The sequence below is a fragment of the Kogia breviceps genome, chromosome 2 (assembly GCF_026419965.1).
Source record: "Kogia breviceps isolate mKogBre1 chromosome 2, mKogBre1 haplotype 1, whole genome shotgun sequence".
Classification (NCBI taxonomy): Eukaryota; Metazoa; Chordata; class Mammalia; order Artiodactyla; family Physeteridae; genus Kogia; species Kogia breviceps.
Genome location: NC_081311.1, coordinates 8,842,669 through 8,964,564, shown reverse-complemented (window position 1 = coordinate 8,964,564; position 121,896 = coordinate 8,842,669). Strand labels below are relative to the sequence as shown.

Below are 121,896 nucleotides of genomic sequence, written 5' to 3'. Positions count from 1 at the left end.
TTTACTGTGGCTTGATTTGTGACCCAAGATGTGATCTATCCTGGAGAATGTTCTGCATGCACTTGAGAAGAAAGTGTAATCTGCTGTTTTTGGATAGAATGTCCTATAAATATCAATTAAATCTATCTGGTCTATTGTGTCATTTAAAGCTTCTGTTTCCTTGTTTATTTTCATTTTGGATGATCTGTCCATTGGTGTAAGTGAGGTGTTAAAGTCCCCCACTATTACTATGTTACTGTCAATTTCCTCTTTTATAGCTGTTAGCAGTTGCCTTATGTATTGAGGTGCTCCTGTGTTGGGTGCATATATAATTGTTATATCCTCTTCTTGGATTGATCCCTTGATCATTATGTACTATCCTTCCTTGTCTCTTGTAACATTCTTTATTTTAAAGTCTGTTTTATCTGATATGAGTATTGCTACTCCAGCTTTCTTTTGATTTCCATTTGCATGGAATATCTTTTTTCATCCCCTCACTTTCAGTCTGTATGTGTCCCTAGATCTGAAGTGGGTCTCTTGCAGACAGCATATAGATGGGTCTTGTTTTTGTATCCATCCAGCAATCCTGTGTCTTTTGGTTGGAACATTTAGTCCATTCACGTTTAAGGTAATTATCGATATGTATGTTCCTATTACCATTTTTAATTGTTTTGGGTTTGTTTTTGTAGGTCCTTTTTTTCTCTTGTGTTGCCCACTTAGAGAAGTTCCTTTAAAAATTATAGTAGAGCTAGTTTGGTGGTGCTGAATTCTCTTAGCTTTTGCTTGTATGTAAAGCTTTTAATTTCTCTATCAAATCTGAATGAGATCCTTGCTGCATAGAGTAATCTTGGTTGCAGTTTCTTCCCTTTCATCACTTTAAGTACATCATGCCACTCCCTTTTGGCTTGTAGAGTGTCTGCTGAGAAATCAGCTGTTAACCTTATGGGAGTTCCCTTGTATGCTATTTGTCATTTTTCCCTTGCTGCTTTCAATAATTTTTCTTTGTCTTTAACTTTTGCCAATTTGATTACTATGTATCTCGGTGTGTTTCTCCTTGGGTTTATCCTGTACGGGTCTCTGTGCACTTCCTGGACTTCGGTGGCTATTTCCTTTCCCATGTTAGGGAAGTTTTCGGCTATAATCTCTTCAAATGTTTTCTCAGGTCCTTTCTCTCTCTCCTCCTTCTGGGACCTCCATAATGCGAATGTTGTTGCATTTAACGTTGTCCCAGGGGTCTCTTTGGCTGTCTTCATTTCTTTTCATTCTTTTTTCTTTATTCTGTTCCGCAGCAGTGAATTCCACCATTCTGTCTTCCAGGTCACTTATCCATTCTTCTGCCTCAGTTATTCTGCTATTGATTCCTTCTAGTGTAGTTTTCATTTCAGTTATTGTATTGTTCATCTCTGTTTGTTTGTTCTTTAATTCTTCTAGGTCTTTGTTAAACATTTCTTGAATGTTTTCGATCTTTGCCTCCATTCTTTATCTGAGGTCCTGGATCATCTTCACTATCATTATTCTGAATTCTTTTTCTGGAAGGTTGCCTATCTCCACTTCACTTAGTTGTTTTTCTGGGGTTTTATCTTGTTCCTTCATCTGGTGCATAGCCCTCTGCCTTTTCATCTTGTCTATCTTTCTTTGAAAGTGGTTTCTGTTCCACAGGCTGCAGGACTGTAGCTCTTCTTGCTTCTGTTGTCTGCCCTCTGGTGGATGAGGCTATCTTAGAGGCTTGTGCAAGTTTCCTGATGAGAGGGACTGGTGGTGGGTAGAGCTGACTGTTTAAGCTAATGGATTTTAACTGGACCACCATACTGCACATTAATAATGGCAAGAAGGTGAGGAAAAGTATTCGAATTCTAATATAGGTTATCATTTTTAAAATTAATTCATGTGGACTCAGAAATTTAGGCTTAAGGGAATTTTACTATCTTGCAAATCCAAAGTCTTAGCTTACATTAGTCTGAACTGAAGACTTTGTCTCTTTAGAGAGATTTTGGCTTCTACAAACTGGAAAATTCAATTGAAGAATATTTTATATTATCTCTTTTCAATATTGTACCTTTATACATCTTTTTGACATGACCATATTTCTGTTTCAGATGTAATCAAGATGAGACTTGTAAGATGAATCATGTATCTGGAAGGAGGCATTTTGTCAATCAACAGACTACAACTACCAGAAGCTGTAATACTTAACTAAAGGGTTCAGCTTGCAGTGAGACAGATTTCTCCTGAACAACAAAGGAAATACTATCTTACAGCTATGTATATTGTGAGTGTCCCATAAATTAGAAAAGACTAGAAAAATATGCAAATTTTCAAGTGGCTGTAGTGAGAGTGTTTTCTATATACTGTGTCACCTTTGTAGTACGATACAAATGAACAGACTATATAAATTAGCTGTCATTTTAAAGAACTGACCAGGGCTTCCCTGGTGGCGCAGTGGTTGAGAATCCGCCTGCCGATGCAGGAGACACGGGTTCGTGCCCTGGTCCGGGAAGATCCCACATGCCGCAGAGCGACTGAGCCTGTGAGCCGTGGCCGCTAGGCCTGTGCGTCCGGAGCCTGTGCTCCGCAACGGGAGAGGCCACAACAGTGAGAGGCCCGCATAACGCAAAAAAAAAAAAAAAAAAAAAAAAGAACTGACCAAAATATCAATTGTGAGACACCCCTTTTCATAAAAATACAGCATTTTAAGCAAAGATTAGTTGAAAATTAAAAACTTGTATTTACTTAGACAAGTAGTTTCCAGAGTGGATACATTTATTTTTTAAATGCAAATACATCACCCTTCAACAGATATACAATAGTTATAATTTCCAAAAATTAAGTCTACCTGAGAGAATTGCAATCTCCTTGATTCACATGCCTAACCCTTCAAAGCAGAACCTCAGAATTTCACACTTTAAACATATAGAAGAAGGTTCTGGAAAGAGGAACGTGTATCAGCTCATAAAGGGAAATAGTTCCTTATATTTTCTGGGTTGACTGAGATAAAACAAGATGACTTCTCTCATTTTACATCAAACATTAAATCTAAAATAATATTCCTAACAAGGAATAGGCTAGTTGTGATTTTTATTTCCCTATCTACTGCTACACTGTACTGAAACAAATAATATTAACCTCATTGTAAACTCATTTTACACATGCTGAACACTGCACCTTGTTCATTATCTGAGATAAACAATACAAAATGTAAACTAGTGATTTGAATTAAAGGTATTAAGTATCCAATTTTCCAAAAACAATTGATTAGAAAAAGAAAAATTATCAAATATCCTAAGCATTATTTTTCAGGTGCCTAACTATAAAGTCTATGTATAAATAAAAAATGTACTTCTATGAAACACATATACAATACGAACTAATGAACTGCTTTAGAAATCCTTAAAATCTTAAACAGTTAATCCAGAAGTATACATAAATTTCACTGAAAGTGAAAAATATTGCAAACAAAAATAACTTATGATCCTATCATGTTAACTCAGTGTACAGTACTGGATTCATGCGTGAAGTAAAAATGAACACTGAGGTCACTTTAACTAAGTGGTAATATTTCAAAGGACATTAAATACCTGCTTTTCATAAACTTTTTGGGGGGGTTCGGCTTTGTAATAAATATGAAATAAGTATCTGCAGTACTTTGAACATGTTCAGTGCTATCTTTCTCCATTTGAAAGTCTTTCTCCAGAGTCATAATGTCTTAGAGGCATGCCAGAGGGTGGGGAGTTGGGACTTTGCAGCAAGTCCACTAACAAAGCAATCTTATTATCTATGTGCTCCTGGAGTTTATATATTCGCTGATCAATGTAGTCCATAAGTTTCTTTTCCATCAGTTCCATATTTTTAGAAAGAATCTTTTCCAAGTAGGAACAAATGGATTGCTCTTCCATTCTAAAAATAAATTAAAAAAATAATAATAGAACAATTTTCCCTAATAATACAACAAAAACAACCAAACTATAGTACAATAAGCAGCCAACACACATTGCTGAAATTTGTCTCCACAACTATACTGTCTCTTTACAACATATTTCCAGGTTCTAAAATACATATGCAACAGGCAACCACAATCCTGAATGCCCAAAGGATTCTTACTTCTTAAATTCTTTAAACATTTAAACATAAATTGAAATGAAAATATAAAAATGAAGATGATGGAATTTCTACCCTCAAAGAACAAGTCTTTAGATAGAAAGGGTCTTTTTGGTTTCTTTGAGCCTCAAATCAAAAGCGATCTTGCTGACTTTTTTTAAGGTCTCCATGTTTGTCTTCCAAGTGCTTCCCCAAGCAACCCTACAACTTAAACAGTTTTCTCTTTTTTCATCCAAACAACCTTACTAAAGCAGTGGAAGGACAGTGAATTTCAGAGTGTGGTCCACAAAACCCTGGGGTCACCATGACTTTTTCCAGGTGTTCCATGAGGTCAAAAGTATTTTTATAATAATAATAAAATATTATTTGAACATGAATCGTACAATGAATGTACAATGAATCATCCACAGGCTATACCATGTATAATGTCATTACTCTGATAACTAATAGCATGTATGGTTATATATTCTGTTTCCTAGAATTCCTTAAGGTAGTAGGTTTACAGTACAGATAAATGTTTTTCTCAGAGGTAACTCAATTGGTTCTCAGTATTTCTACTGTGGTCTTACTAGCTATGTATATTTATACATGCTATCATGCAACATATATGAGAATACAATCCAAAGCTAATAAAGTTTTACATAAATTTAAAACAATACCGAACTTCCCTGGTGGCGCAGTGGTTAAGAATCCGCCTGCCAATGTAGGGGACACAGGTTTGATCCCTGGTCTGGGAAGAGCCCACATGCCATGGAGCAACTAAGCCTGTGCACCACAACTACTGAAGCCTGCGTGCTCTAGGGCCTGCATGCCGCAACTACCAAGCCCACGTGCTGCAACTACTGAAGCCCGCGCACCTAGAGCCCATGCTCTGCAACAAGATGTCACTGCAGTGAGAAGACCATGCACCGCAAGGAAGAGGAGCCCCCACTCGCCGCAACTAGAGAAAGCCGGCACACAGCAACAGAGACCCAATGCAGCCAAATAAATAAACTATACCATTCTCACTAAACTTTTTAAAAAGAAAATATGGTATTTTTTAATAAAAATGTTTATGCTACTAGGTAATAAGCTTATTGTTATTTCTAAACTAATAAATATTTTTATATAGCCTACATAAATAAAAGTTCTTTGGAGTGCTCAATTATTTTTAAGAGGGTAAAGACCAAAAAGTTTGAGAACCACTACTCTAGAATATACGAGCTTTTTATTTTTCTCTTATTTTCAAATAATTATAGATTCACAGGACTTGTAAAGATACTATAATTCCCCAATGGTCCCAATCATTACATCTTACCTAACTATGGTATAATATCAAAACCAAGAATTTGATGTTAGTACAGTGTGTGTGTATGCCATTTTATCACTGTACACACATTCATGTAAACATCACGTTCTTGACAGAATCAAGTTCTGTCTCGATTGTAAAAACCACATCAAGAGACAGAACTATTCCTTAACTACAAAGATCTCCCTCCTGCTACCCTTTTATTGTCACGTCCACTCCCCTAATCTCCTCTATCCTTAACACCTGGTAATCACTAATACAGTCTTCATCTCTATTATTTTGAGAATGTTACACAAACAGAATCATATAGTATGTGACCTCTTGAGATTCTCTTTTGTCAATCAGCATAATGCCTTTGATAGACAACCAAGTTGCTGCATGTATCAACAGGTCATTCCTTTTTATTGCTGATAGCATCCCATGATATGGATATACCAGGGTTAATTTAATCACTCATCTATTTTAAGACATACTGGTAGTTTTTGGCTTTTACAATAAAGCTTCTATGAACAATTGTGTACTGGTTTTTATGTGGAAAGAAGTTTTCATTTCTCTGGGATAAATGCTCAGGAGTATGACTGCTGAGTCATATGGTAACTATATGTTTAGCTATTAGAAACTGCCAAACTTATTTAACGAGTGGCTGTACCACTTTAAATCGCCACGAGCAATGTATTAGAGATCCAGTTTCTCCACATCCTCATTGGTATTTGGTTTTGTTATCATTTTTAAACTTTTTATTTTAGCCACTCTGCGTAGTGGTTTCTTGTGGTTTTAATGTGTGTTTCCTTAATAGCCATGAGTTCAACAGCACTTATATTTATGTGCTTATTTGCTTTTTGTACATTCTCTCTGGTATAATATCTCTTTATGTCTTTTGCCCATGTTCTAATTGGACTTTTTTAATGTTGAGTCTTGAGAGTTCTTTCTATATTTTAGATATAAGTCATTTGTTGGATATGTATTTGCAAATATTTTCCCTAACTTTATAATTTGTATTTTATTCCTCTTTACAGAGAAGAGCAAAAGTTTTACATTTTCATGGCATCTAATATATCAAATTTTCGATTACCCTGCTTTTGGTGTCATATCTAAGAAGTCCTGCCTTCTCTTAGGTCCCCAAAGATTGTTTCCTATGTATTATTAGAAAAATTTTATAGCTTTATGTTTTACATTTAAGTCTATGATCCATTTTGAACTAATTTTTATATAAGGTATGAGGTTTGGGTCATGGTTCACTTTTTGCCCTTTGGATATCCAATTGCTCCATCACCGTGTGTTAAACAGACTATTATTCCTTTATTGAATTGCTGTTGCACCTTTGTCAAAAATTAGGTGAGCATATTTATGTGGGTCTATTTCTGAGCCCTCTATTATGTTCCACTGACCTATGTGTCTGTCCCTCTGCCATCACTACATCATCTTGAATACTCTCACTACATAAGACTCGACACTGGGAAGAGTGATTCCTCCCACTTCATTCTTTTTCAAAGTTGTTTTAGCTATTCTACCTCTTTTGCTTTTCATATAATTTTTAAAATGATCCTGCTTATGTCTGCCAAATATTGTGGTGGGATTTCAATATGCATAATATTAAGCCTGCATATCAATGGGGAGAACTGACAACTTCACTATGTTAGAAATTGAACTGGTAATTTAACAGTTTCCAGGAAAGAAATATCCAGGCCCAGTTGCTTTCCTTAGAGACTTCTACCAAACAGTTTAAGAAGAAATAATACTAATTTTACACAATCTCTTCTAAGATGTAGAACTCATCTTAAGAGGTATTACCCTCATGAAAACCAGAGAAAGACAGTACAAGAAAAATACAGACCAGTATCTCTAATGAATTAGATGCAAGAATACTCAACAAAATATTAGCAAATCAGATCCAGCATTGTGTAAAAAAGAATTACAGCCCACAACCAAGTGGGATTTATTTTAGGTATACAAGGCAGGTTCAGTTTTTGAAATTAATGTAATTCACCATATGAACAGGCTACAGAAGAAAATTCATGATCATATGAATGGCTATAGGAAAAATATTTGACAAAATCCTATACCCATCTATGATGAAAGAAACGCTCAGGTAACTAGGAACCAAGGAACACTAAGCCTCACAGTCCCTGAGCAATCTGACTTCTTTCCACCTTTTATAGTCTTTGTATGTTTGCTGTATTATGTCCAGGGATTTTCATTGGTAAAAAGGGGGATCTGAGAGAAATGGGGACATTACATCTCAGCTGGACCCAGGAGCAGTTTTTAAATCTGTTTAGGTTTTTTTTTTTCCTTTGGGTTTTATTGCTTGTTTGTTTTGTTTTGCTATATCACAAGTTAACATTGATTAGACTATCAACAACTAAAGACTGGAACGTCCCTGGTGGTCCAGTGGTTAAGACTCTGTGCTTCCAGTGCAGGGGCAAGGGTTCCATCCCTGGTCGGGAAACTAAGAACTAAGATCCCGCATGCCACGCAGCACGGCCAAAACAAAAAACAAAAAAAAATAATTAAAGACTATTGTTATCTTTCCTTATCCTTCCCAAATAAGAACCACTTGTTCAATAATGTCAACTCCTCAAATTGAATGCTATTGGAGACATTAAGAAAGTTTCAACCAATACAACTCCCTCATTTTACATGGGAAAAAAGGCTAAGCCAAAAGATTTAAACAGAAAGGCAACAGTTAAGCTAGAACTATGATTAGAGTCCTGAATTCCAATCTAGTGTGAAATTGGGACACATTACATCTATATAAAGGATGGGGAACATACTAAAACATACATAAACACTTAGCCACCCCTCAATCAAAGCAGGACTGGAAAAAATTGGAATTATGAGATCAGGGGATAAGGGCCTGTACACTAGAAATAATTTAGAGCTGAAAAATGTTTGGATGACTCCGAAATTAGCCTAGGTCACACATGATCTACAAAGGAAATCTGTTACAATGGCTCACTTCATACAATCTGGCAAAAAATGTACATATCATGGTCAACACGGCTCCTCTCCACTCAGGCAGACAACTCTCTACTCTGACCCTATCTGCTGCTCGTACCCCTTCCATCAGACGCCTGACAAGTGCTCGGCACCTCCAGTTTTACACACTTCTTTCAAAGCAATCCATCCTACTCTGCTGAGTATTTCTTTCCTATAGTGTGTTAATGGTGAAAGGTAAAAGCTCCTAAAATCCTCTCTGGAAACATTTTCAGGCAGTAGTTATTGAAACAAACCTGTTTTCCCCCACCTGCCTCCCCGCTCCTGCCCCCAATCTAAACCACACTTGTCTTAAATACTTACGTAACACCAACAGTGCCTTCGCCGGGCTTGGTGATGCTTTCCTGCCACTTGGTGTTGGGTCCCACACGGAGGTGGTTCACGTGACTACACAGATTCTGCAGAAAAGGCAGCAGCTCAGAGTGAGGTGTATGTGAGTTGTCACTTGCTTTCTTTGGTAAGAAAGAAGATACTGCATTCTGAAGATCATTCTCAGGAAGAGAATGGTTTTGTGGCACAATTTTACACTCTTGGAGGCCTGTCATATTTCCTCCACCAGCTGGCTGTGTACTTTTATCAATGTAAGCTGTTAAGTCTTCAGTCATGTTTCCAGATGTCAATCCAGTTCTGGAAGGGAAAGGCGTGGAGGATGACTTGCTGAAGGCTCCTGAAGTAGAAGATGACTGCAGTCCGACCGTGTGCTTGTATCCAGTGCTTCCCCAAACTGACTGAAGCTGCTCTCCAATGGGAATACAATTCTAAGCAAGGTAAATAAGAAAATGTTATTATTAACATGAATGATAATGACAGGTAACTCTGGAATAACTCACAGTCAGGCAATGTGCCTTCTTTCATTTGATCCCCAAAACTTTCACATGAAATAAGCTATAGCTACTATCCCAATGTTAAGTTAGGAGACCAAGATTAACGTTAACCTGGCCAAGGTAACACAGCTAGTCAGTGGCAGAAGCAGGACTGGAACCCAGGCCACCAAACTCCAGAGTCAGGACTTCTAATCATTTCACTAGTTTTGCTAAGGAAAATATTCAAATAAATACAAGCATACTTAGTAAAACTGCATGGGCTTATTTTAATGTTTCCTCTACAAAGGCCTCCTTAATATATAGTAATAAAATGTAGTATTCTCAGCTGTGTCACAGTAATTGATAACTTCCATAGAATTAAAAATCGTCTGCCCACCGTCACATATGGTAATTCAACCTAAGGATATGCAATTTATTTTCATTGGAAGGTAGACCAGATAGTTACATACTTAAAGTATGATGTTATATGAATACTTCTGTGACATTTTCAATGACTAAAACGAGCTACCTTTTGGCGAAGTCTGCCTTAATAATTTGTAGGGTAATGGTTATGTTTTGTGGCCTCAACTCCACCGGCTATGCTATATTATTTCCTGAGAAGACTCACGCTCACCTTTGAGAGCAGGTTACACTGTCTCCTATACAGGGCCATGTTCTTGCTATACTCTTCAATTTTTCCACAAGAGAAAAGCGAAACTACCTCTAGCCTATCTAACTGTTAAGTTATACACCTCCATCTTAACTTCTAAACACAGAACGCTACTAGGGATTCTTATAGGGGATATCATCTCATACTTAATGTTGCTCAGTATCCATTAGACAGACTGAGAAAAATATTATACAAGATTAGCTGAAAACACTTAGTCTGTATATTTTCTGGATATTCTAAATGATTCTTGGATTAAGCCAGCCCCAAACTCATTCATTCAGCAAATATTTACCAGAAATCTGCTCTGTGTTAGGTACTGTCTCAGGCACTGGTAATAAGCCAGTGAACAAAACAAATGAAAATTGCCGATCTGTGGACACTACAATCTAGGGAGCAGAGAGAGACAAACAACAAAGAAAAAAAGAAAGACAATACATCCTGTGAATAGAGATGGTGAAAAATACTTTAGGGAAAACATAGCAGGAAAGGGGAATGATGGGAGCATGGACGTTGGTAGGGTGGGAACAACAAAGGCCCCACAGAACTTCTACTGAACTGCCTGTTGGAAAAACTCTCTTTATAAAGAAATCTTACCTCCTTCTATTGAATGCAAGTTTTGAAAAAATCTTAAATTATTCCTAAAAACGAGGATTATATACAATTATATTTACAAAATTTAAAAATTAGACAACTCTCCTTAGGTGAAAAGGAGCTTTACTCGGTCATAAAGGAAAAACTCGATTATTTTTGGTAGTGGCAAAATTTTGGTACTGCAAAAAAACCTTTATGATAGAAAACTGAAAATTCTACAAAACAGCAATCACATAAATAGTGGATCAATGCCAAAATTGTTCACAACAAATAATTTTGCAGAATTTTTTTATTTTTATTTTATTTATTTATTTTTTTAATTTTTTTTTTTTTTTGCTGTACACAGGCCTCTCACTGTTGTGGCCTCTCTGGTTGCGGAGCACAGGCTCCGGACGCGCAGGCTCAGCAGCCATGGCTCACGGGCCCAACCATTCCGCAGCATGTGGGATCTCCCCGGAGATCAGGCACGGGCACGAACCCGTGTCCCCTGCATAGACAGGTGGACTCTCAACCACTGTGCCACCAAGGAAGCCCCTTGCAGAAATTTTAATTAGAAAAATCCAAATGCAATGAAGACATTTGCTGTATGAGTTTTTCTATTTTGATATACAGTAATATTTTATTATAAGAAATTCACTGATTATAAAAATTAGTCATATTTTTCTCAGATAAAAGCTCTTAAGGTGATTATTTTTCACTTTGAATTAAATGTTAAGAAATTCACAGGTTAATCTAATATGGCAGTGCAGTAAATGACCCAACCTTAGTTGCTGATGACTATTCTACTTCTTTTGTTTGACTTTATTCAATTCTTAATTTTCTTGAGCTGTCATATGTTGCCTTGGAAGGCACCTCAAACCCTTTTAAAAGTAGGCAGAAGAATATGTATACAATAATTCATATGTACTTACTGTTTAGGGTCCGTGTCATATTTTATGTGAAAAAAAAAATTACAGAGCAGCCTAAAAAAACATGAAAGCATTTATGTAGAATTGTGTCCACATACTTGTACATGTGTATACTTAATTTCATATATGTACATATACTCCCAGATTTTTGAAAAACTGTTTATCTCTGAACATCTTGTAGGATTTCTCAAGAGACTCTCTTTAACTTTTTTAATTATAAAGAATTTGAACTAGTATTACATTGAAAATGCAAGAAAAAAGACCTTTTTACTTTTATAAGATGAAAAAGGTAAACAGTGAAAACCTTGAATAACTGAATATATTTTCTTTGAGAAAATGGGGCACAGCTTTTCCTCAGATAACAGTAAATGACAACTATATGCCAGGCACTTTGATTCAGAATTCCTACTCAATTATTCTAAAGTGCTAAAGCAAAAACAAATCAAAGTCAGCTCGTGTGAACTTCAAATACAAGGAAATAAGAAATCACTTTAAGAAACTTTCCAGAAAACAAGGAACCACAAGGCAAGGGTGAAGCAGGGAGTCTAGACAGCTGTTCCCCAGGCCCTTTCTTTCCTCATCAGGACAGGCCCTGCCCCAATTAACATATGAAGGTTCCAAACAGTGTGTGATTACACCCCTTCCATAGAAGGAGAGGTTCTAATCGTGAAACATCCCTACTTTATACTCAACAGATAGTTACAGAGCTTATATGACACTTTCCAGGAAGACATTCCACGGATTCCTTGTTTGTGGACAAAAGCAATCCTAGAGAACCAGGTATATCCTGTGAGAATCATTCATAAATATAGCCTCCCCACGAGAAAGAAGACTTTTATTAGCATGTTTAAAAGACGATTTAACAGGATCACCTTCTTTCTTCCCCAGGGGGTTTCCCAAATGTCCCCATAGATAATGATTTAGCACTGTGTTGGGGGGTTACAACACACGTGCTGTTGGTTGGAGGACTTGTGTTTCTATATGATAGAAAATGCGACAAGGACACACACCAAGCTTGGGAATAGGATGAGAGTTGCGAGAGCACTCTTACAATATTCCTCATGTACTTGTGAATGGACGGAAATCACATAGCGAAGAAAATGTATTACTTTGGGAATTAAACAAAAAACCCTAAAAACATGGGCAACAAACCCCACAAACTACTATTCATGTCATTTCTTTTCCAAAGTCAAGGTTTTAAAACATAAAAATCAGTCCATGAACTGATTTTACTTAATTCATTAACCCTCTCTAATGTTTCCAAAATTTTCCACACAAAAAAAATCTCTTCTGTTTTTAAATGTTTAATCTCTATGTCCACTGGATCCTTCCCCTCAAACATCTGTTCTTAAAATATGCTATGCATAAGACTCATCTGGCATTACCTGTATAAAATAGGTGAGTCCTGGATCACATCCTCAGTGTTTCAGGTCACTGGTGAGGGCCAGGATTCTGCACTTTATAAACATTCCAAGGGATTCTGAGACCGGCAGGTTCCTTATCGCTATCATTCTTGAAACAACCCACTTTACCCTGCTGCCTCCACATTCTAACTACCCATTTACTATCTAATGCCTCAAAATCTGCTTGTCCTCTCATCACTATTCAAACTGACCCCCTGAAGATCTCCAAGGAGTACTTAGTTGATAATCCAAAGGGCATATATAGTATATAAAATTTACTCGGAGCCATAAACTAGACAGACAGGTCCTCTTTGCACAAAGCTTATATTTTAATGAGATACACAGAACAACACATAAACAAGAACAGGCAAGAAAGCGCTGATGAAAATATATGATACAGATTTGGAGGAAAAGGCTAATATTTTTATCGGGTGGTTAGGGAAGGTGTCATTCAAGATGGAACGTTTAAGGTGAGGTTGACATAACAAGAAAAAGGCAGACTTGCTAAGATCAGGAAGAGAGGATTCTGGCCAAAGAGAACAGTTAAGAGGGCAAAGGTCCTGAGGTGGGAGCACGTCTGGATATTTGTGGAATACCCACTTCAGAATGTCTAGAGCAAGGCATCTAAGGAGATGCAGCAGGAGATGAGGTTGAGGAGGTAACGAGGGCCCAGATCTCAGATGAGAGAGTAAGGAATCTGGATTAGTTCTGAGTGTCAAGGGAAGCAGTCAGGGGGCTTGACACAGGGGAAGTCGAGTCTGATTGACCCTTTGAGATCATTCTGCTTGCACTGTGGAGAGGGAGCACTGGAGCAGGAGGACCAGTTAGGAACCTCCTGAGGTATGGAGGTGAGATAATAGTGCCAGAGGAAGAAGAGTGTGGACCCTGTTCATTTTAAAGCTCTCCTTTCCATGCTTTCCAAGATCATCCTCAACTCTCCTGTTCTCCTATGTCTGCCTGTTGATCCAAAGATACTTGTCCTAAATTAATATTGGCAAATCTCACAAAAGTTATATAAGTTTGTAAACTCATATTATTGGTTTTAAACTTTCATCCTATGATCTTACCAGTATCATTGTTTAGATTGTAAACACGAAGAAATTTATTCTCAAAAAGAGGAAGCAATGCCAAAATAACACAGAACTAAGAGTTCTGAATTCAGGTCTCGTGACATCAGATCTCTTGCGACTCTTAAGCACGCTGTGTCCTGCTCTTCTGGTTCCTTTTTCCTCTCCCTGTGTTCTTAGCAAATGCACCTACTCTCTCAGGGTCTTCCTTCCTGGCTCCGGTCTCTCCCCTCACCCCCTTCCCCATCATCTACTAGGCATGCTCCTCCCAAACCTCCCTCCTCTCCATCAGCCCCACCTGCGTTTCCAAAGCCTCACAACATTATCCCAGGGCATGTGTTATTCACATCTAAAACTCAACACTCCCAAAGTAAACTCCTTTTCCCCCCAAGTCGCTTCCTCCCTTGTGTTCCATGTATATTATGGTATCACCATTTTCAAAACTTTAGTTTCACGTTTGATTCTGTTCTTCTCCCACAGAACCCATATTAATTAAGTTAGTTGTCAAGTCCCAATGGCCCCACTGTTGTAGCCTCTCACAATCCAGCATCAGGTTACTCCTTCCAAGTTTAGACTTTCATTAACTCTCCTCTGGATGACGGAAATAACACAGAGCTGCTTTCCTTCTTGTAGCCTCACTTTCTGTTGACGCATCTTTCCTACTGACTCATCTTACACATAATAGCGGATTAAATTTATTAAAACAGAGCTTAAAAACACCCTCAAACTTTATAACATCATTCAAAATCCTCTAAGATCCAGCCCCAGTGTATCTGAATCTTCCTGTCACTTCTTCACTCCAGAGAAATGAACTTCTATTCATTTCCTAGCTACATCCTATTCCTCTAGCACTGAAGATTTAATCCATACTGTTCTCTACCTCTCAAGTTGCATTCCTCCAAATTTACTTGCCTAATCCCACCCTTCCTCTTTAAAGGCCCTAGGTAAAATGCTACTTCCTTTAATAAGCCTTTCCTAGCATTCCTCATCATTCCCCCACTTAGATGCCCTGGCTCCCCTAAAAAGACTATAAATAAAGATCCTTAAAGACAGGCTGCTCTTTGAATCTTCGAAAGTTAACCAAAACAGTGTCTTATCCTTCGATAAGGAGCTTAATAAATCCTTGCTGAATGAATGAGCAAGAGAATTCATAGAAAGCTGTGAAGTCTGTACCAAAAACATTTCTTTTGCAAGATGCTATTTTTACATAAGTCAGTAAAGGTAACAGTCAAATCAGCAATAAAAGTTGAGGGAATTCCCTAGTGGTGCAGTGGCTAAGAATCCGCCTGCCAATGCCGGGGACACAGGTTTGAGCCCTGGTCTGGGAACATCCCACATGCCGCGGAGCAACTAAGCCCGTGTGCCACAACTACTAAGCCTACGCTCTACAGTCCCCAAACCACAACTACTGAGCCCGCATGCCACAACTACTGAAGCCCCCATGCCTAGAGCCCACACTCCGCTACAAGAGAGGCCACCACAATGAGAGGCCGAGCACCGCAACAAAGAGTGGCCCCTGCTCGCTGCAACTAGAGAAAGCCCGCGCGCAGCAACAAAGACCCAATGCAGCCAAAAATAAATAAATAAATAATTAGTTAAGTAACTTATTAAAACAGAATACAAAATTTAAAAACTAAAAAAAAAAAAATTCCGAACCAAAATAAATTGTTAAAATAAATAATAAAAGTTGCAAGGAAAAAATTTATGTCACTACATGTCTTTGTAAGAATCCATTATTTAAAGAATTTTAATGGTATTTGGAAAGAAATCCATTTCTACTCACCTGCTGCTGGAATCTAACCATATTCATCAGTTGCTGAGCTCCAGGTGATAACTTTGACCCCAAGGACTCCATGATGGTTTGGACCCTCTCCAGGTCTATCCTTGATCCTAGAGCAGGACAGCCTGCTGAAGAATTTGCCAAAACTGGCCTCATGTGTACCACAACTTTACTGATGAACACACACTGCTTTTCACCAAAGGAGAGCAACTAATATAAAACAAAAGTTCAGGAAAATTAATAATGATAATAAAAACAATCATTATTTAAGGTCACTTCTTGTTAATACTGAAGTAAGACTGAAGCATTCAAGACTCTGAAAATTAACCTCAAGTACATTTTTAAGTTTTCTCTGGTCATAGTCAGAAAAAGGCTAAAAATTACTACGTGAATTTTAAAAGTCTTACTGCAACTAAAAAATTAAGTGTAAATAATGTTTTACTTACTAGTTTAAGGAATTAAGGATAAAATATACCAATCTGAAACCATAACATACTGAAACTTGCTATAATATTATTTAATACAAAATAAGACTCTCTAGAAACCCATGCAAAGTGTTTGCTGAAATACTAAATATAAGTCAGTATTTTAGAATTTAAAAGGAATTCTAAAGGAATTCTAAGAGAATGTCCAGATGACTTAAGAGAGCACAATAGTTTACATATAGAAAAGATGAGTTCACGATGATTTTCTAACTTGTGAAAAGAGTAAATAAAGGTCAACTTTGACCCTAGCTCTTCTGGCTTCTATCCCAGTAGCTTTTCCAATGCTTTATGCTTCTTCATGTTGTCCATGCTTCTAAACCAAAAGACATTTCATGTGTGGTGTAGGACAACAAAGTAGCAAAGTGGAACGAAAACAGCATTTAGAATCACAGAACTGAGTTCAGTGATGGCTCTGCCTGGGTGACCATGGGCAAATGCCAAACTTGAGTCAGGAGTAAAATGAGTTCACATGGTTGTTATGAGGATTATGTGTTAAAATTTCCAGTACACATCATTGAGTAATTGCTCAAACATATGCATCAGTAACTATTACTTTTTTTTTTTTTTTTTTTTTTGCAGTGCGCGGGCCTCTCACTGTTGGGGTCTCTCCTGTTGCGGAGCACAGGCTCCAGACGTGCAGGCTCAGCGGCCATGGCTCATGGGCCCAGCCGCTCCGCGGCATGTGGGATCTCCCCGGACCAGGGCACGAACCCGCGTCCCCTGCATCAGCAGGCGGACTCGCAACCACTGTGCCACCAGGGAAGCCCAGTAACTATTATTACTTTTAACTTACATATACTACTGGCCCAGAAGAAGCCTTCCTACAAACCCAAGGATTTCCCTAAATGAAACACTCTTTCACTCCCTGGTACTTCCACAGCACAGTTTCAAACACCATTCACCTTCAGAGACACAACAAACCCATACATCACACAAAGACACAGGCGAATACAGACCCATGATCTAAAAACTCAGTGTGGCGCCAAAGATGTGACCGTCATCAACAAGTAAGTAAATACCTCATGAAACGTAAACACCCGCATTCCAACCTCCATATTATCCCTGTTCTGCTTTTTAACCCCCAAGCCCTTCTCACAAGCGAATGTAGTACCTATTTTGCACACCGAGTCAACCTATTATGTCTTGCCCACTATAGTATTTGCGATGTGAGGGCTCCATTCCAATTTATCTCATAACTGCCAATTCCTGAATGCCAAGTACAGTATCTGGCATCAGTAGGCACACCAGTGTTTGTTGGATGAATGAACTGCCTTATTTAAATGACTTTAGAAGCTATTAGTATATACACCTAAAACAACATCTTGGGATAATCAGTTGTGTGCTCTTCTGTAAGTAATAATCAGCACAGAATTTGAGAGATAAAAATGATTAATCCAAGACTTATTTTCCTTAGTCCCCTAATATTACCCGTGAAGTACGTGCAAACACGTGAAGAAACCTGCCCAAGGTTATTCTGCTGGTCAGCAGGAGAGCTCACTTAATAGTCAGGGCTTATGATTTCCAGCTCCGTACCCTTTCCCTACATCTGATGACATCAGTCAAGTTCACCTTGACAACATTTTTCATGCTGAAGACAGCAGTCCAAATCCCTTTAACTTTGTGGTGCCCTTGTCCGAAACTTCTCTAATTATATTCTATCTTTCTCCATATTTGGGGACCAAAACTGCTTGTGCTTTTTATGGGCACCTAAGTTTTATATAAAGATAAAAAAATCTTTTAAACTTATGTATTATTGCAAATAAAGTATACCGCGATTTAAAAAAAATTTTTATCACAGTTTTTCAAGGCTTAAAAGTAAAATACCACTGTATTATCAATAGTACGTGTAATGACATTGCTATAAATAATACACATTCAAATTTTAAAAGAAAGAGGTTGACAATTTTCTAGAAAAGAATTTCTTTTTACATGTTTACTAAGTATTTCTGAACTACAACCAGGGACCAAGTTGGACTAACTACATTACCAAACCTACAGAAAATAAGTATATATAATAGGAAAAACAACTGTAGTTTTCAAATTAGTTAAAATTTAGGAATGACTTACCTTTATTTTACAAGCATGTGTGGAAGACTCCAATTTTAGATATTTTTTGTACAAAATAATCTTTTCATGTTCACTGAAAATAAAAAAGATTTAATTTATTAAAAATTTCACACATTATCACTTTTAACAGTTACATTTAAAATTAAAAGTTTCCAGGACAATATTTAAATCCTTGGATTCAGTTTTCCTGGTGAGGCATAAACTGCTGCGACTTCCTACTGAAGTGCTTTGACTACAAAGAAAACACCTGCCACTTACTAGCTGTATAAGAAAATTAAATTAGAATCAAATGTATACTTATGTAGCACAGAGCACACTGTAAAGCTCAATAACACACCCGTTACATCCAACATGCACAGCATATAAAACACTTCATATTTTGATTCATATTAAGGAGAGATTAGGTCAGAATCTTTGTAAGAAATCAGAAAAAAAAATCAAGAAGTATAAAAATGGGTTAAGCATGCTGGTATGGCACAGGGTTGGGCTCACACACTGTGTGTAAAGAGTTTCCTACAGGAAAATGTTCAGCGTTCCAGACCGATAGACAACTTAATTTTTGGAAAACAGATCGTTGTGGGTTAAAGAAAACAGACAAGAAACACTTGCCAGAACTTCATCTGATCATAGACTTCCACGAACTAGCTATGATCTTTTACCAGCTTCTCTCTCTTCCACTAGCTCTCCATTTCCACGTTTATAAAAACAACGAGGCTGATCTAGACTGTCTTTAAGATCCCTAAAGGTCCAAATTTCCATGTCTGCTGGTATGTTTTTATCTTCTCTCCCCTAGTATCTGGCACCAATGTCAGAGAATCAATAAATATCGCAAAAGCTCAAGAAAATAAAACACTACTTCACAAGAACACTTCCACACGCATACGTCACAAACCTGTTATCCAGAACATTACAAACATTCTTGCCCCTACTGGTTCCACAGTACTCGTCTCCTGAGTATACTTCCATATTTCTTGCTGAACTTAAAATGCCAATAGAAACGATTTCTTCACCTCCAGGAGGGTCACATCTCAGGTAAAGGAAGCAGGGGTTTTCATCTTGGCTGTTCGCGTTCCTTCTCAAAATCACCAGATCCTGGCTGAAAAGAAAATGAAGAATATTATACAGTTCTCTGAACACTGTCATTAACCCACTTAATGGGCCACAGGGGTTGACATGCTATCCTATTCATTTACATTTGCATTTGGAGTCCAAGCGCCTTGCAAAGCACTGACGAAATGCTCAATACAGAATTCATAAGGAAATGATGCTTCAGACGTGAGGCCTCGCCACTCTCTTTTCCCTTGACTTCTGTAATACCTTCTAAGCAACTTCCTATAATTGCCTGTCCAGTTAATGAAATATATGTACTGGGCAGCTAGTGTAAATTCAAAAACAATTCAGAAGTGGGGGTGGGGCGGGGTGCAGAATGGAATAAAGGACCAAAGTGTGCCATTTTCAAAACTAAGCTGATGAAGATTTTCGACATCTGGATTTTTTGTTTTTTTTTAATGCCTATTTTGGTCGACAGGAGGTTTTTGTTTCGGGATAGAAAGGCGGTTCTGATCCCGACAGGGGGCCTCAGGAGCCGACGTGACGGACACAAGGGGGAAGGGAGTGAAACGCCGGGTCTTCAGGTCACCTGCCCCCCGTCGCCTGCGCCCGACGCTCACGCCGGAGTCGCCTCCTCTCTCCCGCGGGCCCGCCACCCGGGACCTGCCCCCTCGCCCTCGACGCCCGCACAGACCTGTCACCGCCTCGGCTCCAGGCCCAGACGCTCTCACCTCACGGCCCCCGTCTCCCCTCCCGGCTCCCCCAGGAGCGTGGCTGGCACCGAGTACAACCCCAGTCCCCGCCGGCCCGGCGCACCCGGTGGCAGGCGGCGCCAGCAGCTCCTCCCAGTCGGCGTCCCGGGCGCCGAGACCAGACCGGGTGAGATGGAGACTCTGGGCCAGGGCTCCGCACGCGGCATCCCAGGAACAGGCCAACGTCGGGCGGCGGGTCAGTGGCGGGTGTACGGTCTCGCTCTCCATCTGGCCACCTACACGCCCGGCCAGCTCCGGAACCTCTCTTACAGCTCTTTAATTTCCGCCAGGCTGAGGGACTGTAAAGGAACAGAGCAACTTCCGCCGCGTCCGGCTGCAAACCCCACAGCCGCAGCTTCTCTCCGGGGTCGGGAGACCAGCTACCGTAAACGCGCGTGCGCGCGCCGGCCGGTTTGGGCAGAGGGTTCAAAATTTGCGGGGGTTGAGGATAGAGCTGGAGTCCAGCGCATGCGCACTGACAGCCTGGTCCAGCTGCTGGGCTGTGCGCAGGCGCGGTGCGGTGCGCGTGGGAACGCAGTAGTGGTTTGACGTTGGTCCCGGAGATGTCGCGTGGTTGCCGGTGGCTGGACTGACCCGCAGGGTTGGTCCGGTGAGGAGAGTACGTCGTGAGGTTGGTGTGGTGTCGTGGCTCTCGAGACCTGAAGGCCCTCGTCCCGACCCTCGCTGTCTGTGGCGCGGACGCCGAGCCTTTCCGCGGACTGCGGTGGAGTGCGGGGGTCTGGGGACGCGGCGGCCGGGCGATGGAGTCGGCTTTTCAGGAAGTCGTCAGCCCGCTCCGCACACGCGCTCTCTCCTCCGAGGATGTCAGGTGGGTGCCGGTCGTTCGGCTTTAGCTGAGGAGGAAGTTGGGACGGTGTCGCCCTTGGTGTGGGGCTGGGGCGGGTGGCGTCTGAGGAAGGTCTGTGGCCCTGGGGCTTCGCCCTGTCAGGTGGCCCGGGCCGCCCTCGTGTCCCCCGTGTCGGGTGGAAGGTGGAGAAAGGCCTGGGCCCGAAGGGGGGTGGGGCCTGCCCTCCCTGCCCGGGGGAAAGGGAGCAGGACGGCGGCCTCGGGTCTGCGGTGGAGCAGAACGCGGGCTGGACCTGAAGGACCCTGAAGCTGTGGGTCCGGGGAAGTGGGGGCGGGTGGCTCTTTCCAGATGCCCCCGGGATAGGAAGGTAGTTGCTCCCTCCCCACCACCACTACCTGTCCCCTTCCTGAAGAGGACTGTGCAGATCAGTTTTCCACCTTTCGAAAGAAAAAAGGGAGTTAGAATATAGAAAAGTGGAATGTCAGAGTTCCAAAGGCCTTGAGTGTAAAGGGCCTAATTTGCAAAGGTGTTTTAATTCTCCCGACGCATTCTCGGTTGTCTATATCAGTATTTTTGTCTTATAGTTCCTGCTTCTTATATATTAACTTTAATTCACAGTACCAGCTTTGGACAGCCCAAAGAAAATAGGCTCTTCTTCAGAAACACCCATCTCCACTTTAAGGGGCCAGGTCAGTACTATCAACTGGACTTTGACTTTCTTGAATAAGGCTGGATGACCAAGAGTCAGGAAACTAGACTCCTATGGTCCCCCCTTTTTTTTTCGCACAGCCAGTAAATCACCAAATCTTGGTTTTCTTAGAGGAAACCTGTTCTATCTTCGTCTCTGCTTCTTCTGTTTTGAAGCACTAGCTTTCATTTGAACAGTTCCGGCAGCTTCTTTACTGTCATTAGCCTTCGTTGTCAACCTCTTCCTCTCCATCCTCTGCACTGCCCTCTTGGTGCTTGTTGCTCTTGACCGAGTACAGCCTTTGTACTTCGACTCCCGCCTGCCTCCCTGCCCTCCCATCTCCCCCACCTTTGCGCAGGCTTTTCCCTCTGGAATGCCTGCTCTTTTGGAACATCGTTCAGAATGAAGGAGACCTCCACTCTGCTATAGAATTAAACTCATTCCTCTGTACTACTCTTATACTTTTAATTTATGTCAAAGAAAATCCCAAACTGGACAGTAAAAGCAGATTTTATTCAGAACTATAAATAGGGGAAAAGACCTCAGTGTAGGACCAGGCTCAATTCTGAATACCGCATGGACAAGTGAGAATTTAAAGCCAAGGAGCAGGGTAGGGGGGTCAGTGGATAGAAAATTACGAATGAGAAACCTCAAGGGTCAAGATGATTGTGCCTTGGGGCTTCCCTGGTGGCGCAGCGGTTGAGAGTCCGCCTGCCGATGCAGGAGACACGGGTTCGTGCCCGGGTCCGGGAGGATCCCACGTGCCGCGGAGCGGCTGGGCCCGTGAGCCATGGCCGCTGAGCCTGCGCGTCCGGAGCCTGTGCCCCGCAACGGGAGAGGCCACAACAGTGAGAGGCCCGCATACCACAAAAAAAAAAAAAAAAAAGATGATTGTGCCTGAACCTACCTAACAGAATTCTTGCTGGTGAGAGGCTACGGTTATTAGACATCACCCAGGGGATGATGGAAGATGAGGAACCTGATTAGCTATCAAGGGCGGTCAGATATGGAGGATGGGGGATCTTGCTAAATTGACTTAGCAGTGTCTTTGCTAAAACTAGATTTTACAAGGAAATGCCCAGATGAGCCTAGGAGAAGGTTCAGGAGCCTGAATAAAGTTTGGCCAAGCAAGAATCTTTGTCAGGTACTATGATTCTCCTATGGTTTCAGACTTTATCAGTTTACATATTTGTGTTCCCTACTATGTAGGCTTGCTGAGATTAGTAATTATTTTATGCCTGGTACAGGTGTTGAGTACAGGTTTGTTGTATGGAATTGATAGATTGGTGAGAGTTGGCTGGCAGCTTTATCACAAAATAAGAGATGCAGAAAAAGGCAAAAATAGTAAATTCAAGCTTATGCTTTTTTCTTCAAAGCCGGGGTGGTGGTTGTTCAGAACTGACCTCACTCTTAATATGATAAATTGCTCTCGTCATGAATTGCAACTGATTTTTTTGCCCTATTTTTTCCCTTTGAAATAAATCATAAAATATATGTTGGAAACTTACCACCAATATCACTAGGATGTACTATGCAATTCTTTCACTCACTTATTATAAAGTTTATTACAGCTTACTGTGTAAGAAGTCAATATGCTCTTTAGAGGCATATTTCCAATCTGTTTTCAGAATATGAACCAATGCATATTTGAAAGGTACATTTTAGAAAGAAGTGACTTGTGGTATTAATTTTCTTGGGCCCATTCATTTAGTAATATGACAGTTGAGGTGTTGACCATCTTAATTTTAAGTAGAATGAGTTCTTACTGTATTTGCCCTGCCTTTTACCCCGGAGTATACTTCCCAGCAAGGTGGTTATAGGAACTTAACTTTCCTCCCAGCTGATACCACTTGAGTTGTACCTCTTCTCCTCCCTTCCCGTTCTTTCTGGTCCCTGTAGGCCCTATGGTTGCCTGGACTTCCTTCTTCTCACCCTGCCTCGATGCTGGACCTGCAATTAAGTTAGAAGCGGGAAAGAGAGTAACCTTCCTACCCCTTTTTCCCCAACTTCATTTATAGCTGCTCACTACCGCCATGTCATTTATAACCTCTGTTCTGGTTAGTCCAACACTGCTGGACTGTATACAGTTTTCAATACAGCCTCGCTTCAGCCTTTCTGAAGACATGCAGAAATTATGGGGAAGCTCTTGACGTGTAGCTGAATCTGCCTACATCCATGATTACCCCATGTGTGACACCTTCTTATCCTAAAGCTGTTTTTGTAGTAAAGGGTTAACTTGTTAAGCATGGGATGTTCAAAGCTTGCCCACATTCCAAAGAAAGACCTGGTTCCTGACCAACTCCTGTCTTATCCTCTAAGCTGCTGGAATATCTGCTTAATAAAATTGTCTTTTTAACTATGGGCCTCAGTCCCACCAGCTAGGTTATGCTAACAGTGTGATGTGTGGTGAGGACTATACTCTTTTTCTTTTTAATATAAATTTGTTTACTTATTTTTGGCTGCTTTGGGTCTTTGTTGCTGGGCACGGGCTTTCTCTAGTTGCGGCGAGTGGGGGCTGCTCTTCATGTGGCATGTGGGCTTCTCATTGCAGTGGCTTCTCTTGTTGCAGAGCACAGGCTCTAGGGCACATGGGCTTCAGTAGTTGTGGCACGCAGGCTCAGTAGTTGTGGCTCACAGACCCTAGATCGCAGGCTCAGTAGTTGTGGCGCATGGGCTTAGTTGCTCCGCAGCATGTGGCAACTTCCCGGACCTGGGCTCAAACCCATGTCCCCAGCATGGGCAGGTAGATTCTTAGCCACTGCACCACCAGGGAAGCCCCCAGGGCTATACTCTTTTAGTTTGGCCTCTGAAGAGGCTAAAGACTAAGAAACTAATGTCAGCACATTGGTGCTCCATGCCTACCTGATTGACCCCCAATAAAAACCTTGAACACCGAGACTCAGGTGAGCTTCCTTGGTTGGCAGTACTCTGCACATGCTGTCACACATCATTGCTGGATGCTTGCACCTGGTTTCTCTTGGACTCTGCTCCACGTGCCTTTGCTTTGCTAAGTTTAGTCTATATCCTTCCCTGTTTAAGAATCTGTTATAAGGCACAAACAGCAACAAGACGTGAAGAATTGCACATTCTTCCGTTAGTAACAGTAGTTAATTATAAGTGGGGAAAGTAGTAGAGTTTTATTAGGAGACAGTGTGTGCAGCTTTAAAAAAGAACCCTGCACTACTGTTACATGCTTTTCTTGCTTCCCTCTCTCTGCCCACTGTCACTACCCTAGAGTCTTAGTAAAGAGAAGAATTAAAATTGGGGAAAAGATTCCTTTAAAGATACAAATATAGGTATTGGGGGTAAGGTAGGTAGTAATCACATAACCATGTTTTACTGCTAACTGTACATGCCTTATAACAGATTCTTAAACACTCTGGGTTTCAGAACCTCTTTATACCCTTAAACTGTTGAAAACTGCAGAGAGCTTTTGTTTAAGTGGGTTTTATCTTCTACATTTAAAAAAATTAACAACCTTATTCTTCTTGGATCTACAGTGATGTACACTAATGTGAACAAATCCAGTAAAAAGAGTGGCTTGAAAAGTAACCAGCATGAATAACATGGTATCATCTACGGAAAAATCCACTCCAGCTTCAGAATACCTGGCTTAAAAAGAACTTTCATAACGGACCCATTTCATGGGATTGTTTTGTCCTGCATTCTTGGGGTCTTAGACTGCTTACCTAGAGCTTTAAGATCGATGTGAACTAACTCTTCTTTTGGTAAGTTAATAATGAAACAAAATAGCATCCAAGCTTAATCAACTATTGGATGTGTTTTATTATTTTTTGTTACGTTTTTGTGACACTTGTACATTGTGAAGAAGTAACTGAGCAAAAATTCTACATAGTATGTTCACAACTCATTTTGAATATTGTGTGTTTTTTATAAAAATTACCTGTCTTTATGTATAATTGCAGAGTTTTGAGGTATGTTTATTAAAGTCCTTCCAGGAATATGTTGTACTATTAGATTGCAGGTTAAGGGGAAGCTATAGAATCCTTTTTACCTTTGACAGTTGTGCTTTTATATACAACATAATGTGAACAGCCAATGTAAATTTTTAAAATTTGTAGTTATATTTATCTCTGTGCTGTGCACATTTTATTTTTCTCACTTTCTCTCCTCAAATAAATTATGAGCTTTTTTAAACACCAGACAATGTCTTTATTTCTGTGTGAATCCCCAGCATTTAAGGCAGTATTTGGTACACAAATATCAAGTGAACATTGAATGGTTAACTTTCGCAGTGTTAAAATATGAGGCTCATTTATTAGGCTTTCGAGGGGGTTGATTGTTTTAAACACCTTTATAATAATTTTAAACATATGACACCATGATGGAAGTAAGGAGACAGTGAAAATCTCTGTTGGAAATCTCTAGGAATTGCTTTCTTCTGAGAAAATTGTTTTGGAAGCTTAAGAAACCAAGGAATTGACATCTGTTTCATCTGTGAGCCAGAGTTTGGTAGCATTCAGATTCTTCTTAGCAGAACTGCTTCTTGTACCTTTGATCTTTCCTCAGATACTTTGGTGGTTCTTAGGGTTAGTGAGAGTGATGATTATTCTGGGTCTAAGTACCCACTTTCAGCATATTAGGTCATTTACTTTGCTTTCATCTTAACAATACCAGGAGCAAAGTGGTCTCTGGGAAATCAGAAAAATACTAGATACTGTAAAATTAGTTCAAGATTTGGTAACATTTGAGTATCTGGCTCACACTTTAGGCTATCTTTGTTAGGTTTTTTTAAAGAAGCTAAGAAGGAAGATAAGACTGGTGACATGATGATTCAACTGGCAATGACATTGATGGTGATTATAGAAAAGGAGCGAATAAGCTTATAATTTTTACTTCGGCATAAACTTTAGAGGAGGAGTTGTTGAAATACCTCATTGGAGAGTAAAGTAAGGAAGTTCATTTTCACGGACCTATAAGTGGGTGGCAGCCAAGGAGACCAGCATTTACTAAGCGTCTACTAGGCCACAAAGTAAACATGTGTTAGTTAATCTTCTCAGAAACTACAAGTGAGATTTTGGAGAGGTTGTGAACAATGCCATGCTATCAAAGTCATTTTGAGGTTAAGGTAAAGCAGTTCAAGGTCTTTTTAAAAGTAAAAATCTGTTTGTGACTAGAAAGGGGTTCCAGAAGGCTTCGCTCTAAGGATCAGTAAAGAAAGGAGAAGATGGACAAAAGTGGTGAGGGATGAGGTCTTATGGCTCTTGCTATGTTTAAATAAACCTGGGCTTTGGCAGTTAGACTGTTAGCAAGTTCTGTTAGTGATTAAAGAACTTGAGTGCTGAGTTGGTAGAAAACAGTGTTAAAAGTAACCAGAGGAGAAAATCTGCTTCTGAAGATACTGGGGATGTCAGAAGGTGGAATCTCAGATTTTCTAAGTCCCCTTAAGAGGACTTCATTCATTATACAGATCGGAAAATTAAACCCAGAGTTGCCACACACTGCTTTTTCTTCTCACTTGCTCTCAGATGACTACAGTTCCCCTTGAGGTCAACTAACATGTTTGGAACAGGCAGCTGGATCACAGTGAATTGAAAGCTCTCATGAGAAGAACTGAATGAACACCCCCAACATGGGAAGATTTAGCTAAAGCTAAAATTGGAACTGGGTGCTGGGTACCTCCTGCAGCCCACGTGGTAGTCTAGGTGAGGCAAGAGTCCCACGCGATGCCTGTGGCTGTGAGTGGCAGAAGTGATAGGAGAGAACCAGCGAGGTAAGGTCAGTCAAGCAGTCTCACCCCAAGTTCAAAGCAGAGTGGCCGCTCCAGCATGAAGGATTACTGAGCAACCTCCATTCTCTTCCGAGGACCAGAAGGAACGGAGTGATGACAACTAACACTGCCCACGTGACGTAACCAAGCTAACAGTGATTTAAATCAAGTTTAACAGTAAATCCTAAACAAACAGGAGTGACCTGTGTGCCTTCAGGTTACATGTTTATATGTGAGGGAAAATGGGTCACAAATGCCTGTTGAGGATGGCTCACTTGACTACATAAATTCTGGAGGAAAGGCAGCCAGTCTGAGTTAGATACGTGTGAGTTATCGCTTGCTTTCTTTGATAAGGAGATACTACATTCTTAAGATCATTCTCAAGAAGAGAATGATTTTTGTGGCACACTTTACACTCTCAGAAGTGTGTAGTATTTCCTCCACTGGAGTACAGCCAAGAGTAGCTCCCTTCCCTAGGGCGAAGCGGTCGGCCCCGGGGCTGAGGGAAGAAGGGAGTGTGTGGAGTGGGACATAGTTCACATACCAAGGGGTCTGGGCCCCATTATTTGACCCCAAAATTCACCCACCTGGACTCTCAAATATTCTGTCTCTGGTACTAAATGCAATGTTACCATGTTGGCACCCTGCTAATTTAGGAGACCACATATTCAGTAAGTATATCTCATCACTTTACTGTCCTTTTCTGGGTCTCAGGTGAGAGTGAGGTCTGTGAAGAAAGCTTCACAAATTCAGGGTTGTACTCTAATTATGGCTGTATGCCAACATCACATGCTTATTTTTGAACCTGTCCTTGAAAAGCATGTCGTTTTAGATAGTGGACACCTAAACTTGAAGTCATAATAGTTGGTTTTGATGTTCTGAAATATAAAACAATTTTAATAAAAATTTTAAAAAATCATTTTGTTCCAAAACAGGTTGTTAAAAAAGATGACTGTTCCAAAATAACTGGTGAATTCTACCAGACATTCAAAGAGGAAATTATATCGGTTCTTTTCAATCTCTGAGAAGATAGAGACAGAGGGAATACTTCCCAACTCATTCTATGAGACCAGCATTACCCTAATACCAAAACCAGATATTACAAGATATTACAAGAAAAGAACACCAACAACCAGTATCTCTCATGAATACATATGCAAAAATCCTCAACCAAATATTAGCAAATTAAATCCAGTGATGTATAGAAAGGATTAGACACCATGACCAAGTGGGGTTTATTCTAGGCATGCAAAGCTGGCTCAACATTTGAAAATTGAGTAATGTAATATATTAACAGGTTAAAGAAGAAAAGTCACAATCATATCAATAGATGCAGCAGAAGCATTTGACAAAATCCAACATTTTCATCATGATAAAAAAAAAAACTCAGCAAACTAGGAATAGAGGGGAACTACAACTTGATAAAGAACATCTACAGGGACTTCCCTGGTGGAGTAGTGGTTAAGAATCCACCTGCCAATGCAGAGGACGTGGGTTCGAGCCCTGGTCCAGGAAGATCCCACATCCCACAGAGCAACTAAGCCCATGGGCCACAACTACTGAGCCTACGTGCCACAACTACTGAAGCCCGCATGCCTAGAGCCTGTGCTCTGCAACAAGAGAAGCTACCACAGTGAGAAGCCCGTGCACCGCAACGAGGAGTAGCCCCCGCTCACTGCAACTAAAGAAAGCCCATGTGCAGCAACGAAGACCCAGTGCAGCTAAAAATAAATAAAATTTTTTAAAAAGAACATCTACAAAAAAACCTACAGGGCTTCCCTGGTGGCGCAGTGGTTGAGAGTCCGCCTGCCGATGCAGGGGACACGGGTTCGTGCCCCGGTCTGGGAAGATCCCACATGCCGCGGAGCGGCTGGGCCCGTGAGCCATGGCTGCCGGGCCTGTGTGTCCGGAGCCTGTGCTCCGCAACGGGAGAGGCCACTACAGTGAGAGGCCCGTATACCGCAGAAAAAAAAACAAAAAAACCTACAGCTAACATCATACTTAATGGTGAGAAACTAGATGCTTTCCCACAAAGATCAGGAACGAAGCAAGAATGTCTCACCACTCCTATTCAACATCATACTGGAAGCTCTAGCTAATGTAATAAGAAGAAGGCAATGAAAAGTATACAGATTGAGAAGGAAGAAAGAAAACTGTCTTTGATGACCTGTCTATGTAGAAAATCCCAAAGGATCAACCAAAAACTCCTGGAACTAATAAGTGATTATGGAAAGGTTGCAGGACACAAGATTAACATACAAAAGTCAACTGCTTTCATAACACTAGCAACAAACAAGTGGAATTTCAAATTTAAAACTATGATTTACATTACACCCTACAAATGAAATACTTGGTATAAACCTAACAACATTTGTGCAAGGTCTATGTGAGGAAAACTACAAAACTCTGATGACAGAAATCAAAGAAGGATTACATGAAAGGAGATATTCCATGTTCCTGGATAGAAAGCCTTAATATTGTCAAGAGGTCAATTCTTCTCAATTTGATCTGTAGAGTCAACACAATCTCAATCAAAAGTCCAGTAAGTTCTTTTGTTGATATCAACAAAATTATTCTAAAGTTTATATGGAGAGGCAAAAGACCCAGAATAGCCAACACAGTATTGAAGGAGAAGAACAAAGTCAGAGGACTGACACTACCCAACTTTACTGCTACAGTAATCAAGACAGTGTGGTATTGGCAAAAAGAATAGACAGATCAGTGGCCAGAATACAGAGCCCAGAAATAGACTCACACAAGTATAGTCAATTGATCTTTGACAAAGAAGCAAAGACAATGCAATGGAGGAAAAAAAGTCTTCAACAAAATGGAGATGGAACAGATAACCACATGTAAAAAAAAAAATGTGATACAGGATTTTTATCTTTCACAAAAATTTATTCAAATGTCATCATAGACCTAAATGCTAAATGCAAAACTATAAAACTTATAGAAGATAACATAGGAAAAAGATCTAGATGACTTTGGGTTTGGTGATGACATTTTAGATACAACTTTATAAAGACACGATCCATGAAAGAAGTAATTGGTAAGCTGGAATTCATTCAAATGAAAAACTTCCACTCTGCCAAAGATAGTGTCAAGAGAACAAGAAGACAAGCCACAGACTGGGAGAAAATATTTGCAAAAGACATATAAAGGACTGTTATCCGAAAGATACAAACAGCACTTACAACTCAACAGTAAGAAAATGAACAGCCCAGTTTAAAAATGGGTAAAAGATCTGAACTAAAACCTCACCAGAGAAGATAGTCACCCCTCAGTATCCACTGGAGATTGATTCCAGGACCCCCATGCATACGTGCTTGTTAGCAGCATAGAGTTAACTTCTTCCACCTGCTGGGCATTTCAGTATCTGCAAAAGAGCTCAAAGGACTTGGCTCAGAATATTATTTATAACCCTTGAGGAGGAACTAAAGGTCCTTGACTTTGTTTAATGACTAAACTGTTATTATTTTGTCTTGCTTGACTGTTTTCCTTTCTTTCTGCATTTTCTCACTTCTCTGATTAAATTTACTGTTTGGAACCTGGGGAAGGCCTAGGAGGCTAAAGTTTTTCTACAGACAAGAGGCAGGCGGAGGACATGGGGGGGGGGGTCTGTTCTGAGAAGGCCCCATAGGGTCCTGTTTGGTTACACTACCCACCTATTAGAATATTTTAAACCCTGACAACACCAAGTGCTGACAAAGATATGAAGCAACAAGAACTCTCATTCATTGTGGTGGGAATGCAAAATGATACGGCCACTTTGGAAGACAGTCTGTCACTTTCTTACAAAACTAACATACTCTTGCCACAAGATCCAGTAGTCACGCTCCTTGGTATTTACCCAAATACCATAAGTTGAAAATTTACATCCATGCAAAAATCTGCACACAGATGTTTATACTAGCTTTATTCACAATTGCCAAAACTTGGAAGCAACCAAGATAACCTTTGTAGGTGAATGGATAAACTGTGATTCATCCAGACAGTGGAATATCATTCAGTGCTTAAAGATATACAAGCAATCTAGCCATGAAAGACGTGAAAGAAGCAAATATGAAAAGGCTGTATGATTCCAACTATATAACCTTCTGGAAAAGGCAACACTATGGAGGCAGCGAAAAGATAAGCAGCTGCTGGGGTAAAGAGAGATGAATAGGTAGAGCACAGAGGATTTTTAGGGCAGTGACCCTATTCTGTATGACACTATAATAATGGATACATATCATCATACATTTGCCAAAACTCATGGAATGTATAACACCAAGAGTAAACCCTGTGTAAACTGTGGACTTTGGGCGATAGTGATGTGTAGTTTCATCGATTGTAACAAATGTACCACACTGGATGCTGATAGCCAGACAGACTGGGGGTGGGGGGAGGTATATGTGAACTCTTTGTACTTTCTGCTCAATTTTGCTATGAACCTAAAACTGCTCTTTAAAAAGTCTATCTTAAAATAAGTAAACAAACAATAACCATGTTTAAACGAGAGAAAAAAACGGTTGCCTAGGAAAAGGGGAGGAAATGAGTGTGAGTGTGGATAAGTGATGAAAAATAATAAATTAAGGAGCGGGATCTTGCACTGGGCCTATGACAATAAAATGTCATGAAATGAAAAGTAAGTTTAATTCAATGCTCACCTTCAATCCAAGAGAAAGAAAATGAGATAATGTATGTGTACATGCTCTGTAATCATAAATATATCAGATTTAGCATTGGGTTATTGATTATATTTTGTCCCAGTATACACTGATTTTCACTCACCCGTTCACATTTTAAACATAACTTCATATGACTAAGAAGTAATCTCCTATGGGGCTTCCCTGGTGGCGCAGTGGTTGAGAATCTGCCTGCCAATGCAGGAGACACGGGTTCGTGCCCTGGTCCGGGAGGATCCCACGTGCCGCGGAGCAACTGAGCCCGTGAGCCATGGCCGCTGGGCCTGCGCGTCCGGAGCCTGTGCTCCACAACGGGAGAGGCCACAACAGTGAGAGGCCCGCATACCGCAAAAAAAAAAAAAAAGCAATGATGGGAAATGCTCTTAAAATTCCGAACGTTCAACTATAATTTGCCTGAGTGTGAACTTGATATCTAGACATGTGCTAAGGGTACTAGTGACTTAATCTTAGAAGTTACAGGTAACACATTCTCTTATTGACAGTAGTAAACCCTAGGGAGAAGCCAAATATACTATCCAAATTACCTATCCATCAAAATATAGCTTGTATGGCTCAAAACAAAACAAAACAAACAACAAAAAAAAAGAAGTAATCTCCTAAAATAAGGTGAAAGCTAGAATATGAATTCACTTTTTCTACACCACATCCCCAGAGAGGGAATTTGTTTTATACTTCTTCACAGCTTAGCATTTCTTTTTTAACACTAAAATACCTAGTGTGCTCTGCATGAATGCACTGGACTTGAAGTCTGCGGATGTGCCTTTCCTGCCTTTATTTCCTCACACTTGCTGCCGACTGGCGGCGTTAGGGCGCAACGACTACTATTTACTTTGCCCTTCCACCTAGCACATCTGTGAGAGGCAGCGGAGCACAGTCGTCGGACTCAGATTCGACTCCTATTGTTTGATTTCCAGTAATTGACCTTCCAAAGACTGCTGCAGGAAAAGACTCGAAGTCTCTTCTGCGATTTTCCAGGGCAAGGGACTTCATCGTAAAAACCAACCAACAAAAACCCGAGGTGCAGATCCTAACGGTTTGCAAGTTTCCGGAAGGATGATTCTAACTGAAGATTGTCTAACTTTCTGACCCTTTAGGAAACGTCCAGGTTTTACGAAACGCATCCCCGTGGACTTCCCAGACTAGAGGACTCGCCTCACAGAAAGCTCAGTACCAGGGGTTCAGGGGACCAAGGGGACGACCTCGGATACAACCGCGACCACGCACGGTGCTTGGAGCCGAAGGCTCGCCCATTCCTCCATTGCGCCAACAGGCGGCGCAATAGGGCGGTGGGAAACTGTGCATGCGCAGTTGGCGGACATTTCCGCACACAACGCTCGCAGCCACCTCGGGTCTCTCGCGACAGCATGAAGGCAGGCGAGGATGCCAGAGGAGTGCGCAGCGAGAAGCCGAAGAAGCTAGGTCTCTGCGTCCTCTGCGGACTGCCCGCAGCAGGAAAGTCAACCTTCGCGCGTGCCCTCAGCCATCGTCTACGGCAGGAGAGGAGCTGGGCCGTGGGCGTCGTCGCCTATGATGACGTCATGCCAGACGCGTTCCAAGAGGAGGCGAGCGCTCGCCCATTGGTCAGTACGGAGGGGGCGGGGCCTAGACTGCTGTCGCGGAGGGAAATCTACAAACTCCACGATTCTTGTACTGGGTGATAACCTGGTGTGGGAGGTGGATCTCCGATAGAGGAGAGACAGGAGTTCGAGGAAAGGGGAGCTGGTTTAACACAGAATGAGTTGACTAGAAATAGAAAACGATGCAAACAGCCACCAGCCTAAGGTTAGGGTCTGAAGTCAGCGTGCAAGGTGGAAGTCCCCCATAATCAAATATCCTCCTGAAAAATCCTTTGGGAAGGTTCTGAAAAGGAGAGAATCTCTCAAAAATTCCAACACAGTCAATTTAACATTCAGCCAGGCGAATCCAGGTTTTGTGGGGCTTTAAGTTATGCGGTTTGGGGAAACCCTTTTAAAGAAAAAGGATACAAAATTATAAGTGACAGGGTACTTACTAGGGACCCTCCTGTGACAATAGATTCTGTACAAATGAAGGACTTGGCCTCTGAAGCTGGATCTTCATTCAACTGAGGGTAAACCTGCTTCTGCCAGAATAGGAAAAGATGACTGTTTCTTAGTTGACCAGCAGATGAAGTAATAGGCTTGTATTTAGGGGTCAACTTGGGTTCCCAGTACATACTTCTGTTTAAGCCCTCCGATCACCCTCAGCGCTGTGAGATTCATCCACTTGAGGAGCATGTGAAAACTGAGACTTCCGCGGGGAAGAGAAGATTCACGTCACCCATCTCATGCTCACTCTAGAGAAAATACTCTTTGATTAACATATTCTGAAAAATTTAAAGTTATTTTTGTCATTTAGTGCCGAATGTAGATGAATTCACATAAATAAAATGCAAATATGGTGTGATTCCACTCTGTAAGTATATATGCAAAAATACAATACATTTGGCACATGGAAGAATTTTGAACTTCTCCACCAAAGTTATATACTTCCTCATTCTTGGTTAATTGTGAGGTAAATACAGTATCAGGCCCCTGGTAGCACCGGATTTACTTAAGTAATAGTATTTTTACCACTATGGAGAAAGCTGGAAGTTGTTGATAGGGATTGTTGTATCTGCTGGGGTTTTCCCTCACTTTTCTTATTATATTTTTTCCACTCTCCCCCTACAGACCAAGGCCATGGGGCTCATCCAGTCACCACGAGTAGGATATCTCACCTTTTAGGAAGTGATCGTGTTTCTGTTTCCTTTTGAGTGGGTTTTGCTGATGTATTTGTTTTATGTGCCATAATCTCAGTGATGTGGTAGACCATGGACAGACAGGAGAGGGATTGTGATCTCCTGTCCTTGTGTTTTCCCTCCAGCCTTGACCTCATAACTATGTCAGTGTTCACTGACATAGTCAGTGACATGTGAACACATGTGAACACTGACATGTCAGTATTCACTGCCTTTGAGCAGCGCAAGACTACTTATATTTTCAAGCTATTTATTCTCTTCTCCTCAGTCTGCTTCCTCTATCTTTCCCTATCCCATTCCAATCCTGTTGTTAGCCTGAGGTCTTTTCATCTGGACCCAGGGACCTTTCAGCTGGTCCTCTTTCTATCTACGACTTTTCTTATTTCAAGGGCAAATGAGCATTGCTATATCTTAGCCAGACTATTTTATTTTGGCAGGATATTGATTTTTTAAAAGTTTTTGGCTGCGTTGGGTCTTCGTTGCTGCACGCGGGCTTTCTCAAGTTGCCGCGAGCGGGGGCCACTCGTCGTTGCGGTGCGGGAGCTTCTTATTGCGGTGGTTTCTCTTGTCGCGGGGCACGGGCTCTAGGCGCATGGGCTTCGGTAGTTGTGGCTCACGGGCCCTAGAGCGCAGGCTCAGTAGTTATGGCGCACGGACTTAGTTGCTCCGCAGCATGTGGGATCTTCCTGGACTAGGGATCGAACGCGTGTCCCTTGCATTGGCAGGTGGATTCTTAACCACTGTGCCACCAGGGAAGTCCCAGGGTATTGATTTTGGTTCCTCCTTTCTCCTGGATGGTAACAGCTTTTCATTCTTTCGTTTATTCACTTATTCATTCAGTCATTTCATATACATTTCTGGAGCATCTATTAGGTGTCTGACCCTCTGCCGAAGCCTGGGTATACAGTAGACTATTGATCTAGCGGGGACATAGAGATACCTAAACAATGTAAACCCTGTTAGAGTGGAGGCCCAGTATACACAGAACAGGGTGTCATGATAGGCAAGGGACGATCTGAGCTGCCTTCTGCATGCTTGGGTCTGAGAAGAGTTCATAGAGAACTAACATCACTGAGTAGTTTTTCAGGCAGAGGGAACAGCGTATATGAAGACGTGAGGATGAGAAAGCAGGTTGTGTCTAGAGAACTCCAAATGGTTCAGAAATTATCATATGGAACAGGGGTTGTTGAGGCATGACCACCCTACTGGCCAAAGCCTAATAAAAATTGCAATTCTACGGTATTTTGCAGCCATCCCAGTGGAAATCGCTTCGCCAGGAACTGTTGAAGTACCTTGAATACTTCTTTCTGGCTGTCATTAACGGGTGTCAGATGTCTGCCCCACCCAGCAGGACTGAAGCCATGTGGGAGGATTTTCTAACCTGCTTGAAGGATCAAGATCTGATATCTTCTTCAGCACTTGAGACCCAGTCTCACTATCTCTTAACGAAGACTGCTGTTTCTAGACCTCTGCTTTTGATTTTAGATGACAACTTTTATTATCAAAGTATGAGATACGAAGTCTATCAGCTGGCTCGGAAATGTAATTAACACATTTTTTTTCTTACATTCAGAGATATTTACTCGCATATGAAAATCAGTACTGTCTTTAGTGAGAACTTGATTGGATTAGGAGCTTTGTATGGATTTTCTTAATTTTCAAAGCTACATGTTCAGTATTGCAAATTGTCTTTCCTGCTGCAGGTGGGATAGCTTGTCTAAGTACGTTTATTTCACATTTTGGAAAAATAGTACCCTAGTAATTTTGTGGTTTTTGAATGTTTTTCAGATTCATTAGGCTTTTGCCAGCTCTTTTTAGAGTGTTCTCTCGAGACCTGTCTACAGAGGAATGGCCAGAGACCACTTGCAGTGCCTGCCGAGACCATCCACCTGATGGCAAGCAAGATAGAAAAGCCCAACCCTGAGAAAAATGCTTGGGAACACAACAGCCTCACAGTTCAGAGCCCAGCGTGTGCTTCAGAGGCCAGGTAGCCCACTCAGAGGTGTCCTTCACTAGCTGCTTTGCTGAGCCAGGCACTGTGCTGAATGCTTTCCCCGTATCCACGTGGTTACTCTTCACACAAGCCTTGGAGGGGGATATTATTTCCCCTTTCTTTAGAAGAGGGAACTGAGTGAGGAAGTTTAGTTTGCCCAGAGTCGCTGAGATTGTAAGTTACAGCGGAGACGTGAACCCAGGTTTGTTTGAAAATGTGTACTCTTGTTAAAATTATACTGTTTCCCAGAGGTCAGGGCAGGGAGTTCAGAGCAGGGCACATCCCTGATACTCTTGCTGAAGTAGCGTAGTCTAAATAGATTGCCCAGTAGTCGTTTTCTTATAGAGAGAAAAGGAGTGGAACTGGTACTAAATCCTAATTTGCCTAAAACCTCACTCCAGTTACACTGCTTGTGTAGATGTGAGGCTTGTGTGTCTAATGCATTTCATTCCTAAAATAGGTCTTGAGAATTCTAGAGTTCTGGAGAGTTCTAGTTCAGCACATTTCTGATAGAAGTTTCACTGATGATAGAAATGTTCTCTGTTTGCCCTGCCCAGTATGGTAGCTGCTAGCCATATGTGACTGACCGTTGAGCACTTGAAGTATAGCCATTGCAACGTACTACCTGAATTTTAAATGTTATTTTAATCACTTTAAACTTAACTGGCTGCATGTGGCCCGCGGCTGCTGCATGGGACAGCGCAGTTCGAGAGGTATCTTGCCCACGGTTCCTTAGTTCCTGCCTGACTGTTGTCCAGAGGGGATGAGCAGTTTTTTTTTTTTTTTTTTTTTTTTTTTTTTTTTTTTTTTTTGCGGTATGCGGGCCTCTCACTGTTGTGGCCTCTCCCGCTGCGGAGCACAGGCTCCGGACGCACAGGCTCAGCGGCCATGGCTCACGGGCCCAGCCGCTCCGCGGCATGTGGGATCCTCCCGGACCAGGGCACGAACCCGTGTCTCCTGCATCGGCAGGCGGACTCCCAACCACTGCGCCACCAGGGAAGCCCGGATGAGCAGTTTTTAAAAGGCTAATTTTTTAAACTCATTCCTCAAAATGTTTTGTTCCCAGGATACAGTTTCCATGGATTTTGTAATACTCTAACATTCTAAGAAAAAAAGAAAAAATTCAATTTAAGTAACTGTTGTTTATAGGGTTAATGAAATAAGCTATGGCTGAGATTTCTAATTTTAACTTCTCATAATATCTTGAAACTTTGAGAAGGCGAGCAAGTAGCCAATTGATGGCTACTCTTTCTGGAATACTAAAAATGTTTTCCTTCGCAACTGAATGGCTGGTTGAGGCATTGAGATACCCCATTTTACCCCATGAGAGCAGCCTAAGGTTAGCATCACTGCTCTGGGGGCCAGTTCTTGCTAGAAGCAAGGAGTGTGAGCTTTGCCAGTGTCAGTACCAACCCTGAACATAATCTGCAGTTTTGTCGTGTGTCTTTAAGAATATGGTCCAAAATAGTCATAGCATGGCTATGACTGAAGTCTGAAGTCTGGTGGCCCTGAATTGGAAGTTGAAAGATGATGTGACAAATATACCTTTCCCAGGCTTCTGTGAACTACTACTACTACTACTACTACTACTACTACTACTACTACTACTACTACTATACTACTATCCCACTACTGCTATTACCACTAATATTACTGTTACCACTACCATTAATGTTACCACTACTATTACTGCTACTAATGCTACTACTAGTACTACTATTAGCAGCAACAGCTGTTGAGCAGATACTATGTCCTGGGCAAGTTCTGAACACTTTATATGTATAATCTGATTCAGTCCTCACAACAACCCTTTGAGGGCAGATACAATTATCCCCCTTTCATGATGGGACAGCTGAGGCCCAAGTAAGTAAAGTAACATATCCAGATAGTAAATGGCAGAGCCAAGATTTGGACCCACTGCAGTCTCACTCATTCCAGAACCTGGGCTCTTTTCTTTGTGAGAAAGATCACGTTGAGGTGAAGGTTTAATTCAGTGACTTCACTGGCTTACGTTTTTTCAGTGTTACTCCTTGTATCTGAGTAAAATTTAAACTGCTTACCATAACTTGCACACTCTAACCCTGATTTTTTTTTTTTTTAACGTTCTAGTCTTTTACTAAAAATATGTCCATTCAAGGAAGATGTTTTATTTTTCTAGTTTGGTGACTCATAGGGGGAAAAATTTAGGTCAGCAAAAACAGAGAGAGTGGAACGCTGGGGGGAAAAGAATCTTGTTTTCTAAGATGAGACTCTTCTGGAAAACTTAACTTAGAGCTTTATTTTGACATGTAACTCTCTCGTGATTGCATTAAAAGTTTTCACTTCGTATAATTAAAAATCTCATCAGACGAAAATCTGCCTGTCGTGCACATGATGTTTGAGTGACAGACTTCATACTTTATATTCTCAGAGACATGACATTCAGTACTTTCTTTTCTTTTCCTTTTTTTCGGAATTTTAAATCTGATCCCTAAATTTCTTTGTTTGTTTTTAATTTTTGTTGGAGTAGAGTTGCTTTACAATGTTGTGTTAGTTTCAGGTGACAGCAAAGTGAGTCAGTCATACCTATACCTGTATCGGCGCTTTTTTAGGTTCTTTTCCGATATGGGCCATTACAGAGTGTCGAGTAGAGTTCCCTGTGCTACGCAGTAGGTCCTTGTTAGTTACCTCTTTTATATACGGTCGTGTGTACGTGTCAGTTCCAACCTCCCGGTTTCCCCTCCCCGCCCCCCAGCTCTCATCCTGATTAACTCCCCTGCCTCGTGCCCCACGGCTCTCCCCTTGTTCCTTTTCAACCAAACTGGCCTTTTCGGTCCCGTGAACACGAGAAGCTTGTTCTTGTCTCGGGGCCACAGTGCTTGCCGTCCCGTCTATCCTTCCCACGTAAGTAAGCTTCACTGGCTTCCCTGACCATCCTACCCAGCGTGAAGCTGTTCAATAGGCGAGCCAGCCACTCCCTTAAGATCACTTTGTTCATTATCTTCACTCGCTTATCCACTTGTCACTGTCTGAAACTACAATTTTTCGCTTATTTATGTATTCTGTCTCTCTCCGTTATGTTGTCAGGCTTAGAGAGGGCAGGGATCTTGCTACAGCCCCAGCTTAGCACATAGTTTCACATACATAGTTGTACAACATTTTTCATATATGAAGATGCTCAATAAATATTTGTTAAATGAATCAATGAATTCTACTGCAGCCCTCGATGGCCTCTTGTCCCGTGGGGAACTTTGCAAATTCACATCCAGTAAATGAGCAGAAGCCAGAAAATAAAGACTAAGCCTCCTTCTTTAGGGAATATAGAGTTCTAGGAGCCTAAAGTTCAGCAGTTAATGAGGGAAAAGAGAGAATGTCTTCTAAAACCTTACTGATATGAATCTTAGGAAATTAATATTTTTTTACATGAGGGGATTTGGGGGGCTTATCACTTGTTTTGAGCTTCTACATTTTAATTTTGCAAGTAGAAGGTAGCTCCCAAATCACTTTGCTTTTCCCCTTTTGTTCAGGAGTTTGGATATACCACTTTCATTCCTCTAGAATTCAGTTTAGTACCCACATAAACACAAGTTCTTTAAAAACAGGTGTTTGGGCTTCCCTGGTGGTGCAGTGTTTGAGAGTCCGCCTGCCAATGCAGGGGACACAGGTTTGTGCCCCGGTCCGGGAAGATCCCACATGCCATGGAGCGGCTGGGCCCGTGAGCCATGGCCGCTGAGCCTGCGTGTCTGGAGCCTGTGCTCCACAATGGGAGAGGCCACAACAGTGAGAGGCCCACGTACTGCAAAACAAATAAAAATTAAAAAAATAAATAAATAAATAAAAAATAAAAATAAAAAAATAAATAAAAATAAAAACAGGTGTTTGATATAAGGATTTATTTTATCCTACCTTCTCTTACAGACTGAAATTGACTGATTTACTGCTTACTGCTTTGGAAAATCCAATAAAATACGTGGAGGAGAATGTGGAACAAAAGGTAAGTCTTTCAGTTTAGATTTAGTATAAATGAGAAGGAGCTTTTTGTAGGAAGATCTTTTTGACCTGAGCGTAAAATATGAGTAACATGTGAGAGACACTTTGTCCCTGCCTTGGCATCTTACCAGCATTCAGCTCCTGACACCTGGATGCAGTGGTACTCTGGAGGGAGCTCGCACTGCTTGGTCAAAGACGACTGTTAAATTTGCAGAAACGTTGGAGCCTGTTGACATGTTGGTAGCTCGAAGTGGGCATGGATGGGGATATTTACACTATAGAAATAGACAAAATACTATGGATAGGTTTGTGTTTTTCTCTTTGAGAGCCCATTCTTAGACATTTACCAACATACTGCCTACGTGGAACCCAGTTTATAGCTGGATGTATTCCATTTAGACCCTCTCTGAGGGAAGAATAACTGGAACAGAAAAGTCACGTTTCCTTTTGTTTATCTCTTCACCTATGCATCCCCTACACTTTAGTTATTTCTTTTGTAAAACTAGATAACTGTTCCAATAACAATGTCTATTACCTAGGAAACAGACAGAATTATTTGTTCAACTAACATTCTTCATCAAGCTGATCAGACCCTCCGAAGAATTGTCTCTCAGACAATGAAGGAAGCGAAAGGTGTGTTGAGTAGTTAAGATTCGATTTAGTTGAGACGATTCTTTCCTGCTACTCTTGTTCCCTGGACGTGGGTAGTTTATTTGCTTTCATTCATAAAGTTTACATCATGTTTTCAGTTTAAATATGCAACTTGGTTATATTAAGCTAAAACTTCTACCTCTGGAACCAGGCATTCATCCATCCAATAGGTTTTTATTGAGTGGCTACTCTGTACTAGGCTTTATTTTGGATACTGGGGAGTGGAGAGGGAGCAGAACAGCATAGTGAGGAGACAGACCAAAAAAAAAGAAATGTATATGAGTATGTGCTGGTGCTCTGGAGAAAAGTAAACTAGGGTAAGGCAAGGGAGTGACGGGAGGATTTATTTGTAAAAGGGTAAATCAGGAAGGCTTCTCAGAGGAAATGGCATTGACGCAAAGATGTGAATGAAAGGAAACAGCAAGCCATGCTGATGCCTGCAGGATCATTTCAGGCGGTGGACACATCAAGTGCAAAAGTCCACAGGTAAAGGTGGTATGTTCTAGAACAGAAAAGAAGCCATTGAGTCTGGGGTGAAGTAAGGGAGATGGGGAGAGGTAGTCAGGGGCCAGGTGTAAAATCAGCATGGAGTTTGAACAGGCTTAGTGCATTTTCAGTCTGAACTTAGATGAAATATGTGATAATTATAGTTTTATAAAATAATTCCTTCAGGTTTTAAATATTGAACTCTTAGCTATATTTAAAAGTTGATTTAAAAAAATAACAGCAGCTTGGGCTTCCCTGGTGGCGCAGTGGTCGAGAGTCCGCCTGCCGATGCAAGGGACATGAGTTTGTGCCCCGGTCCGCGAAGATCCCACATGCCGCTGGGCCCATGAGCCATGGCCGCTGAGCCTGCGCGTCTGGAGCCTGTGCTCCGCAACGGGAGAGGCCACAACAGTGAGAGGCCCGCGTACCGCAAAAAAACAAAAAAACCAGTAGCTTAACATTTCTCGAACTCCTTTTATATGCTAAGTGCCTTATAAATATTGTTTCTAGTCTTTAGAATCCTATCAGGTAAGTGTAATTTTACAAATGGGGAAATGGAAGGTCTGAGAGGACAAGTAACTTGCCCAGGGCTGAACTTAACAACTCCTAAATATTGTACCTGGGCAACCTGATGCTAAGTCTGCTTCTAGTTGGTGCTTTCTGTTATGTTCCCCCACATCACCAACATTTATTAGTAATACCTTTACAAAAACTTAGAACATTGGAAAAATAAACAATATACTAACCATATTGTTTTTCAGACTTTTTGGAACCATGATCCGTAAGCAGGTTTTAATACTGTAACCTGGTGTGTAGCCCAGCACACAGACACACTTCTGCATAGAAACAAGTTTCACAAAACCTTCACATGTTTAATGAACTGTGTTCTTTTTGATTCCATCTTAGAAGAACACTGCAACTTGCAACCCATTTATGCGTTGTAATCCAAAGTTTGAAAAAGAGAGCTGGAACAAAAATGGCATCAGATAGGAATGAAAACAAAAATAGTTGTAGGAGTTCTTTCAACTATTTGCCTCTCCATAAAATGAAGGGAAGGGGAATAGGGTTATGCCCAAATTACTCTTGACTCTCTTCCTACCCATTAATTGTGTGTGTGTGAAGGTGGTACTAGCTTCTAGAACTGTGCTTAAATAAAATTTAAAAATTCAGTTCTCCTTCCATCAAGGAAGTGAAGGGACACCCCACAGAATGGGAGAAAATATTTGCAAATCACGTCTCATAAGGGACTTATATCCGAAATACATAAAGGACTCTCACAACTCGATAATAAAAATAACCCATTTTTAAAAAAATGGGCAAAGAATCTGAATAGAAATTTCTTCAGGGAAGATATACAAATGACCAGGAACCACATGAAAACATCATTAGTCATCAGGGAAATGCTAATCAAAACCACAGTGATACCACTGCACACCCACTAGGACAGCTAGAATCCAAAAGTCCAAGTGTTAGGATGTGGAGAACTCAGAACCCACATACACCACTGCTGGGCATGTAAAGTGGTGCAGCTGCTTTGGAAAACAGCCTAGCGGTTCCTCAGACAATTAAATGTAATTACCACGGGACCTAGAAAGGAAAACATATGTTCTTATAAAAATGTGTACACAAGTGCTTATAGCAGCATTATTCCTAATAGCCAAAAGGTAGAAGCAACCCAAATGTCCATCGGCTGACAAACAAAATGTGGTCTATCCATATAACGCATTATTCAGCCATAAAAAGGAATGAAGTACTACAACATGGATGAACCTTAAAAACATTACGCAAAGTGCAAGAAGCCGGTCACAAAAGGCCACACATGGGGCTTCCCTGGTGGCGCAGTGGTTGAGAGTCCGCCTGCCGATGCAGGGGATATGGGTTCGTGCCCCGGTCCGGGAAGATCCCACATGCCGCGGAGCGGCTGGGCCCGTGAGCCATGGCCGCTGCGCCTGCGCGTCTGGAGCCTGTGCTACGCGACGGGAGAGGCACAGCGGTGAGAGGCCCACGTACCGCAAACAAACAAACAAATAAAGGCCACACATTATATGAGTCCAGTCATGTGAACTGTCCACAATGGGGAAGTCGAGAGACCCCATCGATTAACGGTTGCTTACGGATTGAGGGCAGAGAGGGGGAATGGAGTTAAGAGGGTGATACCTAACAGTACATACAGATGATACAAATTCTCAGATTGACTGTGGTGATAGTTGCCTGTATCTGTGAATATACTAAAACCACTAAATTGTAGTTTAAATGGGTAAACTGTATGTTATGTGACTTAGATCTCTGTAAAGCTGTTCAACAAAAAAATCAGTTCTCAGTCACACTACCCACATGGCTAGTGGCTGCTGGATTGAATAGGGCAGATATAGAATATTTCCATCATTGTAGAAAATTAGATAACTGTTCTAGGTATTGTCTATCAGAGCTTCAAAGCCAAATTGTCATTTTCTAGCTCTGCTTTTTTGCCTTACTACCTGTTAGCTCAACAAAACGTCCCTTTCAGGTTTGTCTTTTCTGCTCGTGCATGTCATAGCAAGTTATTTAAATGATCTGCCAGTATCACGTTGATGTGGCCTTTGTCTATATATTACACCAACTCAACTATGATTTATAGAAGAATCTGGTTTGTCTGAAGTAATCAAATTAATTTCCTGCTGTCATCAGTCCAGCTTGATTTAATTTACACAAATAATTTGAGAATATCTTTATTTTAGGTGAACAGGTGTTTCCATACAACTTGAAACTTCTAGCCGAAGAACTTAACAAGCTCAAAGCAGAGTTTTTGGAAGACCTAAGACAAGGAAACAAAAAACACCTGTGCTTTCAACAAACCATGGACTTATCAGATGTTATTTCTTTTTTTCATTATGAGAAAGATAACATTGTACGGAAGTATTTTTCAAAGCAGCATTAAAACTTGATTTCCAATCAAACCCATTTTGATTACGATTTTGCAAACTAATTTAAACAGTTCTGTATTACTGGATGTTTTCTAGGCCAATGATGTGAATTGCCAAAGGGGGGGGGGAAATCAATCCATTCTAAAAGATCCATTTGTCATAACAGAAACTACTTCAGTCAGTCACTTGTCAGATGCGGCATGGAAAATTAAGCATCAGAGGAAGCCTTCCTCGTTTATGTGCCAGAACAGCTGGTGGGGGCAGGGGTCACACCTTAAATAAAGAGAAGAAATTAGGAAGGAGACAAGATGCTCATTAGGGAACTGTTTTTGCTTTTAACTCATGCAACATCTTCTCATGGGTAAGGCACTCTACAAATCGAAACCAAGGTAGCCATAAAATCTTCAAAAAAAAAAATTAACATTTTACACACTGGAAAATTATTTAAAAACCTAATTGGATCCTAGTTTTCAAAAAAGAAAAATCGAGATCATTAGAAAGTGTTATTTTTTATTCATATATTACAAAAGCAAAGCTTCATTCACAATATGAACTACACACTAGATAGAGTTATTTCAGCATTAAACTGCTTTCTGGAATCCCTAAACAATAGTGTGTTTTGCAACCATACTCCAAGTTTTATGTTTTACATACAAAATACGTTCTTGACATCAAAGTACATATTAACAAAACCAAGTTCTAGAAACCATATACCCTCTAAGACTACTTAATGAAAAGTCCTTAGCAGGGAATTTTTTAAAAAATAATACATCCATTTGATAAATATTAAACTTAAATGAGGTTTATCTCTGAACATTTTTTTAGTAATATTCCCTTTGTCAAACAGTTCTGCAGATGAATGGCAAACACTTATTTCTAAAATGAAATAGCACTGGAAAATATCCAGTGAAATTTTTTCAAAGTAAAAGTCTAGCCTTTACTTGAATTTCAAGAAGTTGTAGCTACATACTATATTCATAAAATCTGAAATAAAATTACTCCCTGTTAATCTCTTCACAGTTTCTTAAAAAAATACTAGTGGAGATAAAGTATCTACCAACTTTAAAAATCTAAACTTATGTTCACTGAACAAAAATAAATTTAGTTTCAGAACACTGCCTGTTAACAGCAAAGTATTATAAATAGTGCATGTTAAACTTTTCTGAACTCATTTCTATAAAATATTTGATTAAAAATAAAATGGGAGAAACATATTCAATACTTAATAGAAGATACTAACATCTTTCCAATACAGAATTTAAGTCACAAAAATTTAAATAAAATCCTAAATATTTTTTAAAAATACAATACTAAAAAAGTTTCTAAGGTAGATTTGCTTCAAAAATTTTAGTGCATTTAGAATTAACTACAGCTTTCAAGCATCGATACCTTTGGAATACAACTGTGCTCTTTAAGTCCTAGGAATTTTAAAATTATACATTCTAGTTTGCAATTGTGAAAAAAAATGTTTGAACTAAAATGTACTTTCAAAACATCTCTCTTTAGTTGTCAGAAAAACATGTATTTGTCACTATTTGGCCCAGAATATACAGTTAACGAAACTGGTTTTAACATGAGAGTTCTTCCTTTTTGTTTAATGAAAACTTTCATTTTCTATTTTGTGGTATTGCTTTTATATGAAGAATAAAATAGAAGAAAAAAAACCCACAAAAGCTTCCAAATGACAGCAACTTGTTTCTGACAATATATACATACGAGGGCCAAGTTACACATTTGGAAATGGCTGCACTAAAACTGATCTGAGCAGCAAGCACTCCAAGCAACAGAGCAGAACAGGCTGCAGACTTTAAGATTCACAAGCCTCAGATTGACAAAATTTGTTTGCAGAAACTCCTTGATGCTGCTTTTTCAACAATGTGATGGAGATTCGTTTAGATTGGATATTAAACCACAGAACTCATTTTAATGGCTTTCTAGCATTTGGAAGGGAGGGCAGAAGATGCATTAACTTGGCACTTGGGGGTTTTTGTGGACTTATACCATCAACATTACCCTTTCACTTACTATTAAGTGTAGAAGTCCTTCTTAGTTAATGCTTAATAGTTAGAATACTCGCTTAAGAAGCCAATTAGTAACTTTCAACATTTGAACCAAATTAAAAATAAAAATTTTGCAAAGTACACAGAAACCAAGTTAGTAACAATATATTTTATTGTTTGACCAAGCTGTCCTCAGAGTACGCTAGTTATTACACAAAACAGCCTCCTAATCAAAATTAACTACTGTGGATTTATATAGCAAGTTTTATTTTTGTAAACAAATTAAATACCATGTTTAAATGCATTTTTATATCTATTTCCACACGTTTTTTAATCCTCTTCTACTAATGATTCAATTCACAGTTTTCTATAGTTTTCTTGCTGTACATTAAAGACTGGTGAAACTGCAAATAAGCATTACAACTTGAATTCACAGAAAATATCTTAAATGGCCAATTCTGAAGAGGAGTCCAGAATTCGTTTTGGACATATGTTCTCATTTTTGTAAATATCACTTCATCACATTTTCCCATGTGTTTCTATACCTACCTTTTCTTGAAAATTATGAGCAATAAATGGATAGAAGGCAGGAATTGGGGGGGAAGGACCGCATTTCCTAGGAATAAGATGGATGACTTCCACTGTACCTCTTTGGTCATCAAAGGGATAGAAGGAATAACAGATTCTCAGTATAGTTACCAACCTCACGTGTAACATCAGAATGAAGAGTTAAATGAACAGTTCAGATTAAAAGGAAAAAAGGCATCTTCACAGATAATCCTCTGATATTTCTAGCGTTCTCATGTATTTACCTGTAGTTTTTAAAATAAGTTACAAGTATAATAAAAAAGATACAATGGAAAATTGCTGTGTGTTTAAACTACAAGTTGAATAGGCAGGTATTTTAAATATTAAACTCCATTTTCAATTTAAAGTCTTAAAGTGTCATTTCTTTTCAGAACTTTTACCTCATATTTTTATAACTTTAATTTTAAAAGAATTAAATGTTTTATATTTTCCCTTGTGGAAAAAAGAAAGATTTACTACACTGAAATTGCTTTACTATTATCAGTTGAAATTAAACTACTGATTCAACTAAGCTACGTTAACTAAATAATTTTCAATTAACGGCAATTTTAAAGGCAATTCCTCCACTAAACATTGAAATAAGTTGTAACAGACTTTGTAAGAGAAAGTAATTTACCATTTTGAAATTATAGCAGAAATAACATAGCGTAGATGTTGAAATACCAAGGCTATCTATCGGCCTTGAAGTTTTTATGGACCATAAACGTGAGAAAGTTAAATGACCACTTGTAAGATTATCATTGCACTCCAATTCTCAAATGTCTAAATGAAAGAAAAAAAGACACCAACGTGTCCAACTGTTCTAATACATAAATGACCCTGATGAGGTTTTTATGGAAAAAGAAAACAATTTTGTTTCCACTGTCAAATTTATACTCTGTATGTATAGACTTTAAATTAGCAAACACCTTAATAGGGACGACACCCCCCACCCCTCCCCTGCAGAAAACAACAGTAAACTACAAAACACAAAAAGGCAAACCAAGTAAAGCATAACGTGATTGTTTTCCATCAGTGTTGGTTATGTTGCCCTCTTGCAAAATGACAGGCAAAATCATACTTGTTTTTACATTTGCATCCACATATGTTACACTGAAAAGGATTTTCATACCCATGACATCCCATATGAATAGTGTAAAGGATATTGTCGGCAAAGTACATGTCACAGTGCTGGCAGTGGTGCAGAAGCTGAGGGTCCTGGACCGGCAGGGTCGGAGCTGGAGTGCTTGGCTGGCTGTTTCCCATGCTGGGAGTACTCGTGTGAGCACTTGGTTCACTGCTCGGACCTGCCACCGGACTATAGTTCCTCTGACTATGTGATGGCCGAGCTTCAGGGCTAGTGGGAGAGGAGCTCTGAGGAATACTGGCCGACACGGCAGAAACTACAGCTTGGGCAGAGGGCTGCTGCATCATGAAAGGCTTCTCATCAGGGCAGGGAACTACATCAGGGGATGCGGGGTTTTGGTTTTCAGGTGGCAAACTGGACAACTGTCCTGCTAGAGTTGACAGCTGGTTTAAAGGGTTGTCAACCATGAGTTCTTGGGGGTCCCTTGGCAGGCCACCAGCTGGTGTGGTTTTTGCCATACTTTCATAGGAGTCAGTCTGGATATTCGGGATTTCATGGGTAAAGTCATTAAGGTAGTCTGGCTTCTGAACCACCATGGAAGGTGGGCTTAAGTTGATTAGCGCTCGTCTGCTATAGCCCAGATTGCTTGTTTTCTTCTGTAAAACCCCCCACATCTTCTTGCTGCTTAAGGAAGACCTAGTACCTTTAATTGGTACCATTTTATGCTTGCGCCTTCGATGATGGGACAGGTTACTTCGATCACTGCAGCGGAAGGAACACAATTCACATTTATATGGTTTTTCTCCTGTATGGGAACGCATATGGGCTTCCAGATGACGCTCATAAGCAGATGCAAATGGACATAAGTGACATCTATGAGGTTTCTCACCTGTTTAAAAAGAAAAATGGGGGAGAAACTGCAAGAATAGCTCATTTATGAAAAGTTTCATATTTTGTCCACTCATTAGATTTAGAAATTGATCAAAAAAATAAAATGCTTTTCAGAATAACACATTTGCAAAAAAATTATTAAAATTTATTAAGAAACCTGCCTGTAACAACCTTTATACTATACTGACTAGTGGAATGAATCAGTTTCACAGAAGGGGCGGCTAAGGGTGCATCTGAGGGTCAGCAGTGTAGCCTGCAACCGCACAGAAACCTCTGCCCTGGCCTGCAGAGGAAATGTACTTAGTAAGGATAAACATAAAACCATTTTATCACTTCATGCTGTCTTCAGCGTTAACCCGCCCAACCTGAGAAGCAGACAGGTACTGAGATGATTTAGATTAAGAAGGAAGGTAGCTAAGGAAGGGGAAGCTGCACAAGGGGCCTCACTTCCTTGTATGCTGTATGCTATGGCTGTGCAAAAATGGAGTCACTTCTCCATTTATTCAAACCTTACAGCCACCTTCATTTTCAAACTATCACAACTATTTATACGATAGATCAACCTGCCCGTAAAGAAATGCCCTCTCCAGCCACTTCTCCGTTACCTGTGTGGATTCTAATGTGTTCAATGAGCCGTGCGGTGCCTTTGCTGGCGTAGTTGCAGTACCGACACTTGAGCTTCCCATCAAAGGTCCTTTCAAACCCGTCTACTAACATTCCTGAGTTTTCATCCAGGGAAACTTCAACAGATGGGTGATCAAGTCCATTTTGATCACCATCTGTTCCAGCTATAAACAAAGTATAGCAAAAGAAATTATGCATCTCAGAATCAACTCAATTTAGCAATTTAGTGTTGAGCGGTAGAAAATCTTTCATAGATTGACAGTTTGCTTAGCACAGAAGTTAAATTCACAAAAATCACAGTCTTTCTGAACTGAGGTTAACTCTATACAAAAGCAGTATTCCTATTAGGGGGACTTCAAATTACTAACACATAAATTATATCAGTCCTCAACATACTTTTGAGGAAGGTAACAGGGTATGGTATTTATTTGACAGGTAAGGAGACAGAGGGAGGTAAACAGTGATGGCAGTTATACATGTTTAAGATTCTAGCCACTTCTACAAATACAGTGGGCAGTCATGATCATCTCCCAAAATCCTAATCTATTTAATCTAAAGCAATTAATGTTGAGTTTCGCAGTTCCACTCAGCTTACACCTATGTTCTAGATTCTGGGTTGCATTTAGGATCTTAAAATTCTAATTAAGCACATATAGGGAAATACTGTATCTGATACCTCTGAATGTTATGAACTGTAAGAATGTCAGAGTTAAGAGATGTTTGGCTGTTTGCTTTTAAGCTAATCAAACTACTTCTTTGTACAGATGGAGAAACCGAAGGGGCAATTGCTCGTAATCTGCAAGACCAACTGACGGGGGACTACAGCCCCGCTCGCCTGGGTCTCAGCCCGGGAACGGCACACTGAAGTATGAAGAGGGAAGTGTTTACTCCCACGGCTTCATGGGAAAAGCATTTCTACTCCACCTGCAGGAGGCAGCAGTGCAGGTGCAGACAACTCAAGCCCTTTGCTCTACTGTTTCCTCTATCCTTCACTAGGAGAAGTGACTCTGCTGGTTGGTGCAAGTCCAACATCCAACAGGCCCATTGCACTGGAGGCACAGCAAGGCTCAGTGTCCCCCCTTCTCCCACCGCTTTCCCAAGCCAGTAACTCCCGAAACAGAATGTGTATACGAAATCACTTGGGGATCGTATTAAAATACAGCTTCTGATTCAGTAGACTTGGGGTGGCACCTGACGTTTTGCACTCTCACAAGGTCCCAGGTGATGCCTGGTCTCTGCTGTTGCTGGTCCCTGGATTATAAGGCCCTAGACCACCTAGGTCAAGGGTTAGCAAATTTTTCCTATAAAGGTCAGATAGCAAATACTTTAGGCTTTGTGGGCCACATGGTCTCTATCCCAGCTGCTCAACTCTGCTGTTGTGACTCGAAAACAGGTAAACAAGCAAGCATGGCTATGTTTCAATAAGACTTTATTTATGGATACTAAAGTTGGAATTTCATATAATTTTCACGTCATGACATTATTTTTGTTTCCCCCCCACCCCAACCATTTAAAAATGTAGAAACCACTTTTAGCTTGCAGGTCGTGTAAAAACAGCAGTCCAGATGGGGCCCACCGTCTGTAGTTTGCTACCTCCTGAGCTAAGTTCAGAAATAGATTCCAGTCTTCGTGTGGTAAGCAAACCAGACAGTCTATCTGTAGGTCAGGTAGGACAGGCTCAAGTAGGTCACTGCTTTCTCTACTCTGGTTTCTCCTCCTAGGTGGGTATACATGGTTGGTCTTCTCTTCATTTTAAGAGAAGAAACAGAAACCCCTGTTTTGTCTCAGGTCTAACCCAGATTTCCTAATGGCCAAACCCCTTGTGTAATGAAGCTAGACCCCCTTTTGCTTCCTTGTGTCTGCTGTTAGCTAACAGCACCGGGAGAATGGGAAGGGAATTTAGAACCCCTAACCTTCCCACAAGACCATAATGCATCTCTGGGCCATGGTAAGCCCTGCTGGAGCTTTACTTTCCCTCAGCAAAAACCTGACATGTTTAAAGAAGGGGAAAAAAATTGCTCATATCTTTCTAGGAAAAACAGAATGATTCACATTAGTGAACAGTAGTGGGCTTCATACTACGGATAATGACACACAAACACTAATATATTTATAAAAAGTGAATTATTTAATAGTATTAAGATGAGTCTACCTCCCTGAAGAGCCTCTGCTTCTTTGTCCCCACTAACTGATCCAGAAATCATGTTGACATGATGGGTCTGCTGAGTCAGGTATTCCTGGAAATCTTTCACGAAGTCCAAAGGCTCTGGTTTCTTTTCACCCATCTTTGTTTTTTGATTTTCTTTTCTTTTCTTTTTTTTTTTTTTTTAAAGTTTACAGTTCCTTATACCTACAGGGGGAAAAAGATGAAATAATTTTACATTTAGGGAGATATAGTACGTATTAAAACAACAACAGCGACAAAGATTATTATGTGCCAGGCACTACAAAGCAACAGAGAACATAGTCCCTGCCTGTAAGTATCTTATAATCTTCCTGATGAACTAAAACACAAAATGGTGAACAGTTAATATATTTACTATTTAAATAAACTGGGATTCAAACTTAGTTTTTAGAGGATAGAAAGAAATTACAAAGAGAGGAAAAAAGAGAAAATAAATTCAGAGTAAAGAAACAGGCATATCAGCAGGGATTATCAATGAATGAGACAGTAAAGAAACTAAGTGGCTCAATCGGGGCTGTCGCAGAGAATCTGTGGACGATGGACGTGGAGCACACCTGCGTGTCCAATCCAGTCGCTACTGGCCACACGCAGCTACTGAGGGCTTTAATGTCGCTAGTACAAATGACTTGAGTTTCTTATTTTATTAATTTAAAAGTAAAATAGCTACATGTGGCTAGTGGCTATCATATCAGACAGCAAAGGCTCTTAAAACATAGGGTTCACAGGAATGAGTACTCTAGAAGTAGGTGATCAACAACAGGGGGCAGCAAACTTTCTGTAAAAGACCAGACAGTAAATATTTCAGCCTTTGCAGGTCACGTGGTCTCAGTTGCAACCACTCAACTGTCATTATAGTTACGAGCAGCCACAGACAACATGTAAAGGAATAAGTGTGCCAGTGTTCCAATAAAGCTTTACAAAAACAGAAACAGAGCCAGGTTTGGCCTATGGGCCACAGTCTCCTGAGCCCTGCCCTGGAAATCCAAATCACTCCCTCTACCACCACCCGTCATCCTACTCATTCTGAGAATAAGAAAAAAAAAAAAAAAAAAAAAAATATATATATATATATATATTAAAGAAAAGAAAAAAATCCCTGATGCAGATGTACAGAGAATAAGCCTCATGTCAGATTTTGTAGTCATAAGCTAAACTGGTCCTCACATAGGTTTATAGCTCAAATTCGCAAATCCAGTAACCATACAGTTTTCTAGTAAGAACAAGCTGAGGAAGTCTAGCACCTAGGAGACAACAGGTCTTTTTCTTCCAATAAAAATATATTTATGTAAATGTATATGGTCTTCTTAAATATGCCATATGTTAAAAATTTCTTTCCCTAAACCCAACTATTTAAGGAGTAATTTACTATCTAAAAAAGTTCTCATCTTTAATAGCCAGTAGTAGGCATTTGAAGCTAAAGATTAGTCACTTCTCTGTATATATGCTTAACTTTTTCTCAAAGCAGAACATACACACAGAAAAGCACATCAATCCTAAAGGCAGAGCTCGGTGAATCATCAGAAAATGAACACATCCCTAAAATCAGCACCAATGTCAAGAAACAGAAGGCTACCAGCATCCCAGGAGCCCCCCTGTGCACCCTTCCAGTACTAATCCCCCCCGCCCCATGTACCAGGAAGGGCTCCACAACCCTGACTTCTGAAATTGCTGGGCCACCAGGTATGCATATATTCAGCTTTAGATAATGCCAAATAGTTTTTCAAAGTGACTGTACCCATTTACACTCACACCAGTGGGGGACAAGACTTTTGTTGCTACACGTCCTCACCAACACTCAGGTATTTTTTGCCTTTTTCATTTTAGCCACCCTGCTGGGTGTACAGTGGTATCGTACTGGTTTTAATTTGTATGGCCTGACAATTATTTAAGCTGTGTACTTCAATTACCCACTTAGATAACTTCTATTTCATACCCAGTTAAGTATCTGTTCATGTTCATTTTTCTATTAGGTTGTCCATCTTTTTCTAAGTAATATGTAAGAGTTTGTCAAATATTCTGGATATGGGCTCTTTATTAGATATGTATATGTTAAGTACTTCTCCCACTCTGGTTGCCTGCCTCCTTTTCATTTTCTTAATGGTAACTTTTGATGAACAGACGTTCTTAATATAGTCCAATTTACCCATCCCCCCCTGCCCCGCCCTTTACAGTTAGTTGTTGGTGTCCTTGCCTATATTTCACATGAAGATGTTCTCCTGTATTTTCTTCTAAAAATTTTATTATTTTTTTACCTTTTGTATTTTTGTCTGGAATTGAGCTTTGTGTATGGTGAAGTAAGAATCAAAATATACTTTTTTCCCCAAGGAGACATCCAACTGTCCTAACAACATGCATTTAATAGACCAGCCTTTCTCCACTAGACTCTTTTGTCACCTTTCTAAATCAGATGATTATATATGTAATTCTACTTCTGGATTCTCTATTCTGTTCCACTGGTCTACTTTTGTCTATCCTCACACTAACACCACACAGTCTTAATAATAAAAATCTTAAAATCTCAGTAGCTTAAGTCCACCAGTTGTTTTTCTTCTTCAAGAATACTTGGACTACTCTAGGTACTTTTCAGCCTAAGTTTTTCAGTGGCAAGAAATGTGGGGCTGTGGAAATGAGATAAAAGCTCCTTTTCTAATCAACAAAAGCTTGACCAACATTTTAAGAACTAAGACTTCTATTTTAATTGACTTAACTAGAAATCTACTGGAAACAGACTACCTTGACTGTGTTGCTACTACAGATCATTGAACTGTATAACAATTAGTTCCTTATTAGGAACACAGGACTTGTTTGGGTTTCCCTTGTTTACCGGCCCCAGACCGATATATTTTACTTTTGTATTTCTTGTCTTCCTCTCTTCTTACATTTAATTTGTTCTTTACTCTGAACACATCTAGCCAAATAAGAACCTGCAGGTGACCAAATTCTCACTTTTCTTGATGCAACATGTATGTATAGTTCCTTTCCTCCCTTCTTAGAAGATGCCTAGGGGTTTATTATTATTACTATCTCTTTTCACTGTTTTCTAGAAAGTTGAAGCTACTGAAAATCTGTCCTCTGGATCAACAGAATATTATGGTATTAGGTCAAACTTACTAGCTTAAAGACTCTGAACAGGGTCTTCTCTAGCCTTAGTTTCCTACTTTGTAAAATGAGATAATACCAATTTGCAGTGCTGTTTTAAGTTTTACAGAGAAGTGTAAAGTATCTCGCAAGATGTGTAGTTGATGGCATGTTCTCAGACAACAGTAGCTACACTTCTGCAGCCAAAAATGGTGATACCTTGGATTAAGAAATTCCTCACTGTTCCAGATTCCAAGTATCTTATGTTACCACTGTATATATCTCTTCTTTAGTTACAATGAAACAAACATGGTCCACCTTAGTCTCAATTATTCATATATCCCAATTTGCAATTTCCCAAATCAATTTACAATTTCCCAAACACATCTCTTCTTATTTTACTCTTTTAGGCCACCTCTTTAAATCGCTTGCTTTAGTCTGGCTCCGCTTTCTCCATCTTAAGGATTACTGCTGGTTTCTGAACAAGTTTGTTTCAGTTGCTTTTTTCCCATCTTACCTTGTTGACTTGAACTGCTCCTCTGTTTCCTAATCTCTGATTAGTATTTGTTTTATGACTATACTTGATTCCGCTGATTATTTGTCCTTTAAAATTTGCGCTCTGGTTAGGGGGGAAAAAGGCGGGCTAGTCGGCTCCAATGAAAAAGATTATCAAGAATAAGATTAAAAAATAATCTATAATAGATTATGTCTCAATAAAACAGAGAAAGAAAACCCACACCTCAAAACATACAGGGATGGGGAGCAATGTAAAGGTATACATAAAAAGGTAAGAAATATAGCAGATAAACATGGAGAATGAGTCCCGAAAAGACAGAGAAAATAAAGAAGAGAAATGCTTTTCAAAAACATGATCAAGAAATTTCCAGAATTAAAGATTCCTTTCAATTCAATCTGAAAGGGTTCAGAGTGCAAAACAGAATATATAACAATTAATAACACTTAGACACATTATTGTGAAATTTTAAAATCTCAAGGACAAAGAGAATAGGAAACTTTCTAGTGAGGAAGAGCAGCCCACCCACATAGGAAAAACAATCAGATATTGAGTATCAATGGCAACACTGGGTGCAAGGAAACAACAGAGCAATTACTTACTCCAACTTAGAATGTTTTCACTTCCTCAAGCTGCTAAAGGCTAGCTTCCAAAAATCTACATCACAATTAATGGAGAAAATTTAGATGCATTCCCTTTAGAATCAAGAAGGCAAGCATGCTTGCATCACTACAGCTATTCAACACAGTACTGCAGCAGGTAAAGACCCCACAATATAAAAAGGAAAAAAGTAATAAAAGGTTTAAGGACAGGGAGATACCTCTCCCCCTACCCCCCACAAAAGAAATGAATAAGATCTGAGAAGTTGTTTTTTAAATTGTAAAAGCTGTAAGGCCCTACAGATTGTGTGTTCTAATTATAAAAGCTATAATTTAGAAAGAAATCCTGGGATTTCATTGCAACTTTGCATCACCTCTTGCCAATAAGTTCACATGAAAACTGATGTTGCCACTGGAAAATATCTGAACATACTTTGATAGGCTTCAATAAGCAAGATCAATCTTACCAAATCCTGACTAGAAAGCATAACACTGCTAAGGTACATGTGATAATGCAGAAAAAAAAGGCATAGGACTGTCATTAAGAAGAAAATGATATTTTTATACATGCATCTCAAGTTTTAAGAACTCAAATAAGCCTAATCACAGAGAACGACTGGCATATTTTGACAGTCTTGGCTATTATCACATTGTCACATTATAAGTTTCACTGTGTTCCCCGCCAAAAATTGTATGCCGATTTTTCAATCAAAATGCATGATGGACTTAAAAAAACAACAACAATAAAGGATGCCAATGAAAAAAGGGAAGATAACATTGTAAACTTGAGAGAAACTCTATTCTTACGAATTTTAAATATACTGATATGGTTTATAGTTGTAGACATTCTGGAATGATTTAAAATTTGTCTTTCCATCCCTAAGCATTTTTGTGCCCACTTGACCTACATCACCTCTCCGCCATGCAGCATTACAGGCCCTTGCAGAGCTCTAGTCTGCAGAACAGATGAGTATGCATGAAAGATGCCTAAATCCGGATGGACTCTATGGTTCAAACCCCAGCTCTCTCCATCTCCAGTCAGTATTTCTAAGCACAATAAACAGAAAAAGAATAATTCTGAAACTACAGAAGACTTCTTGATATCAAAAAAAAGTTTTGTATCCAAACCATCTTCCTGTCTTTAATAAAGTAATCATCAGTCTTAGGACCAAATGTTTAATCTAAGAACTCCATAAATTAACTGGTATCTAGAGATGCATCCAAGACAGTGATATATTTGAAAACCTTTGTGAATGTAACATAAAAATCTACGTTAGGAATCAGCAAACTATAATGCTCTCATTCCCGTACTTTATGATTATCATTTCTTATGATACAGCAAAATTTCTGAGCCCTCCCTGTGATCCCCCTGATTAAAGTTAAGTTGGTATATGGTATTCCATGGGGTATAGACACATGTCTATAAAGAAACTGGCTAGAATGCACATAAATTATTTTTATGCCAATAGCTCTCCCAAACTATCCATTCAAAACTCACAAATAAGGTTCTTAGAAAACCAGAGACTACCCATGCTAGTGAAGGAAAGAAGCATTTGAGAAATAAGCTTTGATATCCCCAAAGAACACAAAAACTTCTTTATCTTTAAGCAGGTAACTTAAACTATTCTTGACCTTTCTTGGGTTCTGATATTCAAGTCCTCTGATCTTCAGTCTCATAAAAGGGAAGATGTCTATCAACACACACACAACCAACCCCTCTTAATCACGAGCAAACAACGTAAAACAGAGGCATAATGGTGCAAATTAGAAGACAACCACAAATATGAAATAGAGGTGATGTAAGAACCAGAAAGGGCTCTTTAACCTACCCTCCTCCCAAACTCTAGATTCTGAGAACAACATGATTAGGCAATAGTAGGATCTATTTTATTCATCTACCATTTCTCGTAGGGTTATTAAACATAAGGTAACTAACAACTAACTTCTTATACAGTAACTTAATTTGGGATTTAGGCAGGCCTATACACATGCAGTTCTACTGAATGTGTTTACTTTTATAGCTTAATAATTATGGTCACTGAAAGATTTACTCTGCCATAGAATACGTATCAATGGAGAAGTCTAATAAATGAGGTTTCGTTTGTACAGAGAATAACATGGACTTCAAAAAGAATTAGAACACATTTCCTCTGATTACATAACCATCAAAAAAACAATTCTCTGAAGGCAAAAAGGGACATTATGAGGTGCTGAGAAATCAGAAAACATAATATAAAAGTAAAACTTAAATAAATACAAGCTGGGAAAAATAAAAAAAGAGGAGTTACACAATCTAACCTTTTCACCCCAAATCAGTTCCTCCTTTTTCTTGCCACTCCAACATGGATGAAATGTAGAGTAATCGAAATTTACTCTGGAGATACACCAAAGGACTCCAAAAGGCCATGGAGCGAATTTCAACTAAAATTGAAAAGCCATACAGAGGTCTGCAAAGAAAAATACACCACAAATCAAAACCTTTGTGACAAAAAATTAGGATCTACGGGTTTAATAAGCTAATAAAATAACTTGTGCCAATTTTACCACTACCAGAAAACTAAGCTAACAGATGAACAACAAAGCAGCAGGTTCACTTCAGCAAAAGCTCCAAATAATCACCAAAGAGTAACATGCATCAGTGCTACTATCGTTATTTTTTTCCACTGGCGGATTTCATTTTTTGGCAAAAACTTATTGCCTTTCCAAATTAAGTTATTAACTTCACTTGTTCGTAGTACACTTCTAAAAGGCTCAGGGGCTCAGGCTTAGTACTGCTGAACAGCTACAATTCCATAAAAACAAGGTACTAGCCTAGCCCCACAGGGAAACATTTGTGAGAAAAGGTTTAGAAAAGAAAACCCACCAGGCACGCCCAATAACAGCACATATGATTCCCATCTTTATTATCCTCTCTATCGCAACTCAAAACACTTAGGGTTTTCTTGGGAAACACTTGGGACCCCTGGGGGCAAAAAACACAAAACGTCTCAATTCGTTGCAACGAACTCCCAACCTTGTATTAACCTGTAGCTGTACTGAGTGCACAACATAAATCAAAATTAAAAGGGATTTGTAAAATTGTTAGTCCAGACGTTTAAAAAGTTGTTCTAAGGAAGTTGTGTTTCTTCCAAACCGAAGTTCGGTAGAGCTCACAATTTAAAACGACTTTACTTCTTCCACTTGTCACTCCTCTCCGGGCCTAAACAGCACACTAAGGAGACACTAAATGGGCCACGTGGTTAGTGGCAGCTGGAACCGGTTTAACTTCTATTTAGATTCAATTTACCGAGCACTTACCAGACGCATGGCTTGACTACTCGCACGCCGGACAGTTTATTAAAAGACTTAAATCCTGCACGAACCTGAACAGTTCTTCGCTGCAAAATCCTCCCCAAACCTCACATCTCCCCAAAATTAGAGTGCACAAGCAGTAGAAACGGGTCTAGGAAGGACCGTCAGATAAAAGACGGAGGCTTTAAAAAGTCCTCCCAACGAGCACTCCGAAACTGGCGTCGGGGAGGACCCTCACCAGGATTCGGAACACCTAGGAGACCCGCACCTCGGCTGATTCCCTGGCCCCGGGACGCGGTGAGGACGCAACCTCGGGGCGCCCCCCCCTCACGACCACCTGTCAGAGCGAGGCAGCTCCCTATCCAGGAGCCGCCAAGCCCCTGCCAGACGGCGACGCCACCGCAGGGACCGCTAGCTTCCTCGGGGCTCCCGCGGCCAGACACCGCACTCTTCGCTGCTCGGGCCAGGAAGGTCCTGGATCGTGACCCCCGCTGACCAACCGACCACGCCCGCCCCTTCGCTGAGGCTGAGTTCAGGGCGGAGTCTGCCCGTCGCGAACACCCTGCTCTCTCCTCCCGCCACTCCCTCTTAACCGCTCTCCTCAGCCGTGTCACCGCCGTCCGAGCCGGTAGCCAGCTACTTACCTCCTGACAGCCGCACCGAGTAACCCCTACCGCCTTGTTCAACGCCGCTGCTGTTGCCGTCGCCCCCGCCGTCTTCGTCACCGCCGCCATGTTTGTTGTGTCTCCTGTTCTCTTACCGCCCCACGGCCTTTCCTAACTCTCGCGCGAGCAGGGAGAAAGCGGAGAGGGAGCTGTTTGTCTATCTCGGCCTTCCGTAAGGGCTAGGGGGCGGGACAAGGGAGCGTGTGTGGGCGGGGCTCTGGCTCCACCCGGCCCCAGGCATTGGTGTGCGCGGCCCGGAGGATCGCCTGAGCCGCTTCCCGGGATCCTTGACGGCGCTTGTCCTGGGGCGCAGATGGAGGGAGCCACAGTTCGGCTGCTGCGCGGTGGCGCGCTGGTGAGTGTGCTCGCAGCAGGCGTTTTGGGGGCCCCGGATGACCTTGGCCCCGGCAGCGGGGTCTTCCCCTGACGGGACTGGGGCGCCCGGTCCACGTCCCGGGCCCGCGCTTCCCTCCCTCCGCCGGATCTGTCAATCAGACCCCTCACCGCAGGCCGGCCACGACCCCGACCTCTCTCCAGGCCTCTAGCCGAGCCGGCCACAGTTTCTGTAAGGAGGGCTGGGAGTGGTAGCTGGTGAGAAGGGGGCTAGGGGCTGGTCTAGAAGTTTCTTTGACGGAGCAATCACCTTGCATGGAGTCGGAGAGACACAGCTGCAGGGTATCTTTTGCAGGCCATTGGGTCCTGAAAGCTACCGAGTCTTGAATCTTTCGAGGCATTTTGTAGAGATGTCATTTCTCTGATGTCGTTTTTCCCCGATGATTACATTTCACCGCCCAACCCTTCCCCAAAAAGATTGTTGAAATATGAGCACAGTCTCATTCTGTGCAGTGTTCGCCCGTCCTCCTTTCCTCCGCCCTGCTCCAAAGTTAGGAAGGGACCTCGGACTTGGTCGGAGTTACCGGCCAGAAAGACAATTTCCTCTGCCCCGCATCTCACAGCTGGGACATTACATCTTGCATGGTTAGGCTCACCACCGTAGCACTGGGGAACCCTTTCCTGTCTCACTTCTTAGAACTTGAACTGAAACCTGCCTCCCGGGAATATCCAGTTGTACCTAATTCTGCTCTCCGGACCTGCAAAAACTGTTGATTCTTGCACAGCTCTTGGCGTCGGGTTCGTGTTACACTGAACATTCAGCCCTTCATCTTACGGCATGCTTTCCGGAACTGTCACACGTTTGAATACATTCATTATGGGAATTTTCCCACTGCTGGTTGTTTGTTTTTTATATTTATTTGCATTTCTCTTTGATGAGTTAAAGGCTCTTTGCTGTTTTAATATGCTGCTTAGCGGCAAGGTTCTTTTTGTTTCATTAGAGATAATTGATTTAGAGATAATTACTGTTGTTTGACTCTTTTACAGGCTTGGGGTATGAAGGAAATTAGTAAAATCATATTAGTGTATTGTTGCAAAAAAAATAACTTTTTTATGATTACTGTTTAATACTATTTTATAACTGTTGTGTAATAGTTTAGCAAAGAAAGTTCCCCGTATTTCACAATTTGAGTCCCTCTTGTTCTAGAGCCAGCATTTATTGACCACATACTGTGTGGCAGGCATGTGCTCGCTGCCCCACCTGTATCATCTCGTTTAATTCTCACAGCCATTCTAAAAAGTAGTTTAGCCTTTCAGATGCAGAGGCTCACGCTGAAAAAGATTAAGTGACTTGCTCAAAGTCACTCAACTAGAAAGTGTTAAAGGTGGGGTTCTAACGCTGGTCTGTTTCTAAATTTCACCTTCATGCACTCCTGCCTCTCCTTCCTCAAGAGATATCAAAGACCTATTGTTTGGAATTTTGGGTTTTATTGTGGCTTTCAGTCTTGCTTAGCTTTTAGAGCTCTTTTGCATAAGGTAGCAAATGTGATTGATGGCACGTTGCCTGTAACACAGTGGTTTAGAACATGAGTTCTGCAGGCTAATTGCTCAGGTGTGAACCCAGGCTCTGTCACTTCCTACTAGTATAATCATGGGCAGCTTACTTAACCACTTTGGGTCTTAGTTTCTTGATCTGTAATGTGGGGAGAATAACAGTACGTATACCCATGGGGTCGTTGTGAAGATTCATATGTAGGTATGAGTCACTTAAAATAGCGCCCAGCGTAGAGTCAGCTGTCATTAAACGTTAGCTTATATTGCCATGCGTGAGATATTGCCAGTGCTAAACAAATAGCTTGGACAGCTATGCTTACAGGAGGTGGCGCTTGAACTGAGTGTGAGAAGAAGGGATGTCTTAGGTTTAGGTGAAGCCGCAGAGGAATGAAGATTTCAGGCCAAGGGTTGTATAAGCAAAGGTGTAGAGGTAGGAGTATACTCTGCTGTTTGAGGAATAATTATGCCAGGATAGCTGATGTGTGATACATTTGCAGAGGGTTGGAATGACCCTATCATGTTCAGGGGTTAGGTCCACACTTGTTCCTATAACTGCGTGTAGCCCAAACAGGGTTGCCCACAGTCACGCGTAACAGACCTTTTGTTTACTAAGACACAGTCATTTATGTTATTTCTCATCAGTACAGAAATGACAGTGTTTCTTTATAATTTGTTTACCATCCTTCTTTCTCTCTGGTGCCAGGAAGACTAACCATAAAGATCTTCTCTGGCAGTCGTAAGATTCTCTCTCCTTTCTCTCAGGATCCTCGAATACTAACCCTATTTGGGCTCCATTTGTCTTGATTCCTTTTTTCCTAAGTGCTAGACCAGGTTTTCTCAATTTTGGCACTGTTGACATCTGAGGCCAAATAATTTTCAATTGTGGGAGGCTGTCCTGTGCACTGTAGGATGTTTAGCACCTGGGAGTTGTGACAACCAAAGGCAAAATTGCCCCTGATCGGGTACTGCTGGTGTAGACCTGTACTATTGTGTGCTCCAGAAGGGTGGGAAGAAGGGGCCATTCTTCTTACTACCTGGTAAAAAAACTCTCAACCTATTTGCTCTACCCAGTTTGTTGACTATACGAATTGATCTTCAAGATTCCAACAGGAGCGGTTGAGATTCTGAGGTGCTGTTTGCCAAAGAGTTTTACGAGCTAAATGGTCAATAGTTTGCAGAAGGAACTCAAAAGCACAGATACCACTTAGACCCATTTCAAAAGTTCACCTGTGGTGTAATGAGGCCCGCAGCTAGGGCGATACTACTGACGGTTAGCGAGGAAGATACGTGAATAAAGACTTGAGCAGAGCTGATAACTTCCTTGAGATGGAGGAATTAGATGGACTCCACATTTTGTAAATGGAGTGGCTTAGTCATGGGCAAGGATTGGGGTGTCTGGAGGAAATGTAGTTTAGGGGGAACAGAAGGAAAATTAATTCATCCTCTTTTAGACTTTAAAAAGTGTCAGTGAAATGTACCCCTGGAGAGTTTTGGAAGCTGGGCAGGAGGAGGATCTGGAGACCAGCAGAAAAAGAAGAGCTAGAGAAGTAGGAGACAGGCAAAGCCACAGATGAGTGATGTGGCATCTGAGGGAATGAAAGCACAGGAGGGTACAAGTCAGCCTTTGGAGTACATTACAGACCATTCTGGGTAAATGTTGAAGAAAGGCAAAGCAAAAGGAGAATAAATGTAGGATATCAGAGGAGGCTTTGTGACAAACATGCTTTATTCAGAATTGGAGCAAAAGAAGGAGAGGGATATTCCGGTCCTTTCTTAAGAGCAAAAGTACAAGCAGAGTCTGTGCCATGTAAAGGAAACAACCCAAGGAAAGCAGAGGCAGGTGTTTTTTGAGAAGTTCAAAATACAGCCCCCTAACCCAGGGTCAATTTATGGAGATCCGGATTGAGAATTGAGGCAGCGTGTGAACTTGGTCCATGGAGCCGTGAAGAACTGCTTGAGGCTCTGGTGCTCCCTTGACTCAGTTTGATATTCACCTGGGGGCAATGGAATATGCCACACCTGGTCTGGAACTCAGGTGTCCTTACTTCCATCTTAACTGTTCTTTCTGCTACCAGCCTGGTTTCCCTAACAAGGAGGGTGGGTCAAAGAAATTCCCAGTACCTGGTAAGGTATTGGACCCAAGTTAACTGCACAATTTTAAAAAAAAGTTCATTACTAATCCCATCTTTTAAGATTCCTCTGGAAATAAAGGGCAGTTAGTCTCTGGTTTCGTTTTTGTACACTGGTAGTTTGGGAAAGAGAACTTGCTGGCTTGGCTAAGGTCACACGGAAGGCAAACAGGCCTCCTTTATGCTGGTTCCTGGCACTGTAACCTGTCTTGGTTTATTTAGCCCACTCCTGAGGCAGTCTACTATTCTTCTAGAAGGTGGTGATATTATTAGGAACTACTAGTGGCTGGAATGAGGAGCCTGAGACTAATGGAAGGGAAAGGTTACCTGTTTAGTTGTTTTCGAGAACAGCTGAGAACAGAAGCTACCGTTTTGGGAGAAAGCAAGCAGGGATTAGAGAGATTCTGGTGCCAACGTTTTGGCTTGGGCATATGGAAACAAAAACGATCCACCTTTTTTGGTGGGGGTGGAGGGCTGCGTTGGGTCTTTGTTGCAGCGAGCGTGGGCTACTCTTGGTTGTGGTGCACGATCTTATTGAGGTGGCTTGTCTTGTTGCGGAGCACGGGCTCTAGGCACGCGGGCTTCAGTAGTTGTGGCTCGCGGAGCGCAGGCTCAGTAGTTGTGGTGCACGGGCTTAATTGCTCTGCGTCATATGGGATCTTCCTGGACCAGGGCTTGAACCCGTGTCCCCTGCATTGGCAGGCGGATTCTTAACCACTGCGCCACCAGGGAAGTCCCAGGATCAACTTTTAAAATCTAAAGTCAGGTATGCGGTACTTAAGTCAGATCTGAAAATGGACATCCCAGGTTTAGTCAGAATTCAGTAAAGTTTTGCTTAGTAGAAGACTGGGAGTCCTTGAACTCTTAAGGCATAGAGAAATAAGCATTGTGTAATTTACTGAACAAAAGAACATATAAACCCTGGAGGATAAAACAGCATTAATAAGTATAGGGGAGGAAAACTGTTCCCCTTTTCCCTTCTAGGTTCTTTAGCTGGTCTGATAATTAAATTGGCATGACAGATTAACAGGAGAAAAACAAATTTTGTACTTAAGGGAAGGGAGCCCATAAAAAATATGGGACTCAAAGAAGTGACCAAAACCTGTGGCTTTTATGCTCTTTAGACAAAGAAACAGTACATTTGTGAAGAATTGACAAGAAAAAGAGGTTTGGGCTTGGGGTAGCTAATTAGTGAAGAAGTAACAAGCTTTGTTTATGTAGCCTTCTCTGCCCTCAATTCCCTGTCTCTGGTGATGAGGATGCCTTCTACCCTCCTGGTACAGGGAGAGTACCTTTCACAGGGGAGATTATTTCCTGTTTTCAGCGGGGACAGAGGAGGTCAGTATCCTTCTTGCACTGCTATTTCTTAAGTATCTTTAATTCAAAATGGTCAGTGTGGGGACTTTCCTGGTGGCGCAGTGGTTAAGAATCCGCCAGCCAATGCGGGGTACTCTGGTTCGAGCCCTGGTTCAGGACGATCCCACGTGCCACGGAGCAACTAAGCCCGTGCGCCACAACTCCTGAGCCTGCATGCTTAGAGTCCGTGCTCTGCAACAAGAGAAACCATCACAATGAGAAGCCCTCACACCGCAATGAAGGGTAGCCCTCCGCTCGCTGCAACTAGAGAGAAAGCCCGCTCAGAGCAACGAAGACCCAACGCAGCCAAAAATAAATAAATAATTAATTTTAAAAAAATGATCATTGTGCCAAGGTGGCATTTTTAGGGGTGGCATATTCTGCTCCCCTTTATAAGCAAATCCTCATCACGCCTCCTCCTCCTCATTCTTTGCTATAAGGGAAATTTGCCTCGGCATGACTCTGCCTACCTCAGCACCTAAGGCAGTAGGAGAAAGTGTGTCCAGTATAGTTCTGACATCTGCTGATTACACACCGAGTCATAGGTGTCAAATCTAAATTCTGTATTAAATATTGGCCTATCGCAGAACTGTTTATATGCAATGTTAATAACCCTTTTACATCCACGGAGCATAAAAACATCAGGAAGTCACTGTTGCTTTTTGCTTACATTAATTACCCTAAAGCGGTAACAAGCAATGAGCATAGTTAAGCACATTGGTGTTTAATCTCGTGTTTATTATATAAAAACTTGGCATGAAGGACCTTCTTTCTACTACTACTTCCTTTTAGGAATACCTCCTAAGTATATGTCCTTTAAACAACCAGTACACAGTGTTTGACATAAGAAATAAAATGTTTAAGTATTCATTAATTCTTCTAAATCATTGATACAATTCTCGTAAGCCATACCAATTCCTATAATTTTAAAGCTACAACATTTTGTTTCTCTAATTTTAAAGGAATTTAATTTACTCCTTTGGGTGTGGGGGAGGAGTGATACAGTTCTTTAAAACTATTTATTTTCAGTAGATGATTGTAGAATCTCATGAAGTTATAAGAACTAATACAAAGAGATCCTGTACACCCTTCATCCAGTTTGCCCCGAAGGTAACATTGTACAAAACTATAGTACAGTGTCACAACCAGGAAATTGACATTGATGCAAACCAGTTTTACACATAAATGTATACACTTCTGTGCAGTTTTATCACGTGTAAAACTGATTTAAATCTCGGGGGACTTGTTTCAAAGACATCAATAGAGTCATTGGTAAAAGTTCCCAGGATAAACTAGTTTCTTTAGTTTAATTATGTATAACTATATTTTGCAGTTAGGTTCTTAAGAAGTCCATAAAAGTGTTCTGTAGTGTGATGCTGAACATATTATTTAAGACCTACATCTAGCATTTTTAAAAACAAGCCTGCTTTGAAAGCCCAAAGAATATGTGGTTCAGGTATTTATTCATTTTAAAACATCTTAACATCAAAATTTTTATTATTAAATATTTCTAATAACACAGGTAAGTGTGGGAAATAATATAGCTGGCACCCATTTCCACACAACCTGCTTTTGCTGTCTTTTTTTTTTTTTTAAGAAATAAAACAATTCTGACATAAACCCTGCACTTCCACCCTCCCCACAGAAGTAACTTGTAACTGGGGCCCAGCAGTGAGGCCAGTTTTGGATCACAGGACTGGAGATCAGACAATAGGTAGCTGATCTCACTCAGTTTATTGCACACAATTAGCACACGGCACGGGTTAGTCAAAGTAGGGAAGCTAGACAGGGGGATAACAGGCCCTCCCAGGAGAAGTCTGGAAAGGAGGTGTCTCAGCATGAGTGGCAGTCCTGGTCCAGCAACGGGTGTGGAGACAAGCGTGGAGGCGCAGTCGCCTTCTGCTTCAGCAGGGCCTTCTGGCAGCGTCCATCTGCAACAGCCCAGCAGCGTGGAGTCGGGTCCTCCAACCAAGAGCCTTCAAGTCATCTCTTCTTTTGAAGGAGTCGACCAGTAGGTGTAGTGGTCACGGTGCCCAAGGGGTCTTGTCTCCAGCAGTTGCTCCTTCTGTTTCAGTGACGTCTCTCCTCAGGATTTACCAGACAAATTCCTTAACACTCTTAACTTATCACACTGAGACGCTGGGACTCCACGTTTTCTGCCATGACTCCATCTTGACTTAACTGAACATACCTCAACTCCCGTGAGTTTCACACGAGGTGCGTGGGAACCCTAGCACAAGAGAAATCACAACATAACGACACTCCTGAGGCTGATGTGTATGCCTCCTGTTTGTTTTTAGACTACATCTGTTTGTATCAATGAGAATATATACCAACATTTGGTGTGTTTTTAAAGTGCATAAACGCCATCTTCCTGAACAAATCCTTTTGCAAATTACTTTTTGTGCTTAATATATTTTCAGGACTTATCCATGTTGATACATGTAGCTCCCTAGTTCACTTTAACTGCTGTAAAGTATGCTGTTAAATCAGTATACCGCGACTTCTGCATTCCTTTGTTGATAATTAGATTCTTAGTTTTTCACCATTTCAGATGTCATTTCATTCTTTGCATGTTTGTAATTGTGAATATGAATTCAAATGGAATTGCTGGGCCTTCGGGCATGTATGTCTTTATCTTTACTATCACTTAGGGCAGTAAGTACATCAGTTTTTACACTAACCCGTAAAGTATACGGATCTGTTCATTCCCTTCCACCCACCACAACAGCTTGTTAAAAAAAAACAACAACTAGTTCAACCCTTTTAAAGGATGGTAAAGAAGACTTTATCCAGGAAGGGCCTACTGCACTGGGGTTTTGCAGCAGGGATGTGCGATCAAGCTCAACTCCAAATACAAGGACAAGTGGATATTTATAGCCAAGGAGCAGGGTGGGGGTCAGTGGGTAGAAAATTCAAAGAGAAAACAGCAGGAATAAGGGGGATTCTTGCTAGACCCACACTCTACAGGATCTTGCCAAAGGCGGACCAAAGTGATGAGATGCCAAGGGTAGGGGATTTTCATTAATCTGTCCCAGCAGGATTCTTACTAAAATTGGATAGAGCGGCGTTTGAACTCAGCCCAAGGTTGGGACCTAGTCAGAAAGAGGAGCTCGACCCCTTTGGGTAAGGAGAGTCTTTGTCAAACTACCCCAACACTTCAGGGTCAGATGGGGGGCAGGGGAGAAGCGAGAGGAGGCTGAGGAACGTGGGGCAGGAACGAATGGGAAGAGAATGAGGAGAGCTGAGTGTCCTGGGAGTCGGAGAGATGGAGCATCTGAAAGGAGGGGGCGCTCAGCTGAACTGAGTCAGCTGCAGTGAATAAATTGAACTCCCAAAAGCATGGAGATGTTTGATCTTGAGGGGAGGAGATGCTGGTGATTGGCGGGGAGGCAGAGCCATGTTGGGGTGGGCTGAGGAGTGAAGTAGACACAGCTGGTAGAGCAGCTCTTCAGCAATGTGTGGCTGTGAAGGAAGGAAGGAGGAGGGGCCGGTCACCGGAGGCAGATACCAGACTCAAGGATGGTCAGAATTAGAGCAGGGAGAAATGGAACAAACATGGAAGCCAAAAGTATGGCTGAGCATCTTGCAGAGGTTGGAGGGGTGGGATCCAGAGAAGAGGTAGAGGGACTGGCCTTAGGAGGGAAGAGAAAATAATAGGTGCCAGTGCAGGGCAATGTATGGGGTTGGTGGTGAAAAGTTGAGGCGGTTCCCATTTGTTGGCATTTATTTTCTCTAGTAGAAGAGGTTATAAGCTGCCAGTGAGGGGTGAAGCTTTGAGTGCTCTGAGATAATCATTTCAGAGAATGAGAGATCAGGTTGAGGTTGGTGACTATAAAGCTGTGAGTGTGTGTGTGTGTCTGTGTCTGTCTTCTGGATGCAGGCTCGGAAAAGGTAATCATTGGACACATTCTTGGTTAAGAGACTTGATTGTACTTCCAGTGAAATAGGGGAAGGAGTTGATTACAAAGGGGGCACCATGAGGGAATTGGGGGAGTGATGGAACTATTCTGTGAGGAATTGTGTTTGGATGCACCTCTGAATTTGTCAAAACCCATGAAACCATACATCACAAAGGTGAATGTTATTTTATATATAAAAATAAAATCGAACCAGCGTGTAGAGGGAAGATGGAATTCAGGCTGTGGTAAATGAATCTCACTGTATTACAGGTTCTGATGTTGTGATTTATAATAATGTTAAAAAACAAAATTTAACCAAGTAAATTTGAAGATCTAACTGGCTTTATTCAATGGTTATGAATTGGGTGGCATCCCATCTAGTAAATAGAAGATCATTCTTAGGAGCTGTTCAAAATGGAAGGATTTTATATAAACAGGGCTGGGCAAAAGAAAAGAAAGGGCTATATGGGGTCAGGACATCTGGGAGAAGGCGTGCACCCAGGTGGTTTTTTTATTTTATCAGGTACATTGCTGCTGCTTCCTCTTGGTGAGGGGGATGGAGAGGGCCCAGGTGACAGACAGTCTCATTGGTACTGACCAGAAAATTCCAAAGTGGTTCGTTAAGATTATACTTCCGGGGAAGGTCAAAACTGCAGTTAGGTCATGTATTAAATCTAGGTTTGATATCATGCACTTTAGCACAAGTGATGCCATTTTGGACCTGTGGTTTTTCTCTGTAACAATATGTTTTGATATCATGCACTTTAGCACAAGTGATGCCATTTTGGACCTGTGGTTTTTCTCTGTAACAATATGTTTTGGTCTTTCTCCATGGGCCTGGCTCACAGCTCCCCAAAACTTTGGGATTTCTTAGGTAACAAGAGCAACGGGAGCATCTTTTGTTATAATATTTGGTCTCTTGTCCTCAGTTCCTGAAATCACTTCTGAGCCATAAAGGTTAAATGGGTGTCTTGTTATTCAAAACAAGCTCCTTTCAACCACTCCCGAGTTTATGTTAATGAGGTGACTTGGGAAATACCCAAGAATGGGGGCTGGTTGCCAGGGGAATGAACCACAGGTTTGGAGAGTTGGAACTTTCAGTCCCACTCAACCTACTGGGAGGGAAGAGGGGCTAGAGGTTGAATCAGGGGTCACATGAAACCCCCATAGAAATCCAGAAGGACAGGGTTCTGAGTCTCCCGGCTGGTGAGTACATTGAGGTGCTGTGAGTGTGGTTCTCTTGGAAAGAGGGCATGGAAGCTCTGATACCTGTCCCCATATCTTGCCCTATACATGTCTTTATCCTGTTACCCGAAAAACTGTTCACCTCTTGATGGGTGTCGAGCCAGAAGACACAACTGTAGACTGTATGGGAAGATGCAAGAGTCTGGGCTCACTGAAATCATTGCTCTGACGTGCACCTCACCTCGCTGGGACCACCATCCTGTATTTTCACTTCCTGAGTTTCCTCAGGGCTCACCGTAGGGAGTGGCTGCCGTCTGACGGCTGCTAGGTGGCAGGTAGTCTTTTTTCCTGACTTCTCTCAGGGCTCACCAGCTCACTTTGGAGGGCTGCAAGCGCTGATGACTGACAGCCTTTGTTTTCCATTTCTCACAGCCAAGCCAAAGATCAGGAGAAGGAAGGATTTATTATTTGCTGCTAAGTAAGGAGATCTTCCCCAACAGCAAAATTGGGGAAGTTTTACACTAAGGGTACCTGCATATTCATGAGGGGGCTCGAGCAGAGGAGAATTAGCATAGAATTGGGGCAAAGGTTGATAGAGTCCAAGCTTTAGTTGACTGAAGGGTCAGAAAAGGTCAACGTCTTGGATGGAGCCCTTAGTTCCTGCAGAACTCAAAGGTATGTGTCAGTTTGTTATGTATATCCCTTGAAGAGGACCTTGGGACTATTTTATCACTGATCTATGGATTCTTGACTTCTTTTCCTTTTTTCCTGCATTCACTCACTTTCCTTAAGATCATTAGTTACTGAGAGACATGTTGTAGTGCAAGCATTGTGGCCAAGCTTAGATCACAAAATGGCTTAGGCCAAAAGTGGCTTCTCGTGTCCAGAAAGCTATGCCTGGTTCTCTCTCTCTGGGGATCCCCTACTCTATCTGCTTACAATGTGGCTGTTCCTGAGTAGTATCCTTTTATAATAAACAGGTAATCCCATAAGTAAAATGCTCTTCTAAGTTCTCTAGAGCTGCTTTAGCAAATCAGATGAACCCAAGGAGGGGGACTGGGGACTCCCCATGTATAGCTAGTGGGTCTGAAGCCCAGGTGATCACCTGGGCTTGCAGTTGGTGTGTGGGCCGTTGTGGGGCTGAGCCTTTAATCTGTCTGATCTGACACTGGTCTCCAGGTGTCACCGAACTCGGGCATAGAGTTTGCCTTACAGATTGCGGTGAATTCCTCGCTTTCTGAGGTTCCCAAAATACCTCGAGATTTTTGCACCTGTAAGGAGGTGGCCTTCCTAATTTCCCCGATAAAGCTGCTGGGAACCTAAGAGTTTCCAGTCTCTGGAGGGATCAGACAGAGAGAAAAAGTAAATGTTTCAATTCTGCTTACAAATGGATAATTTACCAAATTGCTGTAAGTCATAATGAGCTTAAGGGAAAGGTTTCCTTATATTTGGAAAAATACAGATTAAAAGCCCGTAGTATTTCAGACAACCAAAAAATTATAACCATATTCAGTTTACTCAAGTTTATGTAACTAATTCTTTTTTGTTAACAGTTTTATGAAATCAGAGTTTCCATTAGACTTTTTGAATATCTTACCCAGTTCAGCAGTATGATTTAAAAGTTATCAAAAACCTGTACTTGTCAAAAAGTCCTTTCTATGAATCTTCTTGAAGATGAAGCAGTTTTGCAGAGCATCAGTTTAAGTGTCATTGAATGATAAGGGACTTAAAAAGGCAAGGTTAAAGATCTGATTACAATGTTTTTGACAAAGAAGCTTAACCAAGTTGCTGTGACATATGACATTTTAAGATAACAACTAGAATTATAATATTATACCAGGTCGTATCCAAATTTCAAAAATTTTATATAATTTTTAGAATGTCTGTATTAATAGCATTTATCCATACAGTATATTCTAAATAGTTTCATCACTCATGTGATAATGCTCTCCATGTAATTTAACATACCAAATGATACTATTAAATAGTTCTCTCTGAAATGCCTCAAGGCCCCTCTGAAACATCCTGAAGTTAGCTGGAAGGCACAGGAACTTTAAATAGATATTTGAGAAGTTTGTGAAAGATATCAAAAAGTTTCAAAACTCTAGATAACCAAAGTGACAAAAGATTTCAAAAGCAAATACAGATCACTTAAAGGCAAAGAAACTCACACAATCTGTTATCAAAAGCAGCTATCCAAGGAAACGTTTTTCTCTTAACAGGCAGAGAAAACCAAGTCCAGTCCTTACTTACTGGTCCTGGAGCTCATAAGCTCATCCAAGTGCACATTTCCATTTCCACTGACCAAAAGTGAAAATTGGCAGCTGGTCACGCAGGGGGAGAGGCAGGGAGAATCCGTGGAATGAACAGTTCCTTCCAGCAGCTGCTGGAACTTACTTGAGAATCCCCTGTCAGGGCTTGCTAGCCATGAGCAGCAGGTTCACCGAGGTCAACCCCGCAAGTCACTGCAGCTAGCTGGCAGCTCCAACTCAGGATCGCCAGAAGCAACTAGACACCCCAAGAGCGCAGCCCCACGTTGGCTGCCAAAATCTGTTACTGAACCGGGGTTCGGCTGCTCGCCACTTAAAAGCCGGTAATTGAGAGGCAAGTGTCAGAAGAAAGGAAAGATGCTTTAATCAGAAAAGCTGGAAATCTGGGGAAAAGGTGGGCTCATGTCCCTCCCGAGACCTGCTCTGAAGATTCTGCTCAGCCATGAGCAGAATCTTGAGCAAAGGGAAAAGTGGGGGAAGAATCTCAGTGAATCACTGAGGCAGGAGGTTGGATTCTGCCTCATCCTCCATTGTGTGTAGGCTGTCTGGTTCTCTTCACATGTTATCTTGCCCAGTGATCTGCCCGCCTGCAGGATTGCTGTGGAGGATGTTGGGGGGTAGAGAGCTAGTTATTCTCTCTGGGAAAAGAATCAACAGGTTAGGCCAGGCATGGCGTGCATCCAGGAGAGCACAAGCCAGGGGTTAGGTTAAATTGCCGAGTGCTCTCATTCCTGTATTTAGGGTTTTGAAGGTTAGAGGGGGACAGGGATGGGGCAAAAGAGCTGCTTTCACAGGTAGATAGTGTCAGAATTGAGTTGAATAGTAGGACTCTCAGCTGGCGCTGGAAAACCGCTTGTTGGTGTGGGGAAGCCTCTCGAATGTTGGAATTGGTCCCAGAGTCATTACAAGTGAATCACACAACCACACTGAGATACAGGGGTGGGGAAGAAAGAACTTTCAGAAACAACGTTTTGACTGGCAACCATGAGGCTAAAAAAGACAGAACTGGACGCAAGCACTCTGACTGATCTGATCTCACAGTGGTGTGTAGCAGTTCTGAAACGATTTTATTCGTGGACTAGGTTTGAATAAGCAAATTCGTCCTAGATCTTGAGCCATAACCAGGTTTCTCACTGTCAGAAGTTACCATAAGAAAATCGGGCTAGAATGAACCCTGTGAACTCTGGTACTAGAATGGAATCAAAATATGAAAAAAAGAATATACATTCATGCACACATGCAGTGAGGAGAGCCAGGAGGGCACGTGTGGTGGGAGCCAATGACTGTCGGGATTTAAGGTGAAGCCCTCCTGTTATATCCGAACTTGTCCTTTGGAAAAGCCGAGGTGGGTCTTCCCAGTTGGTTGCAGCACCTCTCCTGTGTCTTCTTTTTATCATTCAGACATGCGAAAGCTTCTTGACTTGAAGCGCTTTAAGGATGTTTCAAACAGTACTTTGTCAGCTGGAACGTAATGGAGAAGGATTGTGATTTTAAGGATGTTTCAAACAGTACTTTGTCAGCTGGAACGTAATGGAGAAGGATTGTGATTCACTCAATGAGTTTAGCAAAAGTTTCGCCAGGACACTCAGCAGTCAGGTGTTCTTAACCTTGTTTTGTGCCATCTGTGGAAAGTAGACAGCAGTGAAGTCGAGTTTTTAGACTTTTTCTCAAAATGTTTTAAAATGCATAAAGTTAAATATATAGGATCACAGAGGAAATCACTTACCATAAAAGTGATAAAAATATTTTACATTGCGATATAGGACTATGTGCTTCTTAAATAAGGCCTGACAGCAGTTTGAATACCTACTATAATTTTGAAGTAGTGGTGAGCACCGACAATATTTCAACTGTTATTTGATATAAAAATATCTGCAGTTTCTTTTAGTGACAGTCACAGATAACTCAGTACTCCTGTAACTTCTTGCCTACATTCATAATCAAAGGGAATGCTACATTCCAGTTAGAGGTTCGTGAAATAAAATAACAGTTTTTCCCCCATCCAAGTTTGTGGACTTTGTTCTGCCTTTAGGCGTCTGCAGACCCCAGGTTTGATCATCAGGACTTCTAAGTGCAACAGAGCTCTAGGCAGTTGAGTAGGAAACGGATCAGACTCAAGCTTCGAAAAGTATTTGGCAAGGCATAAATAACCATTATTCCATTCAAGTAGCAATTGCTGCTCTATACAAAAAAATGTGATGATGTGGTACAATGGCTTGTAACTGTGGAAAATCATTTTGATGGAGTGGGCGCCAAATCTGCAGAGGCTGAGGTCAACACTGAAGGGCAGGGGACAGTTGAAAATCATCGTGGAAACCTTGAGCTGAGCTTTTAAAGGCAAGACAAGGAAACATCTCCTTTATTAAAAACTGTCATGTTAAAAGGAAATTTTTTTTCCGCCAAAAAGGATAGGTGTTATCTTTCAATGCTTCGGTTAAAAATGGGTTCCATTCACTTCGCATATATAGCCACTGTATTTTATGATAAGTATCTTCAATAATCTCCCCCTATACTTGTATACCACTTTTTAAAGTACATTTGCTTCTCTTATCTTGTGTCTAAAGGAATTGCTATGTGTTGAACAGTCATCTACTTTGTCAGTAGCAATATTGAGACTTAAGGGGGGTCACAATTGTGTCAGCAGGGAAAAATGGGTGTAGTGAGACCCACTGGCTTGTTTCTCAGTGCTGGGCATTCTGCTAAAGATAAACTTCGGTAGAAAGGTGATATATTGACAAAGAGACACAACGAATTCTGTAGTGAGTTTAGTGAAGTAAATCTCCCCTAGAAATAAGAAATGTGTGCAATGTATTGCAGCTTTTGAAATGTAATAGGCAGGTTTCCTGAGCATGTTGTGGAGAAGATGGCCTGGCCCATTCTTTCATTCATTTGGATACATATTGAGGGCCCCATCCAGCCATTGAGCAAAACTGCACCCACACTTAGTTGCATCCCTTCTCCCACTCTTTTCCTCTCTTTGTGCTTTGCTGCTACTAGTGCAAAGTTTTTGTGTCCCAGCTCTGTCTTTTAATGAGAAAAAAATGTTCCATGCAACTTGCCCTTAACTATCTGTCTCCTTATTCTCAAAACAAAATTAGCTAGAAAAATTGAGGCAGACACTTTTTTTTTTCTGACTGGCCAGTGTTCCTTTTTCCCAGGTGAATCCAAAGGAGTATATATCTAAGACACAGAACTGCAAAGATTGACCAATATGTAGGAGAGATTAACAATGGTTTCAAATATGGTGACTCTTGCTTCTTTTTTTCTCTTTTTATCAATAAGCTTTTCAGTGTACGCTCAAAACTATTGAGAAAATATATTGTAGCATATTACTACATTTGCTTTTTAATCTGCAAAGCTTGGCTTTGTTTCTTGCCTGTTCCATGAACTGTATCTTGTCCTAACTAGATCCTAAGCTTCTCAGAAGCTGGTGAACTTCAGCCCTACGTGTGCTCTTAGGCATTTGACAGATGCTCAGTGTATTCTGGGTGTTCTTTGGTGAATGAAAGGAAAACACTAGTTTTTTAAACAGCTTTATTGATATATAATTTACAGAGCAATATAATTCACTGTTTTTAAGAGTATAATACAGTGGTTTTCAGTAAATATACGGAGGTGTGCAGCCATCACCACTATCCCGTTTTGGAACATTTCCATCACCCCAGAAAGATCACTGTCCCCTTTCGCAGTCACTCGTCATTCTTACCCGGAGCCCCAGGCAACCAGCACTCTACTTTGTGTCTCTATGGATTTGCCTGTTCTGGAAATTTCTTATAAACAGACTCATATAATATATGATCTTTTGTGGCTGGTTTCTTTCACTTGGCATGTTTTTGTTTTGTTTTATATTCAGGGAAAGACTAATTCCTCATTTGTTTCCCCTGTACTAGAATTCTTCAGAATAATATTGGTAAGGGATAACAAGCATTCGAAATTGGATGGTCTCTTTTTTCAACAAAATTGTAGCAAATCCTTTGCTGACTTTGGGGCCCTGCAACAGGGGGACACACTAATGGCAGGAAGAGCTAGCTTTGCAGTTTAACTAAGTTACAACCATGACTTCTTCTGTTATGACCACCACTACTATATTCTTAGGGATCAGAGTAGAATTAGTCAGTACCGTTTGCTGAGCTCTTACTGTACGGTGGGAACCACACTAAACCCTTGTTGTGGATTGCTTCATTAATCCTTACAAAACTTTCCAAAAGCTTATTATCCACGTTTTACAGGGAAGGAAACTAAGACTGAGAGATTTTAACTGAGAGGCTGAAAACCACTTGCCCAAGATCACATATTTAGTAAATATCAGACTGAAACTAGTTCTTTCAGGCTCCAGAGCCCATTTTCTTCTTAACCCATATGCTCTCTTACTAATGAGAAGCTGAAAAAACAAAACTGGCCATGGAAACCAAAAAAGCACAGCTGCTTACAGCCAGGCAGGGTGGGCTGGGGCGCTCTGCTCCCTCAGTCGCCCCTGTGCCCTCACTCATTCCTACCCCACGGGAGAATTCTTTTCACGGTACTTTTAAGAAGTCCGGTTTCCTTGTCCAAGAAGTTAGAGAAATGTGTCCTTTTAAGAATGAGTTCCGGGCTTCCCTGGTGGCGCAGTGTTTGAGAGTCCGCCTGCCGATGCAGGGGACACGGGTTCGTGCCCCGGTCTGGGAAGGTCCCACATGCTGCGGGAGAGGCTGGGCCCGTGAGCCATGGCCGCTGAGCCTGCGCATCAGGCTCCGCAACGGGAGAGGCCACAACAGTGAGAGGCCTGGGTACCACAAAAAAAAAAAAAAAAAAAAAAAGAATGAGTTCCACCTCGAAAGTTCTGTTTCCTTGAAGGTAGAATTTAATTATCTGGGAAATGTGTTTATTCAGAACAGCTCATTGCCGGATAAAGGAGATATATGTTATCAAACCAATTTGCGATTTTGGTTACAAGACGGTGAATCTTAAAATAATGTGCCAGGTTAATCTCCCTTATTATGATTTTTTATCAATTTATTTTATTTATTTATTTTTGGCTGTGTTGGGTCCTTGCTGCAGTGTGTGGGCTTCTCATTGCGATGGCTTCTCTTGTTGCAGAGCTTGAGCTCTAGGGCGTGCGGGCTTCGGTAGTTGTGGCTCACGGGAAGAGTGCAGGCTCAGTAGTCGTGGTTGTGGCACATGGGCTCAGTTGCTCCACGGCCTGTGGGATCTTCCCAGACCAGGGCTCGAACCCATGTCCCCTGCATTGGAAGGCAGATTCTTAACCACTGTGCCACCAGGGAAGCCCCTCCCTGGGTTTCTTTCTCAGAAAAATAGAGGCTGGGGTAAAAGGTCTTCAAGGACCTTTCAACTTTAAAATTCTGTTAAATGTTTTTTTAATTAATTAATTAATTATTTTTGGCTGTGTTGGGTCTTCGTTTCTGTGCGTGGGCTTTCTCTAGTTGCGGCAAGCAGAGGCCACTCTTCGCTGCGGTACACGGGCCTCTCACTGCCGCGGCCTCTCTTGTTGCGGAGCACAAGCTCCAGACGCGCAGGCTCAGTAGTTGTGGCTCAGGGGCTTAGTTGCTCCGCGGCATGTGGGATCTTCCCGGACCAGGGCTCGAACCCATGTCCCCTGCATTGCAGGCAGATTCTCAACCGCTGCGCCACCAGGGAAGTCCCAATCTCCCTTATTTTGCTGAAAGAAGTTATAAGAATGGGTTATAAAGTTACTCCCAAAGAAACTGATGTTCCAGTACTTTTCTTCCCTTTTGTGTGTGTGTTCCTTATTCAATGGGGACTTCCTACAGCTAAGAAGAAACTTCCCAATTTGCCCATCTTCCTGGAAAAATCCTCCTCATGTCCTAAAATCTTCCCAGTCAGAAGCTGGACTAAAAACAACAAATAAGGGCCCACCCTCTGCCCCTCTGCAGACGTTGACAGATGAGGAGATGATGATGAAGAGCACAGGTGAGTGAACTTCTCGGTCTCGCCGCAGTATATTCCTCTGGTCATGACTTGGGCCTAAGAGATCACATGACATGTGACATGATTGGGAGAGGTGCTCATCTAAGTTTGTGAATGGAATTTTTGACATTAATTTAAAAAAATTTTTTTTGAAAAAGTAATACATGTCATATTAATAAAATAAAGACTTACCAGTATTTTTTTTTTCCCTACAGTTAAAAAATTTGCCCAGGAACAAATTGCTCCTTTGGTTTCAAAAATGGATGAAAATTCAAAAATGGAAACATCAGTAATACGAGGATTATTTCAACAAGGGGTATATAATTAATGATTCTTCCAATTTCAAACTTTCATAAATATCTTCTAGTGTTAAAATGTATGCATACTTTTAAATTTAGGAGTTATAATGATAGCATAATTTCCTAATCAGAATTATCTGGGATCTCTTTTAGATTGAGATCCTAGTTAAAAATTTTTAATTGAATTAACATTTTATATTAGAAATACTGTGCTTTTTAAGTAAAAGGCTAGAAACAAGAGTGATTTCTTTAGACCAGAGGTATTCAACTGGGGGCTGTTCTTGTCCCCCAGAGGACATTTGGCAATGTCTGGAGACACTGGCTGTCACAACTGGGTGTGCTGCTGGCGTCTAGTGAGATAGAGGCTGGAGATGCTGCTAAATATCCCACAGTGCACAGGACAGCCTGCCAAGACCGAATTATCCAGCTTAGTAATGCCAAGGTTAAGAAACCCTACTTTAAACTTCATACCAGCACATCTACCTGAATCCCTATGTATGTGGAAAACTTAAAAGCAAGCGGTGGTATCTGAATTCCACATTAACCAGGGCAGCCGATTTCTAAGGGAGAGGTTATCAGCATGGGAGCCCCAAGGAGAACATTTCAGAGCCACTGCACTCTGCATCTCTCCCTTCTCTATAGGTGTGAAGATTTTGTATTTGGAATACCAAGGCTACCCCAGAACTAATAGCTCCTCCTCAGAGCCATTGGCTTAAATCTTGTCCTGTTATCCTGTTTGAAAATTAGCCTTTTCCACGTAACTGTTTTATTTCTTTTTTAAATAATTAATTCATTAATTTTTGGCTGCACTGGGTCTTCATTGCTGTATGTGGACTTTCTCTAGTTGCGGCGAGTGGGGGCTACTCTTCGTTGCGGTGCGCGGGCTTCTCTTTGTGGTGGCTTCTCTTGCTGTGGAGCAGGGGCTTCAGTAGTTGTGGCTCACGGGCACTGGAGCGCAGCCTCAGTAGTTGTGGCGCACGGCCTTAGTTGCTCCGCGACATGTGGGATCTTACCGGACCAGGGCTTGAACCCGTGTCCCTTGCGTTGGCAGGCAGATTCTTAACCGCTGCACCACCAGGGAGGGCCCCCTGTTTTATTTCTTACTGTTTAAAAGATACCTGCTGTTTTTTTTTTTAAATACCATGTATTGTAGTGATTTTTTCACCTTTCTTTTAGCAATGAAACTTGGGGAAATGGAATCTTATGTGGAGCCACAGTGGGTCAAACAGCATCTGTGAGTCCACTTGTCAGCCAGATTTCATCTTCGTTGTTTGCAGAACCTCTAGGCTTCTCCGAGAGGTCTTGAGCAGCGCTCTCGCGAGGGGCGGCTCTTGCAGGCAGGGTCACACGCAGTGATGAGTTGCCTGCCGCCTCCACAGCCGCTCCTGCCTGCATGTCGCGCCCCGTGGAGGGTCTGCGTGGCACGTCCCGCGCCAGCTGTTCTCAGCCTCATGTGACTCCTAGCTTCTGTTGTCCCACTTCTGTGGAGGTCACCTGCCATAATAACTGACAGATATTTCCAGTGTAGGAGAAATTGGTGACCTTTTTAGAGAAGCAGTGTCTCTGACAGCTGTTAAAGATATGATAGTCCGATATTCTTATGCTGGCCCCAGTCTTCAGGCACACCCCAACCCTTGAATTCTTCCTCATAGAACATCATTTCTGGTTCTCTCAGCCTTTCTGTCCTCCCCCATGTGGTTCTAACTTCATATCAGCTAAGTTTCCCATCAGTTTAGACTATAACAGCCACCCCCCGGGCTGCAGCGTGTGTGACTCGAGAGAGCCTGGAGAGGATAGAAAGAAGCATTGCCCTTTTACCTGTTCACACCTTTGGGTCTTGAATTACGTGTGCACACATTCTCTTACTGAAATGAGGACACTTAAAAATAGAGTGTTATGGCTGTTTCATGTTCCAGACTTAGGACTGGTTACTGAACAGTCAGGCAGTTACTAGAAAGCTTTGACCAGTATTTGGCCATGTTTACCAGGCACCTGGGCCTTGTCTTGTGTGGTTCTAGGAAACACCACCACATGTGGTCTGCTAACCATCTGGACTTGCTAAAATAGCCCCAAAGGAATGGTCATTCAATTATTATCTCGGCTGAAAGAGTCAAGGTGGGGGGCTGACTCAAAGAGATTACGCTAAATGAAACTAGATATTCCACTGCTTTCTTCAGTTTCCTAATTATATATTTTCTCACTATTCCATTCCAGTATCCTTCAAAGCATTTTACCTCTCTTATTTTTGTTTTTTAGATCCCAAAAGGAAACAAATGATAGTTCTAGCATGTAATTTTATCCTTTGCAAATATATTTAGTTTCCGTTATAGATTTTTTTGTTACTTAGAGTGAAAGAGCCATACCAAATTAAAGTAAGATATACATACAGAATTTTAAAATTAAGCCGATGTGGTTACACATTATTTTTGAACTTGTTCTTGCAAGGAATTGTCCCGTATAAAAATAGCTTTCTTAATCTGTGTTTCCTTATTTTTCCTTTAGTTGATGGGTATTGAAATTGACACAACATATGGAGGAACAGGAGCTTCATTTTTTTCCTCTATCCTAGTGATAGAGGAATTAGCCAAAGTCGATGCCTCTGTGGCTCTGGTATGTGACATCCAGAACACAATAATTAACAGGCTGATTGGAAAGTACGGAACAGAAGCCCAGAAGGCTCTCTACTTGCCCAGGCTAGCGACGGAGCAAGTGAGTTGAGATGCGTTATTGAAGCGGATCTGATCTTTTCTAAGTATAGGGTATTTTCAGGAGAAAAGCAACCGCAGTGTTGGCTTTTCTATTAGGGACAACACAGCACCATTAATAACTCAAGCAATGCTCAATAAATTAATTCTACTAGAAAAATACACTCTGCCTCTCTCATTTGCCACTTGGAAATTTAGGGAATTACCATTGGACAATAAAATTATTTCTTTTTTGGTCCCAGTTATATTGTCTAATACCTTTGTTGGTAGATTCATTTACATTGAAATGTATTTCTCCTGTAATTATGAAAACCAATTTAATTAAACTTAACATTGAGTATGAGTGCTTAGGTCTTTAAATCTGCCTTAGACAAATAGTGGGGTATAGTTTGGAAAATAATACTGTCAGAATACCATTACTATTTTGATACATACAGGCTTTGAGAAGTAGCTAAAAGTTTGATTTTCGAATGTTTATTTTGCTATAAGTGGGTATTTGTTATGTAAAGTATAAATATAGGTATTAACTTGGAATTTTTTCTTTCCATGTGTAGATGGGAAGTTTCTGCCTTTCAGAGGCTGGAGCAGGTAGTGATTCATTTGCTTTGAAGACCAAAGCTGATAAAAGGGGAAATTATTATGTCATCAACGGGTCAAAGATGTGGATTAGCAACGCCAAAGATGCCGGGCTCTTCGTGGTGATGGCAAATGTAGACCTTACTCTTGTAAGTTTGAAAACAAAGCTGCTCCCTGTTTCCCTCCTAATCTTTTCTCTTCATTTCTTTTTTCCTACTTCCATTTCCTTTTTAGGACTTAGTCTTAAATTCTTCATTCTCCTCAGTACTGAAAAGGTTAAACAACTGACATCTTTTCATCCTCTGATTTACTAATATCCTAAAATAAATATTACAATTAACATGAATAAACATTAGCTACATGGAGGACCATTTAATTAATCTCCTAATCTGTTATATAGGAGGCTAATCGTAAATTTTGTAGAATTTCAGATTTTCTGTTTAATAATGAGGAATTTAAGTACCTATTTAATAGTACATTTATTTTTTAAAGTGTTTTATTCAGTTGGAAAATAGACATATAGCAAAGTGATAAAGATATCTTGTGTTTTTTGTCTAGTGTAGCATTTAATTGAATTAAATTTTAAAACTAAATTATGTAATAAAATTAAATTTAAAATGTGGAATTCATCATGTAATACTTTGGTGTCACTTAATAATTTTAATAGCCGCAATGGTTTCTGAAAGAGTAAAATAAATAGTAAGTTTCTTGATTTTGAACCTAATGTCCTCCCATCCTTCTTGTTTCATAATACACAGTTGTTGCAATTCTGAGTCCAATTTAGCAATTCTGCTAAAGTCTGTTTTGTTTTGTTTTTTGTTTTTTTTGCTGCACTGGGTCTTTGTCACTGCGCACAGCTTTCTCTAATTGTGGTGAGCGGGGGGCTACTCTTTGTTGTGAGTGGGCTTCTCATTGCGGTGGCTTCTCTTGCTGCAGAGCCCGGGCTCTAGGCGCGTGGGCTTCAGTAGTTGCAGCACGCGGGCTCAGTAGTTGCGGCTCATGGGCTCTAGAGCGCGGGCTCGGTAGTTGTGGTGTATGGGCTTAGTTGCTTTGCAGCATGTGGGATCTTCCCAGACCAGGGCTTGAACCTGTGTCCCCTGCATTGACAGGCGGATTCTTAAGCACTGGACCACCAGGGAAGTCTCTAAGGTTTGTTTTTCATTTTCTGTTTACTTTGAACTCTGGAAACAAGGGATCTTATCAGTCAAAGTGGTTATAGCATTTAAATCTTCATTTCAGGGGTATAAAGGAATTACCTGCTTCTTGGTAGATCGTGATACTGAGGGCCTTCATATAGGGAAACCAGAGAACAAAATGGGAATCAGAGCTTCTTCTACCTGCCCGTTAACGTTTGAAAATGTCAAGGTGGGTATCCTAGATGTGGAATGGCTTTGCCTGGAAGTATAGCTGTGCGAGAAAGGCGTTGTACTATTAGGCGTGCATAGGAGAGTACTTTGTAAAACTCTTGAACGATGATCTTGGGTTAGGTTATGAACTAAATGTACTTCCCACGAGAGTTTATGCCAGAGGTGGAAACCTGTCTGCCCAGCCCGAGGATTAATCTCATTTATATTTCATAAACCTGGCACTTGCGCATCTCACATAGCTTCCGAGGAGTGTGGTGTCGGCCCAGCAAGGCCACAAGATGGGGGTGTTGCTCAGTGAGAGTGGAAAACAGCCAGGCAGCGCCCACAGTTTAGAGTTGGGTCTTAAAAAAAACGAAGAAGAGGTGACTAGAATGCTGTGCTTGAGAACTTTACGTAGGTCGGACAGGATGTGATGGATTTTCTACCACTCTTTAGAATGTGACCTTTTTGCTCACTGGTGATTGTGTGTGTGCCCATGAGGTGTCATTATGGATGTCATGTGAGCCTCACTACTGCACCCCAGCTGTCTTCTCCTAATTTCCCTTTGCTTTCTCCATTCTGCCCACTCTCTCTCCTAACTGCCCATATTAAGAAGCTAAGTGTATTTTCTCAAATTACCTAGTCTAGATCTTTTTTCAAGTAAATGGTTGAATAGTTTAATATGTTTCTTCTCTCCTCCTTTCTGTTTGGTACACATGCCTGTGTGTACACACACACACACACACACACACACACACACACACAGAGCCCTCAACTGATTTTTGTTGTGATAATAGTCTCAACAGAAGAAAGGTTTACTACCCTTAATATGTTTTTTGTTATTCCTAATATTTTATCTTACATTGTAGCATACAGATAAGAGTTCAGGGAAAATTGTTACTCATTTATGTTATTGATTAATTGTATGAGATTTCATTTTTCTAGATTCACCGAACGTCTGTGCTAGGCTCTGGAGGATGCAATAGTGAACAGCATGGACTTGAGTCCTATCCTTCTGAGAGCATGTGGGAAACAGTTTAGAGGGAGACAGAGACATAGCAGATAATTTTCTTGGAGTTTAATAAGTACCATACTAGAGAATTATCACAGAAATGGGAGTATATGTGCATTAAAAAATATATTACCAAAATGAATTATGTTAAATTAAATTGAGAAATAACTGCACGTTTTTCTTTTCAGGTTCCAGAAGCCAATATCCTGGGACAAGTTGGACATGGCTATAAGTACGCCATTGGGGGTCTTAATGAAAGTAGAATAGGAATTGCTGCACAGGTGAGTCAAATTTTAGCCCTTTAACTTGACTCTTCCACACACAGTCAGTTAAAATGTAAAAAGAAAAAATGCAGTAAAACCGATGAGTGTTTGGAAGCTTGTGAACGCAAGCTGGCGCCCTTCCCTTCCGTGTGGTAAAAGAATAGCTTCTGGCTGTGATTTCTTTACAATTCCACTTTGGTCAATTGTATCATGTCCTGAGAACCAAACAGTGGCTTAGTGGTAACAGTTTTTCTGCTTTGAGAGCATTAAAGTATTATGTAATACCTGGATTGATAACTTCTTAAGTACATTATAGATTAAATGCGGTATTTTTTTTAATCAACTTTTCAAAGTATATGATTCATTCTGAAATTATTAAAATTAAGAATAAGTAACATTCTATTGTGTAGTAAGAGTCTACAGATAATAAAAGATTTGTTGCTTAGTGTTTTGCATGTGAAAATCAGACAATTTTTTTGATATGGCACTTAAAATGGCAACAATTAAACAGATATGTATGATGAAAACTATTCAATTTTTTACCAAATTTGCCCTTATAACATATTAAATTTTTCTATTAGGTGATATCAGTTATTTTCTAGAATCACAAAATGAATAAAGTCTTTGGTTTTATTATGAATTATTTCATTTTTGTAATGTATTTATTTTTAATCAGTGAGTATCCAAAATTCAAAAACTTACAGCTTTTACATTTTGAAGATGTTGCATATATTAGCTCTTTGGAGTATCTAAATTGTAATTGTGTGATTGTACTCTAGCTGGGGTTTTTTGCTGCTGTTAATTTGCTAACAAAGTATTCTCAGATCAATACTTAATCTATGGGGGCTTCCCTGGTGGCGCAGTGGTTGAGAGTCCGCCTGCCGTTGGAGGGGACACAGGTTCGTGCCCCGGTCCGGGAGGATCCCGCATGCCGCGGAGCGGCTGGGCCCAAGAGCCATGGCCGCTGAGCCTGCACGTCCGGAGCCTGTGCTCCGCAACGGGAGAGGCCACGGCAGTGAGAGGCCCACGTACCGCAAAAAAACAAAACAAAACAAACAAAAAAAAACTTAACCCATGTTTCCCACGAAAGTAGATAATAGGTCAGTAAAGAGATCTGGCTTATCTGTTCTTTTTAAAGTTTTTCTGTGATTCAACTTCATCAGATATGACATTAAAAACTACAACACTGGATTTCCTTGTTCCCAGACCTGTAAATAATATAGATGTCTGGCAGTAAATGCACAGCCTGGGCTTTAGTCTAATTACTCCAAGTTATTTTATAACCAATTAAAAGTTAAGATCAGAAAAAAAGAGAGAAAAAGGTAAGGTCTGATAGTTATTATTTCTTGGTTAATACTGTGGATGCTTTTTGGAGACAGAGACACATGTAACAGTGAACTGGAGGCATCCAACCTCAAGACTCTGTAGTTGTAAAGAATTTAGTTTTTCAGTATTTATAGTGAAAACATTTTACACTGTTTTGGAAAAGCCTGTTTTGGTTGACAACTGATAATTACGAGTTTTGTGTCAATATACCATATTGTTGGCATATTGTAAACTTTAGTTATAAGGGTTTAATGACATCATCTTCTCTCATAGCCAAAAGTGCAGTGAGTCGCTGTCTCACTTTAATTTACTTTTGGGGTTTTGTTTTGGTTTGGTTTGGGTTTTATCCTTTAATTTTTAGCGTAATATTCCATTCTCCAGAAAGTTCAAAATAAAAGGCTAAAGGAAAATTTGAATGAATGCTAATGAAATATTGATAAGTTTGTGGGCATTTCTCCCAAAAGCTTTAACTATTGATTTTTCTTTTCCTTTTTCTAAAACCTACATGGGTTTGACATAATTAGATAGTGATTTTTTTTTATCAGTTATCTATTTTATACATATTAGTGTCTACATGTCAACCCCAGTCTCCCAGTTCATCCCACCACCACCCTCCCTTTTCCCCGCTTGGTGTCCTTACGTTTGTTCTCTACATCTGTGTCTCTGTTTCTGCCTTGCAAACCAGTTCATTGGTACCATTTTTCTAGATTCCACATATATGTGTTAATATACAATATTTGTTTTTCTTTTTCTGACTTACTTCACTCTGTATGACAGTCTCTGGGTCCATCCACCTCTCTACAAATGACCCAATTTCGTTCCTTTTTATGGCTGAGTAATATTCCATTGTATATATGTACCACATCTTCTTTATCCATTCGTCTGTCGATGGGCATTTAGGTTGCTTCCATGACCTGGCTATTGTAAATAGTGCTGCAGTGAACATTGGGGTGCATGTGTCTTTTTGAATTATGGTTTCCTCTGGGTATATGCCTAGGAGTGGGATTGCTGGGTCACATGGTAATTCTATTTTTAGTTTTCTAAGGAAGCTCCATACTGTTCTCCATAGTGGCTGTATCAGTTTACATTCCCACCAACAGTGCAAGAGGGTGGTTCCCTTCTCTCCACACCCTCTCCAGCATTTGTTGTTTGTAGATTTTCTGATGATGCCCATTCTAACTGGTGTGAAGTGATACCTCATTGTAGTTTTGATTTGCGTTAGTGATGTTGAGCAGTTTTTCATGTGCCTCTTGGCCATCTGTAATTAGATAGTGATTTAATGGCTACCTGATGTTAGAATTTAGAAACAATTTCTAAGCTTGAGTCATTCCATTGTTATGGAGATTAGTTTGCAATGAGACAGTCCAGCTAAAACTCACCACATCCTGATTAGTTCTTGAAATGTATAAACTGATGTTTTTACCAGCTCCTCTGTGCACTTATCCTCAACTCTAGCTGTGCATTAAAACATTAAAGAGTTTTTAGAATGCTGGTGTTTAGGGCACACTCACCACTCCCCCCACCCCCATTATTGAGCTCCCTGAGATGACTCTCATGTGCTGCCAGGGTTGAGGAACGCTGCTCTTTTACGTTCTGATGCCCTACGCACCAAAGCTCTTGTTAATCCTGATCATATACAAAAGAAGACCAGAAGTGACCTTGCACACTTGACTTCTAGAAGGACTAGAGGCAGCACTCTACAGTCTTTGAGGCCAATCTTTGAGCAAAATTTCTGAGGCGCACTTTGCGCCTGGGGACGCAAGCCTAAGGGAGAAGAATCCCAAAAAGTAACCTGGGTGCATGAGCACAGCCACACCAGGAGATTTAGCTCCTAGAATCAATTGTGCTCTTCTTCACAGGAAGTTACGCAAATTTTCTCCCAATTACTAGAACCTAAGTTCTATAAATGCAGTGGATGAAGGTCATTAACGTTAGACCTCACCATCTCAGTATCTCTAGTCGTTTCCCTACCCCAACTTTTCAATTTGCCTGTGAAAAGCATTCATAACTTGAATAACTTCATAACTTGAATAATTAAGAGTATAAACTTATAAAAAATAAGAAATTCTGATTTTTTTTTTTTTAACAGATGCTGGGACTGGCTCAAGGATGTTTTGACTACACTATTCCATATATTAAAGAAAGGGAACAATTTGGCAAAAGAATATTTGATTTTCAGGTATATAATTATTACCATCTTTCTACAGTGCTGTGCTCTCCCTCTTTCCATTAATGAAGAGCTTCGTTACAAAGCTGTAAGGGAATCCCCTGGGGGATTTTAATGGGAGAGGCACAGAGAGGAAGGAGTAGATCTTGGTGCATATACTTGTGCCTGCCTTGACCTTCTCCAAGGGCAGAGCAGTAGTCCTTGAGGCCTGGCTTTGGCGTGATGCAGGATACCTCGGTGAGCACTTGGGAGATGCCTCCCTCACTGGTTCAGAGTTCCAGGGCATGAGGTCTGGAGTCAGACTTCCTGGGTTCAAATCCTGGTTCTTTGTCTTACTGTTACTAGCTTTAGTTACCTCACCTCTCCAAACCTCAACTGCTTCATCTGTAAAATAAAGATAACACTCTGTACCGTGATTCAGAATCAGGTAAATGTTTTAAGTGTTTGACACATTATTAAAAATAAGTCAGATTTTTAAACCTAATTTTGTGATCATTTATTTTTTAAATCTTGGCAGTTAACAATTACCTGAACTTTTAATTTTTTTTTTCTTTACTTTTTTTTTTTCTCTACTTTTTTTTTTTTTTTTTGGTACACGGGCCTCTCACTGCTGTGGCCTCTCCCGCCGCCGAGCACAGGCTCCGGACGCGCAGGCCCACCGGCCATGGCTCACAGGCCCAGCCGCTCCGCGGCGTGTGGGATCTTCCCGGACCGGGGCACGAAGCCGCGTCCCCTGCATCGGCAGGCGGACTCCCAGCCACTGTGCCACCAGAGAAGCCCCTGAAATTTTTTAAAGAAGCAAAACACGTAGTGGTTTATTTTATTATTTATTTATTCATTCATTCACTCATTTATCGTGGCTGCGCTGGGTCTTCGTCGTGGCGCAACAGCTCAGAAGTTGCGGCATGTGGGATCTTAGTTCCCCGACCAGGGATCGAACCCGGGCCCCCTGCATTGGGAGCGCGGAGTCTTAACTTCTGGACCACCAGGGAGGTCCCTGTAGTGGTTTATTTTAGACTGCAGATTTTAAACTATTCTTGCGAAATGAATGTGAATTTTTGGACGGGTATATTTTGAATCTGTCAGTGTTCCACATCCAGGCAGGACTTTGACAATGAGCTGTTTTCGGAAATGACAGTTCTCTACCTTGGGCCTGAATGTTACAGGGGCTCCAACACCAAGTGGCTCACATGGCCACCCAGCTAGAAGCTGCAAGATTACTCACGTACAATGCTGCAAGGCTTTTAGAAGCTGGAAGACCATTCATTAAAGAATCATCTATGGCCAAGTACTATGCATCAGAGGTAAAAAAAAAAAAAGAAAAGAAAAGAAAAGTCAGTCTTTTTATTTTTTTTAAGATATTTATTTATTACCCTCTTCATTTAGAAATGTTGGTTATGTACTTTTTTTCAAGTAAAATAACATGAACTTTCTAGTTACTACATCAGAAATGCAAAAAAGTAAAGCTGCCGTAGGGAGGTGCTTTGATTCTGTGAGGTCTCCATGTTTTCTTAGGCTCTTAGGTGGAAACTGAGGCACCCAGTTCAGGTAGAAGGCCCACTGTAAATCCCTGGGTGAGCCTCAGCTGAACGATGGTTGGGACGAAGTGAATGCCCTGGAGATAATGTGAAATAAAAATGCCCAGGAAGGGACTGTCCAAGTGTTGATGCTTCCTGCTCATGCATGTGCATTCTACATGTAACACACTGGACTTTGGTGGAAACTTAGCCTCATCACTGGGCTGCTCTCTCCCAGCTCCGGCAGTATGTCTTAGTCATTCCCTGGCTTCAAATATTTATTTAACCTCTTCAGCCCCCAGATTTAATCTTCTGCCTCAGCCTCCCTTCTGAGTTCCAGACTAATAGATCCCACTTCTGCTTTACCTACCCACCTCCTCCCGACGCCAGTCGCAAACCCGAGTCCGCTTGACACCCTCCTTTCCCTCATCCCCCAGTTGAATCCATCCTCCGTTTTGAGGATTCAACCCCCAAAATATTTCTTGAATTTGTTTTTCTCTCCCTTCGTACTGCCACCTGTCTAGCCCAAGCTGTGCCGTTTCTTTACCAAACCACTGGAGTCACCTTCTAACCTCTTGTTTTCCCCTGTTGCTTTCTCCCATCCAGTGTCCCTTTTCAAGGTGTCCATGAGGCCATGCCACTCTCCAGCTTTAAACCCTTCAGTGGCTCCTCACAACAAATGGGACCTTTTTATTCGTTTCCTATTGCTACTTTTAACAAATTAACCAAAAATTTAGTGGCCTAAGACAGTACGATTCTATTATCTCACAGCTCTGGAGGTGAGACGTCTGAAATGAGTCTCACTGGGATAAAATTAACGTGTCAGCAGAGCTGCCTTTCTGGAGGCTCCAGGGGAGAATCCATTTCCTTTACTTTTTCAGCTTCTAGAGCCAACTCTGTTTCTTGGACTCATAGCCCCTCCCTCCGTCTTCAGAGCCAACAGTGTATGGTGTTCAGATCTGACTGCTTTCTGTTTCCGTGGTCACATCATCTTGTCTGCCTCCCTCTTTCCTTTATAAGGACCTTTGGGATTACATGAGACCCCCCCAGATAGTCTGGGATCATCACCCCATCTCAAGGTTCTTAACTTAATCACACCTGCAAGTCTCCATGCCGTGTAGGTGATGAACGTTTACACTTGCTGGGGGTTCTCCTGTGGACATCTGTGGGGGCCAGCACGTTATTCAAACTGCTCACCGTCATGTGCGGCCCGCCTGCCCCCCGTGCCCTTTTTACAGGTCACCCCAATCCCAGCCCATTGGCCCTCAGGCCCTTGAGGCTGACGAACCCATTTTCCCCTTGGAGCCTTTCCACGTGTCGTTCCTCAGCTTGAAATGTCCCCCTACCTCATCCTTTAGTTCTCAGCGAGGCTGTAATCTCCTCACCTATCCCCCATCTAGGTCATGGCAGCTTCCCTAGCAGGCCCTTCTCGGGCCCCATACAGTTTCTCAGTGTTGGTGATTGTGATTCAATGTCTGTCTCTGAATGACCAGCAGGACCCAAAGGGCAGTGAGCGACTGGCCACCCCTCACCATTGTGGCTGTCGGAGTGGGTGACATAAGGAGGCCCTTGATGAACATTTGCTGAGTAAATGATACCTGTCGACAAGTATGAGTCTAAACAAATACCCTAATTTTCTTAAGAAAATAAGAATTTTGTGAATTAATAGGATATTTTGCATAAATGGTATGTATAGAGAATGGGACTAAGGAGAAGTGCTAATTTATAAAATGACGTCAATCCTTCCAACTGCCAATAACAGTGAATCCATGTTATCAAGAACATTCTACAAGAGTGTTTGTAATGCATAAGTTATGTGGCTTCAACATGTGATTTGCTGCTGCCTTTTGGTAGATCGCGGGCCTCATAACTGGCAAATGTATCGAGTGGATGGGAGGAGTAGGCTACACCAAAAATTACCCTGTGGAAAAATACTTCCGAGATGCGAAGATTGGTAAACAGAGTTTTTACATTTATTTTGTTTTATTTGACTCTGTAGGTGTTTTAGGCTGTTGTATCTGTTTGATGTTTTTTATTACTGGTACGGAGGCGAAGGCAATTTTAATCTCTTCAGTTATTATGTTTATTGGCTCTTGTTTTCTTGCGGCTGGGTTTTTTTCCCCTACTTCTGGCTTCAAAAAAATAGATTTATATATATTTAAAACATCAAATTTCTTCTTTAAATGCCTCAAGGCCTCTGAAGGCCTTTCAGTAAAACCACAACAAAATCTACTGTCTTAATTTTTCTTTTACTAAAAATGTTAATATTTTCTATTAGTTTAATGCTGTTGTGTGAAGCTCAGTTCTAAGTTTAGACGCTAAGTGCCTACCCAAGCCTGAGCATCCCGCTGCTTCACAGCCAGGTGGGAAACGAGAAGCAGCAGTTATGAAAGCTGCCTGTTCCTGAGGAGCCATCCAGGCTTGTGTGTTGATAGTTTAGGAACAAAAAACTTCCAACTGTTTAATACCGATTCTGGAAGTCTGTAAACCAAATAGAAAATTGTTATCTCTTAGGCAGAATTACCTTGTCAAATAGTACCATATTCAGGGGACATTGGGCAGTGTTCCTGGTAAAGTTTTACAGTAAATGCAGAGCTAATGTGTGCAGAGCTGTTTCTTGTATAGACTCTTAACCATGGCTCCACTCCTAATTGTTCCTTTTCTCCCCTTTGTTTAAGGTACAATATATGAAGGAACTTCAAATATCCAGCTGAACACCATTGCAAAGTGCATAGATTCAGAATACTGACAGCCATGGGAGTGGGACCCCTCCCTGGTGTCACTGGTAAAATTTTAAACTATTGTGCCTTGTTGGGGGCTGCACTGAATGGTTTTATTTAGGCCCTTCACCTTGGATCTGGAGGCAGACCTCTCCTGTCTCCTCGTTCCAATCTGCTTAACTTAGGCACAGAAAATCATTTTTAAATTTTGGGAAGAAATGCATCCATATTTTCTCCAAAACTATTTTTTAAACTATATGCATTATCATTTTAGCTTCTGGGTATACAGAATTTCACTCTATTAGAATTTGGAAAAATGAAGACAATATAAGTATTTTTTGCAGACATGAGTATTTTATATCCCTGTCATTGTGCATCAGTCAGAGAGACGTTTGTGATAGTTGGCAATTCTATAGAAGAAATAGATTCAATTCTAAGTTGCTAAACTAGGTAGCAACTGATAAAAATTTATTTAGAAAAATCTAAAAGTTTTAGTTCTGAATATCTGAAAATGAGTGGAAAATGAGGGTGTAACTCTGTAGTTTATATAATCAAAGAAAGCATTTCAACAAAGGAAAGCAATATAATTTGTTACTATAATTGGCCAGTATGGAAGGTGCATTTCATTATGGTTTCAGTAGATCATTTTAAAAACAAGTCTCTACGTTAGTTTTCAAGTATGAAAGTTAAGTAATTTGGTTTAATAATTAGAATATACTCGATATTGTAATATTCATTTTTTTCTGTCTTTAAATTGAATACTGTTTTCTCAAACTTAGTTATTGAGCTTTATCATGAAAGTAATTCAGAAATTATATTTTGGTTCAGTGATTCTCAAGAGGAGATGTCTTGTCCCCATAAAGAAGTGTATTAAAATCTTGTAAGGAATGAGGGATGGAAGGGAGCTGTAGAGTTTGAAAAGCATATTTGGTAATATAAAAAATGATATTTCTGGGAAGGCAAAAATAAATCTGTTGTTTTACAGACAAATTATGGAAAAGCAAAGCTCAACATAATATACGGCTGGTGATGCCATTTCTTCAGTATCAGGGATTCTCAGTCAGAGAGACCTTGTAGGGTACAGGTCCTCAGTCCCCTCGGGAGGGAGGAGGACAGTGAAGGGTGAGTGTTTTATATTTTCTGGAAGGGGGCATGGGTTAGAGATGTTGGAAAATGTTTCGAGGCTCATACAGTTGCTTAAAGTAATCACTGCTGTCAAAAGGGAAGCGCTTTAGTACTTTAATGAAAGGATAATGTTTATTAAGAAAACTTGACATTTTCAAAGTAATTTTGCTTTACGCATTCATGTTCATTGAATTGGGTTAATTTCTAAAATGGATACCGTAGTTAAATATTCAGAATTGTGTAAATACAGTTGAGATAGGAATTACATTAAAATATTAGGAAGAAATATGGACAAATTTAGACCTTAGATCGAAAGAGAGAAAGTCTACTTGATTTTCGGATAGGGCTGATGGAAGCCAGTCATTCATTGTTTTAGAAGAAACAGACAGTAACTCTGATAAGGAAAGTAGGGGATGGAGGAAATGCCCTAAAGGGAGGCTTGGATATCTTTAATTTCTGTGATTATGTGAGAGAGGTGGACTTTTCAGATAACGGAATAGAAGCCAACGTTAGTAAAAAAGAATCCCAGCTTCCTCCTGTGGAGTTACAAACACGTGAAACTACAATAAGCCTCTTTCAGATTAGCAGCATGAGAGAGGCTCCCGTGTACATCTAGACTTGAATTTATAGTTCATATTGATACAGTTCTAATTGTGTGTAGATTTTTTGTGCAGGTTCACAAATAACAGTTGACATTTAATTATGTATTGTAATTAATATCTGTACCTGCCTTCTTCTATTAGTGAATTGTGTTCTTGTACCGTTTGCCAAAGAGGATGTTGTGAGTTTTCCCCATAGTTCTTCCATTATAGCTTTTCTTAATAACCATGACTTTGGGGGTCTTGAGTTTGTGTCTAGTGGAGGACAAGCTTGTTTACCTCCTGAAACCTGTCATTACTGTTTGTTAATTTGAGGACAGGGCTGTCATGGGGCTCCGACGGAAGAGACTTGAACACAAGCAACAAGTCATATTTGTGTGGCAGAGCTGGACCCAACCCAACTGCCAAGTTAGCATTTGTTAGACATTTCACTTTACAACGCAAAAATGAATTGGCGTCAGAGAGTTTAGAATTGCGGAAAGCCAAATCTAGAAAGAGTTTAGAGAACCACCCAGCCAGCTCTCTCATTTAAGAGTGAAGGGTTCACGTAGCCCAGAGCACTTGCCCAAAGGTCATCTGTCCAGGGCAAAGATAAGACAAGGACCCAAGTGTACTAGGTCCCAATTCAGTGCTCGTCCTACTCTTCACTGCTGTCTCTGTTCAACAGATTTTGGATTTCATCCTTGTTATGTTTCAATACTCTATTGATTTATTTTAGGTTTAACTGATCGAGAATTAACACTTCAGAAGTGTTAAGATCTATCAGTGTCGTAACTTGCACATATTAAACAGCTGCCAAACACTGGCTCTCCTAGGATGTAGCTGGTATGTCAGATGTAAAGATTATTGTGTGTGATCACCTGGTTTTATGATTATGATGTGTTTTAGTAAATGCACTAGTTACATCCTTGCTGATCTTTCATAAAGTGAAACTTTTGTTGTAATGGTACGTATCAGACTGTAATCAGTGTTACAAAATCAGTATTCTATGGGGAATGAAAAAATAAAGCACTAACTGGAGACTTCTGCTACTCTAATAAAGCAAAATTGTTTGTTATACATACAGAAGAAGTAAGAAAATAATGTAACCTTCCTGCAAGATAGACACAACGCCTCTGTTTACCAAGCTGATTGCTTGACTCTCATGTAAACCAATTTTGTTTGTTTTCAGGGAAGAGGTCTTATAATTTAACTTTAAATTCTTCATGCTAATTAAAATTTTACCAGAGGGACTCCCTTTTTTAAAAAACAAAATAAGCAGCTCTTCAATAGAGAGGGCACCTCTTCTGAGCACATCTTCACGGTATAACCCTTATCTAGCTGATATTTATGCCCACGTTTATCGTAGTACTTCCGGAAATTTTATATCGTTGAACCTTTTACTCAGTAATACGTTATTGTCTAACCTTATAGGAGATTTCAGCCTATCTGTTCACCATTATTTCCTGCGTTATTTTAGAAATCTAGATATCAGTCCCTGTTTTCATTTGTCATTCGGTGACCTGTGCCGAGCAGTCACTGTGACCAGGGGCCCAAGGTGCTATGGACTCCAAGCTGCCAGGCAAAGATGAGTCAGACCAGATTCTTATCGCAATGTATTTATGTCAGGTGTCCTTTTTCTGTTCTCATTGGTGTATCCTCACACATGGAAAACCACCGAGGGCAACCCTATGCAAAAGTATTTCTTTAGATCTGTTAGAATGATAAAAATAGCACTAAGCTCTCCTGAGCTCTTACTGTGTGCCAGCCATTATTCTATGCTCTTGACACATAGGAACTCACAGCCCCATAGAGTAGGCGCTCTTGTTAGCCTATTGTAAAGGCAACGAGACTGAGGCATGAAGAAGGAAGTAAATTGCTTATGGCTACGTGACAGAAATGATTTAAACTTGGGCAGTCTGGCCCTCCCAGATTCATTCCTTTGGGTCTTTAAGGTTTGTTAATTGTCAGGAGTCTTCCGGTAAAACGCCACTGCCAACTAGCCCTTTATTTAGTTAATAATTCTTCAGGGATTGTTTCAGATCTTTTCAAGCAGAGAAGCTAGCTGAGAACGTGGCCTGTAAAAGAAATAAATAGGTGTGGTGGGAACATCTGTGTTCTCAGAGAAAGAACGGGAGAGTAGGCGGATAGGGCAGCAGGAAGGTGCGGTGGAGCAGGGGTCCCCAACCCCTGGGCCATGGACCGATGCCAGTCCTTAGTCTGTTAGGAACAGGGCCACCCAGCAGGGGGTGAGCGGCAGGTGAGCGAGCAAAGCTTCGTCCGTATTTATAGCCGCTCCGCATCGCTCGCGTTACCGCCTGGGCTCCACCTCCTGTCAGTATTATGGTGAGTTGTATAATATTTCATTATATATTACAGTGTAATAATAATAGAAATAAAGTGCACAGTAAACGTAATGCACTCGAATCATCCCGAAACCATCCCCCCTCCCCACATCCGTGGAAAAACTGTCTTCCAGGAAACCAGTCCCTGGTGCCAAAGAGGCTGGGGACCGCTGCAGTAGAGGGATGAGAAAGGTACTGAAAGGGGAACCACGGAAATAAATACCCCCCCACCAAAAAAACATCATCTCCATCACGGCCATCAAAAAGCCGCCCTGAGGCAGGAAGAAAGACGAGCAGGATGCAAATCCGAGTGGGTGGCTGTAGGATGTTTGATTTGCCATCACTTGTGTGGATATAGCTCACATTATAAAGGGGAAAAAAACTAACTTCCCAAAACTTTTTTTTTTCAAAGAAATCATGGTAAGTATAAAACAAAATAAGGCAGGAATATAGCCAAACATAGTAGGACTTATAGGTATAAATGGGTTAAACTCACCTGTTAGAAATAAAAGATGTCAAGATGGCACAAAAGGAAAATTAAAATCCCAGCTACATCATGTTAGAAACATCTAAAAACAGCAGCACAGGAAAGTTGAAATAAAGAGAAGGAAAAAGACCATACAAATGCTACTAAAAGGAAAGAAGGAACAGCAATCAGAACTGAATTAGGGGCTTCCCTGGTGGCACAGTGGTTAAGAATCCGCCTGCCAATGCAGGGGACACATTGCCACGGAGCAACTAAGCCTGTGTACTGCAACTACTGAGCCTGCACTCTGGAGCCCACGAGCCACAACTGCTGAGCCTGTGAGCCACAACTACTGAAGCCCGCATGCCTAGAGCCCGTGCTCCACAACAAGAGGAGCCACTGCAACGAGAAGCCCGCGCACCACAATGAAGAGTAGCCTCCGCTCGCCGCAACTAGAGAAAGCCCGCGCGCAGCAACGAAGACCCAACGCAGCCAAAAATAAATAAATTTATTTTTTCAAAAAAACTGAATTAAAGGCAAAAATAACTTTAAAGGACAAAAAAGGATATCTCATAATAAAACAGGAAGACTTCACCAAGAAGGTCCAATAGTCATGAAGTTTATGTCTAACAACGTAGTTAGGAACTATATACAACAAAACAAAAAATAAAAATACCATGAAAACATTGACAAAGCCATAATCACGGCCTCTGACTTAGAAATCAACAAGTCAAGTAGGAAATGGTAAGAACAGATAGAGAGGGATTGAGTAGCATAATTAATAAGTTTGATATATATAGAGAGAAAGAGAACTTTTTCTTTTCAAATGCAAATGAATTGTCTAATTTAGAATTTTGCCACAAAGGAAACTTCTACAAATTCCAAAAAGACGGACCTACAGGCAACATTCACTGTACACAATGAGAAGTAAATAACCAAAATATAGGATGCAAAAAAGCTCATCATAACTTTAAATAACCTTGGTTAATTGGAAAATAAAGGTATACATTACAAATTGTCGATAAAAGTATGGGAAACTGAGCTGTTTTAGTCAGTGCTTCTGGGAGGATGGACAAGAAGGCATGTCAGGGACTTTAAGGACGGCATAGTTCGTAGTAGTGAAAAATTAGAAATGGCTAGGTAGGAGAATATATAAATCATGGACATACACACTGCAATCCTGTGCAGCAGTTTAAAAGAATAAGACCCATGTTCTGAGGTTAAATCATCACCAGCTTATATTGTTTAAGAAAATAACAAATCACATAAGATTTGTGGAGAACAGTACAAATCTATATATTTCTGTAAGTCCAAGCATGTGTATAAATTCTTGGGATAAACTGGGAAAATACAGTCATCACACTGAGGGCTGTGCGGGGAGTGGGGGCCAAAAAGATGGCATGAAGTCGTTGGCATCATCTAGATTGTTTGAATTTTTATAATATTGTGCAATTGTAATAAAGTAAATATAATCTTGTGTAATTGAAAATAAATCAAAGCTGTGTATAGGGTTATGGAAATTTTTCACTCTTGTGCATCAGTTCCCCTTTGACCAATTTTTCTGCTTTTCTCAAATAGCCACAGCCACGTAGGCAGCTCCATTTGGCCACACGGGAGACAAGACTCTGACCCAGAGAGGACAGAAAAGGGGTCTGACACCTAATCCCTTGAAGGTTTGACCTCTGTGGGTAAATAGCACTGACCACGTTGAAAGACCCTCCCACGAAAAGCAGTGTTTGTCTTGCTTTGCTGAGCAGAGACTTCCCTGGGTTGGGTTGGGTTGGGCTCACTTCTCACACTCGGGTCTGAACTGGACCATCCGCCCTGGCCTTGGGATTAGCATCTTTAGTTGTAATTTGATGTTATGTGATTCAATCTGAGGTATTCAAACATAATATTTTCTTGGACAAGAAAAAAAATTTCAAAGCATCTCAAGTCCAAGGACCCAGGTTTAAATTGGGTGGGCAAAACTAGGGCCTATGACCTGCAAACTAGATTTTTTTTTAACATTTTAAATGGTATATAAATATGTGCAAAGTTATCTTTTTACCCTTAATTCGTGGCTGATTATATCCATTCCGAACATAGCTTTGGATACCCCACTTCTAAGATTCTGCTTCCTTTGCTTTTTGACAAAATGTCTACTTTTGGCTGACTCTTGGTTTCTTTTCCCGTAAGTGGAAATTCTACCATTTATCAAGATTCTACCATTGCACCTCTTCTATCCTCCATACTAACGTCCTCACTGTGTTTTAGAATAACTTCTGGTCTTAAAAGTGCAGACCAGGGACCAGTCCCAGAACTTCCTCGTCATTAGATAATGATGTTTATTTTCAGATCTCCCAAAAGATGTCCAGCCGCCTCTTGGAAATTTATATCTAAATCGCAGGAGGATTAAGGTGGGAGGTTGAGGTCTAGGAGACAATGTAAATAGTTACTAGTGGTATTAAAGACAGGTGAAGGTCTTGGGAACAGTGAAACAGTCTTCTCCTGGGACTTCTGCCCCCATAGCACCAGAGCTCCTTGTAAAAAGAAAGATTTCCTGATTTACCGGTCAGATCACTGGGCCTGGAATCTGCCTATGTCACAATCTCCCAGAGCATTTTCATCACATACGAAAACGAGTAGTGTTCAAGGGATTCCAGCCCCAAAGTCCATGTTCCTGTTCAGCTTCTGCAGCCGCCCAGTATAGCAGGAACGACTAAGCAAGCCCAGAACTCCCCAAACACCCCACTTGCTTAGAGGGGCAGAGTGGAAGGAGCGGGCAGGGCACCTCCCCCTCCCTTCTACCAAGTCCAGAGGTGACTCGCTCGTTGCAGGTGACCAGTCAGTCTTCTGGGCCGCTAGCGAGAAGCCTTGCTCCAGCTAGAAGCTGTGCACCTAGTTCTGTGGAACCAAAAGCGATTTGGGACGATGTGTTCATTGCAATTCTCCCACTCCAAAATAGGAGACTCGGTGGGGCTTGCATTAATGAGACCTCACCTTTGTTAGCAAGAGTTAGTGAAGAAACTACTGATGAGAGAAATCACCTTAGATTCGATGTTTTTAAATCTAATAATTTCTCTTAAAGAGATGGATTTTTTTCCTCTTGGAGATATAAACACAATAAAGTAATACCAGAGTTGTAAGGTTTTGCACCTTTGGAGGGTTGGGGAGTCTGGGGGGAGCACATCTGGTTGAGTGGACAGCTTCTGTGAGTCCCTTGCCTTATTTTGCACTCAGTCATACAACAGAAACCTATCACTGTATAATGTATGTACAGTTCCTTTGCACATTAATACTCCATCTTTTCGGGCTTCCCTGGTGGCGCAGTGATTGAGAGTCCGCCTGCCGATGCAGGGGACACGGGTTTGTGCCCCGTTCCGGGAAGATCCCACATGCTGCAGAGCGGCTGGGCCCGTGAGCCATGGCTGCTGGGCCTGTGCGTCCGGAGCCTGTGCTCCGCGACGGGAGAGGCCACAATAGTGAGAAGCCCGCGTACCACCAAAAAAAAAAAAAAAAAGGAAAATACTCCATCTTTTCAATACAATTGATTTTTCCAAGTAGACAGAGGCTAAGGATATACTTATTGATTGTTGCTAAGCTCATTTTAAGTGTATTTTGTAATAAAGGGCTTTTTTTTTTTTTTTTTTTTTTTTTTTTTTTTTTTTTTTGCGGTATGCGGGCCTCTCACTGTTGTGGCCTCTCCCGTTGTGGAGCACAGGCTCCGGACGCACAGGCCTAGCGGCCATGGCTCACGGGCCCAGTTGCTCCGCGGCATGTGGGATCTTCCCGGACCAGGGCACGAACCCATGTCTCCTGCATCGGCAGGCGGATTCTCAACCACTGCGCCACCAGGGAAGCCCTAATAAAGGGCATTTTTGAGACTGAAACAACCCTGCACTTGTCCAATGGGCAAGAAGTCGTGGGAATTACTCAGATTGAAATGTACCAACATTAAAAGCTGGCTAGATTCATCTGTACCATTTTTCTAGGTTCCACATATATGCGCCTAATATACGGTATTTGTTTTTCTGACTTATTTGTTGGGCAGGAATAGAGATGCAGACGTAGAGAATGGACGTGTGAACATGGGAGGGGGAGGGGGAGGGGAATGAATTGGGAGATTGGGATTGACATATGTACACTGCCATGTGTAAAACAGCTAGCTAGTGGGAACCTGTATAGTGCAGGGAGCTCAGCTCAGTGCCCTGTGGTGACCTAGAGGGGTGGAATTGGGCGGTGGTAATGGGAGGGAGGTCCAAGGGGGAGGGTATATAGGTATACATAGAGCTGATTCACTTTGTTGTAAAGCAAAAACTAACACAACGTTGTAAAGCAACTATACCCCAATTTTAAAAAATTTATACAAAAACAAAACTGGCTGTAGAAAGGTATGGATGTTGTTTTTTCAGCATTAAAAAATGTAGGGTCCGTTCATCTACTGTCGTGTTCTAAGAAGGCATCAGTTGTTGGACATTCATGCTGTCTTGGAGTTAACACACTTCTCACCTCAGTTGACCCTAAGTTTATACAAATGTTTGCCTCATTCCAGCAGATTTTTTGGCTGAAATTTCTACTGGGCTTCAGCAATCCAGGGCAATCTCCAGAAGAGTAAAAATTTCAAGATAAGTTTATTTCATCACCTCTGACATAATATAGATGAAGAAGAAGCTGAATCCAAATCAAATACTGTAGTGTTCACCACTGGCCCCGTAGAGGAAAGAGCTTCATGTGATTATGCAAAAGTCAGAATAGTCCACGGGTATCTAAAAGGAATATCTCTTGAAAGAAAATCCTCATGCTTCCTTGGTACCATCCAGAAGAGCATGCTCTCAGGTAGGTGGGTTGGTTTTGAGGCTTTTCTGTAATTTCTCTCAAGACTCATTTTTCTCTTATGTTCTTCTGAAATTGTCCTATGCCCTTCACTTCTAACATTTTTCTGGCCCCTATTTCCTCTTGCATTTTTACTACCTCACTTTATGGCTTTCCCACAGTAATTTCAGCATGCCCTGTGTAAGAGAGAACATCTCCCCTGCCAGCATGTCTGCAAGTGTTCTCTGAAGGTGAGGAGGCCAGGCCCTGATGTCCCTGGGCCTGGGGCTAGCCTACCACCGGAGGCCCAGCTATGGTCCTGTTGGGTTTTTTTAAATTAATTAATTAATTAAGTTTTCGCTGTGCCACATGGCTTGTAGGATCTCAGTTCCCCGACCAGGGATTGAGCCCTGGGCCACAGCAGTGAAAGTCCAGAATCCTAACCACTAGGCCACCAGGGAACTCCCCTAGTCTTATTGTTTTAATCAGTAATTACTTTTTTAATTAATAAAGAGGGTGAAATTCATTAATTAATTAAAGAATGTACCTTCATAAAAAATGTAGATTAAAGTTAATGCAAAATTTAAAATTTAAATTCTTTTTCATCTGTTTCCAAAAGTTACTTTTCTTTTAAAGTACTCAAAATTATTAATATTAAAATACCAGGAACTTCCCTGGTGGTGCAGTGGTTGGGAACCTGCCTGCCAATGCAGGGGGACTCGGGTTCAATCCCAGGTCTGGGAAGATCCCACATGCTGTGGAGCAACTAAGCCCGTGTGCTGCAGTTACTAAGCCCTCGTGCCACAACTACTGAGCCTACGAGCCACAACTACTGAGCCCACATGCCTAGAGCCTGTGCTCCACAACAAGAGAAGCCACAGCAATGAGAAGCCCACACACCGCAACTAGAGAAAGCCCATGCGCAGTAATGAAGAGCCAACATGGCCAAAAATAATAAATAAATAAATAAATAAATAAATAAATAAATTTTACAGGCCAAATAAAATTCCAACATATCAATTTTTTATTTAAATAAAACTTAATTTTGATTTTTGAAATTTCAATTAGTTATTAAATACTTTTTATAAAAAAGAAGACCATCCACAATTCTAGTATTCAGTGTCCATCAGTTAATGTAATGAATTGGTGTCACATGCCATGCATGTTACATGTAGACATACATACGTAAAGTTAAAAGTCGTGTGAATTATTAGTATTACAAAATGTTGTCAGCCACCATGTAAAACTGTTGGAAAGCTATGCCAATTCATGGGAACTTCGGGAAGTGTCCATTGGAACACAGAGAAGCCAGAAAAGGGAAGCTCTGTGCTTTGGGAAATGATCCTTGGTTATGCAAGGATCTATCCCACTATTGTTTTCCAAGAGGAAGGATTTGACAAGTTAGTGAATTTGTCTTTTCCCTAAGCAAATCTTACCTCCAAAGCAGTATCTCTGGTATTGTCCTCATCAGGATTCAGGCTCCTTTTGTTTCAGGCACTTTGGGCAGAGGAGATGCAGTCCCCCATGACTTGAAAGGTGTTAGTCATGAGAGTGGATGATTAGGGCTCAGGTCACCGTGTGCCAGCATGAGCCCCAGAGCCTAGTGAATACAGGGACTGTTGTGTGTTTATGAAATGCAGGGCCCGGGGCAGCAGGTCTGCTTGCCCAGGTCTAAGTGCGGTACTAACATTGAGAATATCCATACAATACTCGCGGAATACATCATTCTGAAATGCTCCAAGACACCTTTCCAAATTCTTGGAACTGTGATGAAATCAGTTAAACTCCTTTATCTAGTTTTAAAATTGCTTCTTTGCCACATCTTCATATAGGTTGTTAGTTCTAAGATTTGGTTCCTGACACAAGGAAAGCAGAGCTGGATACCACCATGGCCATTCCCAGTGTATGAACTAGGCATGTGAAATCTGAAGCAAAGCTTCTACTTCTCAGCCTTGACTGGGAGGTCAGGTTCAAGACCAGAGAGAAAGTGGAGGCTCTGCCCCCTTTTCCCATCCAGCTTTATCCTAAAAGCAGCTGATAGCCTTTGGGTAGAGGTGCAGGCACTCTGAGGAAAGGAGTCCAATGCTTTTATTCTTTGTTTTTCAGCCACGCTGCGCAGCATGCGGGATCTTAGTTCCCTGACCAGGGATCAAACCCGATCCCCCTGCGGTAGAAGAACGGGGTCCTAACCACTGGACCGCCAGAGAATTCCCCCCCAACGTTTTTATTCTTGACAAGGGGAGGATGAGATGAGACCTGGAGCCAAGAATCGTTAGGTACTGACTTTCAGATGTGGGGTAAAAGGGAATCAAAATCTTAAGAACAAGCAAGGAGGCAAGCTCAGGAAGCTAGAAAGAGTCAGGAAATGCCCAGTGATGCTGGCTATGGGGGTGGGAGGGGAAAAGGAGAACATTCAAAGGGAAAGCCTCCGGCAGTCCTGGCCCTGGAGAAGAAAAATGGACTTGGGAGCACGTCTGCGGGATACTCAGGCCCTGAGCTGAAGGTTTGCCTGCAGCTGAGCCTGAGTTCATGGGCGCTGACTACATTTAGACCAAAGGAGGACTCAGTTACTCTTATTAGGGAGGAGAAAAGGAGGAGAAATATGTCAAAATAAGTTTGGGGAATTAAAAGTCAGGTGGGTTGTGAGGACTTCTGAAATTAGGAGATACACTTTTTTTTCTGGATGAGAGGAACTTTTGAGATAGCCAGGGACACAAGGGAGAAGCAAGAAACCATGAAAAGTTTTGGTGGAATTACCTAATTTGGGGTAAGAGAGAAAGAATCTTTCCCATCTGCTATGGACTGAGTGTTTGTGTTCATATATTGAAATCTTATCCCACAAAGTGGGTTAAAGTATTAGGAGGTGGGGCCTCTAGAAGGTGCTTTGAATGGGATTACTGCCTTTATAAAAGGACCAGCTGAGAACCCTTGCCCCTCCAGCCACGAGAACTGACGGTGAGAAGACGGCTGTCAGTGAGGAAGCAGGTCCTCACCAGACACCGAATCTGATGCCGTCATAATCTTGAACTTCCCAGCCTTCAGAACTGAGAAATAAATGTCCGTTGTTGATAAGCCACCCAGTTTAGCCTGAGCAGGCTAAGGCGTCACCCCGGCCCCAGCCTCCAAAACAGCCGAGGCCAGATGCTGAGAAAACGTATCTGCAGGATGGATGGCCAGGTAGGAAGCGCTCTTTGGTCAGTGTTTTTTCTTGAGAGAGTAGCCGCTTAGTAGATGTTTCTCCTTTCTTTTATCCACTGTCTTCATGCAAGTGGGGGCCAGCTGGGAGTTGCTGGGGACACTAAAACATCATTCGGAGAATCAACCAGAGAGGGACAATGGCATTTGCCAACACTCTTCTCGGGGGGTTTGGAGTTGGATAAACCACTTGGATGGAGGAGGTATGAGCCTTGTCTTGGTCACCTCACAGAGCTTGGGACCCCAGAGTCCTGGGGGCCTCGGGGCTGTTGGATTCATCAGCTCGGCAAGGTTATCAGGCCCGGCCAGGGTCTTCCCAGCTCTACACTCTGCCACCCTTCCACGACGTCATCCTCAGGCAGGTAGCCGGCGGCTACCACAGCTGCAGGTGTTACCCTTCAACACAGTAACGACCAGGCGAAGGAGAGCTTCTAGGAATGGTGGAAGAACGGTCCTCCACAGGTTTCTCTTCTTAGCCTCCAGGCCACTTTTGAGTCCCCTACTCATTCCAAAATCATCCCTGGCAAGAAAGTAGTGTTACCTTTAGGGCAAAGGAGTACCCACCCAGGAAAAGCCCACTTTCTGAGGTACATGGGTACTGGATGAGGGTAGTAACCAGAGCAAAATCTAGGTCTGCTAGGCAGGAACAGGGAGTGGATGCTGGCTGGGTGGCTCTATTTCCCGGGGCCGCCGTAACAAAACACCGTAAACTGGGTGGCTTAAAACAACAGAAATACATCCTCTCGCAGTTCTGGAGGCCAGGAGTATGGAGTCAAGGTGTCAGCAGGTCCATATCCCCTCTGGAGGCTCTGGGGAAGGACGCTCCCTTGCCTCTTTGAGCTTCTGGTGGTCGCTAGCGATCCTAGGAGCTCCTTGGCTCGCGGCCGCACAACTTCCATCGCTGCCTCCATCATCACGTGGCCTGCCTTGCTCTATGCGAATGTTCCTCTTCTTTCAAAGACACCAGTCATGCATGTTGTATTTAGGGCACATCCTAATCCCATATGACCTCGCTTTAACTTGATTACATCTGCAAAGATCTTATTTCCAAGTAAGGTCACATTCATAGGTTCCCGGTGGACATGAATTATGGGAGACACTATTCAACCCAGTACATATGGCAACCAGCTGCATCCCCCTCTGAGAGAAGACATGTCCTCTTTCAAGGGCTCTGTGAGGATTAATGAGTGGTTCAGAAATGACCATCAAGAGTGGATCTGGGGCTTCCCTGGTGGCGCAGTGGTTGAGAGTCCGCCTGCCGATGCAGGGAACACGGGTTCGTGCCCCGGTCCGGGAAGATCCCACGTGCCGCAAAGCGGCTGGGCCCACGAGCCATGACCACTGAGCCTGCGCATCCAGAGCCTGTGCTCCGCAACGGGAGAGGCCACAGCGGTGAGAGGCCCGTGAAAAAAAAAAAAAAAAAAAGAGTGGATCTGTTTAACTGCAAACGGGGTCTTCAGAGTGGCATGCAGAAACCCAGTAACCAGTGGGCCCCCTCCACCAGTTCTACCTCCAGAATAATTCTTAATGTCTCTAGATCTTTCTACCTCTGCTAGAGCCTTAGTCCGATCTGAAGCATGATCTCTCTGTGGGAACAGTGTAGTCACCTCCTAATTGGCTTCCAGCTTCTACTTTCCCCAGTATCCAAGCCATTGTCCATAGCAGCCTGAGACAGTCTTTTAAAAGTAAGTTGGGTTATTATCACTCCTCTTCAGTGATTCTCTAGAACTATTCTGTGCAGTATGAGAGCCACTAGCCACATGTGGCTATTTAAATTAAAATTAAATAAAATTAAAAATTCAATTCCTCAGTTGTTTCAGGTGCTCATTGGTCATGTCTGGCTAGTGGCTACCATATTGGGCCGTGTGGATATAGGGCATTTCAATGATTGCAGAAAGTTCTATAGGTCTCTGTGGCTCTAGAAGATGGAGCAGCTGCTTCCGCAGAAGAACAAGTAAGTGGCGTCCAGGGCGCCTGGCCAAGCACACTTCACTGGTCTCCAAGAACTTGTGGCTTTGAAGCAGTACGGAAAGATTAATTTGGGGAGCTATTGCTCCTTTTTTGAGGCATTTTCTCCTTTCTCTTCTCCCCATTTATGCAGGTTCTATGTTCGGTGCCTCCCACAAGGCTGGTAGCAGCACCTTCCCGATTTTTGTCCCTGTTTTCAATGGACAGAAGGGGTTTGAAGGAAAGGAGAAATCTAAATCCAGTGGGGAAAATAAGTCTTGAGGGGAATTTGCCCCAAATGAATCGGCCCCAAATTAAAGAGGGATTTCTTCAGATTGGAAGAGGAAAGAGAGGCCTTCCATGGCCCACATGGGGCTTAGACTAGAACCCTGGAAATGTGTGCCTCTAGAGGGAAGGGTATTGGGGACACCAAGCGGCTGGATGTTGGGCGGAGTCCTCTGGCTTCACGACAGATGCTGAACCACAAGCAGGTTCCACACGCGTCAGAGGAGCCATCTGGAAGGAAGGCCCGGGGCCAGGAGAAGAGACATCTCTCGTGGAGGCCGGTGGTATGGCAGAGGACGGAGGCACTTTGACCCTGCGTGAGACCCCAGAACCCAGACAGAGCTCCTGAGAAAGGAGCCCTGAACAAAGGTGGATACCCGTCAATTTGTTAGGATGGGGCTCAGAGCTGACATCACACTGACTGATGGTATAGAGGGTGTGGGATGTGATTTGTTCCCTTTTCCAGAACTGGAGCTAGAGTCCAGAGGTGCTCAAGGATCAGGGGCCATACGTCTCCATCTCCCCAGACAGTCCCAGGTCATGTCTGCTGTCTCGGAATGATTATTAATAATGCCATCCTTCATTTTCAAAAGAGCCTTCCAGTTTGGGCGATAAATTATAAGGTCACCATACCTAAGTACCTCATATTCTGAGTTCAGAAAAACCACAGGTGTAGGACCAGCCACCTTCCCCCGGGGCCTCAGAGAGGCACCAGTTCAGTAAACCACCTTCAAAATGAGGGGAGGCCACCCACCAGAGTGGAGGAAGGGGTGCTTTACCACCCGAAATCCAAGGTTGAGGATCCTACAAGGAAGGCAGCCTGGCATTTTGTTCCCAGTTGGACACCTTACTTAGCCAGTGGATTGTTGATTTTCCCCATAAAAGCAGGAGAAAAGAGACCCAGGAAACCTTGGCACAATGGGAGAACCCCCAAGAGAGAGTCAGGACCACCCCATCTTGAGTTCTTGGTTCTAAAAAGTTAAGGAAGATGGACCCTGCTTGTGCCCCCAGGCCTGAGAGCTGGCCCAGGAGGTAGATGAGATTGTGTTACACCATCTTTCTATGGACTCTTTTCCCTTGAGGACACAGAGGTATGCACGGAGGAGGAATGCAAAGAGCCAGCGGTAAAATGCAGCCACTCTTGCAAGAGACCCCCAAGGCCCAGGAAGCAAGTCCCCTTGACAGCCATCCCTCATTCATAACATGCACATAGAGAAGGAGGACAAAGTCAAGGAAGGGAGAGACAGCACCTGCCCAGGGCCCCCCCTCCTTCATCCCCAACTCATAACCACCCCCAGCACCAGAAGGAAAAAGGAAAAAGCCAAGAGAGACCCTGCACTCTCCCTCGTCCACGCGCGCGTGCACACACACACACATACGCCACAAACTGTTAGAGACACGAGACAGGCAGGGCCATTGCTGAGATTCGGGACACACGAGCCTCAAGATGGACATGAGACTGCAGTTTTTAAATGAACAGGGCTAAGTCTTAAGAACAAACGGAGGCTGTTTGATGAACCAAAAGTGACTGAATTTGTCACGTTGAACTGAGATCTACTACTGTCAAGGGAGCAGGAGAGAGGGCTTGGGTGGAGGGTAATTGGGAATGATTATTAGAAAACATCCCCCGAACGCTGAGCCTCAATGCGCCATTTCCTTCTTGCTCACCTGAGTCGCTGCACCAAGATCCACACCCATCACCTGTCACTGGGCCACCTCCTGGCAGCTTCAGCTGCCTGTGATCCTTGGGTACCCGGCTCTGTCCTCTCTCTGCTCCGGGGACTACATATGGCTTTTCAAAGGAAGCCCCCCCAAAGCAAACTAGCTGCTTCAACAAGATAACTTGAAAGGTTTTCTGAGAAATCTTGTAGTGGTAAATGTCAAGCTGCTTGGGACCCCTAGGGCTTTGTCAACTTACCCCCTTATTTATGTCCAGGGAACCTGAGTCTGGAAAGGCCAAAGCCCCTGCTCTCATGACCAAGAGCTTGGGCTTTGATATCAGACTGCAGGGTACGGATGTCTGGTCCACGATGTCTTAATTATACGGACCAAGGTAGCTTACTTGATCTCTCTAAGGTTTTATTTTCTTGACTGTAAAATGGAAATAATACCAACGCCCCCCTCGAAGGCTTGCTGTGAGGAATGAGATATACAATGCGTGTGAGCCCCAGCCAAGTACCTGGCAGATAGTAAGCCATCCAACAAACCTTAGCTCTTATTACCAGCTGGGACCACAGGCTGGTCTCCTGGCTCCGCATTCAATACCCTTGTCTCATAAAGTCAAATCAACTGCTAACGAGCAGGTCAGAAAGTAAAGTTGAAAAACTTCTGAAGTCCCACTTTTTCTCAAATTATGGCAACCCCTTTAGCCAAGAGTGGAATTCCCTGACCTGCTTGGTTAGAGGTTAGCCATCAAGGCCACTGCCGCATCTGGCTGTGCAGCCAGCAGAAAATGCGCAGGCCGTTCAAGCTCTTTGGCTTCCCACTCCAAGATGATCTGCATGACATTTGGGTCAATCAATTTAGAGATAATGATTCTTGCCGCAGAGCTGTGCATGTCCAATCACAAGAAATAGGGGTCCCCAATTGATTTTTGTGGACTGGTTTCATTTTCTCACAAAGCTTTTAAGGTCAAACATTGGCCAGAGCTAGGGTGCTGATAGAAGGTGGTATATTTCCTTCTGCTTTTACCCAGAAATGTCTGGCTATCATTGTGCTCTGCTGAATAAAATTGAAATCGTCAAACCCTTTGAGGCATTGCAAGCGGGACTTTTAATCCAGGGGGATGGGGGAGGGACACAGAGCATCTGCCTGGAGGAGATACACACACACACATACATGTGGGGGATTTTTTTTCTTTTCCAGAATAAATTTCTCACAGCAACACAGAGAGATTCAAGAACCTGGAGGGGGCGCTCTTTTCCTGTAATGTGTTTCCACCTCCACGTGTGGACTTTATTTACAGCATCTTTAAAATTAAAGTATAAGGAAGCCTAAATGATAGTTAAAGGGGTAATTAAAAATAGGCAAATGGCTTTATTTCTCTCCTAAACTGGTTGATTTATGCCTTGTTGTGTTTTTTTTGAGAACACAAAACTATTAATTTATGTGTGCAAAGAACAGTGAATGAATCCTAAAGAGCCCTGCAGCCTTTAAAGACCTGAATCGTATGTTGAGCTCGTTTAAAACTTGCATAGGAAATTAAGTGAGAATAAAGCCCTTTAATTTGAAAAGTGCATCTATAGTTGCCGTCCCTAGGATATCTGCAGGGTCATTATTCAGAAAGATTAAGGAGGACTTTATTTTTTTATGTGCACTATGTATTTCCCAGTTCCAGCTCACCATGGTGCATTTCAACTTATAAAGCGAAGGAGATAACATGGGGGGGGAGGGGAGCTTTTTATTCACTTTCCACTTAATTTCCTTGCCGCCACGCCAGTCCCAGCTTAATGAATGTAATTGCTACCTTTGATGAAAATACTATTATCAAGATCACACATTACATTGGAAAACAGTTTTTCTTTAAACACAGCTACTGCAGTCTCTAATTATGCATGTAACAAGTGTCTCCCGAACAAAAGAGCATGTTGTCTACAATTGCTAGGAATTGGAGCAAGGCAAATTCGAACAAAGGACAGATTAGATTTGCTCCCCGCTCCACAAAGCCCGTCCCTCTGATTAATTTCCTGCAAAAACTAAAACAATTCTCTTAAAAGGCGCTCACCCCCTTCTCCAGAATGATCCATATGCCATTTGGGTCTTTCTATAGGGTGATAATGGCCCCTGATTTGAACTCGTGTTAGAAAATAAGAAAGGGCTTTTATGAACTTCCTCTTTCTAATGTAAATGAGCGACACAGGATCTTGAGGGATAATGAGCGCCCCAAAAAGTGACTTTTCAGTGGCTATAAAAGGCTCACTGGTAGAGGAAAGTCTGCATTGAGCATGTTCAACCCAATTATTTTATTAGTTTCAAGAAATGAGGCATCTTTGAGAAAATACTTCCCATGCCTGAAACTGAGAGACACCAGCTTTTTCAGGGTTCAATTCCTAAAAGACGGAGAGTTTCTTGACTTACGCACAGAATTTTCAAAATGGATTCATGAGTAAACATAAAGTCCACTTGTTAGTTTCAGCATGGCACTTTGCTATTGATTTTGGAGGCTGCATTTGGCGAGTTTTCTTCCCTTATCAAATGCGGGACAGGAGCTAAATTATCCTATAACAAGTCAATTCAACACCCCCCAGCATTATTCAAACCCAGAAGAAAAAAGCCAAGTTAGTTTCCAACACAGTCTTAGTTATGAGTATGAGGTCTAGAGTCAGACTCTGCCTGGATTCAAACCTCAACTCGCAATTTCTCATCTGTATGATCTGGAAAAAAAAAAAAAAATCAGCTTTCTACGCCTCTGTTTTCTTAACTGTAAAATGGGGGGAGCACTTAAAGGGTAGTGAGAATTAAGTAAGATAATACTTGTGAAATATTTACATCAATACCTGGCACATAGTAAGCACTCAACACATTTTACTTATTACTATTATTATTATTTGACTTGGAAGACCACAGGTGTTTAATGAAATGGATGTCCCTAAATATTGCTCACCACTTCCTTGGGTCCTGCAGCCTGGTGCCCCCAGGGAAAATGGCAGGAAAGTGGCATCTCACATTGAATCCTATGCTCTGTCCAGGGATGAGAAGGCTGCCAGAAACCAAATTAAGGAGGGTATGGTTAAATCTGGAGCTCCTTTTGATAGAGTTGGCTGCTCCTTTTTCAGAGGCTCATGTACCCTACCAGGATGAGTCCCAGACGTGGTCCAGGAGGAACCAGCAGAGACCAGGAAGATGAAGCATGTTGCCTCCACTACTCTTTGTGGAGAAGGATCTGGATACATAAAATGAGGGGCACCACACATGGGTCCTTGTTATCCTAGGATTCAGTACCTGAGTCCCCCAGTCACGTAACTTCCTTAGGGCAGTTAGAGACATCATAACACGGTGTTCACTAAAAGACTGACCATCTATAAACGTGGTGCCCACCCAATGCCCCCTTCTGTTAAACTCTGGTGTCCATCTTTGCCCACCTACGCAAAACCCAAATAAATTGATTGCAAAGTATAAATTGATTGCAAGGTGAAAGTGCGAATTGTGCCAAAGTTACAGGATTTCATGAAGTGAAAACGATGCTGAAGAAGCATTCAAATTCTGTGCAAAACCATTGATAAATGAGGATCTGGCCATTCTTGATTTGAAGAAAAAAAGGGCAAAGGTGATGACACAGCAGTCACTCAAAAGGGAACGATTTGACTGCCATGGATCAACGAACACCTCTGAAAATGCATGAAGCCTTTGGATGATTTTGCAAAAATGACACCTGGTAAGACCATGCTGTGAAAATCAAGCACGAAGAATGGCTACAGAGCGAGCCGTGACACAATTTTTTGCTGAAAAATTTATACCCCCCAAATCAACATTTGATTCGTTATTTGCTCAAAGATTATGGATGGAATTACAGCCGTAGCTTAAAACACAAGATTAAAAAAAAAAAACAAGATAAATTAATTTTAATAAATTGTAATACAATTTATAAGTTTTAAGACAAATTTAAGACAAATTCCACATCAAGTCTTTTTAGTTTTCACCATTTACTAAGAAAGGAGATCCCTGTTTAACACAGATCTAGTTAAAGTGGGCCTTTTCCAGCACCAATTTTCCTAGGATGAACGGACTTTGTATACCCCAGGTGAGGTCTCAGGATCCCCAGGACAAATGTGTACATTCTTTATGTTAGGGGTTCAGAGCTGCAGAGGTGCATCACTTACATACCTTTGCCCAGAGTGAGTAAGGGACACACACACACACACACACACACACGAGTCATTTCCCTGGAGCTTTCACCCCCAGGTTCCAGGTGGAGCCAGCCACTGCAGGTCTCTGTTATCTAGGTAGGGAGGGCTTTCCCAGTATGGGTGCTTTCCCCATGGCAAAGGACCATTGGTCGTTGGAAAGAAATGGTCCCAGGAGGACTGGACTCAAGCTCAAAGTACTGGGGCTCCAGGACTGGGACACAAGAGAGATTGAATGGCAGACAAGGAGACAGCCCCTGGTTTGGCCTCAGGCACGTCCCAGAATCTAAGAACAGAGCTCTGCACATCTCAGACAGCATTCTGGCCCTGCCCTCGTCCACCACCCCGTGAGGAAAGGGAGGGGCCACCTCGGGTCTGAGAGCCAGCACAGAGGCCAGAAATGCCCTCTAGCCACAACAGGAATTCTGTTCTCTTATAAGAAGAGCCTTTTGGCCCTGGAAGCAGCCCGCCTCTTGGTCCAGGCCACAGTCCTGGGAGGGAGGCCCCATGGGCAGAGAAGCAGAAGTGGAGGCGCTGGGACTGCCCCAAGGGCACCCGGTCACTGCTGGACCCCCAGGCAGTCAGTGCTGGCGGAGGGCTCCCTGCGAGGCCCGCACATCCATCACTCAAACCCTCCTCCTGCCGCCTGCATCTCCGGAAACTGGCTGCAGCCATCACCCTGAGAATCCTCAACAGCGGGACAGCGTTAAAGACGAGTGAGCTTTGAGGCAGCATCTCTGTCTGTTGATGGCGGTGCAAATAATCGGCCATTTCCTGGTCCACTGGTTAGCGGAATTAGCATACTGTGCGCGGGACAGCCTCCATCTACCTCCTGCGCTCTTCATTACTGGCGGCAACGTGGAATCGGCAGCTAACCTTTGAGTCCATGAAGGGTAATGCCCCCCACTCCTGAGAGGACACTCTCACCTAGGACGGCCCCGTCACGGGACCCTGGAACATCGTCGCCGGGCCATCCGGACCACATCCGCGTCTGGTGGAGCTGGCGTTTACGGAAGGCTTGGGGTTAAGGTGGACCCCAAGGGGAGCTCTGGATTTGGAGTCGGGAGGCCCGGCCTCTCTCTGGCCTCATCAGTGACTCACGGGTTGCCCAGGAAGGTCCTAAAGGTCCTCTAAGCCCCAGCTCCTGGGCTGCCCTCCCAGGAAGGCTTTTCCAACCCTGTCCTCACTTTCTCCAAAGTCTGGGGGAAGCAGCCACTCCCCCACCCCCAAGATCCGTGATGGCTCCCCACCCCACAGCTAACTGGATACTCTGGCCCTGTCAGGCTGCAGTCCCAAATCTGCTCAGCCTCTCCCCTTTGCTCAGCAGGAGTAACTGGCCGTGGCTTCATCCTGTGTTTGCTTGTGGCTGCAGCATCACAGGCTGGATTGGTGGGCAGAGACCCCAGGGGAAGGAAGAGAGACAGTTTGGGAGAGGGGTCCTTCCTGCGCCCCTGTAACAGGGTCCCTGAGAGGCCTTGGCCATCTTCCAGGAGCCCCCTCCTAGGTCAGCTGCGGCCATATCCTCTGAGGTGGCTACTGCTTGTGGATGGCTGCTAAGCTGAGCTGCCTGGGGCTTACGGCCCAGGAGGGCTGAGGCCTGTGAACAGGGGATTGGACCACTGCCGGAATGCCCCAAACAATTGGTGGCAAGGTGTCATTTATAATTTTTGCTGAGTATAATTTCTGTTGTTGATTGCACCAGAAGGCTCCGTGTCGGACTGGAAGGCCAGGGAACTGGGGTCTAGCAGCGCTGGACTGGTCCAGGCTGTGGAATGTGACCTTCGGCAAAGTTTTCCCCTCTCTGGGACTCAGTTTATTCATCAGTTAAATGGGCGGTTGGACCAGATAGTGGTTAAGAGAGACCTTCCAGCCTTGACCCTTAGGACTCCAGAAACACTGGAGGCACTGGAAAAATTGCCAACTCAGGGCCCTTCCAGCTTCGTTTTGCGAAGTGTTAAGTTTGGGGCAGAGGAAGCTGGACCATGAGATTCAAATGCCCTGACTCAAGCGTCTCCTTCTGGAATGGGCTCAGGGCATGACTGCATAACCAGAGGCAGGGAAATGCCATCTGGCTCCCAAGAAGTGCTCTGTCCACCCTGTAGGGACCCCGAAGCCTCCCTCGTTCTGGCTTGCTCCCCACAGAGAGGAGAGGAGGGGCTGGGGCCAGTCATGAAGTGGGGTGGCCTCATCTGTGTGATCAGCTTCATTCACTCGTCCATCCATTATGGCTGCATTCACACATCACATGCTTAGTGAGCTCCTATTTATCCCTCGAGACCCCACTCTATTGTTGGCCTGCCCTTCCCCTTCCCCTTCTCTTCCTGTCCCTGTAACACCATCATCACACAATCCTACCTCTATGCTGGCACGTGGAAGACTTCATCAGTGGGCACTGAGTCCACAGGCCCCTGCAGGGCGAGCCCTCTGTTCCCTAGTACATGGCACAGAAGGTTCTTAACCAAAGTTTGCTGAATGAATGAATGAAGTGAAATGAGTTGATGAAGTGTGTTGATGAGGACATTCCAGGATGAGAGGCAGTGTGGGCAAAGACCAGAGGTGGGAAACAGCCCAGCGTTCGGGGAACAATCATTATGGACAAGTGTTGGGGAGGAGAGAACCCATGCCCCCTCTTTCTTACTCATCTCACTGGTACTTGGGTGTTTGTCTTAATATTCGTTTTACACACTGGACTGTGGATCCCTGTAATCTGACTGTTTTCACAGGGCTTTGCCCAAGACTGAGCACATAATAGTCACTTATATAGATGCTCATTAAATGAATGAATTAGATAAAATGGGAGGTCTAAGTGGACAGTCCAGTGCTTGTATGGCAGGTCCACAAGCACCAGAGACCCAGGCCCATTACAGGATTGCCATACAAAATGCAGGATGCCCAGTTAAATTTGAATTTCAGATGAACAATAAGTAATTTAAAAATTATAAGCATGTCCCCAATTTTGCATGAAACATACTAAACCAATCGTTCATTTTTATCTGAAATTCAAATTAAACTGGTGGTTTCTTTATTTGGTTTTTTGTATCTCATTTTGTTAGTTTGGTTTTTGTTTGTGTTTGCTAATCTGGCAACCTACCCTTCCCTCTTTCCACTTTGCCATACTTATCCCTGGCTTGTATCCTCATGATGGCTTCAGAGTCACAAGATGGCTGCTGGGGCGCCAGCCTTCATGTTTGTGATTTAGGAAAACGGAAGGATAAAGCATGGAGGGACAAAGGACACCTGTCTCCCATTTGAGTCAGCTTCTTTTAAAGAGATTTCCTAACTTGAATTATGGACTGGTTAATACACGAGTAAAAAAGAAGCAAACATGGCAAAATGTTAACAACTATTAAATCTGGGTGATGGGTGTATATGGGTGTCCATTACCCTGGTCTACCTTTTTTTCATGCCTGAAGATTTTCTTAATAAAAAGTTTGTTTCTTTTAAAGGAGAGACTTCCTATAATCCTTGCCCAATAACTTTTGCTTTCTTCTCATTGGCCAGCCCTGTAGAAAGGAAATCTGGGAAATGTAGTCTTTGAACTGGGTGTACCGATACCTGGATATAATCCAGGTTATATCAATAAGGAATAAGGGGAGAAGGGATGTCAGGCAGGAACTTGTAGCCTCTGCCCGGGGCACGATTCCTCAGCTTTCTCTGCACAGCACACAGAGAAGCAGGGGCTGCAAGTGCCCAAATCTATGCTTTGGTTTCCTGTTGAAACCAGCCTCTCTGGGTCTCACTCAACCTCCTGATGGGACTTTCCACCCTTGGAATGGTGACTAAGTCACAGCAACCCCTCACCCAAGGGCAGGTATGGTCAGGAGCCCTGCTGAAGCCCAGACCTGTGCATTCTGCAGCTTATCCCCGTGCGTGGTCTTTGCCAGGGTGCTGAACCCCAGGGACCCCTGAGGCTGCCTCTCTAAAGAACATGCAGCCCGGCTCCTTCCCTCCTTCACTGGGAGGCGCTTACAGTTCCCCAGGTAATGAGCCCACAGAGGATGTATCCATCCCTTGTGGAAGGAAAATGCTTGAGCAGAAAGCCACATTCTGAGCTGTTGTCCCAGGTAAGGCAGCTGGGCAGTCCCCAGCTGTCAACTAACCAGGAACTAACAGTACCAGGGGTGCTGCTCAGGGTACATCACAAGCCCTCGAAGCCGTGGACAGACACATGCTGTGCCGCCCTCTGCATGCTTGGAGCATAGCAGGCCTGCTGTGAAGATTTGGGGCGGGAAGACGAGGCACTCTGGTCCATCAACTAATGAATGAACTGTGATCTATTCATGCAATGGGATATTACCCAGCCATAAAAAGGAATGACATACTGATCCATGCTACTACACGGGTGAACCTTGGAAACATTATGCTGAGTGGACGAAGCCAGTCCCAAAGGACCACATGCTGTTTGATTCCATTTACATAAATATTCCAAATGGACACATCTACAGAGACAAAAAGTAGGTTTGTGGTTGCCGAGGCCTGGAGGGTTGAGGGGAAATAAGTGACTGCTAATGAGTTTGGGGTTTCTTTGGGGGTGATAAAAATGTTCTAAAATTGTAGTGATATTTGCTCATATCTACGGATGTATTAAACCCCACTGAATTGTAAAGTTTAAATGGGTGAATTGTATATGTGACTAATATCTCAATAAAGCTGTTTTTTAAAAACAACTCTCTGAAAACAGGAGATACTTTTGTCAACGGCACCACTATCACAGTGAGTTGACTCTGGCTAGGACTCAGCGCATGGTGGACGCCCAGGAAGCCAGCCTGGAAGATTCCGGCGTGGACTGGAATGCCAGAAGCTGCGTCCAGCTGGCACGGGATGGGGAGGCGTCCTGCCTGGCTACCCCAAGTGGTGACCTTCTTGAGCGAATGCGCCTCCACTTACGTATATGGATCGTTTACCTCCCTCAGTTCCCAGCTCTAGATCTATGAGCGAGAGGAAAGGAGAAAAGAATAAGGGTTTAAACTCTTTATTGCTAAAGAGAGTCTCCCTCTACATTAAAAGACTACCCAGACCCTGTGGCAGGAATGGGCTCTGTTCTTGGGGCATAAATTTGTGTGTGTGGAAAAAAGACTTATTGGTGAATTTAGCAGTATTTTTCGTTGAACTGGCAGTTGCTAACCATTACACCAGTATTTATTTGATTCTTAAAGAGTACAAAACCATGGACCACAAATAAAGAAGATGGAGGAATAGTTTGTGGCCGGGCCACTAGCTTTAAACTTGAAATGAAGTGTCCAGTTTTGAGTTACTGTGTCCAACCACCATTTGTACAGTTTGAAAAGTGGGCGCATTTTTCCAGGCTGTCAGTGAGACTGTAGTTCATTCCCATGAATGATATCGCTGAAGGAGCAGTTGTTCTGCTATGAGCACTTCACTCGTGACCAGAATATATTAAATGTATTAATCTGGGCCTCCCGGCGTAATTTAGGAAGGGCCTCTATTTGACACATCCCCGTACATCCTTGTTTTATTGCTTGCTCCTGCAGGTAACAATGTCTCAAAGGTCTCACTCCTGAATGAAGTTAAAATTGCATGTCACCCAATAGCATATGCAGTTTTGCGGCTTATTTTGCTGTCAAAATTACCGCCCTGCAACAACATGAGATGTTAATGGGGGACGCGGCGTGATTTACCTCGACGGCCCTGGGCCCCGTGGCCAGGGAGGACTTCCCACGTCCCAGTGGCCACACGTTTGGGGAAGCTGTGGCACCTCGGCCCTTCAGCTCTGCCTTTAGTACCCTGACCATGCCCCCCGACACGGCAGGCCTCTCCTGAGACGAAAATAAGTGGTCTGTGAGACTGCCAAGTAATCGTTAAGCTTAAGTCACTAGAAAAAAAAAAAAAATGTCTATTTCAAGCAGGTTAGTCCTCCAGTGACAGAGAGGACTCAGCCCATTTCCCAGTGAGGCCAGTGACTGTGGTCTGTTAAGAGCCTGTCCAAGATTTTGCATGGAAATCTCTAATTTTAAGGGTAAGGGGAGCAGCCCTGACTTACAATTTGACCCCATATTTTTCTGCCCTGTAAAGCCAACATCTTTGGAATGTTTGTTATCCCCGGTAAGAATAGAAGGCCACAAAGCCGGGGTGTGCCTTTTAGTGAAATTATGGATTGCCCATATGGGAAGAATGTCAGATGTAGTTTAAAACCATCTGGGAGCCTGGACCAGTGGCTGGGCTGCATTTGAACTCTCATGGGTGCTTTTGCCTTTGTGTGCCCCTTCCACCATTAAAAAAAATTAATTAAAAAATACATAATTGGGTTTCCCTGGCGGCGCAGGGGTTGAGAGTCCGCCTGCCGATGCGGGGCACGCGGGTTCGTGCCCCGGTCCGGGAGGATCCCACGTGCCGCGGGGCGGCTGGGCCCGTGAGCCGTGGCCGCTGAGCCTGCGCGTCCGGAGCCTGTGCCCCGCAACGGGAGAGGCCATGACAGTGAGAGGCCCGCGTACCGCAAAAAAAACAACAAAAAAACCCCATAATTAAAAATACTTTAAAATTATATAATATGTGTATAAATATATATTATGTATTTAAAATTGTACTTTATGACTGTTGGTATGATGGCAAATAAAAGCTGGGCTGGATTCATGATTATATAGTCTTTACTGTTATATTAATTTTTTTGCTTCTGATTTTAGAAGAAATGAAAATTAAAACACTGCTTTGGGCCCTCGGCACTGTGCCTGATGGGTGTGTCAGCCCTGACCTGGGTTGCAGGATCCAAGCTTCAAATCTTTCTCCAGGAGCTTCTTGCCTTTAAGGACAGGGCGGCCTGGCCAAGGCAGCTCATTGGAGGAGCTTAGGCGAGAGGAATCCTACTTCCCCCGGCCTGGGCCAAGTTGCTCCCCATGCTTCCCTATGGCTCCCCACCCCGTGGCAAGGCCAGATGCACTCTCCTTAAATGGCTGTCTCCACCTCTCATTTATTTGTTTTTATTTTAAACAAATAGGCCAGGGCCACTGCAGTGGATTTTCCAGTGCATCTGAGAGCTGGGGACCGTTCGTGAGTGTAGGCGCAGGTCGCGCCCCCTGCGGGCGTGGTTGGCTGTGATGATGGCAGAGGCCATTAGTGATGGGCTATGATGGCTGACCCCTGACCTCATCGGCCGCAGCCCCTCTCCCCAGCCAAGTTTCCGCAGTCTGCTCAGCTGCGAGGGGTTTAAAGGCAGCCGTTGTCCCTGATCAACCAGCCTACCATTAATAATGTTTTCATCCGAGACAGTGACAGACCCGCAGTACTTGAGGAGAGTTTATTAAAGTCAGTCTATAAATAAGAATGAAAACTTTAAAAAAATGGGTTGACACAGATAAACAGACAGATGAATAAAGTGATTGGGCAAAACAATAAATATAAGAATGGACAAGATGCTTGAAGAGCCTTGCCTGGCAAGGAAGGCCCGACCCGCTCTCTCTCCAGCCTCCCCCCAAGTTTACATTTCATGAAGCTGCTTCAGAACTTGTAGGTTTTGTGAATCTAGGCCCTGGCTAATGTTTGGTCATTTAATGCCTGTTCTCTCAACTGAAAAAAGGGATCGCAGCCACTTCTCTATGTCAAGAGCTGGTAAAACTTAAATGTCTCATCTGTCCTTGGCTTGCAAGCAGATGGCCTGACCCAAGAGCTAGGCTCCAGGCCTGCGGGCAAGTGACAGCTGGTCCTGGCTTGCCGGCCCAGCCCTTGTCTGGGGACTGACTGAGCAAAGTGGCCAGGGAGGCTTTGAGCTGGAAGCATGTCTTCCTGCAGCCTGGTCCCAGCTCAGAGGGCAGGTTTCCCCCCTACAGCCTGCGTGTCTTTGGGGTGTCGGCACAGACCCCTCTACTCCATTCCTCAGCCGTGTGGCTTGTCCTATGCAGGGCTTTTTAACAATCATGATGATTTTAATGACATACTTAAACAACTGTTTCAATTCTCTTTTGCATGTGTTGCCTCATTGGACCCTCACAAGAAGCCCAAGAAAGGCTCAGGACAAGTTTGATAGTCTCCATTTGGAAGATGTTCTGGGCACAGAGAGGCTAGGCTGGCCTGAGGTCACTCAGGACATAGGAGCAGAACCAGGTCACTGTCCACTAACTGTGGGGAGAAGAAGTGGAGGAAGGCAGTGGGTAGGAAGCCCAGGCCCTGCCGGGAAATATGGGACTTGGCCGGCGTTCCACCTGTCAGGCATGCCCGTTAATTAGCGTTGACGTGGACTCATCGCGGCCTCAGTGATAACCAGGGGGCATCACGGTGGCCCTGCAGGGCTGTCAGGCCCCAGAGAACCTTCTGAATCATCACAGGATTAGGATTTGGGTCTGGCTGGTGCTTTATTCCACATAAGGGAATGTCACTGTGTCCCCTCTTTCAGCGCAATTAGACTGAAGCACCCGTGGTAGTTAATTCTCAGTTAAGGGGAATCCTCAGTAAATCAGAATGCCCCGATGCAGAGGCAGGTGATAGACAAGAGGATGATTTCCCCGAAATGTTCTGCCCCCTGTGGCTTCTCATGTTGGGTCGGCCCATGACCCAGGCTCGAGCTGGGGGGTTTCAGGGGTCCCCCAGAGACTGGGAGCTGCACGCAACTCCCACCCGGAGCCCCAGGCGCCTGCTAGGTGTCTGGCCAGGACCTTCGTGCTCTCTTTGTGAGCC

At 42.2% G+C, this 121,896-nt stretch overlaps 4 protein-coding genes across 10 annotated transcripts; 2 read left to right on the top strand and 2 right to left on the bottom strand.

Moving 5' to 3' along the window:
- Positions 1-2,680: 2,680 nt before the first annotated feature.
- On the bottom strand, positions 2,681-20,717 carry LOC131750481 (ATPase PAAT-like). 2 transcript variants are annotated; one of them, XM_067024421.1, is made up of 7 exons: positions 19,997-20,717; positions 19,023-19,226; positions 18,131-18,203; positions 15,582-15,788; positions 10,122-10,215; positions 8,660-9,114; positions 2,681-3,873 (listed from the first exon to the last, which is right to left on the bottom strand). In XM_067024421.1, exons 1-6 carry the CDS (start codon positions 20,158-20,160, stop codon positions 8,954-8,956), a joined length of 903 nt encoding a protein of 300 aa, XP_066880522.1. In that variant the 5' UTR covers positions 20,161-20,717; the 3' UTR covers positions 2,681-3,873; positions 8,660-8,953. The 2 variants fall into 2 exon arrangements, with proteins under 2 accessions (XP_066880522.1, XP_058908906.1); XM_059052923.2 differs by lacking the exon at positions 10,122-10,215.
- Positions 19,822-46,183, top strand: PSTK (phosphoseryl-tRNA kinase). The gene is made up of 9 exons (XM_059051888.2): positions 19,822-20,761; positions 21,359-21,429; positions 24,929-25,156; positions 32,942-33,427; positions 35,856-36,147; positions 36,394-36,592; positions 40,496-40,571; positions 41,107-41,200; positions 44,422-46,183. The coding sequence occupies exons 4-9, from the start codon at positions 33,212-33,214 to the stop codon at positions 44,619-44,621; spliced, it is 1,077 nt and encodes a 358-aa protein (XP_058907871.1). The 5' UTR covers positions 19,822-20,761; positions 21,359-21,429; positions 24,929-25,156; positions 32,942-33,211; the 3' UTR covers positions 44,622-46,183.
- Positions 45,103-60,271, bottom strand: IKZF5 (IKAROS family zinc finger 5). Of its 2 annotated transcripts, XM_059051884.2 has the most exons (5): positions 60,088-60,271; positions 58,451-58,599; positions 51,929-52,126; positions 49,758-49,940; positions 45,103-49,150 (listed from the first exon to the last, which is right to left on the bottom strand). In XM_059051884.2, exons 3-5 carry the CDS (start codon positions 52,059-52,061, stop codon positions 48,207-48,209), a joined length of 1,260 nt encoding a protein of 419 aa, XP_058907867.1. In that variant the 5' UTR covers positions 52,062-52,126; positions 58,451-58,599; positions 60,088-60,271; the 3' UTR covers positions 45,103-48,206. The 2 variants fall into 2 exon arrangements, with proteins under 2 accessions (XP_058907867.1, XP_058907868.1); XM_059051885.2 differs by lacking the exon at positions 58,451-58,599 and having other exon boundaries at positions 45,110-49,150; positions 60,088-60,186.
- A 20-nt stretch (positions 60,272-60,291) lies between these two features.
- ACADSB (acyl-CoA dehydrogenase short/branched chain) lies at positions 60,292-95,327 on the top strand. Of its 5 annotated transcripts, XM_067024422.1 has the most exons (12): positions 60,321-60,463; positions 78,606-78,765; positions 78,978-79,078; positions 81,564-81,770; positions 82,321-82,491; positions 83,582-83,707; positions 84,889-84,981; positions 88,379-88,468; positions 89,623-89,760; positions 91,828-91,927; positions 92,652-92,758; positions 93,679-95,327. In XM_067024422.1, exons 1-11 carry the CDS (start codon positions 60,422-60,424, stop codon positions 92,720-92,722), a joined length of 1,299 nt encoding a protein of 432 aa, XP_066880523.1. In that variant the 5' UTR covers positions 60,321-60,421; the 3' UTR covers positions 92,723-92,758; positions 93,679-95,327. The 5 variants fall into 5 exon arrangements, with proteins under 5 accessions (XP_058907870.1, XP_066880525.1, XP_066880526.1 ...); XM_059051887.2 differs by having other exon boundaries at positions 60,292-60,463; positions 92,652-95,327; XM_067024425.1 differs by lacking the exon at positions 78,606-78,765 and having other exon boundaries at positions 60,310-60,463.
- Positions 95,328-121,896: the final 26,569 nt, after the last annotated feature.

Bases quoted from the DNA above. Each gene is read 5' to 3' on its own strand.
- LOC131750481 (XM_059052923.2), bottom strand. From the start codon at position 20,160: ATGGAGAGCGAGACCGTACACCCGCCACTGACCCGCCGCCCGACGTTG. The intron at 18,204-19,022 runs GTTTGTGACGTA...TTTTATTTTCAG, and splicing joins TGTAATGTTCTGGATAACAG to TGAACATGAAAAGATTATTT. The intron at 3,874-8,659 runs GTAAGTATTTAA...ATTTATTTTTAG, and splicing joins GAAGGCACTGTTGGTGTTAC to AATGGAAGAGCAATCCATTT.
- PSTK (XM_059051888.2), top strand. From the start codon at position 33,212: ATGAAGGCAGGCGAGGATGCCAGAGGAGTGCGCAGCGAGAAGCCGAAG. The intron at 36,593-40,495 runs GTAGCCCACTCA...CTTCTCTTACAG, and splicing joins GCGTGTGCTTCAGAGGCCAG to ACTGAAATTGACTGATTTAC. The intron at 40,572-41,106 runs GTAAGTCTTTCA...TCTATTACCTAG, and splicing joins AGGAGAATGTGGAACAAAAG to GAAACAGACAGAATTATTTG.
- IKZF5 (XM_059051884.2), bottom strand. From the start codon at position 52,061: ATGGGTGAAAAGAAACCAGAGCCTTTGGACTTCGTGAAAGATTTCCAG. The intron at 49,941-51,928 runs GTAGACTCATCT...CTTTGTTTATAG, and splicing joins AGCAGAGGCTCTTCAGGGAG to CTGGAACAGATGGTGATCAA. The intron at 49,151-49,757 runs GTAACGGAGAAG...CTTTTTAAACAG, and splicing joins ACACATTAGAATCCACACAG to GTGAGAAACCTCATAGATGT.
- ACADSB (XM_059051887.2), top strand. From the start codon at position 60,422: ATGGAGGGAGCCACAGTTCGGCTGCTGCGCGGTGGCGCGCTG. The intron at 81,771-82,320 runs GTGAGTTGAGAT...TTCCATGTGTAG, and splicing joins CCAGGCTAGCGACGGAGCAA to ATGGGAAGTTTCTGCCTTTC. The intron at 82,492-83,581 runs GTAAGTTTGAAA...TCTTCATTTCAG, and splicing joins CAAATGTAGACCTTACTCTT to GGGTATAAAGGAATTACCTG.